The sequence below is a fragment of the Spea bombifrons genome, chromosome 5, assembly GCF_027358695.1.
Source record: "Spea bombifrons isolate aSpeBom1 chromosome 5, aSpeBom1.2.pri, whole genome shotgun sequence".
Taxonomy (NCBI): domain Eukaryota; kingdom Metazoa; phylum Chordata; class Amphibia; order Anura; family Pelobatidae; genus Spea; species Spea bombifrons.
The window spans coordinates 79,178,382-79,322,560 of record NC_071091.1 but is presented as its reverse complement, the minus strand read 5'-3'; the positions used below and the strand labels follow the sequence as shown (position 1 = coordinate 79,322,560).

General features: G+C 40.2%; 6 protein-coding genes across 9 annotated transcripts in view; 4 read left to right on the top strand and 2 right to left on the bottom strand.

Annotated features, from left to right (window-relative positions):
- The window catches only part of THOC1 (THO complex subunit 1), a 10,841-nt gene extending 1,971 nt beyond the window's left edge, over positions 1-8,870 (bottom strand). The window contains exons 1-18 of one of the 4 annotated variants that reach the window (XM_053467064.1): positions 8,768-8,870; positions 8,124-8,197; positions 7,968-8,028; positions 7,351-7,420; positions 6,654-6,772; positions 6,324-6,372; positions 5,743-5,838; positions 5,569-5,651; positions 5,416-5,489; positions 5,136-5,244; positions 4,542-4,673; positions 4,272-4,372; positions 3,994-4,060; positions 3,283-3,333; positions 3,125-3,195; positions 2,799-2,894; positions 2,399-2,464; positions 363-446 (exon numbers count right to left, since the gene is read on the bottom strand). In XM_053467064.1, the coding sequence (XP_053323039.1) occupies positions 363-446; positions 2,399-2,464; positions 2,799-2,894; positions 3,125-3,195; positions 3,283-3,333; positions 3,994-4,060; positions 4,272-4,372; positions 4,542-4,673; positions 5,136-5,244; positions 5,416-5,489; positions 5,569-5,651; positions 5,743-5,838; positions 6,324-6,372; positions 6,654-6,772; positions 7,351-7,420; positions 7,968-8,028; positions 8,124-8,197; positions 8,768-8,815 (1,451 nt within the window). In that variant the 5' untranslated portion in view covers positions 8,816-8,870. The remainder of the gene's footprint in view (positions 1-362; positions 447-2,398; positions 2,465-2,798; positions 2,895-3,124; positions 3,196-3,282; positions 3,334-3,993; positions 4,061-4,271; positions 4,373-4,541; positions 4,674-5,135; positions 5,245-5,415; positions 5,490-5,568; positions 5,652-5,742; positions 5,839-6,323; positions 6,373-6,653; positions 6,773-7,350; positions 7,421-7,967; positions 8,029-8,123; positions 8,198-8,767) is intronic. The other 3 variants (XM_053467066.1, XM_053467065.1, XM_053467067.1) reach the window with 3 other exon arrangements.
- Positions 8,871-18,910: 10,040 nt separating this feature from the next.
- Positions 18,911-21,035, top strand: LOC128497723 (acrosin-like). The gene is made up of 5 exons (XM_053467885.1): positions 18,911-18,980; positions 19,298-19,496; positions 19,822-20,087; positions 20,340-20,485; positions 20,652-21,035. Exons 1-5 carry the CDS (start codon positions 18,911-18,913, stop codon positions 20,913-20,915), a joined length of 945 nt encoding a protein of 314 aa, XP_053323860.1. The 3' UTR covers positions 20,916-21,035.
- Positions 21,036-37,355: 16,320 nt separating this feature from the next.
- On the top strand, positions 37,356-39,341 carry LOC128497722 (acrosin-like). The gene is made up of 5 exons (XM_053467884.1): positions 37,356-37,425; positions 37,743-37,941; positions 38,249-38,514; positions 38,683-38,828; positions 38,995-39,341. The coding sequence occupies exons 1-5, from the start codon at positions 37,356-37,358 to the stop codon at positions 39,256-39,258; spliced, it is 945 nt and encodes a 314-aa protein (XP_053323859.1). The 3' UTR covers positions 39,259-39,341.
- Positions 39,342-55,679: 16,338 nt separating this feature from the next.
- LOC128497721 (acrosin-like) lies at positions 55,680-57,750 on the top strand. The gene is made up of 5 exons (XM_053467883.1): positions 55,680-55,749; positions 56,067-56,265; positions 56,573-56,838; positions 57,091-57,236; positions 57,404-57,750. Exons 1-5 carry the CDS (start codon positions 55,680-55,682, stop codon positions 57,665-57,667), a joined length of 945 nt encoding a protein of 314 aa, XP_053323858.1. The 3' UTR covers positions 57,668-57,750.
- A 15,050-nt stretch (positions 57,751-72,800) lies between these two features.
- LOC128497720 (acrosin-like) lies at positions 72,801-80,588 on the top strand. The gene is made up of 6 exons (XM_053467882.1): positions 72,801-73,085; positions 73,536-73,692; positions 78,875-79,073; positions 79,381-79,646; positions 79,893-80,038; positions 80,205-80,588. Exons 1-6 carry the CDS (start codon positions 72,801-72,803, stop codon positions 80,466-80,468), a joined length of 1,317 nt encoding a protein of 438 aa, XP_053323857.1. The 3' UTR covers positions 80,469-80,588.
- Positions 80,589-85,409: 4,821 nt separating this feature from the next.
- On the bottom strand, positions 85,410-143,430 carry COLEC12 (collectin subfamily member 12). The gene is made up of 10 exons (XM_053467063.1): positions 142,857-143,430; positions 134,851-134,901; positions 97,364-97,486; positions 96,230-96,328; positions 94,746-95,792; positions 91,638-92,147; positions 90,457-90,593; positions 89,658-89,767; positions 89,260-89,405; positions 85,410-86,443 (listed from the first exon to the last, which is right to left on the bottom strand). Exons 1-10 carry the CDS (start codon positions 142,861-142,863, stop codon positions 86,421-86,423), a joined length of 2,253 nt encoding a protein of 750 aa, XP_053323038.1. The 5' UTR covers positions 142,864-143,430; the 3' UTR covers positions 85,410-86,420.
- Between the last annotated feature and the right edge of the window lie 749 nt (positions 143,431-144,179).

Genomic DNA, 144,179 nt, shown 5'->3' with positions numbered 1-144,179 from the left:
TGTAGATACTCATATGTACATGTTAGCGTCCTTGCATTAGAAAATATATTGGACTGTAATGTCCCGTTACGCAAGCAACTCTTATTTATTGTACTATAATTTTATAAATGTTTGAAGTCATGCCCTGTTCAAGAAAAATGTGTGCATCTATTTCTTCCCAATGATGTCTGTGTTTAGACTGTCCTGTTAAGTAATTTTTAGAGACCATTTGTAGAACACACATTGTGATGGGATGGTTTAGATACCGGACCCTTGCAGCCTTCTGCACCACACGGACTCTGGAACATTTAGCACTTGGTATTTTATTGACATTATGATCAACATTGTGATATTTTGTTGGTGAATGCTAATAAAATACTTACTTATACTCTTTTTCAACCATGTTCTCAGGATCGGCCTGTTCAATAGCCTCTTCAAAGAACTGTTCCAAAGTAGGCATAAATTCTCTGAAATACACAGAACGGCTTAGTACAGAAGACTACACATTGCTGAATTCCTTCTCTTTAAAATATAGTCTAAACTTTCTACAATACAATCAGGGGCAAAAACAGATAAAAGAATAATCTTAAAGTGTTTATTCATTTTTTTTTTTACTTAAAGTTTTGTGAAAACTGAAAGTAAGGATTAGGCCAGGGGCGTCCAACATGCGGCCCGCGGGCCAAATGCGGCCCGCGAGACCTCGAGGTGCGGCCCGCGTAAGATCAGCAGCCAGGGCAGCCGATCTTACGCGAGCCGCACCTCAAGCCCTGCTACTTACTTGTGGGAGGGTCTTCTGGACTGCACACAGAGGAAGCGGAGTTCACGTGACATCCTACTTCCTCTGTGCTTTAGCAGAGAAGGCAGAGGGAGGCCGTGCCCCCTGCTGAAGTCTGTAAGCGGCATCGAGGAGCTGCCTTGCAGGTAAGGAGGTGGGGAGGGTGTTTGAATGAGTGTGTGTGATTGAGGGAATGAATCTGTGAATGAATGATTATATGAATAAATGAGTGTGTGTGTGTGTGTGTGTGTGTGTGTGTGAGTGATAGCATGGATGTGTAAGTGCTGGAGCCTAGGCATGATGGGACTGTGATTGCTGTTAGCAATCACACTCCTATCATGCCAAGTCAGCCAGTACATGCTGAAACCTGGCCAGCTGCCCCCCTTGTGTATTGATGCTGCCAGCAGTATGGGGTCTGCACTTACAGCCACCCTGTACCAGCATGTACTGGCTGACTTGGCATGATAGGAGTGTGATTGCTAACAGCAATCACAGTCCCATAATGCCTAGGTTCCAGTATTTACTGGATGGATGTGTAAGTGCTGGAACCTAGGCATGATGGGACTGTGACTACTGTTAGCAATCACACTCCTATCATGCCAAGTCAGCCAGTACATGCTGAAACCTAGCTAGCTGCCCCCCTTGTGTAGTGATGCTGCCAGCAGTATGGGGTCTGCACATCACTTACAGCCACCCTGTACCAGCATGTATTGGCTGACTTGGCATGATAGGAGTGTGATTGCTAACAGCAATCACAGCGAGCACAGTCCCATCATGCCTAGGTACCAGCATTTACTGGTTGCCTGGGTTGCCAGCATTTACTGGTTGCCTGGGTTGCCAGCATTTACTGGTTGCCAAGTCATATTGCTATTGAGGTCGAAACGTTGTTGTCTGTTTCCTACAATAAATCTGTCTGATGGAACCCCTGTGTGCCTGGAGCCTTCTTCTATATTTTATATTGCTAATTTTGTCCAATTGTGTGTTACCTACTTTTATTAAAAATGTGAGTTTTTATTATTATTTTTAAAGGTGGGGGTCATTTTCGGTTTTGGCTAAGTGAACCCTGAATGTTTTGGTCCAGAATTTTCATTTTAGTTCATCCCTAGAATAAATCTAGGGAATCCTGAATTTGTAGTCGCAAAACTTTCTAGGCCCAGAAATCAGTGAGAGGAAGAGTAAAGGTTTTGTGTTATTTACTTTATTTTAATCTGCATATTTTATTAAAGGCCATATTTTTTGTCACAGTGAAAAATGAGTGCGGCCCGCGCACGTATACAATTCTGATGAAGTGGCCCACTGCAGAAAAAACTTGGACACCCCTGGATTAGGCTATAGCTGAAGTAATCAAAGGTATTTCATTTATGGAGAGACACGTGGACTGCTGTTAGGGACATGTTCTCATTGTGGACGGCCTGCCTTTCAGTATAGAGCATTATTAAACCGCAGTTAATGTAAGCAACACACAGACTGGAACTAGAAAGTGTGACTGGCATTTAATTGATATCAATATATAAATGTTACAATATATATATAAATAAATGTGATGTCATGGTCAGCTCAGCTGGGTTAAAGGTAACTGCTTGGGATTCTGTTAATGAGTGATACGCTAAAGTCAGACAACCAGAACACAAACGCACAGCTTACCTGCTCTCGAGCTTGCAAGCTTCCATGTTGTCAGGGCAAAGATTCCAAAGTCTGGTTAACTCTTCACTGAAATATACATTTTTTTATTTTAATGGTGTAAGTTAACCCATACCCTCTAAAATAGTGTTCAGCACACTGAAGCTGCAATATGTGACATATTCAGAAGACTTCATCATTAAAATATAGTATAACTGGATGTTTTAGGTACTAAAGAAGTTCCATTGTTGTAAGATTACAACTATTTGGTAGTTACAACAATGCTCTTGAGATCTTTACACCAGTGTTTCCCAAAGTCAAAAGTGCAGGGTTGTGTATTAACCAGAAAGAAAAATAGTTGATCAATGCTGGCTCAGGTAAAACTGCACCAAAACAGCAACCAATTAAAAGCAAAAAAACTCACTTTCCCATTAAAACCTTTTTATTTGGGCCTTTTCCAAGGAAATCCTCAGGAGCAGGTCGTTTTCGTGTCATTTTGATTGGCTTAGCGTCTACTGGTCTATTAAAAAAATAAAAATCAAGGTTTCAAAATGAAAATATTTTTGTAAAATGGAAAAACTTTGAGAATCTAAATCCACAATGCGGGAATATTGAGATATTGGGTATCTCTGAACCTGTGGGATTCTTAAAGCTGTAAATTCAGGTTTTACCATCAGATCTCTCGTTCTCCATCTAATGCTGGCTTTAGGTTTATAGAATTACTTAAGCAAGCTTTTATGCAAATTTTACCTTTCCTTTACGAAACTTGGACACCCTTCATTTTTCCATGAGTTCCAGTTTTCTTCTGTGTTAAGTATGTGCTGAAAATTAGATTTTAACATCATTAGTGTAATTCTAAATAAAATGTATTGGGTAACGCACCAACACCATGCCATAAGGACACTTACCTCCACCATTTTTGAAAACTTATCTCCATCAGGAGGGATTTCAGAAAGCAGCTATATTAATGGAAAAAATGTCACAATTATGACAGAAACATTCAGAGGGTTAGACAAAGCAGATTGATTATTATATAATTCAATATCAAGGAGACTACATGGAGTCCAGCATGAAAATCTAAATACAGCAAGATAGAAAATCCCCAGAATTACATCTTCTTCAGCAAACAGATGGGAATTGCGGATAAAAAAAAACATGGAGAAAGATTTAGAGAACAGCGAGGAAGAGAGAATACAGTTGGACACAAGGAGGACAGTTTCAAATCGGTGAATTAACAATGCATTACAATTGGCCATCCATTCAGCAGGAAGGACTGAGATCCCCCTATATAATGCATAGTTCAATCATTTAAGAAACCTCTCTTATGTAAATATGCTTTATACCCCTTCCTAATATAAAGTGAATTTGAAATTGAACTGTCCAGCCAACAGCCCTTTGAAATAAATAAACCCCATGCTGTTGAACCAGTGATGGTACAGAGGATCAGAATACCCTCACACCAACATCATAGTGCTACTGAAGTATAAACTCAGCCTAGTCTTTTTTTAAGGCCATTGTGACAGGATTTATCCAGTCTTCACATAAATAACATTTACACCGTAACATACACGCACAGCAAGCAGCTAAATTACATAGCTTTCACATGGACGCATACAAACCTGATAGACAATTTTGGTGGTATCCTCAATCCAGATTGACTGTTCATCCAATAGCACATAATTGGAGCTAAAATATAAGAGACAAATCACAATATGAACGCTATATTTACAAACAGGACAGACAAAACATGTATGAATTTTTGCATTATTCAGTTCATTGCAGGGGCTGGAAGAGAATTGAATATCCTGGGTATCATCACTGTTCCCATTTAATCAAAAGATGTGGATGTGCGCAGAGTCTGTCAGTCTAGGCAGATACACGTTACATGGGCTCTCACCTTTTAAACTTTACTTGGCCCTTCAGGTACTGGAACAGGATAAGGTATTGTAATAAGATGTGGCGCCGGAAATTACTGTCACTCAACTGCAGATCCATTAGCTAAAATAAACACATGGAAGTAACATATTTTACACAATTATCATCCAGCAACTTGTACCAGTTGAAAGATATTCAATGACTTTAGAACAGGCTTTCCAAGAACGGCACAGAAATCTCCCAACACACTACAACCCCTTAATGCAACAGAGCAGGCTCACAGACGGATTACCTTTTCACTTGTCAGGAACTTTGCAAAGTACACATGTTCTCCTTCTACTTTCAGCTCCTCAGTTTTTTTCCGTGATGCTTGTGTATCATCTAACTTGTAGCTTTTAAATATGGTAAGAACTTCCTCTGAAAACTAGAAAGGGAAACATAAAACTTAAAATTGTTCCAGACAGTTTTAACTAGAGGTCTGCGTATTCAGAACATCCCTAAAAATGACCAGAGCAGAAATAAACACCCCGTCCCTACTCTGCAGTTTGTACCAGTTCCCAGCAGTTGAAGTCAATGGGAGCACCTAATGCACACGCATGCATCTTGTTAAACCCCCTAAAAATCTTGCACAGTCCTGAGGAGATGTGTTCGGCCAAATGCATCTCTTGTAAGGCACTGGGAGCTGGGGCAAGATATGCCAAACGTATAGAGAGGATTCTGAAGAATCTCTCAATGGATTTGCATGTGGATATAAGGGCCGGAGCGTACCTTTGAAAAACATTAACACACTATGTTACATGTGCCTTCGCTGCTAAACATTACCGACAGCCTAATCAAAGGATCCACTGTTCATGCAGTAATATGTGATCGTATGATGCTTGGTTACCTTAAGGAAGGTTTTCCAAAAACTCTTGTCATAGCACTGCACAGGATTCCTAAAGAAGTCCTGAAGAGACCAAAATTTCCTGTACAGGTTGTAATCAATAGGTATTGACCTGTAGCAGAAAAAAAAACACATAAACAGCGTAACGATGCATCAGAAAAAAAAGCCATCACAGAACATGCAGGGACTTCAATAAAAAGTTTTACAATGGAGGGAGTCATTAAATGACCCCAATGTCAAATGTTTTGGTTTTCAGTAAAACAAATGATCCTGTCATACTCACGAGCTGGTAGAAGCATCATCATCTCCCATTTCCCCTTCTTCAATCTCCATTCCATCATCTTTGTCTTCCACCTGCTGGATACAACAAATAATGTCAGAGCTTCTAATACAAACCTTGTTACTGGAGTACAAACCAAAGTGGACGAGCACTTACCTTCTGTCCCAATGTACTCTCTTGCTCATTGACATTATAGACTGTGACATTCTCCAAATTAAACTGGCTCTGCAAATTCAAACCTTTCAATATAAAGCAAAAGAAAGATATTAAAAGAAACGAAAAATACAGCCTGTTGATAACTAAATTATGTTGGTTCTGTAGCCATCTTACCAGACTTTTCAGAAATAGGAAATAAACGTGCCAGAAACAGTTGGATCCTTCCGCAGAACACAGTGTTTTGGGATTTTGAAAGTCTTCGCAAAAGATCTAAAATACACGTTTAAAAAGAAAAACACTAAATATAAAAATCAGCATAGAAATCTTAACAATAAGCACTTTCACTATATGGGTAAACAAAATGACAACATTTTCCAGCTAAAAACAGTTTTGAACAATAGTTGGTAAGATGAGAGGGGATCACCCCTTTTCCCCCATTCTCAAAATATCTTTCTGACTAACATGGCGTGGCGCAAAATATTTTTTTAAACAAACAGAAACTAAATGGTTTTTTTTGAAAGGCCTTTAATGTATCACATGTAAGTAGTTGTACATACATGCAAATTGCACAATGTGCCCATGTAGGTGGGCTAAAGACCCCACTAAAATGTTAGGATATAGTTCACTGGCTCCTGGAAGTTACCCAGTTCTGAAAAATATGTCCTTGTAAAATGTCAACAATGTAATACATATAATAATAATTTAATATTAAAAAAAATATATACAATTTGGGTATGTAAATAGAACACACTTACCATTACACATCCTTAGCAAGTAGTTTTTCCCAGCTGAATAAAATGTATTCTAAAAAGAACAATACAATGAAAATTGAGATTCCAGCATTAACATGTCATCTTAAGGATAAACAAACAGTATGGAACAACAGGTTTATATTAATAGTAAATATTTGATATCCAATAAGTGTTAAATCCTATTTAATGAGACCAAAAGCTGTGCAGGTCACAAATCCACCAAGTCCATTTGAAATGTAGCGGGATTAGTAAGAACGAGAGGCTGATCTCTAGATAATACAGACTTTAAAAGAAGAAGAAGCAGAAAAGGAGAACACATTACACTTTACTTACAGATTTCCATGTGCTGACATTTTTTTCAACAAACGTAAAAATTCGATCACAGTGATCCAATGGAAGACAGTCCAGAACATCTCCCAGCAGCACGAACGGCGTGGTAGCTGTGCAGATTCCTAATATGAAATGAATGTTCCATTACTAGTGGATACAATGGGCCATGTATATCACTAATATAGCGTCTATTTTAATGATATATATATATATATATATATATATATATATATATATATATATATATATATATATATAGATATATAAAAGCCACAACAAATAATAGATAAATACTTGGAATGCCACAGTCGTTAAAGTATCCGAGTAACATTGCATGATATGTATGTAATCTCCAAACAAATTTCTGATGTGTAACCAGATTTTAAGAATTCAAAGTAATTAAGCATTGCTAATTCCTAAGTAAAGTAAACCTGAGGGAAAAAAATCTCACTATGTGAAAGCAAGAATAATCTGGAGCGCATCACAATACTTTAATGGAAGCTTTGTGGAAAAATCAACCTGTGTGTTGTATTAGCAAAATTACTATGAAATCAATGTATCCTGAGACAGAATCAAAATATGTAAGGATAATAAAGAGAACACAGTATAAGAGAGGTTAACCAAACATTAACGGAATTGTGGGTTTTACATACACTATATATTATTTTATAGACAATATTTTTAGCATTGAAATTCTTACCACCTTCAGTAACTCCACATATGGCAAGTGAGATTATGGCAAGGCAGTTGTCACACGATGCTTGGTTTATCTGCAAAAAGTTACAAGATGCAGTTTTACTAAAATGATGACTTTTATGGAGTGCGTGCATCGGTACGACCAATAAACTGCTTAACTATTATATATCATATAACATAAAGGGATCACATGCCTCCAGTTCCAGTATATTACAGAATACCTTCAGTAACAAGAAACACTCCCACAATAACACATTGTCAGTATTTACTGATGTCATTAATCTGGCACAAGATTGCAAAATACTAGAAGCGTACCTCAGGGATCCAAATGGTTTCATATACATATATACCTAAGCAACTACACGTTATTACACATACATTTTATTTCTTACAGGTGCTTATTGTGGTTTAGATGAGTTGAATGGAAAAGGTGTCCTGGCTTTCAGCTGTGTCAGTGATCAGAAATTCTTTTGTTTTGCTATTATATTTACATCATTCCTTGTATACACTGGGTATGTCCACATCCCAAAAATCATCTCTATATGATTTTTGTCACATTAATCCACAATATCTACAACAACAGAACATTTAGAGACAGATGTGATTATTTAATTCACTTACTATTTCCTCCTCCAGAACGGCTCGGAAAACTTGGTCTAGCGTGAGTTTCTTCTCATTTTCACTGAAAAACAAATACAATGCTACATTGTATAAATGATCAAAAATGGGAACCCTTTTAAATGAAGCCCAGTCAGCAGATTTCATCATATACCATACCTTCCCGGTAGCTGGCTAAATACATTCACTAGATGTTTGATGTTCTTGCCGATCACAGCTTCTCTGGTGGCATTCTAGGGGGAAAAACACAATAAAACATTAATAACTCCAGCTCTCTCCATGCCTTTGGGTCACCAATCCTTCTCATCACACGTCTCCAGCACTGATTTCATCTGGGATGGTTTCCCTAACACGGTTCAGACAGGAAGTGAGACCTACTGTATTTGTTCGGCTGTACCTACCAAATAGTATTTTAGACACGTCAGACACGGCGGACTACATGGACATATATTTTTCCAGTAAGATCCAAGACCGGCAAACTACAATCAGTTAACAGGTATGATGATAACAGACAGTATCTCTAACGTTCATTTACTCTGGTGGACTCCAATTTACATCTTTAGCAAAGTCTGTAACTCATTTCTGTGCAATAAAAAGTCACCCATAGGTATGGAATAAGCATTTATGTATATCTTGCGTTAGTAGCATAATACATTACATTGCGTTATATAAACTACTGACATATTCACATGCTTGGATATAGTCATTTAAATGAACAAGCACAGACGGTCACAGGTTTCCTTCGTATGTTTATATTTCATCCTTTATGACTACGTAATACCCACAAACACCACAAATCGCACCGTTAATTTACTCCTAGCCTCGGTGAGGCTAAACAACGGCGGCGACATCTTTTTCCAGTTCCAGTCGCGCTGGATGACGACAAAAAACAGCGCTTCACAGGGAAACGAAAGGAACAAGAACCACTTCCGGTAACGTGCGGGACGCTCTATCCCCACAGCGCCAATGAGTCTATGATGCTAAGTAGGTTGTCACGTTCGGGCGGTACAAGCAAAGCAACGAGTATTAATATTATTCGGTTATGGCAGCTCCACGGTTATTATGTTATGCTGTACTTGGATATGTTTACGGAACTACATAAAAGCGCGGCTGTTAAACCAAAGCGAATGCTGTTTCATATTAGCCATGACTGAGTTGTGGCGGCGGGTTGCGAGCTGTGTGTAGCTCACGGGACGCCCGTCGGAACCTCCTCATTTACAACAATGTTAATCAGAAGGGAGCTGGCAACGACACAACAGCCCCAGCACTGCTGTGCTTCATAGATCAGTGCCTGAATTCTACTTGCACTTCCACTTACGGTCACCAGGGGGCTTTATGAACAATTTAGTCACCGAACATGGCACTTTTTATGTTGTTATTATTGTTTTATATAGCACCGTGATAGTGCTCAATGGGTAGACAGGATGTAACAGTATATAACATAATAATTTGACTTACAGAAACAGGTGAGGATGACACAGATCAAACAAGTTTACAATCTAGGAGGAGTTATATGTTTTTATAAGGTGTCTTTCTTTTAATGGATGAAACTAAATAGCACATATTTTGCATCTTGTCTTCCAGATGCTCTTGGAGTTACTTTATTACTGGACCAGGTGGCCAGGATTAACTTCCACACTAAATGTTGCCAGTTCACCCCTTTTGCTACGTAATCATCCTGCGCTGGAGAGCCCTGTAATCCTGAGATCAGATAAAACTCGGCATAAACAGATCTGGAATAATACAAACAAAATATTTCCTCTTTACATTGTAAAATTCTGTCAAAATACATATTGTTTCATAACTGATATTTAGCAAAACATATCTGGTCTGTTTAAGAAACTCGAATGTGCATCGGACAGGTAACGTGCAAAAATCAGTGACAGTCCAGGCCTAGTACTTCCAAAAGAACATAAAACTACATTGTGCTAATATATAAATGTGTTCACTGGTGATGGTTCACTTGAATGATTTTAGAATTAATTGAAAACCATTATTTTAGCTTCTTGACGCCTACATAGAAGTTAACTGACTTGATATAAAACATGGGGTGGAAAATTACTCCATGCTGATGAGTGGGTCTAGGTCAGCAGCTTAATAGTTTTGTATTTCACCCCAAGTCCGTTCTTACACCTCCTGATTATCCCATTTTAGGACGGTACACAAAATTTGAGAAAATGTTGTGGATATGAATGTTTTATAGTATCCTTCAGCTCTGAATTTGTGTGCGTACACATCAGAAGATATGTTAATGAAAAGGGCTATGTTTCCTATTTTCTGTTACTTAAATAGCCAGTAATAGGTTACAACATCACGTAAAATCTTGGTAAAGCGTTATATGAGCTTGTTGGACATCCCATTTGAAAGCCACGGCCATTACTATGGAGTTGTCCCCTTTTTGTGGCTATAACATTATCCATTCTTCTGGAAATGCTCTCCACAAGATTTTGGAGTCTTTGTGGGAATTTGCGCCCATTCATCCAACAGAGAGTTTTTCCACTGCTGCGGAGCCCAGTGTCGGTGTACTTTACACTGCTTCAGCCAACACTTAGCATTGAACATAGTGATCTTCAGCTTGTGTGCTACTGCTTGGCCATGGAAACCCCTCTCATGAATATCTCAGAGACCGTTTTGAATTCTGTAGCGAGTGATGCTCCTAGATGCTTCCACTTCAATATAATAGATCGGCCCAGGTCAACTGTAAGTGCTAACAGGGAAGATATTTCACGAACTGGCGAAAGGTCCTATGACAATCACACATTTAAGGTCACCTCTCCAGTGCGGTCCTTTCTACTGCCAATGTATGGCGATGGCTGCTTATGTGCTTGATTTTATGAACCTGATGGATGTGGCTGAAACACCTAACTCAATGATTAGGAGGGGTGCTGTTTGGTTATATATATATATATATATATATATATATATATATATATACATACATACATACATATACATACATATACATACATATACACACTATAAACCAGCCTTGTATATAGACAAAAGGACAATGATTATCCCGTTTCTGTGCTTTACAAGCACTAGTTCTAAAATACAGAGAATGTTAATGCTCTATACACCACATTCAAAAAATTTAGCCTTTTGTCTATATGGTGTATTTTAAACCCCCTATCATTATTGTCTAGGGGTTTCAAACTACACGTCACAAGAGTAGACAATGTGTTGGTGGGTACGACTGGCATTAAGTGCGAGCAGGGCTCTCTTCACCTAATGTATAAGAATAACTTAAATGCACTAAGATTGAAGGCAGCAGAATGGGCAAAGGCATAACATTTCATTAAAACGGCTAACACCAGGTGTCAGCATTGATTTTCTGTAAAGCTTAGGATACATTGAGCAGAAACACATGTGCTTTGCTGGACGTACGTTTTTTTTTGTATTTATTTGCATGGTGGGTTTGCTTTTTTAGCTGTGATTTTTGCTAATAACCAGATGTGATAAATTTTAACTGCACTGAAAAAAAACCTACTTATTTTAAGCCACTATTTAAAGACTGTCTTTATACATATATTTATTTTACTCTGAAAGGCCGTTCACTTTTATTCATAACTTTGAAACTACTCAATGTTTTATTGATTGTTATGCTTTTACCACCTTAATTACCGTAAATTACATTATTATAAAAGAGAATGTAGCAGTTTTAACACCACACAATAATACTAAACCCTGAAATAAAATAAGAACGGTTTACAAGAATTTTGTCCTGGAGGCTGGACCAAGAATTAGGTTGCACGCATGTAATCTAAGTAACCATGTGGAGCCGGGTTGCATGATTTCTAACCCCGCGCTACCTTTTGAAGTGCATTCTTCCTGTTGAAAGAACTGCGGTATCAATAGTTGGCAGGAAGCCTTTGGCTTGGCCATTCCTGCAGGAACCACACTTGGTGGTCTACTGAAATAATCCACACCAAGATAAGTCGGGATATCAGACCCTCGACTATTACTCAAGCCCCGTGTAGAAAGATAAATATGGCAAAGGAAAGCAAGGATCTTTACTTCCCAAAATGTTTTTAAAAAACAGGCCATTTGCTAGACTGCAGCATAAAGTGGATGTATTTAACAAAAATAGATAAAGCCTTGGTAATCCAAGAGACATCATCATATTATATTTGCTGAGACGTATGCTCAATTGGTAGCACAAAATCTCAATACAAGAAGCTTCTTGTTTGCAGGCAAGGATACACTGGTCTGTTTGCGGCCCTCAAGGACGAGTTGTGCAGCATAAAGGCCATAAAAAAAATTCAGGATTTTGTTGCTGAATGGATCGTCCCATACTTCATTATTTCCAAGTACTTAATAATTGGGATTTAATCTGCTACATTAAGGAACCATGTTTGCGATCTGATTAAAAAGCAAAGTAAAAAGAATTAATCAATGGAAAATTACTTTGCAGGAGCATCAATAACAAGGTATTGCAATCGTCCAGAATCCTCGTTAGCGACATGATCTATGTCTATCCACAGGCGTGTTTTAAAAAAGTGACATATCTTTATTGACATTAAAAAAACTCTATACTTGGCAAGTAAGTATTGAAACTCAGTGAATTGCCCACGGCATTCAAAGTTGTTTGGAATCAGTTAATTAAGAGGTTTACAACCTTTTTAATTATTTGTTTTCATTGATAAACCATATGGGTTTACTTAGTTGAAATTCAGGAAGATTAAGAAAACCAATGAGGAGCTTTGCTTTTTAGTGCAATATTTTCACCTGTTTAAATAAAATTATTTATTATGAAGGTTACAACTTTTCTATCATCATCATCATCATCATCATCAAATACCTGTAAATAATAAATAAGCAGTGGAAATGCAGGCAGGGTGCTTGGTTGTATGACTAGTGGCATTAGTAGCAGAAGAGAGAGGTGTTTATGACACTTTACAGATCTCTAGAACTCACATACACTATTCTGTACAGATCTGGAGACCCCGTCTTCGGAAGATTATAGACTTTCTGAAGAGAGTTCAAAGAAGTGCTACCAAAATGGTGAAAGGGTTGCAGGATGAAAATTATTAGAAAAGATTAAATTATCTAAACTTGTGTAGGCTGGGTAGAAAAGAAAGAAGGCATATGATAGAAACCTTTCACATACACAAAGACATTCAAGTATGCAAGGGATGTGTATTTCAAAGGGAAAATGTCAGAACATGAGGTCAGATAATAATGTAGGGACACTCTATAAATACACAGCAATAAAGTGCACACACCACCATCAAAATAAATATAAACCCCAAATGATTTAAGAAAAATAAACGAAGAGGATTCTCCAGATGTAATAAGTAAAGCAATTAAGCTTCTAGCCTCTGGGCTGTAGTGATATCACACTGAAAGAAATCATATATACAAAAAAAGCACTAAAATGACAATGCCACAATATATTTATATAAAACATTTATTCAATACATATATAATAAATCAATCAAGATAAATAAACACATAGGAGGTAAAAAAAAACAATATATCAACATAAAAAGTACCAGGACCAATAGGCTCTTCCATTTGTCTCCTTTCCAGATCCGAACAAGATTGTAGGCCCCTCTTTGATCAATTTTGGTATAGATTTTTGCGGCACACATGCGATCCAGACCAGGAATCAGAGGCAACCGATTTTTATTGTAATTTGGTTCAACCACCATCTTTTTCACAACAAAGAATGTACCTGCTCCTGCAGGAGAGGTTGAGGTCATGGCCACCATCTTGTGCGTGGCAGGGATCGCGTCCGCCAATTTTAATTGGCGGGCAGGACCGAACGTGCTGTGGATTGTTTGTTAGGGGGTTGCACAATGGGCAGAGATAGGGACCCGAGGTATGACAGAACCCGTAAGATTTAAAACTACCGTATTTCCCCATAAGACGTACCTTTTTTAGAAACATTTGGGGTCTAAAAACTGCGTCTTATACAGTGGTGTTTGTACACTGAGCAAGAAAAGAGTTCTACAAAAGCCCTTATATAAAATATATTATTTTATTATTGTACAAAAACTTATTAATAAAAAACATATATAAAGTTCACAACAGAGGTTCAAAGAAGAAAATCAGAGCACATGGAGGAAATATGGCGACCCCTTGAAAAAGGAGAACCGAAACGGCGTAGGGGAAGTGGTGGACAATATGGGTAAGGAGCATATTGCTCTTAGGACAGTATTCATATCATTGTAATGAACTGTACACTTTGCATTAATGCCGTTAGTGCTTTATATATTTATCAAGTGAAGAGGTGCACTCCATAGTGAGTATTATTAATTATGCACTTTTTGATGGTCATATATTTGATAGATGCACTCTATACAGAGTAATATTTAATTACATCTAAATGACTTAGCACTTTATGATTCTTATGATGATTTATATGCACTTGAGACACTTTATATATATATAGCTATATTTCCTCCATGTGCTCTGATTTTCTTCTTTGAACCTCTGTTGTCTATATAATGAAATACTTTATATATGTTTTTTATTAATAAGTTTTTGTACAATAATAAAATAATATATTTTATATAAGGGCTTTTGTAGAACTCTTTTCTTGCTCAGTGTACAAAGTTTATAGGAGTTGCCCCCCTTTTGAGGATGAGATCCTTATACATGCCACAATATTTATAACATTATGTTATTTGTGAAGAGTGTGGTTGGATTCTTTTGTGTTATGTCTTATACAGTGGTGGTAGATTTTTTTATTTATTTTTTGACAGGAAAGAGGACCTGCTGCTTACCTCTGTGTTGTTGATCCGTCACGGCGACACAGGAACTGAGCGGAGTCATGTGACGCAGAGGTAAACATCGCCCCCCACGGAAGTCTGCGAGCTGCACCAGAAGATCTGCAGTTCAGGTAACGGTCGGGGAGTAAATTAATGAATATATATATGTGTGTGTGTTAGCATGGATGCGTGTGTCGGGGGTACATGAAGGCTGAAAGTGATGTGCATGTACTGGCTGCCTGAGCATGATAGGCGTGTGATTGCCAACAATTGCTAGCAGCTAACATCAGTCACACTCATATCATGCCCAGGCAGCCAGTACATTAACTTTCTGTAATATATATTTTTTTAAATTTTGGCCCCAAAACTAAGGAGTGTCTTATACTTGGGAAAATACAGTATTTAGGTCTTGAAGGCTTAGCTTTTTCTTGCAATGCAGTGGAATTAGCTGCTATATCTTTGTATAAATAAAAGTTGTACTACATGCTAGCAATGTAATGAGTAACTTGGGTCGTAAAGACAGAAACAACTTACCTGATAATTTACCGAAATTATTAGACTCCAATATTTTTTTCAGCATTACCCAGCTGAGATGATGATTTACCTCTTGTATGACACGACAATCCTTACTGATTTCAGGTTGTGCTTCAGATACTTACAGCCAGATTATGATTACATAAAGCAGCAAACATTCTCTGCGGGACAGAACAGACAAGTGGTATTTATGGTAATCCAAATTCACATGCTGGAAATCACAAAACTTGTAGTTACAAAAAAAAAATTGTTTTTGGAATACTGACAAAAGCACCTGGCAGTACTTGCTGGGCTGTGCAAGAAGCAAGCGTTAAGGTCTCTTTTTTTCTTCTCAATTAATTTTACAGTTGTGCAATTTTTTTTAACACAGTTCTACATACATATGTGTGACCTGGGATTTTCAGGTCAATGTGCACTTGGTGGATAGCTATATACTAAAAATCCATCTGAGTTCCCCACCATTTCTCTACTGTTATTGGAGCATCTGAGTTGATGCTGGCGCCTATGCACGTTTGCATTAACTTACTCTTTGCAAGCTGTATATAACTTCTTCAATCAAAGTACGAGGCAGCAGGCCACCAGCATGTTGTGACCTTGGCTGAAAATATGCACTGCGTCAAAAACCTTGCTAAATCATTATATCGACAAAGTAAGAGCAGCTCTGGATTCTTCTGTATTACTGAAGTTGACTTTACCCTTCTTCACCTGGCTCACCTTTTTTGACACACATAATATGTATCTCCCTTCCTTTATTAAAACAGTTAAAGAGTTGAAGATCCTTTATCTGTAATTGCACTTTGCTTCTAAAAACTGCAGTACCATTTTCCTTGAAAAAAAAATGTGGTTTAGACTTTTTAAAACACAGATGGGCTCCATATGCGGATTCAAGGAACCCTTGGGAAAATTAGCAACGTGGATTTCTTCAATGTGTCTACTCGTATTATGGTATTTAGAGAATTGATATGCCTTCCCGTAAGTGTTATTACTTTAAAAACTTTCTGACCTGCTATCCTATTTAGATTACCTCAATCTGCAAATATTTAGCATGTTTTGTCATTTTTTACTGCAAACAAAAAAAAAATCATATAGTGCAGCCGCATGTTTGTTGGGGGGCATGACTAGAGCACCATGAAGAGGTCCAATGCGTCTTCTCACTTTACAGCTTTTTCCTACTTTGTGAACAAAAGGAGATATGTGAGTTTGGTTGAAAAACTAACCTGTTGTTCAGAATTCCAAACCGAAGCATTTAATTGAGCCTAACAAATGTACAAATGGCCAGTTAACCATATGAAACCGGTATTCGTTTTGCGATACTTGTCTAGTTTGAACGATTTTCTTTTTTAATGTGTAAACATGTTGGAGTTGGACTAGCTGGAGTCCCCCCATGGGGATTATTAAGTGTAAGAGTGTATCACATTGTTTTACAGTCCCCACAGTTACAATTTTGTGTTAATTAGTGATTATAAAGTTAACCATGCAATTAAAATGCATGATTCTTCATGTTTGGAGGTATACATCATTCAGTAAGACCATATCTCAGTACTCCACACAGTGACAGTATTACCAACTGTACAGTTAGGACATTTAGAGAGAGATAATACACACACAAGCCAAGTGATGGATCAATGAGGTCTTCTAAATATTCTGTATTTTCTGACCCAGTCTACCCAGATCTCACCAACAGGTTAGCTGTGCAGTCTCCAGGCCTCAACTCTGGCTTCTATTTACAAGATTACTTACCTACCGCCAAAAAAAAGCAAGCACCAAAATGGGAAAAGTGGATAGAGATTATCGTTCCCCTGTTCTTTTTTATAGCCTGCATTAGTGATAATGCCTTTTACACTATCACTTGCTTCCAAGGTTAGGCACCAACCCGTGGTGGACCTTTGCAGGGGTTTGTGGTGAACAATTTCATGATGTTCTATAGGCTTCACAACCCTTGCCACTAAGATTGGTGTCCTTGTATGGACACTTTGCCTATCCCCGCGTTACTTCCAACTTGGAGCCAGTCCTCCCAATCTTGTCACCTCATATCTAGTTTCCGGTATGGTTCTCATTCATTTGCATTCCTTTTTCCCTATGAAAGGGGAGACATAAGTATTCACACCTGGGAACAGCCTGCTACGCAGGATATGCCGGCATCATGTAAACAGTTCAGTTATGAAGGTCAGCAGTGTATCGGGGAGCCTAAGCACCTAATAAGACAGTTTGGTGGTGGAGGGGCTGACAACCCCCCCAGACATAGACAGCTAGGCAAGAGTACACTCTGACAGCGGGTGTGTAAAATCCTGCTTAGCAGTGACAGGGTGGTCCTTTATCACTCATCCCCCACAGTATCCCACCACACAAATTGTAGCTATTGCACAAACTCTATGAGGACTGTAAAACCATCTGTCTACCGATTTATTTATTAAGAAAACTGAAAGCAATCCATGGTCCAGGTGCTTGTAGCAGGACCGTAATCCAATAGCCAGGTCCAGGGTTAATTCGGGCAGAGTTCAGGAATAGTCAGCAAGCAAGCAAGCAAGCAAATGGTCCGATAACTGGCAATAAGATAAGCAATACAGGCATCACAAAGTAGGTTTGTACCACACAAGGGCTCTGGGCAAAGTAAGCGAGGGGTTTAAATACCTGACAGTCAGCCACTAAGCCACTAAGGATCCTGTAGATTGGGGGTGGAGCGACTCCACCCCCTAGATGATGTCAGCAAGCGCACCTCCGTCTGTCCTCCCGCGCCTGGAGCAAACGACGAGGAGAGAGCTGAGCCCTCCCATGCCGGGCGAGCGACACTGCCGGCAGAGGTAAGCGTCACAGAAAGTGCTGCTGAAATGACCAACATGTTTTAACACTATTTAAAAGCAGATATGTGAAGTATATAAATTGGGAATTCATCAAATGATATGGCTTAACCTGCCGCTTCATCAGTACCCCAATGTATAGATCTGTTTACTCATCAGATGGAGTAGTAACTGTTATTTTTTAAATGTTAACATTTTTTTTTGGTTGGTAAACCTTAACAAACATACCCTGTATTGTTTTGAATGAATACATGAAACAGACGCCCCCATGATTAGCAGTCCTCTGTAACGACTCCCCTTCTCACTCCTATCCTGACCCCCTATCTCCTCGTAACAGATTCCTGCACGTTCTTGGTGTTAAAGAAATGATCGTTGAGCCAATTAACAGTTTGATTACTGGTCATATTTACACCATTTCATAGGGGACAAGAATAATAGACTTCTGTGTTGGATATTCACAAGGCTAAGCTTTACTGAGTATGCCCTCGGTTTGAAATAAGGTCAAAGGTTAAATAAGCAAAGATGGGTGTCCTCCAAAACAAAAAACCAGGTTTCCTATATTAAATAGTTTTTATTAAAATAATATAAGACAATAGACAAGTCTTACATGATCTTGTTTCAATTAATTACATTTTAGAGCATTCACACTTTGTAATAAAATATGCTAGAGAAGCACTAAATCCATATCTGTGTTAATGTACTTTATGTAATAGGTTTTTATATATTTATTTATTGGGTTTTTCCAACCTGCCTCATCATTTTGCTGTGTTTCACACTCTCATATTTTGTGAACCAATAATTGATTCTGTTTAATGATGTCATAACAACGCTCTTAGCTGTATGTAGGCTGCACATTCTATTGCACACACAGATAGCTTTTCAATGTGGATGCATTAACATGAAGCTGTTCCTGATAGGTTTTATTATTTGGGTTCTTTTGGTGTCATCTGAGAGCTCAGAACATGGAGGTGAGTTTATCGGTTATTACAGATAATTTGCCATCAAGCGCCTTAGGGATGATATACCGCAAAGATTATTATCATTAACTTTACAATTTATGGATGCTTTATAGTTTTACAGCTCATTCTATTATTATTAACTATTTAACTCTCCTTTTGTACTTTTAAAACAGGTTAATGCCTATAATTGTCAATTTTAAAAACTAAGACCTTTAATAATATGTGTTATTCATAGTAGATTATTCATGTTCTGTGGATACCAATCAAATGAAATTTCACAGATTAAGGTTACATGTTTATTAAATAACATTTTGTTTTTATTTCAGTCTGTGGAAACAGACCCCTAGCGGAGGATTTCCGTGGCTCCCGCGTGGTGGGGGGAAAGGATGCCCAGCCTGGTAATTGGCCCTGGGCAGTGAGTGTCCAGGAGGACATTGACAACGAGTATTTTCATTTATGCGGCGGTGTTGTCCTGAATAATTTGTGGGTTCTCACAGCTGCCCATTGCTTCAAAGATCGCGGCAAGTAAGTAACTTAAATAGTTTTATGGGAGAATATGCAGAGCTCCATTGATTTAGAAGGTGGTGGGCCTGTGTGCTTTGTGTTACAACTAATTGGGATCTTTTAGTAGAAACATTTAACAGAAATCCAGAACCATAGGCATCCATTCTTTAGGAGAACCCATGAGCATGCTTATTTGCTGTACACAATTTTGGGGACTATATGTCTTACAATAATTAAGCTAACGGAGGCTTGTGACAACGAAAATGGCATACATTTCGGTCAATATGGGATTTATTAATGCCTGGAAAAGTAAATTCACTGATAAAATGTACTTTGGTTTGTTCAGTGACTATTATACCTGGAGACTTGTGTTTGGCGCCAACCAACTTTCCGACATGGGGACAAAGGCTCAGATCCGAACTATAAAAGTAAAGATTCAACATGAGAAATACAACCCGGAAACGGAGAGTAATGACATCACCTTGCTCAGGCTGAATAAGCCTATAATATTTGACGACTACACTCAGCCAGCGTGTCTCCCTGCCAAACAAGCCATTCTGGATAAAATGGACGAATGCTACATCGCAGGCTGGGGGGTCCTTAAAGAAGCCTGTAAGTATCCATAGATTTATCCATAGATTTTATATATACAAATAGGCTCTCTCCTTATCCCTGTGTGCTGATCTTCCTCTATCCATGGATTGGGCCTTTGTGGCACCTTTCTGGACCTTGGGGTCTGGCCCCATTGTAAGCGTTAGGGCCAGGTCGCTGCATTCTAAGGGTGATGGAAGGAGCATGGGGTGGGAGGGGGCCCCCAAGACTTCTGAGGCCAGCCCTGTATCTGATAACTCTTTTATTCATCAGCCACTGAAACATCGGACATCCTCCAGGAAGCTCCTGTGAATTTAATTCCAGTGGAGCGCTGCAACCGTCCAACCTGGTACAATGGAGCTTTGGGTGATTACAACTTGTGTGCTGGATATGAACAGGGTGGTATTGACAGTTGCCAGGTAAGCCCATTGTTGTCCTCATTCCCTTCTAACTCAGTGATGATACATTGTTAATGTTTTTAACATCCTGGACAGTGTTTTTTTCATAAAAGCTGTGCAGATAACAGCTGAGGTTGTAGTAATTATGAATAGTTTTCTTAAGAAATGCTTTCTTTTCTTGACACAGGGTGACAGTGGAGGACCTTTGATGTGCAAAAAAAGCAAAGCCAAGTTCTTCACCGTGGTTGGCATAACCAGCTGGGGCTCCGGCTGTGGCCAGAAGCAAAACCCTGGAGTGTACACCTCTACCCAGTATTACCTCGAGTGGATCTCTAAACACATGTCCGAGGGCAAGAAGCCTGCATCCAAATCTATGAAGATGAAGGCTGCGAAAAAAATCTGGCCAAAATTAGCTGAGGAACTCAGCAAAGCTGGCATGAAAGGCCATTAATTGTTTGGTGCTCTGAAAGTAGAAGAATCAAATCTGAACCATCTTTTCACCAGAGAATCATCACCATTACATGTCAGCAATGTGTAGATTAGAATTAGTAGATAAATAAATAGAAATGCATGAATAAGCCGTGTACTTGTGATGAACATGGAATGTTGTGGATGTGTATTGTTAGGGCAGACTATGTAACTATGTAAATATGTAACTATGTAATTAATAATCTACCAAGTCAAGCAGGTGTTTGAGGCATTTTGATGTTGTACAGATTTGTGAATTCTGTATGTGTGAGATAGTAAAAGAGAATATTTTTAAATCGGAGACTTCTGATGTTCAGGTTCAATGAAATTACACTATGTAGACAACCTCTGTCCGCAGCAAACACCCAAATGACAGAGAGTTCTGGGTAGCCTACACCGGGAAGTTCACAGTTAGACTCCTTGCCAATTACCACTTAATTGGTTACCCTACACATTTTTAACCAAAATAATTATATTATTAAGACCCTGTGATATACTCACTGAAATCCCCAAGCTGTAAGGTCAGGATGACATATAATATAATTTCAATAGAAATTAAAAATACTCTTTTAAACTCAGATGCTTTTATTGAATACAGATATTCTACTACACTGTTTTATAAAAGGTTTGGTCTACAAAACAATCATAACCCCCACAATAGTTTTTTTTTTTTATCTATAATTTTGTGTCAAAGTTGTGCTTCAAAGTATATTGTGTAGTAATACAAAAACATGATTCAATAAATAAAAATAATTGAAACATGAAACCAATTATCTTCTTAAAAGTCCACCTTAATTACAGCACCAATGTTGACCCGATTCACATTAATAAAGTTTCCGTGTGAGTTTATGGACATTTGATGAGAGTAATCTGCCCCGGCAGCTTTCTAAGAAGTGTAAAAAGTCTGCAAAGTACACGGTGGAGGTTAACAAATGTAAACTCTGATCAACATAAACTAAAGGCACTTTCAGAACCTAAATCTACTGAAAATAATACGAAAGAACCTGCTCAAACCATTGGCTCATAACACATTTGTTTCTAAAGGTCTGAAGGAGACCATATTGTCACTCACATTCATAGCACATTCTTCTGAAGATCTAAGGAACTCATCGGAGATATGTTGAGACCCAAAGCACCTGGGATAAAATAAGAATTTATGTTAATGTATATATTTTTTTTTTTTTGTAAATCAAAATTTTTATTGGTTTTCAAACATTTTATAACACAAAGTGAGAAGGGGAAACAGAAACCGAATGGGGAAGGGGAGGAAGACAAAAACAAAACCAAAATGGACAGCGCATGACTCAGGAGTACAGCACGAGACCCTGACGCAGCAGGGCGAAGTACAGTGACACAACCCAAACAGTAGAATCACGACAGGAATACGAGACCCCAACACCAGAAGCCCAAGGCCCCAGCTCAATTAAGGCAACATAGATCGGGTGGAGGGATCCAAAAAGTACTGGGACCAGTAGAACCAGGTCCGCCTATGGCGCTCACCCTGTCTATCAGAGCGGGCCACCAGCTCCTCCAAAGCGCGCACTCTCTCCACCCTTAGGATCCATTCCCTAAACGAGGGCGGGGTGACAGAAGCCCAATGCAAGGGAATCAAGGCTTTAGCCTCATCCAGCAAATGGCGGAGCACAGACCTCTTATACACCGTAACAGGCGTGGTGGTATGATGGAGCAGATAACTGGCAGGCTGAAAAGGAGGTGGAGAGTCAGTGAAACGCGGGAGGACTGCCTGGATAGCTTCCCAGTAAGGAACAATAAGGGGGCATTCCCACCATATATGAAGAATCGACCCCACCGACAGTCCACACCTCCAACACAACTCCGAATGGTCAGGGAACATGCTATGCAGGCGAGAGGGGGTACGGTACCAGCGCGTAAGCAACTTGTAAGAAAGCTCCTGAGACCTGGTGCTAAGAGAGCAACCATGTGTTAAAGAGAAAATCTTCCCCCACTGTGCCGCTGTGAAGGACACCCCAAGATCCGATTCCCACCTCCCCACATAGGCCGGCAAAACCTCATCCCCCACCCTCAAGAGCAACTGATACAGCAGGGAAATCCCATGAGGAGGAAGAGCATCTTTCAAATGTAACGATTCGAAAGGCGTGGGGTCTCTGACAAGGTTGTGTTTCTGAGGAATAGACCCAACATAAGCCCTGAGTTGCAAATATTGCAGAGTCTGCAGCGCAGTCGGGTCAACACCCCCAAGAATGGTCGACAGGGAACGGAGTCGCGTCCCTTGCATATAGGACCCCAACGTCGGCGCATCTCCCGGAGCCGATAGCAGAAAGGAACCCCCCGACATACCCGGGGGAAAGTCAGGGTTAAACCGCAGCGGCGTCTGCGGCGAGGGATAGGTGAGTAGCCCGGAACTACGGGACACAGAATGCAGAACCGCCAACGTAGCCAAAAGAAAGGGGTGACCCCCCGCCTGCCTCCGAGCCACAGCCGGCTCAAGCCACAAAAGCATCTGCAGCGGCACAGAGGCGGCGTCTGCCTCCAGAGCCACCCACAGCTTATGGGCAGGGCGGTAGGTCCACTCCAGGGTACGCAACAGGTGGCAAGCAAGATAGTAGCTGCGAATGCAGGGAAGGCCCAAGCCCCCCGCATCTTTAGGTTTCTGCAACAAGGCCAGAGCCAGCCTCGGAGCCCGTCCCGCCCAGATAAAGGAGAGGAACAGCGCCCTCAAGGAGGAAAAGAAGGCACGCGGCAAAGCTATCGGTAAGGCTTGGAGCAAATACAGCACCCTGGGGAGGATGTTCATTTTAACCCTGCCCACCCAGGAGACAAACAGGGAACCCCAGGACCGGAGATCTTTCCGGATCGCCTCAAGAAGAGGGGGAAAATTAAATTCATATAAGAGGGATACATCATCCGCCAACCAGACCCCCAAATGCCGCAGTTTACGCACACACCACCGGAATGGGAAGGAAGAAGCCAGAGCCTCCACTTCAGCCACAGGAAGGGAAATGTTCAAAATTTCAGATTTGGACAAGTTGATTTTCAAGTCAGAAAGACAGCCGTATCTCTTGAACTCATCCATCAGCACAGGTAAGGACACACGCGGGTTCACAAGGGAGAACAACATATCATCCGCAAAAGCCACCGTTTTATGGTGCACGCCCCCACCCACCACACCGGTAACGTCCGGATTAACCCGAACAGCCTCCAGAAGGGGCTCCAGAGAAAGGACAAAAAGCATAGGGGACAACGGGCAACCCTGCCTAGTACCGTTAGAGATAGAGAACCGGTCCGAGAGGGCCCCATTAATACGCAACCTAGCTGACGGGCAAGTATAGAGAGCGGACACCCAGCGCAGCATATGCGGGCCAAGGCCCACCGCCCCTAGCACCTCAAGCATGAAGGTCCAATCAAGCCGATCAAAGGCCTTCTCGGCATCCGTAGATAGCAAGACAGCCTTGGCGCCCGACCGCTTAATTAAATGGATCAAGTTGACCGCCCTCAGGGTCCCGTCCCTACACTCCCTACCAGGCACAAACCCCGACTGGTCCGGATGTATCAAACCAGGGAGAAAGCGCCCAACACGCATAGCGAGAACCTTGGAGAACAGCTTTAGGTCCACATTGAGAAGGGAAATAGGCCTATAATTCCCACAAAGCTCCGGATCCCGACCTTCCTTCGGAATCACAGAGATCGTAGCGGCCAAAGTGTGGGGGTGGAAGCCCGCACCATCCAGAATGGAGTTAAACACAGCTACCAACTGGGGGCCAAGGACAGAAAAGAAAACCTTGTAGTAACTTAAAGACAATCCATCCGGGCCCGGGCATTTCCCCGGCTTAGAGGACTTGAGCGCATAAGCCAATTCCTCACTGGAGATCGGAGCCTCCAGCAGCGCAGAGTCGGCCGGGGACAAGCGGCGCGGCAAAAAACGCGACAAATACTGGCGAATAGCCAGTCTGTGGCCCTCAAGCGCCTCAGGGGCATCATGCGTGGGGGAATGATTATACAGGGCGGAATAGAAAGTAACAAATTCCTCGGCTATAGCCGACGGGAGATAACGCATGCGACCACCCGGGGAACGAATTCTGGGGATGTAGGACAGCTGCCTCTTCCGACGTAAAGCGCGAGCCAAATACTTCCCAGGCTTATCCCCATGCTCATAAAAGATGGCCTTAAGCCTATCATAATGCCTCTGAGATTGACTATGAAGTATATCGGCGAGTTCCGCCCGAAGCACAAGCAAACGGTTAAAGTCACTGTCACGCAAAGTATCCTTATGAATTGCCTCCAAAGCTGCTATCTGCACAGAAAGATCACTAAGCTTCTGAGCAGAGGCCCTCTTCCTCGCAGCCCCCATCTGGATAAACCGGCCACGAGCCACGCACTTATGAGCCTCCCAAACCGTAGGAAGGGGCACATCAGGGGTAACGTTGGTCAGAAAATAGTCGCGAAGGGCCGCGGTCGTCGAGTCCCGCACCTCCACATCAGACAGCAAGGACTCATTCAACCGCCACGAAGTCTGAGTGGGACGAGTCAACGGGGATGCAAGCGTCAACTTCAGAGGGGCATGGTCCGACCATGTAATGGAACCATAGCTGGCCTCCTTCAAAAGGGACAAATGGTAGTGCGTGAGGAAAAGACAGTCAATGCGGGAGTATCGTTTATGCGGGACAGAGTAAAAGCTAAAGTCTTTGTCAGTCGGGTGGAGGGCCCTCCAACAGTCAACCAACTGGTCAGCAGTAAGTAAAGCATGAATCCTCCGCAAAACCCCAGGCGGGGTCTGGGACGTCCCCGTAGAAGAGTCCAGTTTGGGGTGGAGAGCCACATTGAGGTCGCCCCCAAAAAGCAATAAACCGTCCTGAAAGGAACGGAGTATCCGCAACGTCTTAGAGAGCCACGCATGTTGTTTCACATTAGGGACGTAAACATTAGCGAAGGTATAGGCCTTCCCGGCCACCCGGCCTTTCACAAAAATAAATCTACCGTCCGGATCAACAAGGTGCACAACATCAGTAAGCGGAAAGTGTCTTGAAAACAAGATCGCCACCCCCTTCGACTTAGACTGGGCGTTATTGCTAAGGAAAGCCACAGGATAATCCCGGGACATCAAACTAGGGTGGGACGTGCCCCGAAAATGAGTCTCCTGCACAAAGGCCACCGAGACACGGTGACGCTTCAGATCACGAAATAGAGCCGACCGTTTCTCCGGCACATTAAGGCCCTTAACATTGATTGACAGGATAGTGAGATCAGCAGGCCGATAAGCCATGACGGTGTCCACAAAAGACAAGGGGGGAGGAGAGAAACACTAGGAGAGGGAGACGAGGAAAAGGGAAGGAAGCAGGTACAAACCAACCCACAAACGTACAGACAAACAAACAAGAAAAAGGGAAAAGAGAGGAGAACAAACCCCCCCCTTCCAAAAAAGTACCAAGGGCGTCAGCTGGGAAAGAAAACACAGTAGGACCAAAAATAACAGGACCACAGTGTACTACCAGCACGGCACGACGCCTACGGTCAGAGGCGGAGTAACGGCCGAAAAAGAAGCCGGACAAAACCAAACAAAACAAAAAAACCGCAAAAGAAACAACAAACATGAGACCACCCATCGGTCCCCGGCCTAAAAGGTAGCGTGTCATAGCAACAGCCCCCCAAGGGGAAACGAGCGAGAGCAAGTGGAACCCCCAGGCAGAGAGAGGTAGATAGCGCGGCACGCCACCCCCCACAGAGACACCAAAGCAGAGGGCAAATGGCCTCGCCGACAGCACAGCGCAAAGAAAATAAAAACGAAAACTATAAACCCCCCGACCCCCCCCAAAAGTGCCGAACCCCCCACCAACAGAGGACCACCCCCCCGTCGAAAAAGAAGTGTTGCTCGTAAGGAGAAAAAAGCGAGCAATCACCGCTCGCAGCACTCCCCCATAGACAGCAGATCAGAGGGCAAGCGGCAGCATCGATACAGTAGCGCAACAAAAAAGAAAAAAGAAAACATAAACCCCTCCCCGACCCCACCCCCACCCAAAAGAGCCGAACCCCCCAACCAGGACGAGAGCACGCCGAGATGCACACAGAAGTGTCGCCCAAAGATAAAAAAGGAAGTGAGCAAGCGCAGAGCGCTGCACTCCCACAGAGATGGCATAACAGAGGTCAGAGGCAGAACCAAACTATCAGCGCAAAGAAAAAAAAACAAAAAAAAAACATAACCCCCCCAACCCAAACCCCCACCCAAAAGAGCCGAGTCCCTCCCCCTACCCCTACTAACCACATCTAGAGCCAGCATATGGACACTCGAGGCAGAAGCCCCGGGCCCAGATCAGCAACAGATATAGGAGCCTGCCGGCAGCGAATGTAACGTACACAATAAAAATACACACTCACAACCCCCCCCCAACGCACACCACAAGTAAAAGAAAACAAACATAGTCCCCAAAAAGTAAATAAACGTGCGCGGCGATACGGCAATAGGCTCCACACAAGGACAGAAGTGCCCAGGATCGGGATCAGGAGAGCGTCCACAAGTGCGGCATGAGGGCCCAAGAAGACCCAGCCAGAGTCACCAAACAGGTCCCGAGAAGGTAAGTCAGGAGCCCAAGACCAACATGGACGCCCGACCGCGGGCAAAACAGCAGGGACGCAGCTCCTGAAGTTATTCCTCCGGGTCCGTCGCCTCCGGAAGCTGCATAGACAGCCTGCCGCGACGGGTTACACGGCCCGGTGACCGCTCCCGCCGACGTGAAGTCCCTCCAAAATTAGCTGCACGATCTGCCGGAATGGCGGGCAAGTCCCAATCCGGAATCCGAAGAGCAGGCAGGCGGAGATCCCGGAGGAAAGCAGGCAACTCCCGGTGAAAGCGGAGCGAGAAAGTAGAACCTCCCGAGCGCACGTTAAGGCTAAAGGGGTAGCCCCAATAATACTGAACGCCACGGCTCCGGAGTTCGGCTGTAAGGGGCCGCAGCACTCTGCGATTCTGCAGGGTGATGTCGGACAGGTCCTGGAAGAGGGTGACCCCGGCTCCTTCGAAAGCCCAGGATCCCACCTCTCTCGCACGCCTCATAAGCTGCTCCTTCAACCGGTAGTCAGTCACGCAGCAGATAACATCCCTCGGGGGCGCCGACGGGGGACCCCTAGGCCTCAAAGCCCTGTGAGCCCGATCCAGAGAGAGCACAGTCTCAGGAGGCCTCCCCAAGAGGCTGTTGAACAAGCGGACCACAATACCCCTAACATCTTCAGGGGTGTCAGAAGTGACCTCCGGAAGGCCTCGGATCCTTATGTTGTGCCGTCGGCCCCTGTTATCGAGGTCCTCCAAACGCCTCCTGTAATCGGCCAGACAATAAGTATGATGAGCTGAGGATAGCTCCAGGGCAGATGTCCTCTGGGCCTGCTGAGCCGCTTCAGTCTCCCGGAGCGTGAGGCGACGGTCCACACCATCCAGATCTGCCCGAAGGCCCGCCACCGCGTCGGTCACGGTCTGCTTAAGCTCCGAGAGCAGCGTGCTAAAGTCCTCCCTCCACGGAGCAGAGGAGAAAAGCTGGCGAACATCCGCGGAACAGGTAGGTACACCGGCCTCTCCGGACACTGCATCTTCGCGCCTGTCCCCGGAATCGCGGGAACTCGAGGGCGACGCTGCCTCGTGGTCTTCAGGCGCCTGCGAGGCCAGCGCCGCTGGGGTACGAAAGTACTCCCTAAGGGTTGCCACCGACGACCCGGCACCCTCCCCAGGCACCGACGGGGCGGAGGACTGCCGTCTATTACGCACCATGATTGCGATTGATAGCTAATAAAAGCTAATATTACCGGGGGACCGACGGAGCTCAGGTCTCAAGCAGCCATCTTCTCCAACGGTCGGCCACGCCCCCCGTTAATGTATATTTTTATTTGATTTTGCAAAGTGTGTAAAAAAAGAGCAAAGGAAAACACAAAATAGGGGGGAAACATGGTACATTGAGAGAATCATTGTGTCAATGTTTTCATTCATTGTATCATTGTACAGTGCTATGGAATATGATGGCGCTATATAAAAAGAAAATGAATGCTCAAACTTCTAAACAATACAGCAAATCAATGTCCCTATATGAACAACATCTTAAGGGACATTACATTTATTTATAAAGTGTCAGCAGATTAGAGCTGGTACAATCAGTGGGATAATTTAAAACCAATAATAATAAACTGGTAGAAAATGAGAAGAGAAACATAGAAACATAGAAAGTGACGGCAGATAAGAACCAGTAGGCCCATCCAGTCTGCCCAACCTCTGAGTACTTTCCTTTCAAATATCTAGCTTGGCCTTATGCCTATCCCATGCTTGCTTAAATGACTTCACTGTATTAACATCTACCACCTCTGCTGGGAAGCTATTCCATGTGTCCACTACCCTTTCCGTAAAGTAATATTTTCTGATGTTACCATTAAACCTTTGCCCCTCTAGTTTATGCTTGTGTCCTCTTGTTGTGGTAGTATTTCTCCTTTTAAATAAACTCTCTTCCTTTACCTTGTTGATTCCCTTTAAGTATTTAAATGTTTCTATCATTTTTGTTTAATGATAACACATACCTTGCACAATCCATCCAACACAACTCTCCCACTCCGAGATAGATTCTCACCAGTCTATGGGGAACCTTGTACCTCTTCATAATAACTTTATTTGGGGTTTCCAAAATAGTTGGATGTAGGGCTAGTGCAGAGAATTTTGTTACACAAGGCAAAAATTCATTTTGCTGCCCCTTGGCTCCACCCCTTGTATACCGCCCTCAGGGATGGAGTCATATGAGTGGATGATACACATGACCCCCCCTGTGTTGACAGGCATAGATTACAGATCACACACCCCAAAGACCAGCCCTTGCACCCATATTGCACAAATAGGACTTCCCCAGCACCCAGTGTGCACACATAGGACTTACTCCAGCACCCAGATCACCTCCCATCTCTCCCTTTTCTCCATCTGTTCTCTTTATCTCCCCTTCTCTTTCTATTTGTCTTCCTACATCCCCTTTCTCTCTCACCTCTCCCCCTTTCTTTGATCCTCTCTTTCTCATTAGCTCTCCTCTTTCTCTATATCTCATCTGTCCCATTTCTCTTTATCTCTTCTCCCATCTCTCCATCTTCTCATTTACCCCTTCTAGCCATCTCTCATTGTCTGCTATCTCCTCAATCCACTTTCATTTTTTCTTTCCCCTTTGTCCAAATCTATCCTCCTTCTAATTATCTCTTCCCTTTGTTCATTATATCTCTGCAAATTTCCCCATCTCTAATTCTCATTCTCTCCCTTTCTTCCCGTTTCTCTACTTTCTAATTATCTCCACCTTCTCTCCACTCATAATCTCTCCCCTACATCTTTCTCTTACCTTTTCTCCACATCATTTTCCTTGCTGAGGTTCTGTGGTGGGAGCAGAAACCTCTGGCTTACTGCTCCATCGTGTTGTGCGCAACTTCACTGCTGAACCGGGGCGGATCCAGAGTCTGACCTCAGGAGGGTCATTCACACAATCAGACACTCGCACACACACAGACACACACCAACATACACAACTGGATACCCACACAAACATACCCAGATACTCATACGCACACAACCAGACACACATATATTGACATCCTCAAACAAAGACACATGTTCACACCCTAAGATTCCCATACGCACACACAAACGTACCCAGGAAGACGCTAACATACATAACCAGACAGATGCCAACGTAGAGACACACACACACATACTAAAATACCCTGGCAGAGACACACAAATACATACCCAGGCAGACACTTCTAAGTATATTGTTAGGCTCCCCTTAGGGAATGCTGAAAAAGGGAGTCCACTACGCAGTAAGAAAAAAATGTACACTTTAATAGGTTTAGGATAGGCAATATACGATTAAAAAAGTCCATATCAGAATTCCAATGGTCAGCGCCAGAGCCGTAGCTAGCTCTTCTTGCAGGAACAGAAAATTGGTTATTTTGAGTAAAGTAGATAAAAATAAAGACATTAATAATATTAAAACAGATTTATAAAGATATGTAACTTAGCATGAGCAACTTATATGACAAATTACAATCCTCATAACTTGCAAACAAAATAACGTAAGATACTGAAAACATTCAAATTCACACAAAACAAAGTGCTCGCAGTATATAATCTGTGTTTATTAAGATTTTATGCAATCTTTAATTTGAAGAATTAAAGTTTTTTTTCATGGTAATTCATCCCCCAGAGATGTAACCATGTTTGAGAAAAAAGAAAAACAAATGATGTGCAATAATGTTGGGTAAAAAAAGATTTATAACTTTCACTCACATTTTTAGAACACTATATGGACGCCTGGCCATTACACCAACAGGGACCTTTATGGCATTGCATTCTAAATACATAGACATTAATGCGTAGCTGATCCTCCCCTTTCCAGCTATAACAGCTTCCACCCTTCGGGGAAGCCTTTCCACACAATTTTAGAGTGTTTCTGTGGTGATTTTTATGGTCCTTGTTTTGTGCGCTGGGGTACAGTAATGCTAGAGTAGAAAAGGGCCTTCCTCAAACTCTTCCCACAAAGTTGGAAGCATAGCATTGTCCAAAACGTCTAGATATGACCCCTTCAGCTGGAAAATGCTCTACTGATTAAATGGGCATGGTGTTGCTAGTCTCCCACAACGCCTGTGTTTTCAACCACCTCATCAGTGCCCCAAACAGCTTTTCTGTGACATCTTTGCTCTCAAACACTCTGTCTGTGACCCCAAACAGCTTGAAAGTTATAAATCATCTGTGCCCATACAAAAAGCTTGTCTCTCTACCATGTTTGTCTCCAGACAGCTTTGCTGTGCCATCGGAGAAAGTGCCATCACTATCTTTATTAATGTCCTTTTTTTTGTTCTTCTGAAGGAGCGTAGAAAGCAGGTCCTCAAAAGGCCAGAGGCTCTGAGCAACCGTCTCCCCTGATTGGGGGAACAGGAGAAAGGCTGTTCACAAGGTGTGTGTAACATAGTTATGCAGCATCAGCTTAAAAACACAGATGGACCCCATTGGACGTGGCCACAGAAACTACTATGATTATTGAAGGAATCATCTAAGACTCCTGACACAACATTTGGTCACACACACCCATGCACACAGGAACATATCCACACACTTAAACGCTCAAATAACATACATACATATACATACATACATACATATACAGACTATACAGACACATATTTCCACATCAAATAGCCCCTTCCATATCAGACACCACCTTCTTTCTCCCATGAGATACCTATACCACATTTTCTTCCCATCTCTTACCTTTCTGCTTTCTCCTCCATCTTTCCTCTTGTCTTGACGTGCGAGTGTGACTCTTCTCTTGTTGTACGACTTGAACGCAAGGTCTAGTTTGCCGCTCTCTGTCACTTTATACCCAGGACTGTATCTATAACAAGGGGACATCCTCTACGGCTGGAGGAAAGAAGGTTTCTACACCAGCACAGACGGGGGTTCTTTACAGTAAGAGCGGTGAGACTATGGAACTCTCTGCCAGAGGAAGTGGTAATGGTAAACTCAATAAAAGAGTTCAAAAGGAGCCTGGACGTGTTTCTTGAAAGCAATAATATTACAAGTTATGGATATTAGATTAATAGGGACAGAACGTTGATCCAGGGATTTATTCTGATTGCCATATTTGGAGTCGGGAAGGAATTTCCCCCCTGGTATGGGGCAATTGGCATCTGCTTCATAAGGGTTTTTTGCCTTCCTCTGGATCAACACAGTAGGGACACAATATGTATATAGGTTGAACTTGATGGACTTTGGTCTTTTTTCAACCTTATGAACTATGTTACTATGTTACTATGTAGTGCGCCAGGGCTGGGATATAAACGTCATATCCCGCTGCCCAACGTCTATTGCTGGCGCACAGTGAAAGAGAGCATGCTCACGCGTGCTACCTTAATGTTGAACTGGTTAGTGGCAAGCAACAGACAAATAGAAAAGTCTGTATCAGAATTCCAATGGTCAGTGGCAAGCAGCAAATAAAAATAGGGACGACAGGAGACAAGCAGGGGTCAGAAGGCCAGTGGGTCAGGATAGAGAATAATGCAAACAAGACACAGGTAAACAAAGGACCACACTCTTAGGAACTGGCCACCTTAGTACCAGCGTAAAATACTTAGCTCTGCAAGGACTCCTCCAGTCTCAAAGATACACAGCATATGTAACGACCCAAAACTCCACCGGAATCAGGAATGGATATATAGAGGGTAGCAAAGAAGAGCACATCACAGTAATATTATTAAGCTTATAGTATATGAATGTACACCATTAAGCTTATAGCATATATATATGTACACCATTGCTCAAAAAAAAATCATCAATACAACAGTCAAAGGTTGTTTGAACCGAATACCGAATAAACCAATATGGTGGCAAGCAAACGAAAACTAAGAAGTACTAAATGAAGAATCTTTGTTTCGTCGTGTTCATCTTCGTGTTCTTAAACATCTCGTAGCTAATCTCCCTGCCCCCCCCATACAAGTCACTGCCTCTAGCCTACCTTAAGTCTCCGTTGTATAGCAGGGGTTAACAGGAAGCCGTAGGATCTCGTCAGGCGTTAATGGTCCTTAAGAGCGACTCTGTTGGTCTCCGCAGGTGGCTCCTCTTAAGGGTAGCTGCTCTTCATTGGTTGATACCAGAGGAGCTCCGTGTCGATGACCAGTCTGACATAACAGCTCTGAGCAACTTGGTGTGGGAGTAACGGGGATTGTAGTTTCTCTAACAAAGTGGTACAACTTGGCCTGCAAAGACCAAGTCCAACTCCGTTGGTTGCCGGCAGAGGGTCATCTGGCATGAACCAATGACTGTGACCTGATGACCTGTACCTAAACTGGTTACACTCACCAAATTGTGCTTCTTAAAATCTGAGACTTTGTGGTTGATTCTTTCAGATGAGGAGATGAAATAGGACCGTAATCCAAAGGAGCCGTGCTGACACTATGGCTAGCCTGAGCTTAGCTACACAGTGTTACTAATGTTCTAAAAAGGACAATAAAATATCATAGCAGCCCACCCCAAGCATCAGACAGCACTAATGTTGAGGTGACAACAGGAATATTTTATTCAGAAAACACACAGCCTTATACACAAAACTATCAGATAAGGGTCATAATCACACCAATCAAACAATATCCTGCCCAGACAGACCAGTGCCACAATCCACTCGCCAAGCCCAAGTCTCTTTTTTCGGAGTGATCCCAGTGAAGCAGCTAGACATTGATGGATAGCTCAGGACAGCTGTTTGAAAGCTCCCTGCCACCCAGTAGCGTACCTAGTGGGGGGCTGGGGGGACAGTCCGCCCCGCGTGCCGCTCGTCAGGGGGGTGCCACGGGCTAGGGTGACCACATGTCCGGATCCCCGGCAGCATCGGCCCTTTTTTTTTTTTTTTACACGGAGGAGAGAGAGGTGTCATGCTGAGCGCCGAAATATGACGTCATATTTCGGCGCTCAGCAGTGAAGCAGCGGCACAGAGGAAGACAGAGGCGTTATGCTCCCACCGCAGGACTTCTGAATGGTAAGTCCAAAACCTTTAACTACAAAGGGGGAGAGGGTAGATAGTGGAGGTAGAGGGGGGTAGATAGTGGGGAGGGAGAGGGGGGTAGATAGTGGGGATGGAGGGAGGGAGGGGGGTAGATAGTGAGGAAGGAGGGAGGGGGGACCAAAAAGACACAGGCAGGGTGTTTATGGGACAAAGATGGCACAGGCCAGGCTGTTTGGGGACAAAGTTGACTCATGCTGGGCTGTTTGGGGACAAAGATGGTCAATCTTATGTGTGTAATCTGGGTGCTGGTCAGGTTCTATGCAGGCAGTGTGGACGCCAGAGCTGGCTTTGGGTTGTGCAACCTATCATCTATGCCTGTAGCTTTATCTCTTACTATGTTTCCATACATTATTATTGTATACCTGCAAATACGGGATTTGTATGTCTGATTCTATGCCTCTAGTGCTGAGTGCAATAATCACAATATATATATATATATATATATATATATATACATATATATATATATATATATATATAATTGCTAACAGCAATCACACTCCTATCATGCCAAGTCAGCTAGTACATGCTGGAATCTGGGTATGCCTGGGATCTGGGCATGATAGGAGTGTGATTGCTGTTAACAATCATATATAATATATTAATATTGTTATTGAATTTTTTTGTCCTATTTTGCTGTGTTACTTACTTTAAATAAAAGTGTGAGATTTTTTTATGGTGGGGGGTCATATTTGGTTTCGGACAGGTAAATGCTGGATTTTTGGTTTCAGTCCAGAATTTTCATTTCGTGCATCCCTAAGCCACACAATGAAGTGGTGGGCCTATACCACATCAATGTTTGGGTTAGTATACAGTGATACGAGTTATTCTGCACTATTATCAGTGTCTGGCTCAATGTATAGTGATAGGGATTACGCTGTACCACCGTCAATGTCTGCCTCAGTATATAGTGTTAGGTGTTATGCTGTACCCCCGTCAATGTCGGCCTCAGTATATAGTGATAGATGTTATGCTGTACCCCCATCAATGACTGCCTCAGTATATAATGATAGGTGTAATGCTGTACCACCGTCAATGTCTGCCTCAGTATATAATGATAACAGTAATGCTGTACCACCTTCAATGTCTGCGCCAGTATATAATGATAGAAGCTATGCAGTTTTAAAGTGTTTGTGTGTGGGGGGTGCCACATACAGGATCCGCCCCAGATGCCAAATGCTCTAGGTACGCCCCTGCTGGGACCATCTGCAATGCAGCCGGTCAGAGGCTCTGTAGCTGCCGAAAATGGGGTTTGCCATAGAGCTCCTGCTCCTCACCAAGCCTCGTTCATACCCCACCATACAGTTGATAAACACACAAAAGAGGGCTCTGGTGGGGCTATGGGTGTCCGGCTTACTTAAGGTCAAAGTCAGTGGCACTCCTATGGTTCCTAGATATACAGTCCCAACGCATTGTTCTTTGATGTCAACTGCTACGGTTAGATAGAGTGGAAGGATAAAACAAGATAAAACAAGATAAAAGAAGAGTCAATGTTTACATAGAAAAAAACCACACGCTTAAGCATGCTTATTTGCTGAATGTCTTTGACAAAGTCAATATGCAAGTAAGAATGTAGAAGCAGGCAATGGGGCAAAGCAGAGAATAGCCAGGTCCAGGGTTAATTCAGGCAGAGTTCAGGAATAGTCAGCAAACAAGCAAATGGTCCGATAACTGGCAGTAAGCTAAGCAATACAGGAATCACAAAGTGGGTTTGTACCACACAAGGGCTCTGAGCAAAGTAAGCGAGGGGTTTAAATACCTGACAGTCAGCCACTAAGCCACTAAGGATCCTGTAGATTGGGGGTGGAGCGACTCCACCCCCTAGATGATGTCAGCAAGCGGTGTCAGGAGGAAGGCATGGCTCTTCTGTCGCATGCACGCCATCCATACCAGTGCCTGCGCACCTCCGTCTGCCCTCCCGCGCCTGGAGCAAACGACGAGGAGAGAGCTGAGCCCTCCCATGCCGGGCGAGCGACACTGCCGGCAGAGGTAAGCGTCACAGAAAGTGCTGCTGAAATGACCAACATGTTTTAACACTATTTAAAAGCAGATATGTGAAGTATATAAATTGGGAATTCATCAAATGATATGGCTTAACCTGCCGCTTCATCAGTACCCCAATGTATAGATCTGTTTACTCATCAGATGGAGTAGTAACTGTTATTTTTTAAATGTTAACATTTTTTTTTGGTTGGTAAACCTTAACAAACATACCCTGTATTGTTTTAAATGAATACATGAAACAGACGCCCCCATGATTAGCAGTCCTCTGTAACGACTCCCCTTCTCACTCCTATCCTGACCCCCTATCTCCTCGTAACAGATTCCTGCACGTTCTTGGTGTAAAAGAAATGATCGTTGAGCCAATTAACAGTTTGATTACTGGTCATATTTACACCATTTCATAGGGGACGAGAATAATAGACTTCTGTGTTGGATATTCACAAGGCTAAGCTTTACTGGGTATGCCCTCGGGTTGAAATAAGGTCAAAGGTTAAATAAGCAAAGATGGGTGTCCTCCAAAACAGAAAACCAGGTTTCCTATATTAAATAGTTTTTATTAAAATAATATAAGACAATAGACAAGTCTTACATGATCTTGTTTCAATTAATTACATTTCATTTAACATTAGAGCATTCACACTTTGTAATAAAATATGCTAGAGAAGCACTAAATCCATATCTGTGTTAATGTACTTTATGTAACAGGTTTTTATATATTTATTTATTGGGTTTTTCCAACCTGCCTCATCATTTTGCTGTGTTTCACACTCTCATATTTTGTGAACTAATAATTGATTCTGTTTAATGATGTCATAACAACGCTCTTAGCTGTATGTAGGCTGCACATTCTATTGCACACACAGATAGCTTTTCAATGTGGATGCATTAACATGAAGCTGTTCCTGATAGGTTTTATTATTTGGGTTCTTTTGGTGTCATCTGAGAGCTCAGAACATGGAGGTGAGTTTATCGGTTATTACAGATAATTTGCCATCAAGCGCCTTAGGGATGATATACCGCAAAGATTATTATCATTAACTTTACAATTTATGGATGCTTTATAGTTTTACAGCTCATTCTATTATTATTAACTATTTAACTCTCCTTTTGTGCTTTTAAAACAGGTTAATGCCTATAATTGTCAGTTTTAAAAACTAAGACCTTTAATAATATGTGTTATTCATAGTAGATTATTCATGTTCTGTGGATACCAATCAAATGAAATTTCACAGATTAAGGTGACATGTTTATTAAATAACATTTTGTTTTTATTTCAGTCTGTGGAAACAGACCCCTAGCGGAGGATTTCCGTGGCTCCCGCGTGGTGGGGGGAAAGGATGCCCAGCCTGGTAACTGGCCCTGGGCAGTGAGTGTCCAGGAGGACATTGACAACGAGTATTTTCATTTATGCGGCGGTGTTGTCCTGAATAATTTGTGGGTTCTCACAGCTGCCCATTGCTTCAAAGATCGCGGCAAGTAAGTAACTTAAATAGTTTTATGGGAGAATATGCAGAGCTCCATTGATTTAGAAGGTGGTGGGCCTGTGTGCTTTGTGTTCCAACTAATTGGGATCTTTTAGTAGAAACATTTAACAGAAATCCAGAACCATAGTCATCCATTCTTTAGGAGAACCCATGAGCATGCTTATTTTTAAGCTAACTAATTATTAATTAAGCTAACGGAGGCTTGTGACAACGAAAATGGCATACATTTCGGTCAATATGGGATTTATTAATGCCTGGAAAAGTAAATTCACTGATAAAATGTACTTTGGTTTGTTCAGTGACTATTATACCTGGAGACTTGTGTTTGGCGCCAACCAACTTTCCGACATGGGGACAAAGGCTCAGATCCGAAATATAAAGGAAAAGATTCAACATGAGAAATACAACCCGGAAACGGAGAGTAATGACATCACCTTGCTCAGGCTGAATAAGCCTATAATATTTGACGACTACACTCAGCCAGCGTGTCTCCCTGCCAAACAAGCCATTCTGGATAAAATGGACGAATGCTACATCGCAGGCTGGGGGGTCCTTAAAGAAGCCTGTAAGTATCCATAGATTTATCCATAGATTTTATATATACAAAGCGTATATTGTAAGCGTTAGGGCCAGGTCGCTGCATTCTAAGGGTGATGGAAGGAGCATGGGGTGGGAGAGGGCCCCCAAGACTTCTGAGGCCAGCCCTGTATCTGATAACTCTTTTATTCATCAGCCACTGAAACATCGGACATCCTCCAGGAAGCTCCTGTGAATTTAATTCCAGTGGAGCGCTGCAACCGTCCAACCTGGTACAATGGAGCTTTGGGTGATTACAACTTGTGTGCTGGATATGAACAGGGTGGTATTGACAGTTGCCAGGTAAGCCCATTGTTGTCCTCATTCCCTTCTAACTCAGTGATGATACATTGTTAATGTTTTTAACATCCTGGACAGTGTTTTTTTCATAAAAGCTGTGCAGATAACAGCTGAGGTTGTAGTAATTATGAATAGTTTTCTTAAGAAATGCTTTCTTTTCTTGACACAGGGTGACAGTGGAGGACCTTTGATGTGCAAAAAAAGCAAAGCCAAGTTCTTCACCGTGGTTGGCATAACCAGCTGGGGCTCCGGCTGTGGCCAGAAGCAAAACCCTGGAGTGTACACCTCTACCCAGTATTACCTCGAGTGGATCTCTAAACACATGTCCGAGGGCAAGAAGCCTGCATCCAAATCTATGAAGATGAAGGCTGCGAAAAAAATCTGGCCAAAATTAGCTGAGGAACTCAGCAAAGCTGGCATGAAAGGCCATTAATTGTTTGGTGCTCTGAAAGTAGAAGAATCAAATCTGAACCATCTTTTCACCAGAGAATCATCACCATTACATGTCAGCAATGTGTAGATTAGAATAAGTAGATAAATAAATAGAAATGCATGAATAAGCCGTGTACTTGTGATGAACATGGAATGTTTGGATGTGTATTGTTAGGGCAGACTATGTAACTATGTAAATATGTAACTATGTAATTAATAATCTACCAAGTCAAGCAGGTGTTTGAGGCATTTTGATGTTGTACAGATTTGTGAATTCTGTATGTGTGAGATAGAAAAAGAGAATATTTTTAAATCGGAGACTTCTGATGTTCAGGTTCAATGAAATTACACTATGTAGACAACCTCTGTCCGCAGCAAACACCCAAATGACAGAGAGTTCTGGGTAGCCTACACCGGGAAGTTCACAGTTAGACTCCTTGCCAATTACCACTTAATTGGTTACCCTACACATTTTTAACCAAAATAATTATATTATTAAGACCCTGTGATATACTCACTGAAATCCCCAAGCTGTAAGGTCAGGATGACATATAATATAATTTCAATAGAAATTAAAAATACTCTTTTAAACTCAGATGCTTTTATTGAATACAGATATTCTACTACACTGTTTTATAAAAGGTTTGGTCTACAAAACAATCATAACCCCCACAATAGTTTTTTTTTTTTTATCTATAATTTTGTGTCAAAGTTGTGCTTCAAAGTATATTGTGTAGTAATACAAAAACATGATTCAATAAATAAAAATAATTGAAACATGAAACCAATTTTATGGCAAGACACGGAGGCTCCTATTGCTTAACTCTTTCTTTACTGGAACAAATAGCAGCAATAAAAATATGAACAGAGAGAAGAAAAAAACAACATATGGCCCCAACAGCCAATCATCATACAGCACACAATATAACACAAGACTCCTCCCGGAAATCATCCTTTTTCTTTGCTGCTCACTGGAACAGATAAGTACCTTCCAGTGTATTCCATTACTCGCGTGTGATATTTATGTTATATTCATTTATTGAACTTTATTGTCCTTTTTTATTAGTGTGAGTGTTTTTCTGTTTGAATTCCTGTTTTTCTTTCAGGATTCATTTTGCTTTGTTCCTATTATCTGGCCTTTATTTTTTTCTCCTTATCGTTTTCCCGTTCGTTTTTGGTTACTTATTAGGTTTTCCTTCCCGTTTTGGGTTCCGTTTGCGCCCCTATTACTTACCTTTCTCTCCCGATATGTCTTGCCTAGTTGTGTTCTTTTCTTCGCCTCCCGGCTAGCCTGCCGCGGCTTTTTTCTTTTACTCGCGTCTCTGATACGCTTTATTGTTCTTCCGCGCATGCGCGCGCCTCCTTCTTCTCCTCAACACCTTCGCGGTCTTTTCACTCACGCGGCTCAGCGGTTCACTGTTGGTTCTCCGTCGTCCTTACTCGTCCGGACAGCATATTTTGTGCGCCCAGGCAGGGGTAAGCTCCCAACCTGGTGCTTCCTTTTTTGAGATATTTGTTTCACCTCCGTTTTTTCTGTTTTTCTGGCAATCGTTCAGGCTGCTCTACACCTTGCCTGATTATTGATACCGGCTCATTATTTAATTATAATTGCTGCCGGTTCACTGTGTACCTCTATACACGTTATTATGCCCAAGCCTGTCAAAGAGATGCCTTCTCAGGCTGACAATGTTCTTCCTATGGGGGATTTAGAGTCAGAGCCAGTTTTGCCTGTGCCTAGTGGGAGTAGTAATCTCCCCTCTACTTCTGGGCCTCATGTAGACTTTCAAAAGTCTGTGTCTGATGCTATACTGGCTGCTATGGGATCTATGACATCTACTTTGTCACAATCTATTGCCCAAGCTCTCACTACTTGTTCTCTCCAAGGTGCTTCGGCACCTCTTAAAGTGACGGCACATAAAAAGGCGGTGGCCAAACTAAAACACATTGATCCTCCAACCTCCAGAATTATGGAACATGGCGATGCCCATACCGCCCTAGATAGCGTTGTATCATCACGCAAAAGAGCCTATCCGCGCCAGGCAGAACGGGCGCGGCGGTGGAAGTGTGCTAAGACGCTCCCCGAGGACTCAGATTCGGAGCCTGACTCCGCTGAGGAGGTTGTGCCACTGGAGGATTCCTCTGACTCTGATGAGGATTTGGATGAGGAACCTTTTGATTCCTTGGAACCAGGTTCCCCCAAGCAAGAGGACCCTGGGGTCTCTCACCCTTCATCCTCACCAGGGATTCTTGACCCCCAGGGAGATTGTTTGTTTGACCCAGAAAGCCTTCACCACCCGCGTTCATCCGAATGGGTGCCTTCGGCCCACATTGCCCAATATCTTGAAAAATGGGTTAGACGCCCTCTATCTAAATCCGCTAGAAATAAATTACGAGCGGAATGCCCACGCCCTATTGTCCCCAATAAAGTGTGTGAAACCCCTTCAGTGGATCCGAAGATGGTCCAATATTTAGCCAAATCTGGCTGGAACCCTAGGAAGGGTTTGGAGTCTGCCCTTAAGTCCTGCCAGGATAAACACCTGGATGTTTTTGGCCCATTGACGAAATTATTTGAATTGGCATCCCATGCCAAAGAGAAAGGGGAATCGGTTGACCCAGACACCCTCTTGGGGTGGATCCAAAGGGCTATCTGCATTGCTGGGCATGTAAACACTTCCTTTTGCATTGAGCGGCGTAAGGCCATTCTTTTAAAGGTGGAGCCGAAATTGGCCAATCTCGCCTTGTCGGAGGCGGGTAAGGATGCTCAGGGTCTCCTATTTGGGGACTCCTTTATTAAAGAACTTGGGCAATTCGTTGGGGCTTTCACGGCGTTAGACAAAGCCCAATCGTCCATGAAACGAGTGTTTGAACCCCGGGTTTCCACCAGGGCCGGCAGATTCAGGGGCCGTCTGGCCGGCCGTAATGCCTTCAGTTCCTCTAGAACTTCCAGAGGCTCCTTTACGCAACTCCCTCCACGACGGGAGTTCAAGCAACCTTCGCCATTCTTCCCTTCTCGAGCCAGACCATGGCGGTCCAGGGGTTCCGGAAGAGGTCATCGACGTCCCTATGGTGAGTACACCACTAACCATTCCTTTTTTCCCGCTTCAGGTGGGCGGACGTCTCCGTCATTTTTTCCAATCCTGGAAAAATCTTACAGCGGACTCGTGGGTTCTGGAGTGTGTCCGGGGCTACTCAATAGAATTGATATCTTACCCGTATCAGCCGATCCTCCCCTCTCCCATTATGTTTTCTCAACAGGATCAGTTGCTCATAGACGCCGAATTGACCACTCTGTGGTCAAAAGGCGCTATAGAACCGGTCGCAGACGACACCCCAGGTTATGTCAGCAACATGTTTCTGGTCCAAAAGAAGGGCGGCGGTTTCCGCCCGGTGATCAATTTACGGTCTCTCAACCTTTTGGTACGTTACAGGCATTTCAAGATGGAGGGAATTCATCTGCTCCGCGACCTACTGTTACGGAACGATTGGATGGTGAAGTTGGATCTGCAGGATGCCTACCTCACGGTTCCCATGGCGGAACAGTCTCGGGATCTCCTGCAGTTCTATTGGAAAGCGCAGAAATGGCGCTTTACGTGTCTTCCGTTTGGGCTCTCGTCGGCTCCATGGTGCTTCACCAAGTTGCTTCGTCCTGTGGTATCGTGGCTTCGCACGCAAGGGGTGAGACTTATCATTTACTTGGACGATATTCTGATCATGGCTCAAGATCGTCTCACTCTGCTGTCCCATCTTCACTTGTCGATCTCGTTCCTTTCGGATTTGGGTTTCCTCATCAACGAGGGAAAATCCTGTATGACGCCTTCCCACAGTATGGAGTTTCTGGGTTTCCTGGTGGATGCGGATCAAGAGATGCTCAGTCTTCCGATGTCCAAGATTCGCTCTATTCGCAAGGAACTGACTCGTGCCCTGCGGCGCCCGTCCATCTCTATTCGTTTCCTGGCCAGGATTGTGGGTCTGCTCACCTCTTCGATCCAAGCGGTTTTTCCGGCTCCGCTCCACTATCGGGCGCTCCAACGTCTGAAAATCGCCCATCTTCGCGAGGGGGCGTCCTATGCGGATCTCATTTCTCTGGACACGGATTCGAGGACCGAGTTGCTTTGGTGGATCCGGAATCTGGAAGCATGGAATGGCAAGGCCATCGTGGGTCCTCGTCCGGATTTCACCATCGATTCGGATGCCAGCCTGCATGGCTGGGGTGCTCATTGCGAAGGGCTCACTACAGGGGGCAGATGGTCCCCAGAAGAGGCCGATCTGCACATCAACTCCCTGGAGTTACTAGCCGGGTCCTTTGCTGTCCGCAGTTTTTCCAAGGATCATGCCAACGTTTGCATCAGACTCCGGATGGACAATGTCTCGGCGGTGCGCTACGTCAATCATTTCGGCGGTACCCACTCCAAGACCCTGACGGATTTGGCTCATCAGTTCTGGGACTTCTGTCTCAACAGGAACATTATAGTCCAGGCGGAATATCTTCCCGGGTTACACAACTCCGTGGCCGACTGGTATTCTCGATATCTTCGGGATTCCAGCGATTGGAGGTTGGATCCAGCGGTGTTCCAATCTATCGTGTCGCTTTGGGGTCCTTTTTGTACGGACCTCTTCGCCTCCAGACTCAACGCACAACTTCCGCGATATTTCAGCTGGAGGCCGGATCCGGGCGCGATGGCGGTGGATGCGTTCACACAGGATTGGACCGACGGCACCCAATATGCCTTTCCTCCGTTTTCCATGATTCCGCGTACCTTGCTACAAGTTCGTCGCCAGGGTGTTCAACTGGTTCTCATCACCCCACTTTGGAGATCTCAACCGTGGTTTCCTCCGTTGTTGGAGCTGTCGATAGCTCCACCCAGATTGCTGCCCCATTCTCCTCTCCTTCTGCTGAGTCCGGAGGGCCACTCCCATCCTCTGATCCTGGACGGGTCGCTTCGTCTGGTGGCGTGGCTGCTTTCCGGGGACCTTGGACAATCCACGGGGTTTCGGATACGACTTCGCGCCTCCTGGCAGCGTCGTGGGCCCCGGGAACCAGGAAGGCTTATGGATCAGCTTGGAGAATTTGGGCTGGTTGGTGCTTAGCTCGGGACTTGGATCCCTCTTCTGCACCTTTGAATGCGGTTCTCCAATTTCTCTCGTCGCTCTTTGATGAGGGCAGAGCTTACCGTACCATCAATGTTTACCGATCGGCGATTTCGGCATCTCATGTTGGTCTCGATGGCTGTCCGCTTGGGCAACATCCTTTAGTTTGTCGCTTAATGAAAGGCGCCAGGCTTACCAGACCTCCCCGTCCTAGATATTCGTCCACTTGGGACGTCTCTTGTGTTCTCTCCTTTTTGGCTTCTTGGCCTCCTAATGACTCTCTTTCTCTCAGGGATTTGTCGGCTAAATTACTTACCTTACTGTGTTTAGTGTCCTGCAAGAGAGTGGCAGACGTTCGCGCCTTGGATGTGGATAATCGTTCTTTTGATCCTTCGGGGGTTACCTTTAATATTTCCAGGCGTACTAAGACTTCTATTAAATCTGTGTCTTATCCGGCTTTTCCTTCTTCTCCTGCGTTGTGTCCTGTGGTTTGTCTTAAGGAATATGAACTGCGCACGGCGCGGCTGCGCTCCCCGTCTCACCCCCATCTCTTTATCTCCTTCAAGGCTCCTTTCGGTCCAGTTTCCTCTACGACCTTGGCTCGTTGGTTGAAGAGGGTTCTGGGTCTTGCGGGGGTCGACACTTCGATGTTTGGAGCCCACTCCGCTAGGAGTGCGGTTGCCACGAAAGTCATCAGTCTTGGTGGCCGTTTGGAGGATTTAATGAAGGCTGCGGACTGGTCCAGACCATCTACCTTTAAGGAGTTTTATTTCCGACCTTCATCTCATATTTTCTCTCCTATTGTTGCTCAGCTTTGAACTTGCAATAGGAGCCTCCGTGTCTTGCCATAAAATTGCATGATTTTACTATTACCATGACGTAAAGTCATGATTTTATTAAAGACACGGAGGCGAGTATTGCTTCCCTCCCTTCAGTCCACTACGTGGGACTTGTTCCCGCCCTGTTCCTTATGGTTTGTATGGAGGGGATGTTCTTTATTTATTCTATTATCGTTATGTTTGTCACTTGTTTATTATTTATTTCGGTGTCTCTTGTTTTATATGGGACTATTTGATCATGCGTCTCATGTCTCTCTTCGTATGGATTATGCTATTTATCTATGATTGATGTCCTGCTACCTCTCTGATTCCATGCACTGGATTTAATCTGCGGATTCTTGTTTTTCTTGCTTCCTTACAGTCTGACCTGTTGGTGCACGGTTTTCTGCGACTTCTTCGTTCCCGACCTGGTTCTTCGGGAGTTCAAGTTCTTCTGGGTGTATCTCACAGCGGACGTTTCGTTTGTGGTGCTGACCCAGTTCGCCTGTCAAAGAAAGAGGATGATTTCCGGGAGGAGTCTTGTGTTATATTGTGTGCTGTATGATGATTGGCTGTTGGGGCCATATGTTGTTTTTTTCTTCTCTCTGTTCATATTTTTATTGCTGCTATTTGTTCCAGTAAAGAAAGAGTTAAGCAATACTCGCCTCCGTGTCTTTAATAAAATCATGACTTTACGTCATGGTAATAGTAAAATCATGCAATTATCTTCTTAAAAGTCCACCTTAATTACAGCACCAATGTTGACCCGATTCACATTAATAAAGTTTCCGTGTGAGTTTATGGACATTTGATGAGAGTAATCTGCCCCGGCAGCTTTCTAAGAAGTGTAAAAAGTCTGCAAAGTACACGGTGGAGGTTAACAAATGTAAACTCTGATCAACATAAACTAAAGGCACTTTCAGAACCTAAATCTACTGAAAATAATACGAAAGAAGCTGCTCAAACCATTGGCTCATAACACATTTGTTTCTAAAGGTCTGAAGGAGACCATATTGTCACTCACATTCATAGCACATTCTTCTGAAGATCTAAGGAACTCATCGGAGATATGTTGAGACCCAAAGCACCTGGGATAAAATAAGAATTTATGTTAATGTATATTTTTATTTGATTTTGCAAAGTGTGTAAAAAAAGAGCAAAGGAAAACACAAAATAGGGGGGAAACATGGTACATTGAGAGAATCATTGTGTCAATGTTTTCATTCATTGTATCATTGTACAGTGCTATGGAATATGATGGCGCTATATAAAAAGAAAATGAATGCTCAAACTTCTAAACAATACAGCAAATCAATGTCCCTATATGAACAACATCTTAAGGGACATTACATTTATTTATAAAGTGTCAGCAGATTAGAGCTGGTACAATCAGTGGGATAATTTAAAACCGATAATAATAAACTGGTAGAAAATGAGAAGAGAAACATAGAAACATAGAAAGTGACGGCAGATAAGAACCAGTAGGCCCATCCAGTCTGCCCAACCTCTGAGTACTTTCCTTTCAAATATCTAGCTTGGCCTTATGCCTATCCCATGCTTGCTTAAATGACTTCACTGTATTAACATCTACCACCTCTGCTGGGAAGCTATTCCATGTGTCCACTACCCTTTCCGTAAAGTAATATTTTCTGATGTTACCATTAAACCTTTGCCCCTCTAGTTTATGCTTGTGTCCTCTTGTTGTGGTAGTATTTCTCCTTTTAAATAAACTCTCTTCCTTTACCTTGTTGATTCCCTTTAAGTATTTAAATGTTTCTATCATTTTTGTTTAATGATAACACATACCTTGCACAATCCATCCAACACAACTCTCCCACTCCGAGATAGATTCTCACCAGTCTATGGGGAACCTTGTACCTCTTCATAATAACTTTATTTGGGGTTTCCAAAATAGTTGGATGTAGGGCTAGTGCAGAGAATTTTGTTACACAAGGCAAAAATTCATTTTGCTGCCCCTTGGCTCCACCCCTTGTATACCGCCCTCAGGGATGGAGTCATATGAGTGGATGATACACATGACTCCCCCTGTGTTGACAGGCATAGATTACAGATCACACACCCCAAAGACCAGCCCTTGCACCCATATTGCACAAATAGGACTTCCCCAGCACCCAGTGTGCACACATAGGACTTACTCCAGCACCCAGATCACCTCCCATCTCTCCCTTTTCTCCATCTGTTCTCTTTATCTCCCCTTCTCTTTCTATTTGTCTTCCTACATCCCCTTTCTCTCTCACCTCTCCCCCTTTCTTTGATCCTCTCTTTCTCATTAGCTCTCCTCTTTCTCTATATCTCATCTGTCCCATTTCTCTTTATCTCTTCTCCCATCTCTCCATCTTCTCATTTACCCCTTCTAGCCATCTCTCATTATCTGCTATCTCCTCAATCCACTTTCATTTTTTCTTTCCCCTTTGTCCAAATCTATCCTCCTTCTAATTATCTCTTCCCTTTGTTCATTATATCTCTGCAAATTTCCCCATCTCTAATTCTCATTCTCTCCCTTTCTTCCCGTTTCTCTACTTTCTAATTATCTCCACCTTCTCTCCACTCATAATCTCTCCCCTACATCTTTCTCTTACCTTTTCTCCACATCATTTTCCTTGCTGAGGTTCTGTGGTGGGAGCAGAAACCTCTGGCTTACTGCTCCATCGTGTTGTGCGCAACTTCACTGCTGAACCGGGGCGGATCCAGAGTCTGACCTCAGGAGGGTCATTCACACAATCAGACACTCGCACACACACAGACACACACCAACATACACAACTGGATACCCACACAAACATACCCAGATACTCATACGCAAACAACCAGACACACATATATTGACATCCTCAAACAAAGACACATGTTCACACCCTAAGATTCCCATACGCACACACAAACGTACCCAGGAAGACGCTAACATACATAACCAGACAGATGCCAACGTAGAGACACACACACACATACTAAAATACCCTGGCAGAGACACACAAATACATACCCAGGCAGACACTTCTAAGTATATTGTTAGGCTCCCCTTAGGGAATGCTGAAAAAGGGAGTCCACTACGCAGTAAGAAAAAAATGTACACTTTAATAGGTTTAGGATAGGCAATATACGATGAAAAAAGTCCATATCAGAATTCCAATGGTCAGCGCCAGAGCCGTAGCTAGCTCTTCTTGCAGGAACAGAAAATTGGTTATTTTGAGTAAAGTAGATAAAAATAAAGACATTAATAATATTAAAACAGATTTATAAAGATATGTAACTTAGCATGAGCAACTTATATGACAAATTACAATCCTCATAACTTGCAAACAAAATAACGTAAGATACTGAAAACATTCAAATTCACACAAAACAAAGTGCTCGCAGTATATAATCTGTGTTTATTAAGATTTTATGCAATCTTTAATTTGAAGAATTAAAGTTTTTTTTCATGGTAATTCATCCCCCAGAGATGTAACCATGTTTGAGAAAAAAGAAAAACAAATGATGTGCAATAATGTTGGGTAAAAAAAGATTTATAACTTTCACTCACATTTTTAGAACACTATATGGACGCCTGGCCATTACACCAACAGGGACCTTTATGGCATTGCATTCTAAATACATAGACATTAATGCGTAGCTGATCCTCCCCTTTCCAGCTATAACAGCTTCCACCCTTCGGGGAAGCCTTTCCACACAATTTTAGAGTGTTTCTGTGGTGATTTTTATGGTCCTTGTTTTGTGCGCTGGGGTACAGTAATGCTAGAGTAGAAAAGGGCCTTCCTCAAACTCTTCCCACAAAGTTGGAAGCATAGCATTGTCCAAAACGTCTAGATATGACCCCTTCAGCTGGAAAATGCTCTACTGATTAAATGGGCATGTGTTGCTAGTCTCCCACAACGCCTGTGTTTTCAACCACCTCATCAGTGCCCCAAACAGCTTTTCTGTGACATCTTTGCTCTCAAACACTCTGTCTGTGACCCCAAACAGCTTGAAAGTTATAAATCATCTGTGCCCATACAAAAAGCTTGTCTCTCTACCATGTTTGTCTCCAGACAGCTTTGCTGTGCCATCGGAGAAAGTGCCATCACTATCTTTATTAATGTCCTTTTTTTTGTTCTTCTGAAGGAGCGTAGAAAGCAGGTCCTCAAAAGGCCAGAGGCTCTGAGCAACCGTCTCCCCTGATTGGGGGAACAGGAGAAAGGCTGTTCACAAGGTGTGTGTAACATAGTTATGCAGCATCAGCTTAAAAACACAGATGGACCCCATTGGACGTGGCCACAGAAACTACTATGATTATTGAAGGAATCATCTAAGAGTCCTGACACAACATTTGGTCACACACACCCATGCACACAGGAACATATCCACACACTTAAACGCTCAAATAACATACATACATATACATACATACATACATATACAGACTATACAGACACATATTTCCACATCAAATAGCCCCTTCCATATCAGACACCACCTTCTTTCTCCCATGAGATACCTATACCACATTTTCTTCCCATCTCTTACCTTTCTGCTTTCTCCTCCATCTTTCCTCTTGTCTTGACGTGCGAGTGTGACTCTTCTCTTGTTGTACGACTTGAACGCAAGGTCTAGTTTGCCGCTCTCTGTCACTTTATACCCAGGACTGTATCTATAACAAGGGGACATCCTCTACGGCTGGAGGAAAGAAGGTTTCTACACCAGCACAGACGGGGGTTCTTTACAGTAAGAGCGGTGAGACTATGGAACTCTCTGCCAGAGGAAGTGGTAATGGTAAACTCAATAAAAGAGTTCAAAAGGAGCCTGGACGTGTTTCTTGAAAGCAATAATATTACAAGTTATGGATATTAGATTAATAGGGACAGAACGTTGATCCAGGGATTTATTCTGATTGCCATATTTGGAGTCGGGAAGGAATTTCCCCCCTGGTATGGGGCAATTGGCATCTGCTTCATAAGGGTTTTTTGCCTTCCTCTGGATCAACACAGTAGGGACACAATATGTATATAGGTTGAACTTGATGGACTTTGGTCTTTTTTCAACCTTATGAACTATGTTACTATGTTACTATGTAGTGCGCCAGGGCTGGGATATAAACGTCATATCCCGCTGCCCAACGTCTATTGCTGGCGCACAGTGAAAGAGAGCATGCTCACGCGTGCTACCTTAATGTTGAACTGGTTAGTGGCAAGCAACAGACAAATAGAAAAGTCTGTATCAGAATTCCAATGGTCAGTGGCAAGCAGCAAATAAAAATAGGGACGACAGGAGACAAGCAGGGGTCAGAAGGCCAGTGGGTCAGGATAGAGAATAATGCAAACAAGACACAGGTAAACAAAGGACCACACTCTTAGGAACTGGCCACCTTAGTACCAGCGTAAAATACTTAGCTCTGCAAGGACTCCTCCAGTCTCAAAGATACACAGCATATGTAACGACCCAAAACTCCACCGGAATCAGGAATGGATATATAGAGGGTAGCAAAGAAGAGCACATCACAGTAATATTATTAAGCTTATAGTATATGAATGTACACCATTAAGCTTATAGCATATATATATGTACACCATTGCTCAAAAAAAAATCATCAATACAACAGTCAAAGGTTGTTTGAACCGAATACCGAATAAACCAATATGGTGGCGAGCAAACGAAAACTAAGAAGTACTAAATGAAGAATCTTTGTTTCGTCGTGTTCATCTTCGTGTTCTTAAACATCTCGTAGCTAATCTCCCTGCCCCCCCCATACAAGTCACTGCCTCTAGCCTACCTTAAGTCTCCGTTGTATAGCAGGGGTTAACAGGAAGCCGTAGGATCTCGTCAGGCGTTAATGGTCCTTAAGAGCGACTCTGTTGGTCTCCGCAGGTGGCTCCTCTTAAGGGTAGCTGCTCTTCATTGGTTGATACCAGAGGAGCTCCGTGTCGATGACCAGTCTGACATAACAGCTCTGAGCAACTTGGTGTGGGAGTAACGGGGATTGTAGTTTCTCTAACAAAGTGGTACAACTTGGCCTGCAAAGACCAAGTCCAACTCCGTTGGTTGCCGGCAGAGGGTCATCTGGCATGAACCAATGACTGTGACCTGATGACCTGTACCTCAACTGGGTACACTCACCAAATTGTGCTTCTTAAAATCTGAGACTTTGTGGTTGATTCTTTCAGATGAGGAGATGAAATAGGACCGTAATCCAAAGGAGCCGTGCTGACACTATGGCTAGCCTGAGCTTAGCTACACAGTGTTACTAATGTTCTAAAAAGGACAATAAAATATCATAGCAGCCCACCCCAAGCATCAGACAGCACTAATGTTGAGGTGACAACAGGAATATTTTATTCAGAAAACACACAGCCTTATACACAAAACTATCAGATAAGGGTCATAATCACACCAATCAAACAATATCCTGCCCAGACAGACCAGTGCCACAATCCACTCGCCAAGCCCAAGTCTCTTTTTTCGGAGTGATCCCAGTGAAGCAGCTAGACATTGATGGATAGCTCAGGACAGCTGTTTGAAAGCTCCCTGCCACCTAGTGGGGGGCTGGGGGGACAGTCCGCCCCGCGTGCCGCTCGTCAGGGGGGTGCCACGGGCTAGGGTGACCACATGTCCGGATCCCCGGCAGCATCGGCCCTTTTTTTTTTTTTTTACACGGAGGAGAGAGAGGTGTCATGCTGAGCGCCGAAATATGACGTCATATTTCGGCGCTCAGCAGTGAAGCAGCGGCACAGAGGAAGACAGAGGCGTTATGCTCCCACCGCAGGACTTCTGAATGGTAAGTCCAAAACCTTTAACTACAAAGGGGGAGAGGGTAGATAGTGGAGGTAGAGGGGGGTAGATAGTGGGGAGGGAGAGGGGGGTAGATAGTGGGGAGGGAGAGGGGGGTAGATAGTGGGGAGGGAGAGGGGGGTAGATAGTGGGGATGGAGGGAGGGAGGGGGGTAGATAGTGAGGAAGGAGGGAGGGGGGACCAAAAAGACACAGGCAGGGTGTTTATGGGACAAAGATGGCACAGGCCAGGCAGTTTGGGGACAAAGTTGACTCATGCTGGGCTGTTTGGGGACAAAGATGGTCAATCTTATGTGTGTAATCTGGGTGCTGGTCAGGTTCTATGCAGGCAGTGTGGACGCCAGAGCTGGCTTTGGGTTGTGCAACCTATCATCTATGCCTGTAGCTTTATCTCTTACTATGTTTCCATACATTATTATTGTATACCTGCAAATACGGGATTTGTATGTCTGATTCTATGCCTCTAGTGCTGAGTGCAATAATCACAATATATATATATATATATATATATATATATATATATATATATATATATATATATATATATATATACATATATATATATATATATATATATAATTGCTAACAGCAATCACACTCCTATCATGCCAAGTCAGCTAGTACATGCTGGAATCTGGGTATGCCTGGGATCTGGGCATGATAGGAGTGTGATTGCTGTTAACAATCATATATAATATATTAATATTGTTATTGAATTTTTTTGTCCTATTTTGCTGTGTTACTTACTTTAAATAAAAGTGTGAGATGTTTTTATGGTGGGGGGTCATATTTGGTTTCGGACAGGTAAATGCTGGATTTTTGGTTTCAGTCCAGAATTTTCATTTCGTGCATCCCTAAGCCACACAATGAAGTGGTAGGCCTATACCACATCAATGTTTGGGTTAGTATACAGTGATACGAGTTATTCTGCACTATTATCGGTGTCTGGCTCAATGTATAGTGATAGGGATTACGCTGTACCACCGTCAATGTCTGCCTCAGTATATAGTGTTAGGTGTTATGCTGTACCCCCGTCAATGTCGGCCTCAGTATATAGTGATAGATGTTATGCTGTACCCCCATCAATGACTGCCTCAGTATATAATGATAGGTGTAATGCTGTACCACCGTCAATGTCTGCCTCAGTATATAATGATAACAGTAATGCTCTACCACCTTCAATGTCTGCGCCAGTATATAATGATAGAAGCTATGCAGTTTTAAAGTGTTTGTGTGTGGGGGGTGCCACATACAGGATCCGCCCCAGGTGCCAAATGCTCTAGGTACGCCCCTGCTGGGACCATCTGCAATGCAGCCGGTCAGAGGCTCTGTAGCTGCCGAAAATGGGGTTTGCCATAGAGCTCCTGCTCCTCACCAAGCCTCGTTCATACCCCACCATACAGTTGATAAACACACAAAAGAGGGCTCTGGTGGGGCTATGGGTGTCCGGCTTACTTAAGGTCAAAGTCAGTGGCACTCCTATGGTTCCTAGATATACAGTCCCAACGCATTGTTCTTTGATATCAACTGCTACGGTTAGATAGAGTGGAAGGATAAAACAAGATAAAACAAGATAAAAGAAGAGTCAATGTTTACATAGAAAAAAACTACACGCTTAAGCATGCTTATTTGCTGAATGTCTTTGACAAAGTCAATATGCAAGTAAGAATGTAGAAGCAGGCAATGGGGCAAAGCAGAGAATAGCCAGGTCCAGGGTTAATTCAGGCAGAGTTCAGGAATTTGACTTCATATCTATTTTTAATCGTTTTTATTGATTTTTTACTCGACTTTTTAAAGATTCACTTTTTCAGCACATTTATTTATTTTTTGTACTGAGGAGTTGCAATTATACTTTTAGCATCTAAGGGAATAGTCCCAAAATAAATTATTTACTTACTTATATATCCTTTTCAATCATGCTTTATACATTATCTTTCCAGTAATCATGAATTGCACATAACACATACTGAATACCTATAATCCATCGAGCACTACCAGATTTGAATTATTATTTGCACCTGCACTTTAAAAAGTTTTTCAACACTGCCATTGGAACCCAGAGGATTCATCTCACTAAGATCCAAAGACCTTGAAGTTCATCAGGATCCAGATCCAGAGCTGCAGCCAACATCAGCACAACTCCAGGATATACAACAGATAAGCCCGAGACATCTGCTTAAATGTGAGTGCATCCCACCATTGCGTGTACATCTATATAGAAAGATATCACCCTATGGTAGATTTCTGTTTTATATGTTTCATGATATGGATGGATTGACACACACACCAAGGAGTTGACTCTGGAGGCTTTAAAGGTCATACACATTGTGAGTGTAACCATTGAAGTATAGCCCTGGGCTTCCATAATAGCGTTACTGTACTACACTATATTTTATTTTTTATCTGTTTCTATCGAGCTACAAGAGATCGTGAATTTCAAGCGCCCCTTGACAGAAGTCTTGCTTGTTCCAGAGTTCAGGAATAGTCAGCAAACAAGCAAATGGTCCGATAACTGGCAGTAAGCTAAGCAATACAGGAATCACAAAGTGGGTTTGTACCACACAAGGGCTCTGAGCAAAGTAAGCGAGGGGTTTAAATACCTGACAGTCAGCCACTAAGCCACTAAGGATCCTGTAGATTGGGGGTGGAGCGACTCCACCCCCTAGATGATGTCAGCAAGCGGTGTCAGGAGGAAGGCATGGCTCTTCTGTCGCATGCACGCCATCCATACCAGTGCCTGCGCACCTCCGTCTGCCCTCCCGCGCCTGGAGCAAACGACGAGGAGAGAGCTGAGCCCTCCCATGCCGGGCGAGCGACACTGCCGGCAGAGGTAAGCGTCACAGAAAGTGCTGCTGAAATGACCAACATGTTTTAACACTATTTAAAAGCAGATATGTGAAGTATATAAATTGGGAATTCATCAAATGATATGGCTTAACCTGCCGCTTCATCAGTACCCCAATGTATAGATCTGTTTACTCATCAGATGGAGTAGTAACTGTTATTTTTTAAATGTTAACATTTTTTTTGGTTGGTAAACCTTAACAAACATACCCTGTATTGTTTTAAATGAATACATGAAACAGACGCCCCCATGATTAGCAGTCCTCTGTAACGACTCCCCTTCTCACTCCTATCCTGACCCCCTATCTCCTCGTAACAGATTCCTGCACGTTCTTGGTGTAAAAGAAATGATCGTTGAGCCAATTAACAGTTTGATTACTGGTCATATTTACACCATTTCATAGGGGACGAGAATAATAGACTTCTGTGTTGGATATTCACAAGGCTAAGCTTTACTGGGTATGCCCTCGGGTTGAAATAAGGTCAAAGGTTAAATAAGCAAAGATGGGTGTCCTCCAAAACAGAAAACCAGGTTTCCTATATTAAATAGTTTTTATTAAAATAATATAAGACAATAGACAAGTCTTACATGATCTTGTTTCAATTAATTACATTTCATTTAACATTAGAGCATTCACACTTTGTAATAAAATATGCTAGAGAAGCACTAGATCCATATCTGTGTTAATGTACTTTATGTAACAGGTTTTTATATATTTATTTATTGGGTTTTTCCAACCTGCCTCATCATTTTGCTGTGTTTCACACTCTCATATTTTGTGAACTAATAATTGATTCTGTTTAATGATGTCATAACAACGCTCTTAGCTGTATGTAGGCTGCACATTCTATTGCACACACAGATAGCTTTTCAATGTGGATGCATTAACATGAAGCTGTTCCTGATAGGTTTTATTATTTGGGTTCTTTTGGTGTCATCTGAGAGCTCAGAACATGGAGGTGAGTTTATCGGTTATTACAGATAATTTGCCATCAAGCGCCTTAGGGATGATATACCGCAAAGATTATTATCATTAACTTTACAATTTATGGATGCTTTATAGTTTTACAGCTCATTCTATTATTATTAACTATTTAACTCTCCTTTTGTGCTTTTAAAACAGGTTAATGCCTATAATTGTCAGTTTTAAAAACTAAGACCTTTAATAATATGTGTTATTCATAGTAGATTATTCATGTTCTGTGGATACCAATCAAATGAAATTTCACAGATTAAGGTGACATGTTTATTAAATAACATTTTGTTTTTATTTCAGTCTGTGGAAACAGACCCCTAGCGGAGGATTTCCGTGGCTCCCGCGTGGTGGGGGGAAAGGATGCCCAGCCTGGTAACTGGCCCTGGGCAGTGAGTGTCCAGGAGGACATTGACAACGAGTATTTTCATTTATGCGGCGGTGTTGTCCTGAATAATTTGTGGGTTCTCACAGCTGCCCATTGCTTCAAAGATCGCGGCAAGTAAGTAACTTAAATAGTTTTATGGGAGAATATGCAGAGCTCCATTGATTTAGAAGGTGGTGGGCCTGTGTGCTTTGTGTTCCAACTAATTGGGATCTTTTAGTAGAAACATTTAACAGAAATCCAGAACCATAGTCATCCATTCTTTAGGAGAACCCATGAGCATGCTTATTTTTAAGCTAACTAATTATTAATTAAGCTAACGGAGGCTTGTGACAACGAAAATGGCATACATTTCGGTCAATATGGGATTTATTAATGCCTGGAAAAGTAAATTCACTGATAAAATGTACTTTGGTTTGTTCAGTGACTATTATACCTGGAGACTTGTGTTTGGCGCCAACCAACTTTCCGACATGGGGACAAAGGCTCAGATCCGAAATATAAAGGAAAAGATTCAACATGAGAAATACAACCCGGAAACGGAGAGTAATGACATCACCTTGCTCAGGCTGAATAAGCCTATAATATTTGACGACTACACTCAGCCAGCGTGTCTCCCTGCCAAACAAGCCATTCTGGATAAAATGGACGAATGCTACATCGCAGGCTGGGGGGTCCTTAAAGAAGCCTGTAAGTATCCATAGATTTATCCATAGATTTTATATATACAAATAGGCTCTCTCCTTATCCCTGTGTGCTGATCTTCCTCTATCCATGGATTGGGCCTTTGTGGCACCTTTCTGGACCTTGGGGTCTGGCCCCATTGTAAGCGTTAGGGCCAGGTCGCTGCATTCTAAGGGTGATGGAAGGAGCATGGGGTGGGAGAGGGCCCCCAAGACTTCTGAGGCCAGCCCTGTATCTGATAACTCTTTTATTCATCAGCCACTGAAACATCGGACATCCTCCAGGAAGCTCCTGTGAATTTAATTCCAGTGGAGCGCTGCAACCGTCCAACCTGGTACAATGGAGCTTTGGGTGATTACAACTTGTGTGCTGGATATGAACAGGGTGGTATTGACAGTTGCCAGGTAAGCCCATTGTTGTCCTCATTCCCTTCTAACTCAGTGATGATACATTGTTAATGTTTTTAACATCCTGGACAGTGTTTTTTTTCATAAAAGCTGTGCAGATAACAGCTGAGGTTGTAGTAATTATGAATAGTTTTCTTAAGAAATGCTTTCTTTTCTTGACACAGGGTGACAGTGGAGGACCTTTGATGTGCAAAAAAAGCAAAGCCAAGTTCTTCACCGTGGTTGGCATAACCAGCTGGGGCTCCGGCTGTGGCCAGAAGCAAAACCCTGGAGTGTACACCTCTACCCAGTATTACCTCGAGTGGATCTCTAAACACATGTCCGAGGGCAAGAAGCCTGCATCCAAATCTATGAAGATGAAGGCTGCGAAAAAAATCTGGCCAAAATTAGCTGAGGAACTCAGCAAAGCTGGCATGAAAGGCCATTAATTGTTTGGTGCTCTGAAAGTAGAAGAATCAAATCTGAACCATCTTTTCACCAGAGAATCATCACCATTACATGTCAGCAATGTGTAGATTAGAATAAGTAGATAAATAAATAGAAATGCATGAATAAGCCGTGTACTTGTGATGAACATGGAATGTTGTGGATGTGTATTGTTAGGGCAGACTATGTAACTATGTAAATATGTAACTATGTAATTAATAATCTACCAAGTCAAGCAGGTGTTTGAGGCATTTTGATGTTGTACAGATTTGTGAATTCTGTATGTGTGAGATAGAAAAAGAGAATATTTTTAAATCGGAGACTTCTGATGTTCAGGTTCAATGAAATTACACTATGTAGACAACCTCTGTCCGCAGCAAACACCCAAATGACAGAGAGTTCTGGGTAGCCTACACCGGGAAGTTCACAGTTAGACTCCTTGCCAATTACCACTTAATTGGTTACCCTACACATTTTTAACCAAAATAATTATATTATTAAGACCCTGTGATATACTCACTGAAATCCCCAAGCTGTAAGGTCAGGATGACATATAATATAATTTCAATAGAAATTAAAAATACTCTTTTAAACTCAGATGCTTTTATTGAATACAGATATTCTACTACACTGTTTTATAAAAGGTTTGGTCTACAAAACAATCATAACCCCCACAATAGTTTTTTTTTTTATCTATAATTTTGTGTCAAAGTTGTGCTTCAAAGTATATTGTGTAGTAATACAAAAACATGATTCAATAAATAAAAATAATTGAAACATGAAACCAATTATCTTCTTAAAAGTCCACCTTAATTACAGCACCAATGTTGACCCGATTCACATTAATAAAGTTTCCGTGTGAGTTTATGGACATTTGATGAGAGTAATCTGCCCCGGCAGCTTTCTAAGAAGTGTAAAAAGTCTGCAAAGTACACGGTGGAGGTTAACAAATGTAAACTCTGATCAACATAAACTAAAGGCACTTTCAGAACCTACATCTACTGAAAATAATACGAAAGAAGCTGCTCAAACCATTGGCTCATAACACATTTGTTTCTAAAGGTCTGAAGGAGACCATATTGTCACTCACATTCATAGCACATTCTTCTGAAGATCTAAGGAACTCATCGGAGATATGTTGAGACCCAAAGCACCTGGGATAAAATAAGAATTTATGTTAATGTATATTTTTATTTGATTTTGCAAAGTGTGTAAAAAAAGAGCAAAGGAAAACACAAAATAGGGGGGAAACATGGTACATTGAGAGAATCATTGTGTCAATGTTTTCATTCATTGTATCATTGTACAGTGCTATGGAATATGATGGCGCTATATAAAAAGAAAATGAATGCTCAAACTTCTAAACAATACAGCAAATCAATGTCCCTATATGAACAACATCTTAAGGGACATTACATTTATTTATAAAGTGTCAGCAGATTAGAGCTGGTACAATCAGTGGGATAATTTAAAACCAATAATAATAAACTGGTAGAAAATGAGAAGAGAAACATAGAAACATAGAAAGTGACGGCAGATAAGAACCAGTAGGCCCATCCAGTCTGCCCAACCTCTGAGTACTTTCCTTTCAAATATCTAGCTTGGCCTTATGCCTATCCCATGCTTGCTTAAATGACTTCACTGTATTAACATCTACCACCTCTGCTGGGAAGCTATTCCATGTGTCCACTACCCTTTCCGTAAAGTAATATTTTCTGATGTTACCATTAAACCTTTGCCCCTCTAGTTTATGCTTGTGTCCTCTTGTTGTGGTAGTATTTCTCCTTTTAAATAAACTCTCTTCCTTTACCTTGTTGATTCCCTTTAAGTATTTAAATGTTTCTATCATTTTTGTTTAATGATAACACATACCTTGCACAATCCATCCAACACAACTCTCCCACTCCGAGATAGATTCTCACCAGTCTATGGGGAACCTTGTACCTCTTCATAATAACTTTATTTGGGGTTTCCAAAATAGTTGGATGTAGGGCTAGTGCAGAGAATTTTGTTACACAAGGCAAAAATTCATTTTGCTGCCCCTTGGCTCCACCCCTTGTATACCGCCCTCAGGGATGGAGTCATATGAGTGGATGATACACATGACTCCCCCTGTGTTGACAGGCATAGATTACAGATCACACACCCCAAAGACCAGCCCTTGCACCCATATTGCACAAATAGGACTTCCCCAGCACCCAGTGTGCACACATAGGACTTACTCCAGCACCCAGATCACCTCCCATCTCTCCCTTTTCTCCATCTGTTCTCTTTATCTCCCCTTCTCTTTCTATTTGTCTTCCTACATCCCCTTTCTCTCTCACCTCTCCCCCTTTCTTTGATCCTCTCTTTCTCATTAGCTCTCCTCTTTCTCTATATCTCATCTGTCCCATTTCTCTTTATCTCTTCTCCCATCTCTCCATCTTCTCATTTACCCCTTCTAGCCATCTCTCATTATCTGCTATCTCCTCAATCCACTTTCATTTTTTCTTTCCCCTTTGTCCAAATCTATCCTCCTTCTAATTATCTCTTCCCTTTGTTCATTATATCTCTGCAAATTTCCCCATCTCTAATTCTCATTCTCTCCCTTTCTTCCCGTTTCTCTACTTTCTAATTATCTCCACCTTCTCTCCACTCATAATCTCTCCCCTACATCTTTCTCTTACCTTTTCTCCACATCATTTTCCTTGCTGAGGTTCTGTGGTGGGAGCAGAAACCTCTGGCTTACTGCTCCATCGTGTTGTGCGCAACTTCACTGCTGAACCGGGGCGGATCCAGAGTCTGACCTCAGGAGGGTCATTCACACAATCAGACACTCGCACACACACAGACACACACCAACATACACAACTGGATACCCACACAAACATACCCAGATACTCATACGCACACAACCAGACACACATATATTGACATCCTCAAACAAAGACACATGTTCACACCCTAAGATTCCCATACGCACACACAAACGTACCCAGGAAGACGCTAACATACATAACCAGACAGATGCCAACGTAGAGACACACACACACATACTAAAATACCCTGGCAGAGACACACAAATACATACCCAGGCAGACACTTCTAAGTATATTGTTAGGCTCCCCTTAGGGAATGCTGAAAAAGGGAGTCCACTACGCAGTAAGAAAAAAATGTACACTTTAATAGGTTTAGGATAGGCAATATACGATTAAAAAAGTCCATATCAGAATTCCAATGGTCAGCGCCAGAGCCGTAGCTAGCTCTTCTTGCAGGAACAGAAAATTGGTTATTTTGAGTAAAGTAGATAAAAATAAAGACATTAATAATATTAAAACAGATTTATAAAGATATGTAACTTAGCATGAGCAACTTATATGACAAATTACAATCCTCATAACTTGCAAACAAAATAACGTAAGATACTGAAAACATTCAAATTCACACAAAACAAAGTGCTCGCAGTATATAATCTGTGTTTATTAAGATTTTATGCAATCTTTAATTTGAAGAATTAAAGTTTTTTTTCATGGTAATTCATCCCCCAGAGATGTAACCATGTTTGAGAAAAAAGAAAAACAAATGATGTGCAATAATGTTGGGTAAAAAAAGATTTATAACTTTCACTCACATTTTTAGAACACTATATGGACGCCTGGCCATTACACCAACAGGGACCTTTATGGCATTGCATTCTAAATACATAGACATTAATGCGTAGCTGATCCTCCCCTTTCCAGCTATAACAGCTTCCACTCTTCGGGGAAGCCTTTCCACACAATTTTAGAGTGTTTCTGTGGTGATTTTTATGGTCCTTGTTTTGTGCGCTGGGGTACAGTAATGCTAGAGTAGAAAAGGGCCTTCCTCAAACTCTTCCCACAAAGTTGGAAGCATAGCATTGTCCAAAACGTCTAGATATGACCCCTTCAGCTGGAAAATGCTCTACTGATTAAATGGGCATGGTGTTGCTAGTCTCCCACAACGCCTGTGTTTTCAACCACCTCATCAGTGCCCCAAACAGCTTTTCTGTGACATCTTTGCTCTCAAACACTCTGTCTGTGACCCCAAACAGCTTGAAAGTTATAAATCATCTGTGCCCATACAAAAAGCTTGTCTCTCTACCATGTTTGTCTCCAGACAGCTTTGCTGTGCCATCGGAGAAAGTGCCATCACTATCTTTATTAATGTCCTTTCTTTTGTTCTTCTGAAGGAGCGTAGAAAGCAGGTCCTCAAAAGGCCAGAGGCTCTGAGCAACCGTCTCCCCTGATTGGGGGAACAGGAGAAAGGCTGTTCACAAGGTGTGTGTAACATAGTTATGCAGCATCAGCTTAAAAACACAGATGGACCCCATTGGACGTGGCCACAGAAACTACTATGATTATTGAAGGAATCATCTAAGACTCCTGACACAACATTTGGTCACACACACCCATGCACACAGGAACATATCCACACACTTAAACGCTCAAATAACATACATACATATACATACATACATACATATACAGACTATACAGACACATATTTCCACATCAAATAGCCCCTTCCATATCAGACACCACCTTCTTTCTCCCATGAGATACCTATACCACATTTTCTTCCCATCTCTTACCTTTCTGCTTTCTCCTCCATCTTTCCTCTTGTCTTGACGTGCGAGTGTGACTCTTCTCTTGTTGTACGACTTGAACGCAAGGTCTAGTTTGCCGCTCTCTGTCACTTTATACCCAGGACTGTATCTATAACAAGGGGGCATCCTCTACGGCTGGAGGAAAGAAGGTTTCTACACCAGCACAGACGGGGGTTCTTTACAGTAAGAGCGGTGAGACTATGGAACTCTCTGCCAGAGGAAGTGGTAATGGTAAACTCAATAAAAGAGTTCAAAAGGAGCCTGGACGTGTTTCTTGAAAGCAATAATATTACAAGTTATGGATATTAGATTAATAGGGACAGAACGTTGATCCAGGGATTTATTCTGATTGCCATATTTGGAGTCGGGAAGGAATTTCCCCCCTGGTATGGGGCAATTGGCATCTGCTTCATAAGGGTTTTTTGCCTTCCTCTGGATCAACACAGTAGGGACACAATATGTATATAGGTTGAACTTGATGGACTTTGGTCTTTTTTCAACCTTATGAACTATGTTACTATGTTACTATGTAGTGCGCCAGGGCTGGGATATAAACGTCATATCCCGCTGCCCAACGTCTATTGCTGGCGCACAGTGAAAGAGAGCATGCTCACGCGTGCTACCTTAATGTTGAACTGGTTAGTGGCAAGCAACAGACAAATAGAAAAGTCTGTATCAGAATTCCAATGGTCAGTGGCAAGCAGCAAATAAAAATAGGGACGACAGGAGACAAGCAGGGGTCAGAAGGCCAGTGGGTCAGGATAGAGAATAATGCAAACAAGACACAGGTAAACAAAGGACCACACTCTTAGGAACTGGCCACCTTAGTACCAGCGTAAAATACTTAGCTCTGCAAGGACTCCTCCAGTCTCAAAGATACACAGCATATGTAACGACCCAAAACTCCACCGGAATGAGGAATGGATATATAGAGGGTAGCAAAGAAGAGCACATCACAGTAATATTATTAAGCTTATAGTATATGAATGTACACCATTAAGCTTATAGCATATATATATGTACACCATTGCTCAAAAAAAAATCATCAATACAACAGTCAAAGGTTGTTTGAACCGAATACCGAATAAACCAATATGGTGGCAAGCAAACGAAAACTAAGAAGTACTAAATGAAGAATCTTTGTTTCGTCGTGTTCATCTTCGTGTTCTTAAACATCTCGTAGCTAATCTCCCTGCCCCCCCCCATACAAGTCACTGCCTCTAGCCTACCTTAAGTCTCCGTTGTATAGCAGGGGTTAACAGGAAGCCGTAGGATCTCGTCAGGCGTTAATGGTCCTTAAGAGCGACTCTGTTGGTCTCCGCAGGTGGCTCCTCTTAAGGGTAGCTGCTCTTCATTGGTTGATACCAGAGGAGCTCCGTGTCGATGACCAGTCTGACATAACAGCTCTGAGCAACTTGGTGTGGGAGTAACGGGGATTGTAGTTTCTCTAACAAAGTGGTACAACTTGGCCTGCAAAGACCAAGTCCAACTCCGTTGGTTGCCGGCAGAGGGTCATCTGGCATGAACCAATGACTGTGACCTGATGACCTGTACCTCAACTGGGTACACTCACCAAATTGTGCTTCTTAAAATCTGAGACTTTGTGGTTGATTCTTTCAGATGAGGAGATGAAATAGGACCGTAATCCAAAGGAGCCGTGCTGACACTATGGCTAGCCTGAGCTTAGCTACACAGTGTTACTAATGTTCTAAAAAGGACAATAAAATATCATAGCAGCCCACCCCAAGCATCAGACAGCACTAATGTTGAGGTGACAACAGGAATATTTTATTCAGAAAACACACAGCCTTATACACAAAACTATCAGATAAGGGTCATAATCACACCAATCAAACAATATCCTGCCCAGACAGACCAGTGCCACAATCCACTCGCCAAGCCCAAGTCTCTTTTTTCGGAGTGATCCCAGTGAAGCAGCTAGACATTGATGGATAGCTCAGGACAGCTGTTTGAAAGCTCCCTGCCACCCAGTAGCGTACCTAGTGGGGGGCTGGGGGGACAGTCCGCCCCGCGTGCCGCTCGTCAGGGGGGTGCCACGGGCTAGGGTGACCACATGTCCGGATCCCCGGCAGCATCGGTCCTTTTTTTTTTTTTTTACACGGAGGAGAGAGAGGTGTCATGCTGAGCGCCGAAATATGACGTCATATTTCGGCGCTCAGCAGTGAAGCAGCGGCACAGAGGAAGACAGAGGCGTTATGCTCCCACCGCAGGACTTCTGAATGGTAAGTCCAAAACCTTTAACTACAAAGGGGGAGAGGGTAGATAGTGGAGGTAGAGGGGGGTAGATAGTGGGGAGGGAGAGGGGGGTAGATAGTGGGGATGGAGGGAGGGAGGGGGTAGATAGTGAGGAAGGAGGGAGGGGGGACCAAAAAGACACAGGCAGGGTGTTTATGGGACAAAGATGGCACAGACCAGGCTGTTTGGGGACAAAGTTGACTCATGCTGGGCTGTTTGGGGACAAAGATGGTCAATCTTATGTGTGTAATCTGGGTGCTGGTCAGGTTCTATGCAGGCAGTGTGGACGCCAGAGCTGGCTTTGGGTTGTGCAACCTATCATCTATGCCTGTAGCTTTATCTCTTACTATGTTTCCATACATTATTATTGTATACCTGCAAATACGGGATTTGTATGTCTGATTCTATGCCTCTAGTGCTGAGTGCAATAATCACAATATATATATATATATATATATATATATATATATATACATATATATATATATATATATATATATATATAATTGCTAACAGCAATCACACTCCTATCATGCCAAGTCAGCTAGTACATGCTGGAATCTGGGTATAGGAAAAACAATGTAATGCCAAAAGGAAAAGAAATAAACACCAGATAGTGAACGTGAAAATAAAGTATTAAAAAGGTACTTCCTCACTGTACTGCCGCAGCCTGCAATAACACTCCTCTTAGTGTTCAACAACGAGCAATCCAGAAATAGGCGCGCATGTACATATGTGGGACAAAAAATAAAGAATAATAGTGCAATAATGTGGGATTTAAAGTACAATATATGTGTGTAATATATGCACTCACAAAATTACAGAAGGTCAAAGGCTCTTCAGAATAAAATTCTTTCTTTATTTCTTCTTGTAACTAAAAAATCATAAAAGAGAACGGCCAATAGTGCAATATATTCTTGTAGTTCTTATAGGAGAATAAAAATGCACTTACAAGATGGTCGGTATTTTCAAGCACTTCATCTATAAGTCCGAAGATCAAAGTAATGAAGTCCAAAAGCAATAGATAGTCCTCGTGGGTAGTCCTCAACGCGTTTCGCCTATTGGCTTCCTCAGGAGAACAATTTCTTTCCGCAAAATTTTATTTCCGCAAAATTTTATAGTGTTCGTGGGTGTGGAGCGTCTATTTATATGCTTTGTATCCTTGTTCCGTGTTCCGTCCTTACTTCCGGGTTTGACGTCAGCGCGCTGTTTCCGTCGTTGCTTAGCAATCGTGACGCTTTAGTGATTCCTCCTTCCTATGTCTACGGCGTCTTCATGCGTCTCCTAGCAATCGGGACGCTGCCTCCTTTCGTTTTAAGAATAGAAGTCCTCCCCCTTCTGTTCGCCAGCTCTTCAGATCACAGTGGTATTACTCGAGCGAAAATGTCTAAAGAATCCTTAATATCGCTCGTATTCAGAAATGTTGAATGAAGGAGAGAGGGGATATATTAGGAGATTTATAGTGTATATAAATAGCAAAAAATAAGGATGGAGGACGGAACCATGGAAGTTGGAGAGTAGAAAAAGAGAGATAATATATGGTGTGTATATATAGAAATGTGATGTAACAGTTTGTCCACAGGGGGACTCATAAATAAATAGGGGTAATCATTAGCTTATGTAAATGTAGAGAGACATTATTTTATATGATAGATAGCTTAATTGTTAATTTATTAATTTATAGGAGATACATCAAAATGAAATCAGGATGGATAAGAATGGATGGAATGAGACAAGATTAATAAAATATGACTTGGATTTTAGTGACACTAAAAATACATAAGAAATTCATAAAAAATTAATTAAAATAAATTTTAAATTTTAAATAAATATATTAATTCATTTAAATATATTATTCAAAATAAATTATTTAAAATAAATAAATTAATTAGGCCCTATGTCTATCTGTCTAGTTCCCTTACAGATTTAAAGACCAGTATGTTAATATATATATGTTAAAAAATATATATTAAAAAATAAATATATATATTAAAAGATAAATAAATATATTAAAAGTTTATACTCAGTCAATAAAAGCAAGTATATCTAGATCAGTATTTAGGCCACCCTTTTTATATGTTTGAAATTTAAAAATCCATTCTGTCTCTTTTTTAGACAGTACTGTATTTATGTCACCTCCCCTCCAGTGAGTTTTTACAAGGTCAATCCCTAGAATTTTAAAGTCTGATAGTAAAAACATTGTGCATGTGTTACAGTGTCTAGGTACACTGTGTTTTATATTTGCATTCCGTATTCCCCCCAGATGTTCCAATATTCTAACTTTAAGTTCTCTTGTAGTACGTCCAATGTACTGTTGGCCGCACTTACATTCCAGTAGATATATCACATTTTTAGTATTGCAGTGAATGAAATGTTTTATTGGGTATTCTTTCCCTGTATTATTGCATTTAAAAACTGTGATTTTCTTTTGTTGGGTATTGCACGTTCTGCACACTTTACACCTCCCACATTTATGAAAACCCGGGGATTTATCCACTAGAAATTTCTGATGTTCTTTCGTATCATCTTCATTAGGTAGTAAGCTAGGTGCCAGAATAGTCTTTAAATTAGCTAGTTTTTTGTATATAATTTTCGGTTTGTCTGGGAGATGGCCCTGTAATATCTCATCTTCCTTTAGAATAGGCCAGCATCTATTTAATGCTTTCTTGATTTGGGGTGCTCTATCATTATATTGAGTTAGGAAGGAAAACTCATACCCGTCTTTATTTTTTTGTTTTTTGTTGTGGTTTATAAATTCTTCCCTTCTTTTTTTCTGTATACTATCGAAACTGTCTGTTAAAAGATCTTTTGGATAGTTTCTTTCTTCGAATTTGTCTAATAAAAGGTGGCTTTGTGTCATAAAATCTTCATCGTTGGTACAATTTCTGCGTACTCTGGTAATTTGTCCCTTGGGTATGTTTCTAAGCCAGCTAGGGTGGTGGCGACTAGAAAAATCAATAAAACCATTACCATCTGTGGGCTTAAAAAAAGTTTTGGTGTTTATTTTATTGTCTCTAATGAAAAGGGTAAGGTCTAAAAAATCTGTTGTTTGTCAATGCTTGATGTAAAGTGTAGATTATATTCATTTCTGTTAGTATATGCTATAAAATTATGTAAATTTTGAACATCACCTTGCCATATTATAAGAACGTCGTCAATGTACCTCTTCCAGAGAACCAGATTCGCGCCGAACGGGTTGTTTTTCCAAATATAATTGGCTTCCCAATCGGCCACATAGAGATTTGCATAGCTCGGCGCGAATCTGGTTCCCATTGCGGTACCACATGTCTGTAAGTAAAAAGTCTCATTAAAAGAAAAATAATTATGTGTGAGAATAAAATGTATACAGTCTGTAATAAAATTACTCTGTAGTTCATCCATATTAGTGTCTAAAAAAAGGGCTTTCTTAATGGTCTCTATGCCTAACTCATGAGGGATGACCGTATAAAGTGAAGTGACGTCCATTGTTGCCCATATGTAATCTGTGGACCATGTTATGTCGGCCAAAGTCTTTAGTATGTCTGTTGTATCTTTTATATATGAGGGGCTTTTAATGACGTATTTCTGGAGAAAGAAATCTACATATTGTGATACATTGTTGGTTAATGAGTCAATTCCACTTATGATTGGACGTCCGGGAGGGTTTGTCATACTTTTATGTATTTTCGGTAGAAAATAAAAGATAGGTATTTTTGGATATTTTGTGTCAAGAAAATTAAACTCATTTTTATTAAGTACCTTGTTATCATATCCCCCCTGTAATAGTACTCTCAGGTCCTCTTGAAAGGTTCTTGTAGGGTTGACTAGAAGTTTTCTATAAGTATTTTCGTCATTAAGAATACGTAGAGCCTCTTTGAGGTAATACGTTCTGTCCATAATCACCGTAGCCCCTCCTTTGTCAGCAGCTTTAATGACTATTTGTTTATTATTTTTCAAGGACCTAAGGCTTTCCTGTTCGACTTTAGTTAGATTGTGTTGTCTCCTGTTTTTTTGTTCTATGTCATTGAACTCTTTAAGCAACATATCAGTAAAGACTTCAATGTGGACACTTTTATCCTGCTGTGGGAAAAATTTAGACCTAGGTTTTAAAGATGTGTGTATAAATGCATCTCCCTCATGAGATTTTGTAGTATTAGTATTTTCATTTTTTAAGAAAAATCTTTTTACTGTGAGTTTTCTCAGAAATTTTTGAGCATCTATGAACAAGTGGAAACTATTGGGTCCTTTGTTAGGTGCAAATTTAAGACCCTTATTTAAAAGGGATAATTCGTTCTGACTTAACTCATGTTTTGATAAATTAACTATTTCATTCTTTTTATGTTCTTTTTTGGATGTTAGTTTGTTACCCTTTCCTCTTGTTCCTCTGAGTATCTTGTAGCTTTTCTTTTCTTGACTGGGGAGCCCGTGTAAGCTGGAAAATTCCTCTCTCTGTCCTGGAATGTTGGATAGTGGGAATGGTCTATCTGTATGTGTCTTGTGTTTCGGGATTGCTCCCTGTCTAAAAAAGACTTCTTAAAGTCATTAGAAGTGTGTGGTTTATTGCTATCTTTATTTTGCCATACTGACGTTGTAGGTCTAGGTGAATATTGTCTAAAATTATCTCTTGTTGTAGAGTTGTCTTCTCTTTTTCTATATCTATCATTAGAGGAGTCCCTGATGTTCTCCCTATGTCTCTCTAAAGGTCGTCTAGTCCCTGTAACTAAAAAGTTACTGTGTTTATCTGCCGGTTTTCGTTTGTAACTATTGTACCTATTAATATTCTGTCTATTGTCATATTGGTTAAATCCCGATTTATATTGTGCATTATACTCTCTGGGTCTATATCTTTTATGGATATCTCCCTGATGATCTCTTTTATCTCTCTGCAATTTTTTACTTTTTACCTCTATTATGGAGGATTCCTGTTTTTGTATTTTCTCATTTATATTATCTTTTCTTCGTTTAATCTCCACTCCCTCAAACTTTTGATCAATCAATTTTTCTGTTTGTTGGATATTAACTTCTATATCGTTAAGACTATCTCGTTGAAAGTCTATTAATAATTGCATTAGTTCAAATGAACAATGATCTAAGATGTTATTCCATTTAGTCATAAATGGTCCATTCTCTTCCCCAAATGCTGGGTATTTCTGTATTCTGAGGCCTCTGGGTATCAATTTATGTGAGATATAATGTTCAAGAAATGTGACTTCCCACCATTTTTTTAATTCTTTTTCTGCTAATCTTTCTAATTTTTCAAACAATTCAAGTGAAACATGATTTTCATCATTAGTTTGTGAGAAGATGTTATTTAATTTTTGTGTCCTCATATCTCTTATGTTGGAATGAAGGCTACTGGAAAAAGCCATGTGTGTTCTGGAACTGGTGTTTATAGGTAGAGGAAAAACAATGTAATGCCAAAAGGAAAAGAAATAAACACCAGATAGTGAACGTGAAAATAAAGTATTAAAAAGGTACTTCCTCACTGTACTGCCGCAGCCTGCAATAACACTCCTCTTAGTGTTCAACAACGAGCAATCCAGAAATAGGCGCGCATGTACATATGTGGGACAAAAAATAAAGAATAATAGTGCAATAATGTGGGATTTAAAGTACAATATATGTGTGTAATATATGCACTCACAAAATTACAGAAGGTCAAAGGCTCTTCAGAATAAAATTCTTTCTTTATTTCTTCTTGTAACTAAAAAATCATAAAAGAGAACGGCCAATAGTGCAATATATTCTTGTAGTTCTTATAGGAGAATAAAAATGCACTTACAAGATGGTCGGTATTTTCAAGCACTTCATCTATAAGTCCGAAGATCAAAGTAATGAAGTCCAAAAGCAATAGATAGTCCTCGTGGGTAGTCCTCAACGCGTTTCGCCTATTGGCTTCCTCAGGAGAACAATTTCTTTCCGCAAAATTTTATTTCCGCAAAATTTTATAGTGTTCGTGGGTGTGGAGCGTCTATTTATATGCTTTGTATCCTTGTTCCGTGTTCCGTCCTTACTTCCGGGTTTGACGTCAGCGCGCTGTTTCCGTCGTTGCTTAGCAATCGTGACGCTTTAGTGATTCCTCCTTCCTATGTCTACGGCGTCTTCATGCGTCTCCTAGCAATCGGGACGCTGCCTCCTTTCGTTTTAAGAATAGAAGTCCTCCCCCTTCTGTTCGCCAGCTCTTCAGATCACAGTGGTATTACTCGAGCGAAAATGTCTAAAGAATCCTTAATATCGCTCGTATTCAGAAATGTTGAATGAAGGAGAGAGGGGATATATTAGGAGATTTATAGTGTATATAAATAGCAAAAAATAAGGATGGAGGACGGAACCATGGAAGTTGGAGAGTAGAAAAAGAGAGATAATATATGGTGTGTATATATAGAAATGTGATGTAACAGTTTGTCCACAGGGGGACTCATAAATAAATAGGGGTAATCATTAGCTTATGTAAATGTAGAGAGACATTATTTTATATGATAGATAGCTTAATTGTTAATTTATTAATTTATAGGAGATACATCAAAATGAAATCAAGATGGATAAGAATGGATGGAATGAGACAAGATTAATAAAATATGACTTGGATTTTAGTGACACTAAAAATACATAAGAAATTCATAAAAAATTAATTAAAATAAATTTTAAATTTTAAATAAATATATTAATTCATTTAAATATATTATTCAAAATAAATTATTTAAAATAAATAAATTAATTAGGCCCTATGTCTATCTGTCTAGTTCCCTTACAGATTTAAAGACCAGTATGTTAATATATATATGTTAAAAAATATATATTAAAAAATAAATATATATATTAAAAGATAAATAAATATATTAAAAGTTTATACTCAGTCAATAAAAGCAAGTATATCTAGATCAGTATTTAGGCCACCCTTTTTATATGTCTGAAATTTAAAAATCCATTCTGTCTCTTTTTTAGACAGTACTGTATTTATGTCACCTCCCCTCCAGTGAGTTTTTACAAGGTCAATCCCTAGAATTTTAAAGTCTGATAGTAAAAACATTGTGCATGTGTTACAGTGTCTAGGTACACTGTGTTTTATATTTGCATTCCGTATTCCCCCCAGATGTTCCAATATTCTAACTTTAAGTTCTCTTGTAGTACGTCCAATGTACTGTTGGCCGCACTTACATTCCAGTAGATATATCACATTTTTAGTATTGCAGTGAATGAAATGTTTTATTGGGTATTCTTTCCCTGTATTATTGCATTTAAAAACTGTGATTTTCTTTTGTTGGGTATTGCACGTTCTGCACACTTTACACCTCCCACATTTATGAAAACCCGGGGATTTATCCACTAGAAATTTCTGATGTTCTTTCGTATCATCTTCATTAGGTAGTAAGCTAGGTGCCAGAATAGTCTTTAAATTAGCTAGTTTTTTGTATATAATTTTCGGTTTGTCTGGGAGATGGCCCTGTAATATCTCATCTTCCTTTAGAATAGGCCAGCATCTATTTAATGCTTTCTTGATTTGGGGTGCTCTATCATTATATTGAGTTAGGAAGGAAAACTCATACCCGTCTTTATTTTTTTGTTTTTTGTTGTGGTTTATAAATTCTTCCCTTCTTTTTTTCTGTATACTATCGAAACTGTCTGTTAAAAGATCTTTTGGATAGTTTCTTTCTTCGAATTTGTCTAATAAAAGGTGGCTTTGTGTCATAAAATCTTCATCGTTGGTACAATTTCTGCGTACTCTGGTAATTTGTCCCTTGGGTATGTTTCTAAGCCAGCTAGGGTGGTGGCGACTAGAAAAATCAATAAAACCATTACCATCTGTGGGCTTAAAAAAAGTTTTGGTGTTTATTTTATTGTCTCTAATGAAAAGGGTAAGGTCAGACCCTTACCCTTTTCCAGGACAGAGAGAGGAATTTTCCAGCTTACACGGGCTCCCCAGTCAAGAAAAGAAAAGCTACAAGATACTCAGAGGAACAAGAGGAAAGGGCAACAAACTAACATCCAAAAAAGAACATAAAAAGAATGAAATAGTTAATTTATCAAAACATGAGTTAAGTCAGAACGAATTATCCCTTTTAAATAAGGGTCTTAAATTTGCACCTAACAAAGGACCCAATAGTTTCCACTTGTTCATAGATGCTCAAAAATTTCTGAGAAAACTCACAGTAAAAAGATTTTTCTTAAAAAATGAAAATACTAATACTACAAAATCTCATGAGGGAGATGCATTTATACACACATCTTTAAAACCTAGGTCTAAATTTTTCCCACAGCAGGATAAAAGTGTCCACATTGAAGTCTTTACTGATATGTTGCTTAAAGAGTTCAATGACATAGAACAAAAAAACAGGAGACAACACAATCTAACTAAAGTCGAACAGGAAAGCCTTAGGTCCTTGAAAAATAATAAACAAATAGTCATTAAAGCTGCTGACAAAGGAGGGGCTACGGTGATTATGGACAGAACGTATTACCTCAAAGAGGCTCTACGTATTCTTAATGACGAAAATACTTATAGAAAACTTCTAGTCAACCCTACAAGAACCTTTCAAGAGGACCTGAGAGTACTATTACAGGGGGGATATGATAACAAGGTACTTAATAAAAATGAGTTTAATTTTCTTGACACAAAATATCCAAAAATACCTATCTTTTATTTTCTACCGAAAATACATAAAAGTATGACAAACCCTCCCGGACGTCCAATCATAAGTGGAATTGACTCATTAACCAACAATGTATCACAATATGTAGATTTCTTTCTCCAGAAATACGTCATTAAAAGCCCCTCATATATAAAAGATACAACAGACATACTAAAGACTTTGGCCGACATAACATGGTCCACAGATTACATATGGGCAACAATGGACGTCACTTCACTTTATACGGTCATCCCTCATGAGTTAGGCATAGAGACCATTAAGAAAGCCCTTTTTTTAGACACTAATATGGATGAACTACAGAGTAATTTTATTACAGACTGTATACATTTTATTCTCACACATAATTATTTTTCTTTTAATGAGACTTTTTACTTACAGACATGTGGTACCGCAATGGGAACCAGATTCGCGCCGAGCTATGCAAATCTCTATGTGGCCGATTGGGAAGCCAATTATATTTGGAAAAACAACCCGTTCGGCGCGAATCTGGTTCTCTGGAAGAGGTACATTGACGACGTTCTTATAATATGGCAAGGTGATGTTCAAAATTTACATAATTTTATAGCATATACTAACAGAAATGAATATAATCTACACTTTACATCAAGCATTGACAAACAACAGATAGATTTTTTAGACCTTACCCTTTTCATTAGAGACAATAAAATAAACACCAAAACTTTTTTTAAGCCCACAGATGGTAATGGTTTTATTGATTTTTCTAGTCGCCACCACCCTAGCTGGCTTAGAAACATACCCAAGGGACAAATTACCAGAGTACGCAGAAATTGTACCAACGATGAAGATTTTATGACACAAAGCCACCTTTTATTAGACAAATTCGAAGAAAGAAACTATCCAAAAGATCTTTTAACAGACAGTTTCGATAGTATACAGAAAAAAAGAAGGGAAGAATTTATAAACCACAACAAAAAACAAAAAAATAAAGACGGGTATGAGTTTTCCTTCCTAACTCAATATAATGATAGAGCACCCCAAATCAAGAAAGCATTAAATAGATGCTGGCCTATTCTAAAGGAAGATGAGATATTACAGGGCCATCTCCCAGACAAACCGAAAATTATATACAAAAAACTAGCTAATTTAAAGACTATTCTGGCACCTAGCTTACTACCTAATGAAGATGATACGAAAGAACATCAGAAATTTCTAGTGGATAAATCCCCGGGTTTTCATAAATGTGGGAGGTGTAAAGTGTGCAGAACGTGCAATACCCAACAAAAGAAAATCACAGTTTTTAAATGCAATAATACAGGGAAAGAATACCCAATAAAACATTTCATTCACTGCAATACTAAAAATGTGATATATCTACTGGAATGTAAGTGCGGCCAACAGTACATTGGACGTACTACAAGAGAACTTAAAGTTAGAATATTGGAACATCTGGGGGGAATACGGAATGCAAATATAAAACACAGTGTACCTAGACACTGTAACACATGCACAATGTTTTTACTATCAGACTTTAAAATTCTAGGGATTGACCTTGTAAAAACTCACTGGAGGGGAGGTGACATAAATACAGTACTGTCTAAAAAAGAGACAGAATGGATTTTTAAATTTCAGACATATAAAAAGGGTGGCCTAAATACTGATCTAGATATACTTGCTTTTATTGACTGAGTATAAACTTTTAATATATTTATTTATCTTTTAATATATATATTTATTTTTTAATATATATTTTTTAACATATATATATTAACATACTGGTCTTTAAATCTGTAAGGGAACTAGACAGATAGACATAGGGCCTAATTAATTTATTTATTTTAAATAATTTATTTTGAATAATATATTTAAATGAATTAATATATTTATTTAAAATTTAAAATTTATTTTAATTAATTTTTAATGAATTTCTTATGTATTTTTAGTGTCACTAAAATCCAAGTCATATTTTATTAATCTTGTCTCATTCCATCCATTCTTATCCATCTTGATTTCATTTTGATGTATCTCCTATAAATTAATAAATTAACAATTAAGCTATCTATCATATAAAATAATGTCTCTCTACATTTACATAAGCTAATGATTACCCCTATTTATTTATGAGTCCCCCTGTGGACAAACTGTTACATCACATTTCTATATATACACACCATATATTATCTCTCTTTTTCTACTCTCCAACTTCCATGGTTCCGTCCTCCATCCTTATTTTTTGCTATTTATATACACTATAAATCTCCTAATATATCCCCTCTCTCCTTCATTCAACATTTCTGAATACGAGCGATATTAAGGATTCTTTAGACATTTTCGCTCGAGTAATACCACTGTGATCTGAAGAGCTGGCGAACAGAAGGGGGAGGACTTCTATTCTTAAAACGAAAGGAGGCAGCGTCCCGATTGCTAGGAGACGCATGAAGACGCCGTAGACATAGGAAGGAGGAATCACTAAAGCGTCACGATTGCTAAGCAACGACGGAAACAGCGCGCTGACGTCAAACCCGGAAGTAAGGACGGAACACGGAACAAGGATACAAAGCATATAAATAGACGCTCCACACCCACGAACACTATAAAATTTTGCGGAAATAAAATTTTGCGGAAAGAAATTGTTCTCCTGAGGAAGCCAATAGGCGAAACGCGTTGAGGACTACCCACGAGGACTATCTATTGCTTTTGGACTTCATTACTTTGATCTTCGGACTTATAGATGAAGTGCTTGAAAATACCGACCATCTTGTAAGTGCATTTTTATTCTCCTATAAGAACTACAAGAATATATTGCACTATTGGCCGTTCTCTTTTATGATTTTTTAGTTACAAGAAGAAATAAAGAAAGAATTTTATTCTGAAGAGCCTTTGACCTTCTGTAATTTTGTGAGTGCATATATTACACACATATATTGTACTTTAAATCCCACATTATTGCACTATTATTCTTTATTTTTTGTCCCACATATGTACATGCGCGCCTATTTCTGGATTGCTGGAATCTGGGTATGCCTGGGATCTGGGCATGATAGGAGTGTGATTGCTGTTAACAATCATATATAATATATTAATATTGTTATTGAATTTTTTTGTCCTATTTTGCTGTGTTACTTACTTTAAATAAAAGTGTGAGATTTTTTTATGGTGGGGGGTCATATTTGGTTTCGGACAGGTAAATGCTGGATTTTTGGTTTCAGTCCAGAATTTTCATTTCGTGCATCCCTAAGCCACACAATGAAGTGGTAGGCCTATACCACATCAATGTTTGGGTTAGTATACAGTGATACGAGTTATTCTGCACTATTATCAGTGTCTGGCTCAATGTATAGTGATAGGGATTACGCTGTACCACCGTCAATGTCTGCCTCAGTATATAGTGTTAGGTGTTATGCTGTACCCCCGTCAATGTCGGCCTCAGTATATAGTGATAGATGTTATGCTGTACCCCCATCAATGACTGCCTCAGTATATAATGATAGGTGTAATGCTGTACCACCGTCAATGTCTGCCTCAGTATATAATGATAACAGTAATGCTGTACCACCTTCACTGTCTGCGCCAGTATATAATGATAGAAGCTATGCAGTTTTAAAGTGTTTGTGTGTGGGGGGTGCCACATACAGGATCCGCCCCAGGTGCCAAATGCTCTAGGTACGCCCCTGCTGGGACCATCTGCAATGCAGCCGGTCAGAGGCTCTGTAGCTGCCGAAAATGGGGTTTGCCATAGAGCTCCTGCTCCTCACCAAGCCTCGTTCATACCCCACCATACAGTTGATAAACACACAAAAGAGGGCTCTGGTGGGGCTATGGGTGTCCGGCTTACTTAAGGTCAAAGTCAGTGGCACTCCTATGGTTCCTAGATATACAGTCCCAACGCATTGTTCTTTGATATCAACTGCTACGGTTAGATAGAGTGGAAGGATAAAACAAGATAAAACAAGATAAAAGAAGAGTCAATGTTTACATAGAAAAAAACTACACGCTTAAGCATGCTTATTTGCTGAATGTCTTTGACAAAGTCAATATGCAAGTAAGAATGTAGAAGCAGGCAATGGGGCAAAGCAGAGAATAGCCAGGTCCAGGGTTAATTCAGGCAGAGTTCAGGAATAGTCAGCAAACAAGCAAACGGTCCGATAACTGGCAGTAAGCTAAGCAATACAGGAATCACAAAGTGGGTTTGTACCACACAAGGGCTCTGAGCAAAGTAAGCGAGGGGTTTAAATACCTGACAGTCAGCCACTAAGCCACTAAGGATCCTGTAGATTGGGGGTGGAGCGACTCCACCCCCTAGATGATGTCAGCAAGCGGTGTCAGGAGGAAGGCATGGCTCTTCTGTCGCATGCACGCCATCCATACCAGTGCCTGCGCACCTCCGTCTGCCCTCCCGCGCCTGGAGCAAACGACGAGGAGAGAGCTGAGCCCTCCCATGCCGGGCGAGCGACACTGCCGGCAGAGGTAAGCGTCACAGAAAGTGCTGCTGAAATGACCAACATGTTTTAACACTATTTAAAAGCAGATATGTGAAGTATATAAATTGGGAATTCATCAAATGATATGGCTTAACCTGCCGCTTCATCAGTACCCCAATGTATAGATCTGTTTACTCATCAGATGGAGTAGTAACTGTTATTTTTTAAATGTTAACATTTTTTTTTGGTTGGTAAACCTTAACAAACATACCCTGTATTGTTTTGAATGAATACATGAAACAGACGCCCCCATGATTAGCAGTCCTCTGTAACGACTCCCCTTCTCACTCCTATCCTGACCCCCTATCTCCTCGTAACAGATTCCTGCACGTTCTTGGTGTAAAAGAAATGATCGTTGAGCCAATTAACAGTTTGATTACTGGTCATATTTACACCATTTCATAGGGGACGAGAATAATAGACTTCTGTGTTGGATATTCACAAGGCTAAGCTTTACTGGGTATGCCCTCGGGTTGAAATAAGGTCAAAGGTTAAATAAGCAAAGATGGGTGTCCTCCAAAACAGAAAACCAGGTTTCCTATATTAAATAGTTTTTATTAAAATAATATAAGACAATAGACAAGTCTTACATGATCTTGTTTCAATTAATTACATTTCATTTAACATTAGAGCATTCACACTTTGTAATAAAATATGCTAGAGAAGCACTAAATCCATATCTGTGTTAATGTACTTTATGTAACAGGTTTTTATATATTTATTTATTGGGTTTTTCCAACCTGCCTCATCATTTTGCTGTGTTTCACACTCTCATATTTTGTGAACTAATAATTGATTCTGTTTAATGATGTCATAACAACGCTCTTAGCTGTATGTAGGCTGCACATTCTATTGCACACACAGATAGCTTTTCAATGTGGATGCATTAACATGAAGCTGTTCCTGATAGGTTTTATTATTTGGGTTCTTTTGGTGTCATCTGAGAGCTCAGAACATGGAGGTGAGTTTATCGGTTATTACAGATAATTTGCCATCAAGCGCCTTAGGGATGATATACCGCAAAGATTATTATCATTAACTTTACAATTTATGGATGCTTTATAGTTTTACAGCTCATTCTATTATTATTAACTATTTAACTCTCCTTTTGTGCTTTTAAAACAGGTTAATGCCTATAATTGTCAGTTTTAAAAACTAAGACCTTTAATAATATGTGTTATTCATAGTAGATTATTCATGTTCTGTGGATACCAATCAAATGAAATTTCACAGATTAAGGTGACATGTTTATTAAATAACATTTTGTTTTTATTTCAGTCTGTGGAAACAGACCCCTAGCGGAGGATTTCCGCGGCTCCCGCGTGGTGGGGGGAAAGGATGCCCAGCCTGGTAACTGGCCCTGGGCAGTGAGTGTCCAGGAGGACATTGACAACGAGTATTTTCATTTATGCGGCGGTGTTGTCCTGAATAATTTGTGGGTTCTCACAGCTGCCCATTGCTTCAAAGATCGCGGCAAGTAAGTAACTTAAATAGTTTTATGGGAGAATATGCAGAGCTCCATTGATTTAGAAGGTGGTGGGCCTGTGTGCTTTGTGTTCCAACTAATTGGGATCTTTTAGTAGAAACAGTTAACAGAAATCCAGAACCATAGTCATCCATTCTTTAGGAGAACCCATGAGCATGCTTATTTTTAAGCTAACTAATTATTAATTAAGCTAACGGAGGCTTGTGACAACGAAAATGGCATACATTTCGGTCAATATGGGATTTATTAATGCCTGGAAAAGTAAATTCACTGATAAAATGTACTTTGGTTTGTTCAGTGACTATTATACCTGGAGACTTGTGTTTGGCGCCAACCAACTTTCCGACATGGGGACAAAGGCTCAGATCCGAAATATAAAAGAAAAGATTCAACATGAGAAATACGACCCGGAAACGGAGAGTAATGACATCACCTTGCTCAGGCTGAATAAGCCTATAATATTTGACGACTACACTCAGCCAGCGTGTCTCCCTGCCAAACAAGCCATTCTGGATAAAATGGACGAATGCTACATCGCAGGCTGGGGGGTCCTTAAAGAAGCCTGTAAGTATCCATAGATTTATCCATAGATTTTATCCATAGATTTTATATATACAAATAGGCTCACTGTGCTGATCTTCCTCTATCCATGGATTGGGCCTTTGTGGCACCTTTCTGGACCTTGGGGTCTGGCCCCATTGTAAGCTTTAGGGCCAGGTCGCCAAGGGTGATGGAAGGAGCATGGGGTGGGAGGGGGCCCCCAAGACTTCTGAGGCCAGCCCTGTATCTGATAACTCTTTTATTCATCAGCCACTGAAACATCGGACATCCTCCAGGAAGCTCCTGTGAATTTAATTCCAGTGGAGCGCTGCAACCGTCCAACCTGGTACAATGGAGCTTTGGGTGACTACAACTTGTGTGCTGGATATGAACAGGGTGGTATTGACAGTTGCCAGGTAAGCCCTTTGTTGTCCTCATTCCCTTCTAACTCAGTGATGATACATTGTTAATGTTTTTAACATCCTGGACAGTGTTTGTTTCATAAAAGCTGTGCAGATAACAGCTGAGGTTGTAGTAATTATGAATAGTTTTCTTAAGAAATGCTTTCTTTTTTTGACACAGGGTGACAGTGGCGGACCTTTGATGTGCAAAAAAAGCAAAGCCAAGTTCTTCACCGTGGTTGGCATAACCAGCTGGGGCTCCGGCTGTGGCCAGAAGCAAAACCCTGGAGTGTACACCTCTACCCAGTATTACCTCGAGTGGATCTCTAAACACATGTCCGAGGGCAAGAAGCCTGCATCCAAATCTATGAAGATGAAGGCTGCGAAAAAAATCTGGCCAAAATTAGCTGAGGAACTCAGCAAAGCTGGCATGAAAGGCCATTAATTGTTTGGTGCTCTGAAAGTAGAAGAATCAAATCTGAACCATCTTTTCACCAGAGAATCATCACCATTACATGTCAGCAATGTGTAGATTAGAATTAGTAGATAAATAAATAGAAATGCATGAATAAGCCGTGTACTTGTGATGAACATGGAATGTTGTGGATGTGTATTGTTAGGGCAGACTATGTAACTATGTAAATATGTAACTATGTAATTAATAATCTACCAAGTCAAGCAGGTGTTTGAGGCATATTTGATGTTGTACAGATTTGTGAATTCTGTATGTGTGAGATAGAAAAAGAGAATATTTTTAAATCGGAGACTTCTGATGTTCAGGTTCAATGAAATTACACTATGTAGACAACCTCTGTCCGCAGCAAACACCCAAATGACAGAGAGTTCTGGGTAGCCTACACCGGGAAGTTCACAGTTAGACTCCTTGCCAATTACCACTTAATTGGTTACCCTACACATTTTTAACCAAAATAATTATATTATTAAGACTCTGTGATATACTCACTGAAATCCCCAAGCTGTAAGGTCAGGATGACATATAATATAATTTCAATAGAAATTAAAAATACTCTTTTAAACTCAGATGCTTTTATTGAATACAGATATTCTACTACACTGTTTTATAAAAGGTTTGGTCTACAAAACAATCATAACCCCCACAATAGTTTTTTTTATCTGTAATTTTGTGTCAAAGTTGTGCTTCAAAGTATATTGTGTAGTAATAAAAAAACATGATTCAATAAATAAAAATAATTGAAACATGAAACCAATTATCTTCTTAAAAGTCCACCTTAATTAAAGCACCAATGTTGACCCGATCCCGATTTCCGTGTGAGTTTGTGGACTTTTGATGAGACTAATCTGCCCCAGCAGCTTTCTAAGAAGTGTAAAAAGTCTGCAAAGTACACGGTGGAGGTTAACAAATGTAAACTCTGATCAAGATAAACTACAGGCCCTTTCTGAACCTGAACCTGCTCAAACCACTGGCTCATAACACATTTGTTTCTAAAGGTCTCAAGGAGACCATATTCTCACTCACATTCATAGCACATTCTTCTGAAGATCTAAGGAACTCATCGGAGATATGTTGAGACCCAAAGCACCTGGGATTGGGTTAGTAATATTTCTGTCTGTTGTTGTCTGTCTCCCACAATAACATCTTGCTGTTCAGCCAGTCTGTAGCTAGACTCTAGTCATATGATTTATTTAATATGTGCTCATTGAGATATATTTGTGTTCCTGCTCCCTCTTAACCATTTATACTTTCATGTCTAGAGTAGCATACCCCAATCCTCTAGATTAGTGGGCTTGTTTGAGAGGGACCTTTTGTTTTCTAATTGTTATGTGATGCACTACATGTTTATTTTATTGTCTAATAAAGCATTGCAGAATATGATGGTACTATACTGAGCAATACAAAATAAAATCATAATAATAGTAGTAATAATAATAAAATAATAAGAATTTATGTTAATGTATATTTTTATTTGTTTTTGCAATGTGTGTTAAAAAGAGCAAAGAAGAACTCAAAATAGGGAGGAAACATGGTACATTGAGAGAATCATTGTGTCAATGTTTTCATTCATTGTATCATTGTACAGTGCTATGGAATATGATGGCGCTATGTAAAAAGAAAATTAATGTTCAAACTTCTATACAATACAGCAAATCAATGTCCCTATATGAACAAAAACTTTTATTTATAAAGTGTCAGCAGATTAGAGCTGTTACAATCCGTGGGATAAATTAAAATCATACACAATAATAAACTGGTAGAAAACGAGAAGAGGACAGATGATCTGTTGCAGTTGTTGATCGAGAGAAAGAAATAAAAAACATTTTTGATTAATGATAACACATACCTTGCACAATCCATCCAACACAACTCTCCCACTTTGGGATAGATTCTCACCAGTCTATGGGGAACCTTGTACCTCCTCATAATAACGTTATTTGGGATTTCCAACATAGTTGGATTTGGGGCTAGTGCAGGGATTTTTGTTACCCAAGGCAAAAACTAATTTAGCTAACCCCTTGGCTCCACCCCTTGTATACCACCCTCGGGGATAGAGTCATATGAGTGGATGATACACATGACTCCCCCTGCGTTGACAGGCATAGATTACAGATCACACACCCCAAAGACCATCCCTTGCACCAAAATGAACATTTTGGACCGAAACTGAAAATTCAGCATTCACTTGGCCAAAACTGGGGGGAAAAAAACAAACTTTAAAATACTTTATTAAAAGTAACACAACAAAATTAGGCAAGAAAAATCAATAACAATATATATATATATATATACATATATATAATTAACAGCAATCACAATCCTATCATGCCCAGGTTCTAGCATGTGCTGGCTGACTTAGCATGATAGGAGTGTGATTGCTGTTTGCTATATATATATATATATATATATATATATATATTAATACTCTTATTGAATTTTTCTTTCCAATTTTGGTGTGTAATTTACTTTTAATAAAAGTGTTGTTAACACACCAAAGTTGGACAAAAAAAAAATTATTGATAACAGCAATCACACTCCTATCATGCCTAGGCAGTCAGTACATGCTAGAATCTGGGCATGATAGGAATGTGATTTCAGCCTCCCTATGCCATGCTTACACACTTACACATCCATGCTATCTGAAACCCTCATTCACAAACATTCAGCATAAACTACAGCATAACACCCATCACTCTCATACACTTACTAATCCACTCTCCCTGAATATTTTCCTACCTTTCCTCTGTCACTGTCGCTTTTCCTCCTCTTCTTCATTCTTCCTCCTCTTTTTCTTCTGTGTCCTGTACTTCCAGTGCAGACAGAGAGCGCGGAAGACGGTGGGCATGGCTTCAGTGTTGTGCGTCGGGATTTGATTTCAAGTCCTGACGCACAGCCACAGTTGCCGCGCACTTCGTTTTTGGAGGCGTGCCAGCACCCTTCAGTGAGCGGCACCATGGGCGGACCGTCCTCGCCAGATACGTTACCAGCACGACAGCCAGTCCCGCTTGCAGCTGCTTAGTTTTAAACTTTGCGGCTGCAATGAATGTTCGTCTGCCGGCCGTCTGGCCGGCCCGGATTCAGAGTGACCTGCCCAGCCTGCCCCTCCAAATTACAATCCTCACAATTTGCAAACAAAATAACGTAAGGTACTTATGCAATCTTTAAATCTTTAAAGCGTCTATTGCCGGCACCCAGCCCACAGTGCTCACGCGTGCTACCTTAATGTTGGGCTGGTTAGGGAGATCCTGCAGGCTGCAGCTGCTGATCGGGCGGGCGTGCGCCCCCTCGGAGCTGCGGCCGAGTCGAGTGTCACACTCTACCTACGGCCCTGGCTTGTAGACAGGGTTGGACACATACAGAACCCATGTTAATCTTCATAAGACTTGTTTCTCTTGATTTTTGACAACCACAGCACAAAGCACCATGCATGTCTCTCTGTTAATTAGACCAACCCATGTGGCTTGTTTTCTCTTCTGAGTTCAGGGGAACAGAGTTTGCAGATTTATAAAACATTCTGCCTGCACTTTGTAGGCCGCTTTTGCTTGTGGGACACACAGTATCTTGAATACTTAAATCTTATCTTTTGAAAAGATTAAAAACATTAATATTACCTTCTTTGCATTACCTTTGCATTTGTTATATTATTTGAAAATCCAATTTAGACATATCCCATTTAAAAGGTGCTGTGCCTTCTAATAATTTGGTATGTTGTTTACCCTTCAAGCCGTAGACATTTTAGTATTTTAGACAAGGGTTTGCTCACGTCCTCAGTACCACAATGCATGTGGTTTCTAAAACAAACTTGGGACGATTCATCCTTGTTTATTTTTAATGCTCAGCAATAACATTCCCTGCCAAGGAGGTCAAATGAAAAGTTCCAAGTTTCATTTACGGAGGCCACCTAACGAGTGCCTTCATCTTTTTTGTTTGTGAGTAGCCTGGGTTTCCAGCAAGCTATGGTGTGCATCTGAACAGATGTACACAGGGCCTGCTGCTTGCTTCCTGTGGCTAGCTCATTGATTAGCACATTTTTGAAATTATTGGGTAAGTTTCCATTCCGGAGATACAGCCATCACAAATGATTCGATAGCAATCCTCACATTACCTTTCTTTACTACTTAACAATTTTAATAATAATAATACAGATAATACCATATTTGCCTGAATATAAGACGACCCTATAGGAAAAAAGTTTTACTAGTAAATATTAATTCATGTAAACTATTTTTTCACATTTAATAAAAGCTATGATTGAGAAAAATATTGTTTTTTGTTTTTATTTCCTTTTATTTGCCAATCTGCCCCCCTAGTTATGCACATCTGCCCCCAGGCTTGCCACTTTGCCTCCCTCCTTTTTATACCCTCCTATTTGCCACTCTGCCTCCCTGATATGCCTTATACCCTCCTATATGCCACTCTGCCCCATGATATGCCCTTTAACCCCCTTTATGCCACTCTGCCTCCAGAAATGCCTTTTAACCCCCTATGTGCCACACTACTGACATTCCGCTCCAACATTTGTATTATATACAAGCTACTTTTGAAAGTAATTAATGAATATATAATGGTGAGAACACTTCGGAGCTAAAACCCCTGTCTCAATGTCTCTACCCTCAAGTGATATGTCCCAATCCTACCCCTTAAATTCTCCCAAGTTTTACTCACTCCAAATCTGTAAATTACTGTTCCTACTCCAAGACCCTGTATAGCGATGTCTGCCGGAAGTTATCATGGTACTATTATATATTTATGGATGTGTAGTGTAGCAGTGCTGCATGGTATACACTCAACCCAGAATTAAGTCACTTCAAAAAATGGTAAATCCATTTTTGTTATTGTATAAAATAATGAATTGTTGACCCTAAGTGTATGGGGAATATGTAACCACAACAACAAACCGAAACTGAACTATTGTTTAATTTCAATGTAATATTTACTGTAAAAAAGACGGTCTGCACAATACTTGCCAAAAATCTAAGAATCCAAACTGAGATTTAAAGAATAACAAAAAAGTGAAATAAAAACATATTTTGATTGGCTTCATCCCTCTGAAGTATATGAGACCACTGCCACCAATAAATGAATTTTACTGCAGCCTGTGCTGGAGACTCGCATTTACTGAGAACTGATGGATTTATTGGCAACCAATTTGGCTAAATAATATATAACATTTTAAAACAGCAATCCAGGGAAATACAATTTCTATTCCAATAACAAAAAAGGTAAAAAAAAGTTCACTGGTGTTCAATTTTTGGCCCAGACACTTGGCCGCCATGAAAAAGACAATGTTTGCCTTATAAAACACAGTTCACAAAAAACACATGACTATAAAAACGGGAGACTGGGAAAAAATATATATTTTTACTCGATAAAAAAAAATCTCTGTAAATGACTTTATTCTAATGACTGAAAAAGTATCATTATTGTGTTCTTTGGCATTGGAGTTTTACAGTACAAAAATTATAACACACAAGAATCTTGTACAAAAATACATTGTTTTAAAAAGCTTTTAAAAAGTATATTCCAACAACTATGACACTACATATCTGTATTATTATTTTTCTAAAATGCAGTTTGGGACTTAGTAATATAAAACTGTCGTGATAAAAGATTCTTCAACCCTTTATGGTAATACGCCATTGTTTTCAAGGCATGTTTGAAATGCATAGATATTGAATAAGAAACGTTGCAATCAATATTGTCCATATTCATCTGTATACTGTCCCAAAAACACTGAGAGACACCTGTTAGCAGTCTAAATCCAGATAATCGCGGCGTAACAGGAAGATTAAGGATCTTCGTGCTGAATTTTATGTGGTCTGAGTTTCAGTGCTTGCTCCTTTCACCATTCTTGCGAAGCATAGTCTTTATTTTAAAGCGTTCTCTTCTTTGAATGGTTAAACTCTTTGAAGAACTCCAAAGTTATGATGCTTGTGACGACTGACCTGATGTTTATAATAAAAAAAAAAATGTAGATTGTTATTAATTTGGCAGCATTTATCTTAAAGAAACATTATTTTTTTAAACAATGAAAACATTACTCAAGTAATTAAGTTTATTCACTGAACCCATGGCATTAGTAGGATTTTTCAAGATTTGCTTCACTTTTGTGTAAAAAAAGGGATACATCTTTTTATGTGCAATTATTCATTTACTTGTAGATGTCAGTTACATTCACTCGCAGCTAAAAAGACCTGTCAAACATTAGCAAGCAATCAGATGCCCTTAGCTGCTGCATAGTTTGCATGTTTAAGAATACTTGTTTAAATTTAACTTCAGTATTTGGTCCATTTTATATATCAAGATATAGATCCCACTTTCTGAACAGGTTTATTTCCATCCAGACCCTAGAAGGCAATCGCTACAATTAATGTAACGTTGTAGCTTGAGACTGTTGTTACACATTCTTCATAACATTGGAGGGGGTGTACAAAGTTAATCTCATTGTTATTAAAGTAGCTGAAAAGTGTAAATGAGTGGTGTTCTTCAAATGGACATAAAAAGTTAATGTATTTTTTTTTCCAGAAAGGTTTTAATTCACGTTAACTTCAATTAATTGTTAAAACTTAAAAAAACAGCTTTCCGCTGTGACCTTGTGCTGAGCCGGAAGTTCTTTAACCAGCATGGAGCTACTAGGTGCATACTTCAATTTAGCAACATGTAGTAATTGTGGTAATATTATGTATGGGGTAACAGGGCAGCTCTCGTTGTAAGGTATTTACGAACTTAATACACAGTGGAAATAAAAAGTAAATTAACCCTTTGGAATTACCTGGTTTGCTGCATTAATTGTTCATGTGATCTGATCTACATCTAAGTCACAAGTATAGACAAACACAATGTGTTTAAGCTAGTAACACACAAACAGGGCCGGCCCAAGGCAAAATGACGCCTGGGGCGAATTTTAAAATGCCGCCCCCCCCATTATCTACCCCCCCCCCTTGTACTTACCTTTCAGCAGTCCTGCGGCGAGTCTCCCTGTTCAGTCTCGGTTCCGGCTTGTAATGCTGAGCGCCGGAAATCTTCTGGTACTCAGCATTACAAGCCGGCACCGAGACCAAACAGGGAGATTCGCCGCAGAGGTGAGAGAGAGGGGCGCCGAGCGGGTACTGACCACTCGGCGCCCCTTTCTCTCTCTTTCTCTTTAAAATTAAAAAAAAAAATAAAAAAAGGGCTTGGGGCGGCGAAGTGCCTCCCCTTCAAAAGTGCCGCCTGGAGCGGTTGCCCCACTCGGCTCCATTGTCTGGCCGGCCCTGCACACAAACAATTATAATCTTTCCTTTGGCAGCAGTAGCCTCAAACAAGCGCTTCCAGTATCTGCGGATCAGACCTGCACAAGGCTCAGGAGCAATTTTAGACCATTTATTCTTACAGAACTGTAAGTTCAGCCATATTCCTACGACTTCTGGTGTTAAATGCTCTCCTGAGGCTAGGCCTGGCCCAAGACACTCTGCTTCCTGGGTCCAAGAACAAAATATTACCCCCCTACAACCACATCCATTATGTGACACCCACATTAACGCAGACATAAACTCATACTAATACACACCTAACATACCCACACACACTAAGATACTGAGACACACACTAACACATACCTACCCAAAAACTTACACAATCACAACCAGGAACATTAACACACACTGACACTAATGTAACTGGACACACAGACACTCACACTAACAAACACACGCTAACATATCCAGACATATACGCATAAGCAGACACACACACTAACATACAGAGATAAACACGGACACACACAAACAAACATGCAAAAAAAAAAATACCAAGACACACACTAACATACCCAGATAAAATCACTTGGCTTTGACAATAACCATCTAGATAAAATTGCCATTCTTTTAATATTTTTTTTTAAATGTATTTCATTTTTGTTAAGACCCATTTGTTGTTTGTGCCAACCCATGTCTATGCAAAGAATAGTATCTCTGGGAGAAACACTATGATATGTCCAAGTCATTCCCCTTCCCAGTCACTGATACCACAGTCTAACTTATAGGCTAGCAAGACTGTGGCCTGTTCCATCCCAAATATACTCACATCATTAAAAATCTACCTGTAAGTGCAAAAGTTAGAAAAAAGAACTACACACATACGTTAAATGGTTTATATGCAACGAGAGATAAAACTGGGTAAAAAAAAACAACAGCTGCCGATATTGTTCTTTACTTCTAAACGATGTTGTTTTTCTGTAGAGTCAGGTGGCAGCTTTCATTAGGAAGTCTCTTACACCGTGTGCTAACATTAAAGATGAAGCACTGGAAAATGACTTACTATAATTTTCATACAGACAAAAGTTTCATTCAACTCCGCTGATTCATTTTCCATCAGCGTGTAAGCTAGGTGATGTATTAGGTAATGAAAGAGGATTTTTCCAAAGAAACTTTCAAACCTATTAACTCCTAACGTGGACCTTTCATACAAAAAAGTATAGACATAATCCATTGCAGGTAAGTATGGTACATTTATATACACACATATACAACATTATATATTACACTGTATATTACACTATAAAGTCTCTCTCGGTTCTTGTGGCTGCCACAATGTATAGGTGCAATGTTACCCTCTACAAAGTGACACCTTGTAGTTTTTTAATGGCAGGTGCATTTTAAATACCTATTAAATTAAATTCAAATACCTATTAAATATATATATAAATATATATGTAATATAAGATAGATAGAGTATATCCTGTCAGGATCCCAAAAGCTATATGTGACTTAGTACTGCATACCTTTTTCCATAGCTTTCTCACAGATAAAATAATTATAGTCTTGACAATGGAAGTCATTCCACAAGCCTGAGTATATTAACCCCGCACAGTCTTCCCCAGGTCCCAGCTCATGGTCCCAATCATCAGGCTGTCCAGATTTCCAGTTTCTGTAGATTACAATATGAGTGAAATGTTAGTTCAGCTGCAACAGCTAAATGGTTTCACTGTAGTGTCACAAAACATTACGGCATACACATGCATGTACACAGGAATACATTATACAGTATGTAAGGAGTACCTGGACCCATACATTGAAAGATTGTTTCAAAAGTGTCCTCTGACTGTTTCTGTTAAGTCCAAATTGTTACGTGATAGACTACTTATGTCCTGTTTACTCATTAGATCATACTTAAACTTACGTATAGGTTGGTATTGTACCATCCAACCACTTCCATACGTTCTCTTCATCAGTGTCAGTCAGGCCAATCCAAAAGTTTCCTTTCTCTTTTGTTTCTTTTTTAATAAATTGCTGTGTAAATGAAAAAACAGTTAAGTATTTGTAAATGTTATGATATCTTTCTTATGTTTGACTTAATGAGTGTGACACAAAGAAACACCAGGTATATTTTGTATTCCCTTTCAATGCTTTAAAATCTAAATATAGACATTAGTTTCAATTTACCATGGCACCCAAAAAAATTAACCCTAAATCAGAATTATAGTTTCACAAAGTGTATCAGGGCTACTAAACAATCTGCCATAGTATATCAGCAGACTAAATTATGATTGTCTGGTTACAATGTCCCCTTTGAGTTATTTTTCATATGAAAAAGTTCACCTTACGTTCTAAAGAGATCTTTACGCATATCTTTGTTGAACAAGTCCATGCAAGCCTCTAGAGAGATTTTAGCTGTATCGCCCGCTCATACTCACACTATAGCCTTACAGAGTAACTCCACCAAGTAAAAAGTTTAAGTATGTTATTGAACCCCAGATGCAGATTCAAAATGTATCTGAATGTTATAACAGATTTGCTTGGAAATCCCAAGAAATGCACTTTAAGCTGAACTGTGTGTAATTTATTTATGGTGATATTTTAGAAAAATACATAATTATCAGATCAACATATTTACACGTCACTTCTGTTGACCTCCCATATCAAGGCCACTTTTATGATTAATGGGCATGCTTAGAAGTAACATTATTGGTATGACATACCTGTTCATCATTGTTTTCTATGATAAGTAACATTGATGCTTTTTCTTCACACCAAAGCTTGGCATCGTCAAATATATGCTTTCCAGTTGAGAAATAATAACACTTCTCAGTATAGTTTGTCCAGTAAGGCGGACAGCCTGGAAGAAGAACAACAAAATGTTTGGAACAAAGCACATTCTTTATACCGTACAAACTACGTCATTGAACAAGTATGTCAGTTACATACAGAAACCAGAATACTATCGGGCCTTTCTTAAATATATAATACACAGGCTAACATTCCCCATCACCTGTTCTATCCCATTTTGCTTGCTGTACCAAAGCATTTCATCTGATAGAAAAACAAGGGGGGCCATGCACTATAAACAATGTACAACAGGGCAATTTTAATGTACCCTTTTAACATTGCAGATATACCATAATTGCAATTGTACATTTTTCATATATAAGCCTGTTATGGTCCTTTATCAAAGAAAATGACTCACAAGAGTGATGGCCAACTTTACTTGTAGTAAGGATCACTAGCACAGCCAATATATTCTGTACATTTATTACAGGTATGCACTCAACATATGTTTAGATTTCATTGGCTCAGGGCATACCAATCAACAGGGTTTTTAATAGATATTTTAACTCCCACAATCCTTGTTACAAACACTGGTGCACACGCAAGAATAATCTGATTATCATCTGAATCAGTACCATGGTGGGTGTTTATGTGTCTGTATTCTCCCCACACTACCTAAATGCTGCACATATTCCATAATTGACCACTGTGTACCAAATTATTTGTATACTATCCATATTGTATATTTCAAAGAAGGAGGGATTTTAGTCCAATAGGTCATAGTCTAAAACTAAAGGGCCAGAGGCTTAGATATAATGTAGCCTCCTAACAACAGAACAGATGTGAAGCCTTCTGAATATTTAAGATAAAGGACCAAATTAAGGTTTTGAGATTTTCCCAACAGAATAAATGGAAAGACTAGCTGAACTGAATGTTTCTTATCACCTAATTGTGATCACTGGTATAAATCAGTTATATGAAAATAACCTTGTATTCTTTAGTCCTGTTATGAGGCCGTGTTTGACACATGAACATAAAAAAGATGACACTAGATTAGGCTACATGATACACAAAGACACAAAAAGGTAAAACAGTCTTGTTATATTTCACTTACCAGTAACTGCAGGATCAAGGATTAATTCTGACTTTTGAATACCTTGAAGAGATAACGAAACTTCAGATGCAATTTCTGGGGAAAGTCCTGGGAGACCCCTTGGACCTTGCAACCCTGGCAATCCAGGAGTACCAGGTGGGCCAGGTGGGCCTCTAGGCCCAGGAACTCCAGGTTCACCTATAAGTCCTTTCATTCCTTGTAGTCCTGGTGGTCCACTAGGCCCAGGAGGTCCAGGGTTTCCAGGTGGTCCTGGAGGTCCTGCAAATCCTTTTGGTCCTGGTTCACCAGTTCTTCCTGGGGATCCTCTCTGTCCTTTATTGCCTTGTGAACCTCTTGATCCTTTAGAGCCCTTTTCGCCTGGAGGACCAATGGGTCCAGGTGGTCCTTTTTCACCTGGTGGGCCAGGTGGACCTGGCTCTCCTTTATCTCCCGTCTGTCCCTTTGGTCCAATTGGTCCAACTGGACCTTGTGATCCTCTTTCTCCTTTTGGTCCTCTAGGACCTGGTGGCCCTGAAATAATTACAAATTAGAAAGAAACCGACCAAAAGAGAAATTAACTTTCACATTTAATTGTTGACATAAACTGACATTAGAGATGAAGCTTGTGTTGGAGCCAAAGTGGAATTTTTTTTTAAATGTACTATTTTGAAAACATCTGCTTACCAGTGTAATAATGACAGTGTGACCAAAGCAGTCCAAGTTACTTGTGGAAATTCAGCACCTTACTATACATGTAAAAAGTGAGGTGACTGTTCATTCTTGTTCTTAACGATATAAAAATTACCGGCATACACAGAGTTGTGAAACGCAAAAGCAAGTAGATATTTTGCTTTAACAACTGTCTACAAAACCAAAAACGGAAAGCTTAGCCTTAAACCTTTACTGAATAAAGGCATGCTCTCATTTGGTGAGAGCTGGATTCTTTGAATCACAAGTATCAAAAGGTGTAAGCATGTTGTGACTGCAACAATTTCCAAAACATTGTCACTTGTTTGTCCTGCTTGAAGCATGTGTGGCACAAATTATGATCGTAACTAAAAAGATGAAAACTCAGACTGTAAAACGTGGCCTAAAATGAGCAGAAATATTTGTTTATTGGTTCACCAACCACCTAGGCTAGTATATATTTATTTTTTATTTTTTATGCCGCAAGAATGATTTTAGGCATTACAACTATTGTTTGCCACATGTTTATATATAACCCCTAGGTGTAATTTATAACGAACAATGTTCAAATGTTTTAAATGTTGTCTTACTACTATAACTACTAATAGTGTGTTCCTGGTGATTTCACCACTCCATTCATTGTTATGGTGTTAAGACCACTTGAAGGTTGAAACAAATGGCTATTATTATTATATTTTAATTATACTGCGCCAACAATTTACACAGCGCTTCTTACAATACCTGTATTCAAGGGGTATGACAAGACTAGAATTGAAAGACTAAGACAAACTGATACATTAGGTGGAGAGAGCCCTACTCGCAAGCTTACAATCTTGAGGCCGTTACATTTTATTTTATAAGATTACTTTGAATGTTTTGTCTTTAAAGAATATTAGAAAATTCTGATCAGGATTTACATTGTGGATTCTAATTGAAGGTCTGGTTGTCAAAGATAAATATAGAAAATAAAAGTAAAATATACCAAATGCATCTAAAATACAAATTTGGGTCTATTCATGCTAACACTCGCAAAACAACGCCCAACCTGTCCCAACATGTGATGATCTGATCAGGTCCCACGACGTACAACAATCGTCCTCTGTCAATGACACTGCGTGCCTGGAAATGACATCACTTCTTGTCGCGCAGTGGCAGTGAGGGAGTATGATTGCTGATCATCGTGGGAACTAATCGGATAGCTGCTCAGTGAGGGCACTGCAGGCCACAAGGAACATACAGGAGGGAAGTGAATATGTGTGTGTATATGTGTGTGTGTATATGTATGTTTATGTGTGCATGTGTGCGTATATGAGTGTGGAGTAGGAGGTGGCAGAAAAGTTAGAGGATAAAAAATGAAAAAGGCAGACAAGCAAGATATAAGAAAAAAGATAAGGAAAATAGAAAAAGGTGAGGAAAAGATGAGCAAGTGAGGTGCAAAAAAAACGCAAGAGGCAAAAAGCAAAAAAAAAAGCTTGCTAAAGACAGGAAATCCAGAGATGAGGCCCTTCTAGTATATTGCTTCAGGCTCCAAAGGTTCTTTAACCTGGCCTTGAGTTTACTTCCGCCTGGCGCAGTGTATCCTTAATGGGAGAGTGCTGGATATGACCATACCTGGGAACTTTTGGGCTAACCGGAGCATTCCCTTGCGGGACCCCGCTCTCGCGACCCAGAGGATTCGAGTCTTGACCCAGAGACCCGATGCTTCACCTGGAAATCTCCAGGTCAAACTCGGAGAGTTCCCAGGTATGGATATGACTTCATATCCTGGCTTTCAGAAGGATGAGTAAGGCACAGAGAAGGCGACTGGTGGTGCAGCTCAAGCTTAGGCCTAGGGCAGTGCTAAAGATTAATATGCCACTGATTATAACTGCACAGCAATACTTTTACATGTGAATGGTAAGCCAGATCGTGGGCAAGATACTTGATTTCTGCCTGCCATTCTGGGTTATTTGCAGACTTGAGTTATTCGCATTCCCGTCTGCTCTGGAATCGTTTAATGCAACTCCTCAGGCTGGTTCCTAACAGTGAGTGACTATGAATTTTGTTTCCAAATCGGAAGGGCAGGAAACTACATTTGTTGTCCGAAATTGAATGGACCAAAAACGAATACAGAAATTTTCCCGAATCGTTTTTGGTCCATTTGCACCAGTCTACTAGACAAAGAACGAGCAACATTTCATTTTGTCTGAGGAGACCTTGTGCAGACCCTGCTTTCAATAATATTATGCTACTCTTTTTTACTCATTAATAAATGTCAACCAATGTGAAAAGCAATCAATATTTCAATCTCATCACATATCACTAAACAATTCTACATCCCCGGAGAACACTGGTAATACATGGTACAAGCCTTCAGTATGAGTTGTGGCCCAGGGAAATACCAGCACTTTATATGGAAGTCTGACCTATAGTTCCATTTTAAGTTAAGAAATGATTGCTTACCTTGTAATATTGTGAAATTTTTGATAAGTTGTCCATGTTTCGAATCCACAATCTTCATTTCTTCCATAACAATCGATAAGTTGGCTACTTCATTATCTAATCTTAGCCTCAGTGCATCTTGCTGTACTCTTAGAGAAGCAGTGTCTAAATTCACATTGCTTAGAGAATTATTCAGATTAATTAAGTCATCCGTGTGCTTAGTCAGTGTTTCAGTGCAAGTGGTCCGAACATCATTGAGGTTGCTAGTCAGCGTCCTGAGATTGTGAGCCGTGTAGCTTATGTTGTTAATAATACCCACTATATCCTGTTCAAATTTCTGGAAACGCTCCTCCAAACTGTTAAACTTCATATTTGTTTTCATCTCATACTCTTTATGGTAATCCTGAAGATCCTTAAGGTTTTGCTCGTTACTTTGCGCGGTGATTGTGATATTGTCAATCTGATTACCGAGAGAGTTTAGTTGACTACTCATATCTTCCAAAGCTTCATTGTTGGCCTTGGCTAGAGCGGAGTTATTTAAGGCAGTGCTTTGTAAACTTTGGACCCTGTCCCTTACATAATCCGAGTCCTTTCTTGTTTGGAGGACAGCTTGCTGCAAACTCTGGAAGTCATTCTTGATTTTCTGGATAGCTTGGCTTGTGTCATCAACTGACCTCTGTAACGAGCTTATTAATGTCCTCTGCTGGATCTGTGTTAGATTTAGGTTACTTATATTCATTAACATCATATTACTGGACTGCATTTGACTCTGCAGGTTTGTCTGTAAACTGCTGGTATCCTGTTGCAAACTGGAAACGTAACTGTTGTAGGCCTGTAATGTTTGGTTGACTCCATTAATTATTAAGGAATTGTTGTCCAAGGCGGTTTTTATTTGACTTTGTTTAGCATCCAGCAGTTCTCCAGCTTCCTGTAACTTCTCCAAAGTCTCTTTGTTTCTGCTACTTTTTTCGGTAATTTCACGGAGTTGCTGACGAATGGCAAATATATCTGACCTTACACTTGAAAGTTCTGTGTTGGTGGTTTCTGTTTTCTCCCCTGCTTGATCATCTGTATAGAAAGAATGGTTAAGAATAACTTTGTATATGGCTCACAGTTATATACCGTCTGCCCTGCAAAGAATGATTTCTGCATATAGTATCGGGCATGCAAAATATCAATTATCACAAAACTGACAGCTTGTGTGTATAATATATATATTATATTTATACCTTGTTTCAAGGTGTAGCATTTGCTATTACTAAAACTACAGACTCCCTCCTCAGCATTCCATTGTTTAGCCTATTGATTAATCCTAGTGAACTCAAGACTTGGAGAATGATAACTAGTGTCTACTTAACTAGTAACAAAAATAATACAAACTTCATTTTTATTTCTCAATAACACATGAAAACACAGAGTCATATGATAAAACAATGCCCAGCATTTGTGTGATGTAGTTGATGTCAAAATATATTAACACCTTGTGTTTTTTTCTCAAAACCTACCTAACTTTTTCAAGTTCAGCTCCACTTCAGAGAGTTTTTTAGAGTAACTGCTGTGTGATACTTGCATGTCGTCTGAAACACCATCCATTTTTTCAACAACTGAAAAGGAAGCAATGAAGAACAAGCGTTCATTTTCTTTTATTAAAATGTTATTACATCAGTACATTTTATAATGATATGCATGTACACATTTACCATATTGCTATTTCAGTAAACATCACCCGGGCATTGTCATATAAAACTATACAGGACAAAATAACCATGGCATAATCTGGTTTACAGAATTTACAGCAAATGCTGTGAAGCCTTGGAATAAAACTCTTTTTTTTTGAGTTTTAAAACTGTGCAATAGGTTCTGCTCTATCTTCCTCAAACCAATCTTATGCACACATCAACTGCATCAGGCTGGGGCGATGGTAGGCCCTGCGTCCCTCGGCTCCTACCCTCACCCTGGTATGACGCAGTAGGGGAAATAGGGTTCATGACTGAGCTGTTTCTTGTGGCTTCTCACTCTTTCTATTATGCTTTGGGTAGAGGCAACATCGTAAATAAACAAACATCCTGGGTGTCCTTTTCCGGTCACCCCAAGGATAATATAATAGGGGCTCTTGCAAAATGTTCTACCAAGGTCCATGCCCACTCTGAGTGAGTTAAGAGGCTATAGTCTGCTGTCTACACACACTGGACATAGTGACCATCACGTCATTGTTTTTTTATTCTTATTTTTAATATATATATATATTATGCATATGAGGATATTTTTGAACATATAGATACAAAACCATATTGAACTCAGGTTAGTATTTAGTGCAAAGGTGTAATTTGAGAGAAACCTAGGTTGTCCGTGAGCATTAGACTTTGCCAAGAACTTAACAGTTGACCAGACTGAGAAGACCATATTTTTACCGATTTCATGCAACATGTCTGTATGTGCGGGCAAGAGTAAATCTGGTGTCAACTTAAGCCAACTTGGATGCCTTAACCACACAAAGTTTATAATGAAGCTACGGTGATGCACACCCTCTTAATGGCTATAGGCGTAAAGTGGTGTAGTGTGTTTTCAATTTACACCTGTTCTCCAATCTATCTTGTTAAATAGTAGTTCAAATAATTTGAGAATATTTAAGTACATACCCTTGTATCCCAGTATTGAAACCGTGATAGTTAACAAGGCACACAAAATGTAAAGAAGGATGATAGAAAACTTCAGAGCCCAATTGTTCTTGCACTTTGTACATTGTGTACCTTCTTGTATACCTGCAAAAGAAAAAAAAGGGTTATACACATAACTGTAATAAAAAATAGTATTGTACAGGCTGTTTGGTCAATCCAATGTTCTTAGCATATTACCGTATTTGCTCGATTATAAGACGACCCTGATTATAAGACGACCCCCCAAAATCTGAATATTAACTTAGGAAAAAAAGAAAAAGCCTGAATATAAGACGACCCTAAAGGAAAAAAGTTTTACCAGTAAATGTTAATTCATGTAAACTATTTTTTTTAATAAAAGCTATGATTGAGAAAAATATTTTTTTTTGTTTTTATTTCTTGTATTTTCCAACCTGTCCCCCAGTTACGCACATCTGCCCCCAGGCTTGCCACACCAATATGGCACTGTGGCCCATGATATGCATTTTAACCCTCTATATGCCACTGTGCCCCATGGTATGCCTTTTGACCCCCTATGTGCCACTCTGCCTCCAGAAATGCCTTATACCCCTATATCCCATTCTGGCATTTAGGGGGTTAAAATGCATATTATGGGGCAGAGTGGCATATAGGGAGGTATAAGGCATTCCAGGAGGCAGAGTGGCATTAAGGGAGTTAAAAGGCATTGTATAGAGCACTCTGCCTCCAGAAATGCCTTATACCCCTATATGCCACTCTGGCATTTAGGGGGTTAAAAGGCATATTATGGGGCAGAGTGGCATATAGGGAGGTATAAGGCATTTCAGGAGGCAGAGTGCACTATTAAATGCCCCTTAACGCCACTCTGCCTCCTGAAATGCCTTATACCTCCCTATATGCCACTCTGCCCCATAATATGCCTTTTAACCCCCTAAGTGCCAGAGTGGCATATAGGGGTATAAGGCATTCCAGAAATGCCCTACACACACACACACACACTTACTTACTTACCGGTGCTTCCAATTTCCTGCTGTATTGCCGGGGCAGCGGGTTGACGTCTCATTCTGCGGCAGCCGGAAGTAGGTGGAGTTGGCAGCGGGGGTTTGTATGCGTCCGTCGCAAATACCTTCCCCGGCTGTCAGAGATCAGAGTTCCCCGCACCGGGGAACTCTGATCTCTGACAGTCGGGGAAGGTCTACGCGACGGACGCAGACACCCCCGCTGCCAACTTCACCTCCGGAAGCACCGGTAAGTGTGTGTGTGGGGGGGCGTTAAATTGGGGGGGGCGACGACAGGAGGATCCAGGTCCCCTGCAGCGGTGCGGGGGATCTGGATCTTAGTCTCATAATCAGACCTCTATTTGAGGTCTGATTAGAAGACGACCCCGATTAGAAGACGAGGGGTATTTTTCAGAGCATTTGCTCTGAAAAAAACCTCGTCTTATAATCGAGCAAATACGGTACTAGTAAATGCATTGATTAAAACTACTACTTACATCTAAAAATAGTCTTTAGCTCACATCAACAACATAGAGGTTTAGTACACACTACAGATTGCATGAACATACACACAATATGATGGGTGCTTACACCATCACTAATGCATTCTAATAAAAACTTTGCATGGTGCAATTACCGGTAGTTGAAAAGCAGCTTTACAGTATGGATTTTCTGTAAGTATGTTACCCTAGTTAAACAACATTTTTAATCCAGGCATGTAAAGGAGATCTGTCCTTTCTCACAATATCCATCTTGCAAATTCTTAAGTAAAATCAGTGTTTAGAAATTAATATAAGCAATATGTACTGTATGCATTAAATATTGCTCTTATGTTCACACCTCGGAAGCCAGTCTACATATCCTCCTGAGTTACCTTTGTAACCTCTTAGGTTGCTGATTGTTCTGCATTGGCCTAGGTAGCCTTTTTACGGATACTCCCTTACTTTTAAACTAAATGTCTATGTAATATCAGGGGTTAAAAAGAAAAAAACCCAGATATGTGGTATGTAGGTTTAATAAATGAATATAGATATGGTATAACTGTGTAAATGCCTCTATCTTGCTCTTTCAGATCACACTACACATTACTTCTCAAATATGTAATTGCAAAATTCTGGGTGACACCAGCTTGGTGGAAGCCATACGATTTTTGAAATCAATAAGCCCCAAGTATGATGGGTATATTTTCATCTTACACGTGTTTTAGCATTAGTAAAATTCTTACTGCTGTACCAAAAAAGAGAAAAAAAAATACATACACAGGCGCCACGCACTATAATCACAAAGATATCTGAAGTCTAAGAGTTTGCATGAGACTTCTATTTATGGAATAACTACTCTAGAGAAAAGTAAACTTAAAGACTGTTTAGTAAACATGTCTGAAGTAAACGGTCAACACAGCATCTACATCCACATCCATATCAGAACAGCGAGAAAAAAAATCTCAATTGACAACTAGAAAAAAAAATGTTATTTTTTTAGTAAAGTTAAATTACTTTTTTTTTTCTTTTCTTAAAAAGGATTTTCATATGATTATTATAAGTCTACTGTAGTTGCATAAACAACACGTCAAATGAGTATAAAATAACCTTTTCTGTTTTGTGTCTTTCTTTTCCTGGTTAATCACAATATTTGGACAGTACATTACAAAACAAGCCACTGATACCAGGAAATTATAACGGAGGCAATTTTGAGTTCATACACATTTATCGACTGAAATGTACCACAAAATGTACATCTAGCGATGCCAAGGAAAACACATCATTTGGGAAAAGATCATACTAGATCATACTAGAAGTATGTTGCTTAACGTACAATCACTACCCAGAACTCGCAGGGTGGGATTTCACAGCTCATGACATCATGGGGTAATCACTATATTTTTTGTTTTAATATAATGGTCTTTAGAAAAGTAACACTGATTTATATTGTCTTTGCTTCAATGAAATTGTGTTAAACTCACCATATTAAATATTAACAATTATAATTTTTCCAGTATGGGCATTAGTAAAGATGATTTTCATTTTTTCAAAGGGGATCAATACAGATGTTGATGTGTCTTTTTAATACATGACCCATATAGTTTAATTGTATTTATTTTGACCCTATAAACAGATTTTACATATGTTGTACTGGGAAAAAACCAAGATAACAATACGGGTTAAAAATATCAAAAAAGTTGCGGTATTTTGTGAAAGTGTCAATTTATGAAGCATGTTTGCATCACGTGCACCAAAAAGGAGATCTGTAAATGAGAAGATGCAAACAGGCTAGTAGTCCCGTTTATCTATACCGTTGCACAATTTTAGACATTGCACCTATGCTATACTTACAACCTCTTTATACAAGGGGCATATGATTAACGTGTGGGTGATCAAAATAGGTGGTGATTTGTTAGGAGCGCCTCCATAGACAGTGATTTAGGCAGTGAAACTAATTAGCCAATAGTAATTCTGAGATGATATAGAACACCTTTGAACCTTAGGGTTACATCATTGTTTATTGTTTTAAGAACAATAAGCAATGGCTGCGGGTGAACACATCTGTAACAACAAACTAGGCTTCAACACAAAAGCACCCCACTGTCCCGTGAATCAGGAGGGAGTCTGGTACCTGCCGTAAGGACACAAACACATGCAAACAAACTTGTGGAGGCATTCTCCTGCTATCAGTCTCTGTGGCTTATGTTATTTTAGGGTAGCTTCCTTACAGAGCTGGGACATGAAACTTTGCTAGATACATTTCTCTATGCAGCTTAGGTCATGCAGTATTTACCATCTGACATCTATCTCATATCTAAAATATACCATCTACCAGCTAGGAGCTACATTCATCTATTTAGTGTTCAGCCAGTCAGAGAGGGTCGGCTTACTAAAGCGAGAGCGGGCAGGAGAGTTGTGCTGTTAAGGACCAACACTGGCAGGTTTCTCCAACAAGAACAGCCAAGCGGGCCCTGTATAATGCGTGAGTTAAATCTCACTGATTAAACTATATACACCATATGACAAAGGTATGTGGACACCTGACCACCGCACCTATATGAGCTTGTTGGACATCCCAATTTTAAAACCTTGAGCATTAATATGGAGTTGTTATATATGGGAAGGCTTTCCACAAGATTTTGGAGTGTTTCTGTGGGAATTTTTTCCCATTCATCCAGTAGAGCATTTGTGAGGTCAGACACTAATGTTGGACGAGAAGGCCTGGGTCGCAATCCACGTTCCAGTTCATCCCAAAGGTGTTTGATGGGGTTGAGGTTAGGGCTCTGTGCAGCCGGTCAAGTTCTTCCACACCAAACTCATCCAACCATGTCTTTATGGACCTTGCTTTGTGTACTGGGGCTCAGTCATGTAACACAACAAAGCAACTCTCTGAGAATAAATAATGGGGTAATTGCGTTGTAGGCTAGCCAAAACACTGAAAAACTGCCCCAGTACATTATCCCTCCTCCACCAAACCTTCCAGTTGGCCCTATTTAATTCTGCAAACCCTGATTTGTCCATCAGACTCTCCATGATCCCCACAGCCTGCAAAAGCGGGTCGGTGAGACAGCGCTAGGACTTTCCTGTGAAAACTGGGGATGTTGGAATATTTTTGTATCAGGGCACTCTAGGCTGAACCCAGGTGCAAGGGGGAACTCGCTGGGAGCGAGTGAATGGATTCGACCGGCCATATGGCCTGAATAAGTTAATTCACTAATTATGTGACATCTGTAACATTACAAAGTGTTTCTCAATGAAACTCTGCCTATTGTTCACTAAAACTGGGACAACAAATAATTTATGTTAAAATAACAACAGCAAAGAAAAAATATTTTTTTAAAAAACAAATAAATATAACAATTTCTTGTTTATGGTTATAGATGTTATAGTATTTTATAACAATTTCACTAGTGCTACATAAATATCACCAAACAAGCATGCTATAAAACTGTTCCAAAGTTTAATTAAGATGATTAGTCACGACTCAATAACGTTCCACAAGGAGAATCCGGTGAGAAAAATCTGAATCGGCCGTTGTGTCACAAATGAGAAATAATGTTTTGAAGAGAGATCTTCATGTCCGGTCCCACTGCGGTTGGAATCATTACAGCTATAGAGCTTCGTAGTGATTATTAAGGAATGACAATGCAGGTTAGGGCCAGGAGCTATCCACAGTGATTAGTGCTGATGCCCTTTGTCTCTGGTATAATGCTGGCTGACAGTGTGAGAATCAGGAATAAAACATTACATTCCAGTTATTTTTGCGCCAGGGCTTTAGAGCCAGGGAAGAACTCTCTTTTTCAATGTGAAGAATTGGTATATAAACAAATCCATTGGAAGATGCTTTTAGCTTCTATGCACACAATGGGCAATCTGTATTGAGAAATACCAGGATTCAATTATTTCCACACATGTATTTAGCAGTTGTTGCATTTTATTCAAACGGGTAAACATTGTAGATTTGGAACAACTTTTGAACATTGGATTTTCTTTTGGGAAGAAAACACAACTATCAGTTGATATCAGCTCATTTAATTGTGTGAGCTGGATTATGGTAGAGACAGAAAATCATTTTGTCTACAACTCTAGTTTATAATTCCAATGTTCTTTTCCCCACTTTCCTCAATGTACAACAATAATCATTGAACTTTCCCGACCACATCTACAAAGAGCTACTTCTTGGTTTTCTATATTCTACATATGGAAGACTCAACACACGAAGAATGTATATTGTACAACTAGTACAAGGATCCTTGAGAGATGCGATAGTATAAAACATACCATAGTTGGTGATGTTTGTATATTTGTAAGCTTTCCTTTGCATGTCTTACTCATGTTATTGTATGAATGTATGTTATATATGTATGTTATTGTTTGAATTCTACACATTTTCTGTCCATCTTTCTTACCTTGTATAAGTATACATGCACCAATTTAAAGAGTTGAATTACCGTATTTGCTCGATTATAAGACGACCCTGATTATAAGACGACCCCCCAAAATCTAAATATTAATTTAGGAAAAAAACAAAAAGCCTGAATATAAGACTACCCTATAGGAAAAAAGTTTTACTAATAAATATTAATTCATGTAAAAAAAATTTCATATTTAATAAAAGCTATGATTGAGAAAAATATATATTTTTTTAATTTCCTTTTATTTGCCAACCTGCCCCCCCAGTTATGCACATCTGCCCCCAAGGTTGCCACTCTGCCCCCAGAAATGCCTTAATCCCCCTTTATTTGCCACTCTGCAACCATGATGTGCCTTTTAACCCTCTATATGCCACTCTGCCTCCAGAAATGTCTTATGCCCTCCTATATGCCACTCTGCCCCATGATACCATGATATGCCTTTTAACCCCCTATATGCCAGAGTGGCATATAGGGGGTTAAAAGGCATTTCTGGAGGTATATATATATATATATATATATATATATATATATATAACTGCTAACAGCAATCAAACTCCTATCAAGCCAAGGCAGCCAGTACATGCTGGAACCTGGGGATGACAGGAGTTTGAGTACAGCCTCCCTATGCCATGCTACCACCCTCCCTTACACATCCATGCTATCACACATACACACTCATTCACAAACATTTAAATACTCATTCATTCCATTAATCACACATACACACACGCTCAAACCTCCCACCCCCTTACCCGAACTGCAGATCTCCCACTCTAAGACTTCTGCAGGGGCCCGGCTGTGCGAGCAACTTCTCTGGCCCTGCCCCCAGAGGAAGGAGGGGGGAGGCAGAATTATGTGACACTCTGGTAGCTTCCTGCTGCTAATAGAAGAGACGCTGCTCGGGACCAAAGCACCGGTAAGCAGCCTGGCCCCAGCAGACATTTTTTTGAGGTCTAATTAGAAGACGACCTCGATTATAAGACGAGGGGTATTTTTCAGAGCATTTGCTCTGAAAAAAACCTCGTCTTATAATCGAGCAAATACGGTACTAGAAACCATTAAGTTGGATTGAGCTGCAAATGCAAAATCAGCACATGCTAAAAATAATCAACATTAACAAGTGTTTCAGTGAAAAATACCTTCCAAAATGTATTTTTATCTTATTATCCAATCTTAATTGTAATATCTGAATTCCATCACAATGAGTGATCACATATTCTTTTCTAGGAGTGCACTGCCTTAGATCAAGCCGAGGGCAGCCCTCTGTCCATACTGCAGTAAAAATTGAGTACCGCTATTTGTGAAAATACCTTTTTTTTATTGGGCCAATGTTTCAATATCAGGTTGAGCTTTCCAGACCATCAAGCTCCCTTTATCAAGTTCAAAAATCTTAAACCAAATAAATCTGACGGGTATAGGTCATAATAATCTGAGGCAGCTCTAATTCATTAGAGTAAGAAGTATGCAGGGGGTAAGAGGTAACTGGCATTGCTAAAGAATCACATTTAACACAGACTAACATGGCTATCCTCAGCAATGTAATCTACAAAGTTGTTAACTGTATCCGGCTGGATACACGTGACCGCATGCTGCAACAGTTTAAGGGAGTAGCATGTGCTCACATATATCCAGCTTGCAGCCACACTTACTGGTTGGCAACTGTTCTTTAAAGGTCAGGAGCAATTTTAAACCCCATACCAGCCTTGATCATGACTACACTAGCCATCTAACATGAAGTTAGCTGTGACTAAGCTACTGAATGGTGACATAGGGAAGAGATGTTAAATGTAAATGACATATACATGAAGTTGGTATATTATTATTATTATTATTATTATTATTATTATTATCATTGTTGTTGTTTTAGCCGAAGCAAATTCCAGGGGCTTATAATACAATGAGCCAAACAGAGTATACTGGCGCCAACTGTAAAACATGTTATGCGCATTCAGTGCTAGAGGGAAAAATATTATTAAAAACCAAAGGAAGGAAATTAATCTTAAACCAAAAATATGTTACATAGTCTACAAGCACGTAGGAAAAACAAAAATGAATGCTAGATCTACATTTTGTAAAGGGGATGTTTTAAACAAGAAAAGCGGACAAAAAGTATTACTTCGTAAAATTAATCTGTTTGCATTTTTCCATATTTTACTGTTTTCAAAATGGGTCATCCAAGAGACCATGTTTTAGAGCATGAAGCCAGAACAGTTGTTTTTTTTTTCTTGTTGAAAGTGGTTAAATAACTGGACAAATGTTTTTGTGCGGTCGAAAGTCTGTTAGCAATCACACTCCTATCATGCCAAGTCAGCCAGTACATGCTGAAACCTAGCTAGCTGCCCCCCTTGTGTATTGATGCTGCCAGCAGTATGGGGTCTGCACATCACTTACAGCCACCCTGTACCAGCATGTACTGGCTGACTTGGCATGATAGGAGTGTGATTGCTAACAGCAATCACAGTCCCATCATGCCTAGGTTCCAGCATTTACTGGTTGGATGTGTAAGTGCTGGAACCTAGGCATAATGGGACTTTGATTGCTGTTAGCAATCACACTCCTATCATGCCAAGTCAGCCAGTACATGCTGAAACCTAGCTAGCTGCCCCCTTGTGTATTGATGCTGCCAGCAGTATGGGGTCTACACATCACTTACAGCCACCCTGTACCATCATGTACTGGCTGACCTGGCATGATAGGAGTGTGATTGCTAACAGCAATCACAGCAAGCACAGTCCCATCTTGCCTAGGTACCAGCATTTACTGGTTGCCTGGGTATGATAGGAGTGTGATTGCTGTGTGGGCAGTGTGGACGCAACCTGTGATCTATGCCTGTAATTTAGGGGGTTTTAAATATACCTTTTAATGACGTGTTTTTATGTGAATTCCAGTTGATCTATACCTGCAAAGCTGGGTTTTTGCGTTATTCTGTAGAGCCATATCTATATATTTCCATACATTATTTATGTATACCTGCAAACACAGTGTTTGTATGTCTTATTCATTTGATTAATACCTGCAATGCTGTTTCCATGTATTTATTTGATCTATACATGCAATGCTACGTTTCATATACTATTGTATACCTGCAAATAGAGGATTTGTATGTCTGATTCTGTTTATTTGATATATACCTTCAGTGCTGAGATCACAAGTGAATATCAGTTGATCTATACATGTAAAGCTTGGTTTTTGTGTTAATGTGTTGATCTATACCTGCTATCGGCAACTGGGGCTAATATTAATATATATATGGGCAGCAGGGGCATCAATACACAAGGGGCAAAAACACTAAGGGGGGTATAAACGACAATGCAGTGTGAAAAATCCATCCTGATGTAGACGTCTGTGACGTAGATTGTGTCCTGCTGTTTGTGTGTTTTTGGTTATCAGTGTAGCAGAGCCTGTCCTCGGGTGTGTGTGTATAGGTTTTGGTGTGGCAGAGCCTGTCCTGGTGTGTGTTTGGGTGTTGGTGTGGCAGAGCCTGTCCTGGGGTGTGTGTTTGGGTGTCAGTGTGTCAGACCCTGTCCTGGTGTGTGTGTTTGGATGTGGGTGTGGCAGAGCCTGTCCTGATGTGTGTGGGTGTCTGTGTGGCAGAGCCTGTCCTGGTTTGTGTGTGTGTGTGTGTGTTTGGTTGTCGGTGTGGCAGAGCCTGTCCTGATGTGTGTGTCTGGGTGTTGGTGTGACAGAGTCTGTGTTGGTGTGTGTGTTTGGTCATCTGTTTCCTGGCACTTAACTTACAGTAGGAATTATTTAATTTATATTTATCCAGAGATAAAATGCCCTCCTGAAGTTGTAGTGACTTCAGGGGACAAAACGTTCAAGGCCCTGAAATCATTTAGTGGAAGAGTTATTTATTGTGTTATAATATTTATTTCAAGGATTAGTCGCACTCAATTGTGGCTTCAGGCTTCCCATGTTGAATGATCAAGTATTATTTTAGCCCAATAACAAAAGTATAATTCCATAGCACATTACTTTTGGAAATTATGAATGCCCCCCCAGTTTGACTGTGGTATCTTGTGTGCCCCCCCTATATATTGTTTCTAGAGTCACCACTGCCCAGAGGACACCCTGCTATGTAGGCACTTCTCATCTGTGTGTCATTGAGACCATGTGGACTATCCAGCGCTCTGCCTCTTCTGGGGAGTGGCTTTATGTAGGGGTGTGGCTAACTGCATGTGTGGGGTGGGGCTATCCTCAGACAGCCTTCAGTGGGAGGGAACGGGAAAGGGAGTAGGGAAAAATGGGTGGGGTATAGAAAGAATGTGGGTGGGAAGTTGAGATGGCCACACACCACACACACTTCTCTGCCTAGAGAAAGAAGAAACTGATCTGGAGACCCAGGGAAGAAGGTCTTCACCCTGAGAATCCATGTAAAACCTGGACAGTTCCCTTGTATGACTATGCGATATAAAAAATAAACTCTGATGTTTCCTCTCATAAACAGAAGCATTATGTTACTTTGACCACATGGTCGTTGCCATGGAAATAAAATTGGGAACGTTACTTAATGTTGTGAAGATACTTAAATTTGAAAATTAGAAAGCTGTAAAAATTAGTCATTTGCTTTTAATCCCATAATACAATAGAGAGAAAAAAACACCTGATTTTTTGAAAATGTAAATATCATTCAATATATAAATATGTTCAACATATTCCTTTGTACTGTCTATCACCCATTTTTTATTATTTTTTCTACTTACCATTTTCTTGACTTAGAACAATTACACATTTTATTAGATATGTACTTTCCCTTTTGTATTATTATGTACTATAAAATTATCTAAATCTAAAATGGAAAACTTATGCTAAAAAAACATTGACATGCCCTGAATGTGTATATTTGCATAAGAAATACTTTTGTCTAAAAAAAAAAAAAAATCCATGATTTTCTTCCAAAATGTGTGGGCAGCTAAGTACGTAGAAAACATTTGTTTTTACCGCAAACCTTAAACTTGATCCAGAACATATTTTAAAAGACAAGTAAAATAAGCAGTACTCCCTTTGTGCCACTGAAACACATGTATGATTAAGGTCTCCCACGTAGACATTAGAGGTTTCACTTTCTGTGGGTGATACGTTTTCAGCAGACATGAACCAAAGAAGGAGCTAACAGCTTTACCTGGCAGTTTATAGAACAAAAGTCAAATAGTGGTGAAGTTAGCTCACTTTTCATTTTTTACATGGACATTAATAATCCAACATTTTTGGTGCTTAAGGGGAGCTAATTGTGGCTTCCAATGTAATTGTTTTCAGGAACAAAAACAAATGAGCAAATTGTTAGGAACCTTCATTTTCTCTTTAACTAGATGATTGTTTAGCAAAGAAGATTATACAGGGATATAATTGGTTATAAGGACAGGATTAGTTATAGCGTGTCGATCCAGTGAGAAAACAGAATGTCATTTTGGAGTCAAGAAGAAACTTTTTTTGCGGCACAATTGAAAATCACTTTAATGTGCATAGTTGAATTTGATGGACTTCCAAACATGAACTGCCTTTTTAAGGTCATGCCATAGCATCTCAATCGGCTTCAAGTCAGGACTTTTGATTACGCTTCAAAACCTTCATTTTGTTTCTTTTGAGCCATTCAGAGCTGGATTTGCCTGTGTGCTTCGCATCATTGTCCTGCTGCATAACCCAACTTCACTTGGTCTTTAGCACACAAACTGATGGCCGGACATTCTCCTTTAGGATTTTCTGGTAGAGAGCAGGTTTAAATATGGCAAATCACCCTGGTCCTGAAGCAGCAAAGCAGTCCCAGACCATCACACTACCACCACCGTGCTTGACTGTTAGTATGATCTTATTGTGGAATGTTGTGTTAGGCTTACACCAGATGTAATGGGATCCATGTCCGAAATGTCCCACTTTTGACCCATCAGTCCACAGAATATTATTCCAAAAGTCTTGGGGTTATTAAGATATTTTTTGGCAAATATGAGAGGAGCCTTTGTGACCTTTTTGGTCAGCAGTGGTTTTCACCTTGTAACTTTCCTGTTGATGCCGTTTTTGCACAGTGTCTTTCTTATTGTGGATCTTAACTAGGGCAATTGAGGCCTGTGGTTCTTTATATGTTAGTCTGTGTTCTTTTGTGACCTCCTGTGTGAGGTTGATACACTCTTAGAGGAATTTTGGTAGGCCGGTCACTGCTGGAAAGGTTCACCACTGTTCCAAGTTTTCTCCATTTGTAGATAATGGCTCTAACAGTAGTTTGCTAGAGTCCCATAGCCTTAGAAATGGCGTTGTAACCCTTTCCAGACTGTAAGATGTCAATGACTTGATGTTTCTTGTCTGTTCTTTCATTTCTTTAGATCGAAGCATTCTTTAGATCGCAGCACACCTTGGAACTCTACGGGTTTGACCTGGAGTCTCCAGGTGAGGCCCTGCTACTCCAAGTCAGTTTTTCTATTCTGCAGACAGGAGAGCATGCACTCTTTCCTCTCTCCCCCATTAAATGCTATTTGCCCCTCCACAGAGCCACTCCTCCAAAACAGGGAGAGCTCCAGGAAACCGTCCTGCGATGCTCCCAAGTATAGTTATTGGCACTGAGCTAAAGACACATCTGTCAGCAGTTAGGCCTCATCTTAATCACAAAACTGAATGTCTTTTTTTGCAAAGGTTCTGGCAGCAAGGATTAAAGCATATGGTATTTTGGCCACGAGAAGGTGCTAAGGATCACCTACAGTAAGCTACCTATTAGGGGACTGTTAAGATGCATTTAGTCCTGGAGTATGAAGTAAAAAAAAAAAATCACAATTTCATACAGCTATAAAAATGAATATACCAATTTGGTTACAGCAGTCGTTCTGGCACAATTACATTCAGAAACTAATGTTTATTATAAATAAATGCCATATAAAACCAGCCTGCTAAAACAATATGCTTCGCAGAGACCTAGAAGACATGCAAACAGACAAAACAAAAAGGAAATAAGAACATGTTGCCAAAACTCTTTCTACATTCTTTGTTTGCTATACATCTGTTAGTCTTTGAAGTCATCCAGATCCAGAAAAGTCCTCTGTGAGGTTGGTTTAGGTCACCAGAGGTCTGTTAAATATAATTATTTATTCACCAGACCAGCATTATAATCTCCCATCTATATATGTGATATAGATGTATGATTCCCTCTGTAGTGTGGGGTGAATCCAAACCGCTGCCTGTTACATCTCTAAATACAAACTACACGTGCCCAAATTATTAAAAGAGCAATTATTGGTCACAGTTAAATATGTGCTGGAAATTCATATTACTGAACATACCCTACCAATACCCCATCAAATTTTCCAAGTATGGTCCTTAGATGGACCTGGGAGTTATAGTCCACATAAAATCTCTCAGATATTCATTGTGTATCTGAATTCCTCATTCACTTGGGATTTCTAGGACTTGTCTACCAAGATGGAAGACAAGAAGATCAAATAGTGTTTGTCTTTCCTGGCTAATGCTAGAAAAAAGGAAAGGAAGATATATTTAAGTTGTGCCAAAATAAACAGGTTTATGCACTTATTCTTCAGTACTCTGTAACATTTTATTGGACAGCAAAATCTGGAGAGAGTATCTTTGGAAATAAAGAGCATCTGTGAAGCTGAATTAAACTAATTTATTTTTGGGGATAGGGTTGCTTTTCTACAAAAAAAGGTACTATACGCACATTGTGAGCACATGTAGCATCCAAAACCAAAAAGACACGCAACACGGTAGAGAGAAAGGTTCAGCTTCTAATTTCATGAATCTGACTTGTTTTTAAGATTTTGGAGCTCTTATAGAAATACACTAAAAAAAGTCACGCTAAAGGTATTAATTATATATCTTAAACACAATGCTTTTGAAAATTATTTTTGTAATTTCTTTCTAATGGTCAGTTGTGCTAGGATAGATAGATAGATAGATAGACAGACATCACCGACCTCCACTAGATGTGGAGATTGCCAGCTGAAAGCCACTGAGTACCTGTTAGAGACCATAACGCATAACATAATCATGAAATATCAATGTAAAGAGATCCTGTCGCGCAAAGAGGATTCAGATATAGAGGTACACTAAACTTTAACAATTAGTAGCACAGCCCGCCGCTACGCCCAGCCTGATGGAAAGGCTGTCCTCGTGACTTTGCTCTTTTGCGGAAATACCCTAAGAAGCCCCAATGTTGCAGATAGCTTCGCAAAGAAAGAGACACATTTCTGTACCTCTCTTTCTCTGCAAATCTGTCTGTAATATTCAGGCTTCTTAGGGTACTTCCGCACCTTTTGTGGATAAGGTAGGAAAACATTAAAAGAGTGTGAGAGAACATGAGTGAGAACACACTGATTTAGCTATTTAGTAATTTTCTTTTTAATAACACCAAACTTTAGGGGTGCGGCCTATAATCGGGTGCAGCCAATATTCAGAACAATATGAGATTATATATATATATATATATATATATATATATATATATATATATATATATATATATATATATGCCTTCTCACCCCTATGGGTAGTAGGTCTCTTCCTCAACCTCAGGTCCTCTACCAGACAAGTCTAGGTCCTCTGGACAGAGTGTTCTGATGTTGTTTCTGGAATCTGTTGGAGCCACTCTCCCAGCTTAGGAGTCACAGCCCCGAGTGCTCCTATGACCACTGCTGACACTTGGAACCGCTACATCTATCACGACTGCTGTCTTTTGGTCCTTGTCTACCCCCACAATGTCGGGTTGATTGGTCATACCTGCTTGTCCGTCTGGATCTGGAAGTCCTCACAGTAGAGCTGTGCTATTCTCCATCACCTTCTGTGGAATCTTCCATTGGGACTTGGGAGGGTTTAGCCCATACTTTGTGCAGATGTTCCTGTGCACAATGCCAGTTCATGGTACGCTGTTCCTGGGAGCATCTTACACCCCACCACTATGTGTTGGATTGTCTACATAGCCTGCACCTTGGGCCCTTCCTGGTGCGGTAGATGCCTGCCTCTGTGAATCTGGAGCTTAGTGCCTGCTCTTGTGCTGTCATTATCAGTGCCTCAGTGCTGTCTCTGAGTACTGCCCTGTCCAGGCACTGGTACGATTTCCCAATGTCAGCCACCTCCACTATTTGTTGATGGTACATCCCATGCAGTGTCTTGGGTTGCCATGGTACTTCCTCCACTTGATCTTACTGGTCCTGGTTCAGGCATTCTCTCAGCAGCTCATTTTTGAGTGCCACCTTACTGATATACTCCCAGATGCTCTTGGTTTTATCCAGGACAGTGGCTTTGACACTTACCAGACCCGGTCCTCCTTTTTTCTGGCTTGTGTACAGGGTGTTGGACTTGGGGTGGAAACCTCCGTACATTGTGTGTAGCTTCCATCGGCAGCCTTCGTGTCCTCCATTGGCCAGCTCACTATGTCGACAGGGAATGTGTTGATGGCGCGGATCTTGTTCCTCTCATTGAGCTGGCTCTTCAGGATCTACCTTATCCTTTGGTGGCTGCCGTCCTTGCCTCCTCATCGTGGATACCATTTGTAGCTGTATGTTTGCTATGTGGCCTGCTGGTAGTTCCACCATCCGTCGTGAGTGAGTACCTTTCCTCCCCTCTCTCTTTACTACATTAAGTACCTTCCCTATATATATATATATATATATATATATATATATATATATATATATACACATATACATAGAGTGTTGAGCGAAAGTTTTAAGCACGTGTGAAAAATGCTGTAAAGTCAGAATACTATAAAAAAGACACGTTGATGGTTTATTTTGTATCATTTAACAAAATGCAAAGTGAATAAACAGAAGAAAAATCTGAATCAAGTCAATATTTGGTGTGACCACCATAAACCTAAGTATTACAATAAAACAAGGCCAAAGACTACTCTACAACTCACAGTCCTTATCAGACCAAGAGAGTTAAAGTTTACAAACAACACTACAACTGGAGGTTGCCTACACCCAATTTAAACTGAGCCTGTTATCATAACTGAAAAAGTTGGAGGAAGTTGGAGAGCCATTATTATGCACACTGCTATGAAATTCCTGGCTTTTGCGCTCAGGAAGCATTATGTTGACATTGGCTTCCCTGTAGGTTTAAAATCTTGTTTAAATGTAGCAGACTATGAATACACTTTGAGGTTGCTCTGTGTTATTCTCCGAAATGTCTTCTCTCTGATTATTTGCAGATGCTGTCTCTGCAAGACGAATGAAAATAATATGCTGCTAATTCTAAAAGACACATCTGTCTATGTATAGCTTTATGTTGGGCCCACAATAGGTTAATTATTGCTTTTATATATTGTATGATAACTATTGAGGCAATCACGCCCTTGCTGATTTAAACCATCAAATTCTTTTAGGGCATCTGAATTTTTGAGCACAGTCATAAATGCCAAATACTGTTTAAACTTAGGGCTAGCACAGTTTAACCACGACCTTTAAAACTGTTCTAATGCATAAAACCTTTATGTTAAGTATAAAAAGTCATTCTGACACAAAGGTATAGTGATCCTATAATAACTACTGTGTATATCACTATTTTTTGTTATGGTGACAAGACCAATCCTAATATTGTGCATCAGAGCTCACTTTTCTACAGCCCCATGGTAATGCCAATATCTCTAAGGGATCTTGAGCATAGAGACCCCAGATGTTGGGTGATCATGACATATGGTATCATGATGAGCAGATTCTGCCAAAAGGGTATGAGAAGAGAGATGTGCCTCTGTAGCCCAGCACTTACACAGAATACAAAGCACCCATCCCTCCTTGACGATTGTCCCTCAGCCTCTAACAGCATCTGTCTGCCTGCTGTAACTCTAAGAGATATATACAACAGTTTATTTTTAGGTCTCCCTAATTAAACTGTTATGTGAAAGCAGGAAGAGTACATGCCGTTAATCATGGACTTAAAATTGGTCTATGTCATCATAACTTTTTAATTAACATATTTTTTTACAACACATTCCACCTTTATCCTGGTCATGCTACTCACTTTGGGGTTATTTAGAAAACGTGATTCTGGTACATTACAAAGTATTGTGATCATCAAAGAAAATAGATGTAAAGTTACATAAGCTTTAACCAACTTTAACTAAAAAGACTATCATGAGCAAGCTTTCTCACCTATCGTATGATAGATTCATTGCTTTAGTGTGTGTTCCTGCTAGATAAAGACAGCTGCATGCTGGAAAAGTGTAAGAATGTAGTGCTTGCCCATGTTCATTCAGCAGGAGGATGCGCACGTGCCAGGGCGATTTTTAATTCCCAGTCCGTCCTTGATGTTCTATGTTGATTCTTTGTTAATGAACTAATACTAATCTTGCAAAGCTGTGTAATTTATTTTAGCATAAGGCAGAAATGTTTAGATTAGTGAAAGCATAGGGTGTTTTCCAGGCAAGTAATATTAGACAAAATAGTCTAGACACTCAGAGATTATATAATGAACTTTATGCTAAGCCTGCAGAATTAAACATCTCCAGGAAAGAATGCGTAGTATTGTAATTTAACATGTATGTATATATAGCTATATCTATATATCTATATATAAATATACATCCCTGGGAACTCTCCGGGTTTGACCCGTAGATTGCCAGGTGTGCGCTGCTCCTCCGGTTCTCCGGGTCAAGACCCGAATCCTCTGGGTCGTGGGAGCGGGGTCTTGACACGCCCCGTTCTCCACCCATTTCCCCTTTAAATGGGGGTGTTTCCTGCTGGGACCGCCCACCAACGTCAGTGTGCAGTCATGGCCGCGTCCCACAAGGGAAGGCTCCGGGTAGCCGGAGCCAAGAAGTTCCCAGGTATGTATATATATATATATATATATATATATAGTTCAAAGTCGCCATGCACAGGCTGTCAGGAGAGTAGATTTATACCTGGGTTCTTCTTCAAACCAAGGTCCATTTACAGAAAAGTAAAGGAGCACAACAAGGATTTTTTGCTGAGGTTCAGGGCAGTTTATTTATTTTAAGTGGGTAGCATAACAGAGGCTATTTCAGCCCATGTCTTACTACCCTTTCTTACCCCCTGTGCGACCTCACTTTTTAATAACTATTCAAAAGCCTCAATATCCAACTTGAATTCTAGGAATACCTTCTAAATCAGAGGTACAGTCACTTTTACATGTGCTAATAATGAGCAGCACCATGATTATGCACAATAAGGTTCTGGAGAACATCCCCAAACTGTACTTAAGTTCTAGAAGCTACGGTTTTGGTGTGTGATACGACACCAAAAAACTGAACAGCCCTACTGAAATATGGAATTTGATGGTTGATATGCGCCATTTGGTCCATCTAGTCTGCCTATTTTTAACTGCTGCAAAAAGTGAAATCGTATTTAGTCCTCAGTCTTTATAGCCTTATTGTATTGAATCTTTTCTCAAAACATAAACCAACTGATAATGTGAATACACATCATATAAACTTGCTTACACCCTCAGAGGAGAACAAAACGCTCATGAATTCTTCTGGGGTGTGAGGTTGATGTCATCACAGGCCTCTGAGCTGAAAGCTCCTATTTCGTCAATAGTAGCATTCTCTACACCTCTCTATTCCTATAACTGACACAATATAACTCTAGAATGGGCACAATCATGGATATTAAGCAAGATTCAAAATAAAAGGAACGTACACAATATATAAAACTAGTCTCTATTGTTAATCTTATATATATAGCAATTGGCCAATAACCTAGTGAAAAAAGGTCCCAAAAACAGAAAAAGCACATGAAAAAGAATCAAACCATTACATTAATGTTTGGGGCGCGGGGGACCTGCTCCCGAAAGTTAGGATCAAACATATTCAACAAAATCGTGCTCTTCGGTCAATTTGCATAGATCAAACGCGGTTAATTCTGCATTTCTATAAAAATGACACTGATTAATTACAGCTGTTCAGCCATGATTTTGCTTAGAGCTTCATTTAAACATGATGAATGATTAGACTTGTGAAATTAAACACATAACTATATCTCATTTTTCGTTCTTAGATTTCTTAAACATAAATTTCTGTGCAAAATCAATCAGTATGCCTTACTTGAGGCAGAGACCATACTGCTATAACAAGAGGCTGTTTATTTTATTTTACTGCCGTAGGATAGGAGTGATTCAAATAAGCAAATTTATTACAATTACAACATCATATGAAGTGCACAGAATTACTACGACACTTTATCACACACTTTGAGAGTTATTAATGTTAACAATGCCCCTATAAATTAGTATTTTATCAGTATTTTTTTCTTTTATTTTATTAGTCTATTCACTGGAATAATCTAATTGGAAATTTGTGCATTGTTTTATTCCCATCTATAACATGTTAAGTAGTAACAAAGAGCTACTAAATCATATCAGATATGTTAGAAAGTTCTGTATAGTTTCAAGAATTATTAATTCTATTTTACTAACAAATATTTATCTATATCTATCTATCTATCTATCTATCTATCTATCTATCTATATATATATATATATTCAAGCTAACTAGATTAAAATGAGAAATTTATATTAAATACTGCAAGTAAATTTATTGAACCCATTAATAAAGACATGTCTACTAAGTCCTAACAAATCCTACCCTATAAGTTTAGAAATACATGGGCAAATTAAAATTTAAAGTTTAGAGTGGAGGAGAAAGAAACGAGAAAAGCTCTCTCTATAACTCACCCAGTTACTCAATATCTCCCTACCTTCTCTGACAACCACTTCTCCTACTCCACTTCTGCGTCTCCTTTTCACAGCTCCCCTTCTCATTTTGTGCTGCCCTGCGGCTCCATCGGCATTATTCTCTCCCCTCTTCCAAGGACTTCCGCAACAGGCCTGAGCCCCAGGGACACACCACAGGGACAACCTCTCCCACGATTGAAGGAATGGGGGAGAGGTTGTCTCCGTGGTGTGTATGGAACCTCCGGTTTTTTTTTTGCGGAAGTACTCCAAAGAAGAGAGAAAATAGTGCAGATGGAGCAGCATAGCAAGAGAAGTGGAGCAGCAGTAAAGAAGCAGAGCTGCAGAAAAAAGATATAGAAGCAGAGCAGGAGAAGCGGTTGTCACAGAAGTTAGGGAAACATTGAGAGTGAGAGAGTGTGTGAGTGAGTGACAACCGATTTAATTTACGAATAAAAAAAGCCCTCTAAATTTCGTCTAGACCGTAAGGGCAGGATATTAAAATTGTCCGAAAACACACTGGCCAAAAATGTATTGCTGCCCAAACACAAAGTCTGGAGTCTAATACAAAACGTGTAGAAAGGACACAGTGCTATTCAGGTGGTAGGATAGACACGGTAATTAAGTGAGTGCGGTGTAACAAGACACAGAAAAGAGAACTGGTTTGACAAATATTTATCAACTGGTCACGCTGTAGACAAAGTGAAGTTCTATTGCTACAGAAAATTTAAATAAGGAAATTAAACCCAAAATAATAATCCATTTATTGGGAATGTGCTGGATGCATAGAAGTATAAAGAATTTATTGTTTAATGTTTTTCTTTCACTTTATCTCTAGATGATACTTGTGTGTTTTAAGTGTCAATGCTTGATAGCTGTTAAACACGTTAATGTTACTGAGAAGTCTACTTCCAGCTCTTATTAAAATCCCAGCTAACACATAGCTGCACAAATCCAGGACAAGGTAAAACTACCCTCAATTTCCCAGGCTTTCCCAAAGTGAATGTAAAGCTTTTTTCATCACTATAGTCTAAGGGGAACACATTACTGGCCAAGATTTCATATTTGACCTCAAGTAGCCCTACTAAGGAAGAATTAAAAAGATTGCTGCTTAAATATAGGTGTTAAAATCATCAGCTTAGTTATGGAACTCCATATGCAAGCGTATGGTACTCCAAAGACAGGTTTAAGAATCATTAGTTGACAAATGATGTATATCAGATGGACTATTCAGACAGTTGGACTAATTGACTAAATTGTGTCTTATTTGTCTAAAGAAGCATATTATTGTTAGACATTCCATGTCATAAAGAAACAGGCACGCCAGATACTTTCCGTTTCATCGACAGTAACTATATATCTAAGGCCATCGAGATACCGCCTGCACTTTGTATTTTCTCCATGCGGGAAATACTCTGTAAAACTCAAGTGTCTGGGTCATGTCTGTAGGGTTTCCAAGTTATGGATCCAGGTCATATTCCTAAAAATTTTTTCCAGAACTACTCAAGTACAAATTTTACGAATAATCTGGGGTTCAAGTAAATTCCATTTTATTTGCAGAATTCCTTTGTGGTTTTTGGTCTTACAGTGGAAGGATATACCGTATGTATCCCACAGAGAAGAATTAAACAGTGAGCCATATTATGTTACAATACAGCTCATTGGTTTTTATTTTCTTATAATTCCATTATATAAAAATGTAAAGAAAATCTAAATCAGATTTTCCTTTGAACATATGACGAACATGTTTTAATTAAAATGGTTTTGATGAAAAATGTTGAGCTGCTCTCAAAGACATTCTTATGTGTTCTTTAAGTAGATACATATACAAAGCATTTATCTTTCCATAAAAGTCTAGTTTCATATATAAATTAAAATATATTTATATTCAGTTTAAGAGCTGCTTTCAACATCTGTTATAGCATGGTACACATATGCACATAAACCAATAATAGTGAGTCAATCCACCATCCAAGGAAGAACTGATAGGCCCGAACATAATTAAAGAACTATCACACATGATAACCTTTCACACTTCCCAAATCTTTCAGCAGGTTACTTGCCTTACTCCACAACATATGGTCCTACTAGGGACCCTGCAGCATACCCATCTTCTAAATTGGGATGCCCTGCTTCTCTCATGTACCTGATCTAGAATGAATTAAGAAACATGGACATAACCCATGCTTGGGGCACATGATCAACTGCCCATATATATTATGGATTTTGTGGGTAAATAACATTGTTGTATATGTTTCTTTAGGGTATGTGCTTACATTATAGATGTCAGGAACTACAGGGTTTGATCATGAAACCTTGGGAGGTTGGGCACCAGCCCACCAGGACGATCTGTGTCTCCACTAGAGTTCACTTCTGTTTCACTGATTCCTGACACAACCATGGAAGATCATACTTAATGACCTTTAAATACCAGCTTGCTTCCTTCCTCCCTGACCGTAGCATTATATCCTGGGCCTTGGTTTATGAGATCCTAATTTGCTTTGCCTTGACCTTGGTACCTGTTAATCAGCCTGCTGTTTACCGCTTTTTAATCTCTGAATCGGATACTATTTCTTGTTTTAGCCTTTTAGTACCCGCTCTTGGTTTACTGTTTACCTGGTTAGAGCCTGGACTTCACTTTTGTATTTGGCTTTTCTATGGTACTATGTTCTGGCTGCTGCTATTTCCATGTCAGACAGATCTTCACATCCTATATTACAACCCTCTGCCCCTCATATTTTATTTGTTAGCATTTAAGCAAGGGTTGCATAGTTCCACCTTTTTCCACTGGGTGTTATAGACAATGTCCCCTGATGGTTATGTGCTAATATTAAAATGTCTTAATGGCTATACACTTTGCATCCTTATGTTGTTTAATATTTTTTCTTACGTTTTGTACTTTTGAAGGATCTTCAATTTTATGACTGTAACTAAAAACATACTTTGAAGGTGATTTACATTTATAAAACTGCATTCCTCATACATTAAATAAATTCAGCTTTGCTACATGCCTTGGTTTGCCTTCAGTTTCTATCCCATTATTTTGGAACAATGATGCATTTTCATACTGAAACCGATCAGTCAGCACTATTTCCATTCTGTTACACCAAGTACATTCCTTTCCCCTTCCTGGCCTCCATTCAGACAAAATGCAGATAGTATTGTACTACAGGAATTGTTATTCTGCTTCCTGGAATATTTTCCTTGAGAGTTACATCCTTTTAATTTATAGCACACTTAATAGTTATTCTATGCAAACAGCAATTTTGGCACATCCTCCCCATGGGTCCTTGGTGTCACAAGTTATCAGCATGGAAGCCTACAGGAGTCATCAAAGAGACTCCTCCCTGCAATGGCTGGTCTAACTGTCGTTCTCATGGAGCGACAAGGCAGCTTCAGGGACAGGGGGAGAGGGTTATTTGGTCTCCACATGAGTGTGGAGACCAACCCCAACACCCCCCTGCCCTGCTGCCTGATCGCTCCATGAGAGCGACAGTGCAGCGTTAATGCCTTCAATGCCACAACTGTGTATGACACATTTGTGGCATTGCAGGGGTTAACATTTGTCCCCACAAGCTTGTGGGGACTAAATATCAGTCAATGCTATGCTCCAATGGAACATTAGCATTGAAAGCATTAAAAAAATTTTTTTAGCAAAAAAAAATTATTTAAAAAAAAACACAACAAAAAACAGCATTGACCTGAAAGTCCAGGGTGCTTCCAGGTCAAATGCTGTGAGTTTAGTATGTGGGCTGATGATGATCAGATCACTCCTGATCAACTGTTAGTTTAAAAAAAATCCTGGCTCCTAACTTTTTTAGCTGGCGCCTAGATTCACAACAAATTTGTCAAGCCCTGCCTTATGGACAAACCAAAGATGTCATTATTATTATTTATTGTCTTTATAGGGCCATTAGATCCTGTAGCGCTGTACAAAAGGTAGACAGGACATAACAATTAGCTTTTAATCTTCATGTAAACAGCAGATATATCAAAAGATTTAATATTAAATCATGAATACAAGAAGAATATTTGAAATTCAGTTGTATTTGGGACACATATCTGCACTGAAATCACAGTGTGAGGTCACAACATATGATGTCAGGCTGAACCTGCATTGTGAGGGATTATGTACCCTGTAGCTGTACAACAGCAAACAAACTAGAACCAAAATTAGGGGAGGGTTTTTCATTTTATTTTTGACTTTCTTGGAGACAACAAAATGTGGAAAGACAATCGCTCTGACAAAATCTTCAAAACATCCAGTCTGGAGTCACAAAAGAGAAGCCGAACAGGCTCTGGTCACTAGATGAAGAGGACGCACCGGCCGGGCTCTGATCACTAAATAAAGAGGAGGTTTCAGAAAGGCTCTGTTTACTAGATGGAGTGTCAATGTCCTCTGTGATCTCCAAAACTGGTGGTATGGGTTGGATGTTCTTGAAGCGGCGATTGGGTCTTTCAGCCTTCTGGTATGGTGGCGGCATTCTCCGGCTCTCTATGTCTTCCCAATTTATGCTGTCAAAGAACGGATGCTCCCTGATGTATTCAGTCATCCAGAGGCGAAGCTCAGGATCTTTCTTTAACAGACAAGTCAGTATATCCACAGCTTCTTGGCTTAATGCCTTGGTGTATTTGGGCCTGCCATTGATAATAGAATGGACAGTTGCCTTCTTGCAGTAGCCAGTGAAGAAGGGAAAAGTTCCGTTAAGCATGCGGAAGAGAATAACCCCGAAGGACCACCAGTCGACGGCAACACCATATTGCTTCTTTAAGTATATTTCTGGGGCCATGTAGAGACGTGTTCCACAATGTCCTCTCACTGTACTTCCAAAAACACCTTCTACAGCAAGACCAAAATCACTGATCTTGACATGGCCCTCACGGTCAAGTAGGACATTCTGCGGCTTCAGATCTCTATGAATGATGCCCTGGGAATGGAGGAATTGGATGCCACAGACCAGCTCTGCAGAGTAGAATGCGGCTGTGTTCTGTGTCATGTAGCCAACACTGTCCATATACGACTCCAAGGTTCCTCCAGCCATAAACTCCATGGCGAGGAACACACAGGTCTCTGTCTGGAAAGCTGCATACCCGTGGCATAGAAACGGGCTGTTCCTGGCTACCTCCAGAATCCTCCTCTCTCTCATGATGTGCAGAGACTTCATAGATCTCTTGCGTATCATTTTTACCGCTATTAAAGAATCCTTGGAAGGAACAGAGGCCAACATGACCTTTCCAAAGCTCCCTTGTCCCAATTGAAAATGAAACCTTAAGCAGGACACCGACATGGGGAGAAGGTTCCTGAATCGTTTTGCGGTCAGGCTGCAGTCCTCCTCACTTCTGCGCCTTTTCCTGGGAACCTTCATCCTCCTGCTCCTGTACTCCTCCAGGTGTGCATCTGCTGTTGGTTTCACCTGCTGCCCCAGATCATGGCTCTCGTTATTTCTATGCCTCTTCCGCTCATGTTCATAGCTGCCTGTGCTGGTTCTTCTGCGCTTTGTTGTCTCCTTTTTCCTGATATACAGGCGTTTTTGCTCTCTCTGATTAGCAGTACATCTCCTCCTTTTCCTCAGTCTCATTCTGTTTTCTGTACTGCTACCTTCTTTCTTTCGCTTCAGCAGAAAGGTTCTGTCTGTCAAGAGCTCGCTGTTTTCATCTCTTGTGCTATGTGTTGGAACGATATCGGAAGTCTTTTTGAGCCTGTTGAAATATTTGCATAGTTTTCTGGGGCAGCACTTCTTTAAAATCCACCTTAGTCCTGAGAAGAGACACTCTGCCATAATGATTGGTGAGTTTTTCTTCTCTGGTAGCTGTTGACGTAGTTGGTAACCACACTTCAAGTTCACTAAAGAAATAGCAGCCTGAAAGTGTCGAGCGCCCAACTGCACTGAAGACAGAATGCTGTGCAGGCAGCTTTACTGGCAGGATGATGTCATAATTCACTATGGGATCTATGACCTCACAATAACAGTGCTTGCTGATGGTTTCTCAGATTCCGAACATGGGTAGCTTTTTCTCCCTGCTGATTTGCTTTAGATTGTTATAAGGTGGTTCAATTTATTTCAGGATTGTTATTTTATATGCTACGTGCGTTTTATAAATGAAGCTGTTTGCATAATGTTTTTAGGTAGCTATATATTAAAACTATTCAATAGCAAACATATTCACCACCTTTCGTTCAGTTTATTCTCATAGTGTTCCAAATCAGTTAAAGGCAACATATACATTTGGTTTAAAACTGCCACTGAGCTGCCACTGAGCTACAGCAAAGCTTCCGTAAAGGAAAAGACGCTGTAATGCAGTACCCAGTGTTTTAGGATTGAAAGTAAGGGTTATTTATACAAGCAGATATATTGGATATCTAGGTAAAAAGAAAGTGAGATGAGAAGCCTTGCTGTGGCTGATTTTCAAAATGAACTTCCTATATAATCTAATTATTTAAAATGCATTGGCTATAGACTCAAACATGCTGCTGACTTCTGGATAGATCTTGTTTGGTCAATGAGCTTCATGGCTACCTGATCAGAAAGTTTAGTTGATGTTAAAGTTAAAAAGGGAGTCTTGGGAGACGAAGGATAACATTAGGAGGGCAGATACTAAATAGAGATGCAAAAACAAGGTTAACTGACAAAGAAACCATTAGTACGGGGCTTGACAAAAAAGTTAGGAGCCAGGATTTTTTTTTTTAAACTAACAGTTTTATTTTCAACAACAAAAATACCAGATCTTAAATTTGCACGTAAAAAAGACTAGAACCAAATGTCATGGGCATTTAAGTTATGCAGATAATTTAATATATTCTTATGTGACACACCAAATTTCTATATAATGTATTAGTGTTTTTCACTTGTATTTTTCAAACTAAAGTACCAATTGTCCACAGCCTTAGCAGACCTTGCCATGGTGTCCATCCCTCTTGGGGACAGCATTTAAGTACCTGGGCAGAAACTATTTTGTGTAAACATTTTTAGAGTCTAAGTTTGTTTAGCGCTATCCAAAAAAACCCACTTTACTGTATTTTTAAATGCTGAAAGAAAGAAAAAATGCAACAGTGTACTGATTATTAGTTTTCAATAAAGTAATAGATGAACTATGGACAATACAGGCCATTTGGTGTGTACATCACTTTATTCAGTATACTTTTGCACATTGATAATGCCTACAGCAATATAATAAAATGTGGATTTTTTGTAATTGCTAAACTATTTTGGGGAGTTGGTTATGGAGCTGAAATATTCATGCCCAAGATTGTAAATAAGCAGATTTGTCAAACGGGCCAACACAACAGTGAACCTGATAAATAGCGACAGATGAATGCTTGCAAAACTGTAAGTTTTCACTTCATACTCCGTGCAAAATACAGTGGCAAGTAGTACAAAATAGCATTGTTGTCCATTGTTGTGCACCTCCTGCTTTAAAATTATTATTTACCAGTCTGCAGGCTTGGAGTGTTGAGCCAGATTTCAGCTATAGTTATTCATATTCACTTAAAGTGTGCCACCACTTATTACATGTGTTACAATGTGTAATAACACTGCTTTTCTATTAGTTTTGAATTAAAGTGATCCATGATCTTTGGATATGTGTAGAGTTTGGTGTGAATGCATCACTTTATTTAAAAATCCACCATCACAAATTAAATAAACACAAGCACAAATATATGAAAATAAAATCTTTTTTTCTATAAAAATCTATTTTTAACATATTTAAAATAACCCTGCAATAACAGTGCACCAGTGCACAGTGCTGTCTGAAGAGAGTTCCACTCCTCCTCGCTCTTTCCAGGGAGACTAGATCCCGCACGTTAGGTCATGTGACGATTTTCGTTATCGATTATGGATTTTATCGATTTGTTGTTGCAGCCCTAGATGCAGCGTTCGTTGTTGCACCATGGTGCAAACTTTGTTTGACAGGCTGACAAACAGTCGCCGTGGCGACCTGGCGCATGGGATTTGCCGAGCCCTGCCTTAATGCATTTCAGTGTTACCACTGAAGGGTGCATATCACAGGTCTTGACAAATCCCAGGCGCCAGGTTGCCATGGCGACTGATAATTTTGTCGTGGAGCCTAGGTGTTTGTGAGCCAAACCTATAATTGGGTCCAGATCCCCCGCGGTGCTGTAGGGGACTTGGATCCTCCTTTCCGGTAGCAGTGGACGTCTGTGCGATGCAGACAACCCCGCTGCTGCCGGCGGCTCCACCCACCCTCCTCACTGAACGGGGCTATCACCGCCCACGAAGGTCACCGAGTCGCGCTGGCCAGCTGACTCAATTCTATTTCGGATCAACGGGGACAGCTTCTTAAAATGCCACCCCTATCGATTCGAAATAGAAGTGAGTCACCCGGCGCCGCTGAATAACGTTCGGGGGCGGCACCAGCGCTGCTCAATTACCTTTGTGGGCGGTGCCAGCCCCGTTCAGTGAGGAGGATGGGTGGAGCTGCCGGCAGCAGCAACGGGGTTGTCTGCATCGCACAGATATGTGCATCGTGGTCTTCGGTCAGGTAATCTGAAGTAACTGGGGGCATCCTTGACAGTGGGAGGATGGGACAAAGATGGCTATGGGAGACTGGGGGCAAAGGCAAACTCTGTCCCCAATTTCCCATAGGCATCTTTGTCACTAAATAGCTTCCCATAGTCTCATGTTTAGTGACAAAGATGCCTATGGGAAACTGGGGACAGAGTTAATTAATGGGATTAATTAATGGTAATTAAAAGTATGCACTGGTGCGTTTTAGTGTGGGTGCAGGGCAAAGTGTAAGTGCAGGGCAAAGTGCTGGGGCAAAGTGTAAGTGCAGGGCAAAGTGAGGGCTAGGGGCAAAGTGTGAGTGTAGGGCAAAACAAAATCCTGGCTCCTAACTTTTTTAGCTGGCTCCTAGATTTAAAACAAATTTGTCCAGCCCTGACTTACACTAACATATTTGGAATGCTAGGCTTGACATCTCTGATGGCCACTGCTGTTTATTTGATCAGGTGTTCTAACTTTAAAGTTGTCATTGACACAGGAGGTCTTTATAAATTAGATACAGAGGAGAACCAGTGATTTGTTTTTCTTCCACACATCAAGTTCTAGATGTGATATTGTCCACTTAACACTCATCACGAAAAAAAACCTCAAGGTAATCTTGCAAAGTATAATAATATAGCAATACACAATATATGACCAAAGTTACACCATCACACTAGCCCAGACCCTTAAAAACAGCCCAAGACCATTACCCTTCTTCCATCAAACTTTACAGTATGCACTATGCATCAGGCTTCTAGAGAACACACCAGAGAACACTTTTCCAATGCTCCAGAGTCCAGTGGCGGTGTGCTTTACCCCACTCCAGACAACGCTTGGCATTGTGCATAGTGATCTGTGGCTTGTGGTCAGCTGCTTGGCCATGGAAACGTGTTTCATGAAGTCTTTTACATTGTTTTATAACTGGTAGAAGTATTTAAAAAAGACTTATAATAAACATGTATACAAAAAGTGATTATTTCTATCATTAGTGTAAAACTGTTTTAAAATAGTGGTTTCACCATTCTTTGTAGGGCTGCTTGCTTTTTTGGGAAACTAGCAACATGCAGTTATGTTTTCCATTCACAAGCCGGAAGACACTATGCCGAATATATAATAATAAGCTGGAATGTAAAGTGAAGCAAACACGTCATGATTCAAGCTGCATGTGGGTGTAAACAACATTTTGCTCCCAGATGAGAACAACTGTGGGAGAAGTAAAGCAGTAACACTTTCTGGATCGCTAATGTATTCACCATGTTACACCAAACTATGCGAATGGCGCACAGACTCAGTCATTCAAAGGGTATGTTAGGTTACATTTATTTTCAATTTACTGGAAATCTTTTGGCAGCACCAGTTTGAGTTGGATAGGAGACCATTTCTAGCTTAAAAACACATTATTGGGTATTAACCCTTTAGCTGTGCTTCCATCCTGCTAATAAGGCATGTTCAACGTGGATTAGAAGTTATCTTTATATAAACAAGTGGTTTGGTGTCTGGGCTAATTGAGCTGTTGGTTAAATACAGAGGAAGGATAACACATTGAGTCCGGGGGGGGGGGGGTAAGTCCAACTGCCCTAGTAATAAAGCAACTCAAGGCACGTGTGGCAGACAACACAGTCAGCATACATTATCCATTATCGCAGAATGGGTATGAAAAGACAGCCCAGAAATGGAGCCCAGAATGGATCCAGCATGTATGTGGAGCGGCTAGTGAAATGTATAAGCGTACGTTGCAGGTAGTTGGCAAAAATCTTTCAATCTGACCAATCCGTCCCCCCCAACTCCCACTATTGGAGAAATTATTCAAATGAAGACTCAAAGGACAGATAATAATTCAATGGCAGCCTGGTGTTTAATGTTAGGAGTCAACAATAATGTATCAAAACTAGAACCTGCTTAGTTCATTACATTAGGTCAATGTAAACTGCTTTATAGAAACTGAAAAGCTCACATTTTATGGTTTAAAATATGGATATAGAATAAGTGATATACAATCCATTTAATGCAATTAGTTTTTGGTCCAAGTACGTTTTGTGTAGACTTTGCCTGCTTTGTACAGCTTCTACGGCGTACGGATGGACATTGTTTGCACCATAAAACATTCTTCCATATTAATGCTGATTCAACAATCAGCATTGTACAACATTGTATATAATATTATAAATCTATAATACGGACCCATGGAAGGAAGCAGAATAACAAAGGGAAATAAAAGCATTTCTATACTCATTATTACTCAATGACTGGATAAAGGTGTAAGGCCAGCAAAGCCCAGGTCATTCATGTCCAGGGTTCAATACTTTTTATTTAATTAAATTGATATTAATGCTTACAGTAAAAATATTTCAATACAATGTTAATACAGCAAACATTTGCTACCAATAAATGGCATTTTTGTGCAGTTTAGAATCAATTAGGGGATATAAATGACTTTTAGGAAGAACTTTTAGATAATCCATAAAAAAAATGTAAATTCAAATTAACATGTTTTTTGATTGGGGCAGAAATGTAAGGACGGGGACAGAACAAACGTGAGAAAAATGTGCTGGTTCTGTGTTTTTTCCCCATAATATTTCCATCCTGCTGGGACTCATTAAGGTAATGTGATATACTTGTAATTCTGGAGTATTTTCAGGTTGCCATGCTTGCGGCCGTATCTGAGCCCACTCCAAAATAATTGCCTCTAACAGGGTTTCAAACCAATAAATGAAGTGTTTTTGAAAGAGGAACACGTACAAGTTTCGAGTGAGCCCCGAGCCAACTCAGAAGAGATCAAACCTGGCAAGTTAACAGAACCCCCGGTGGGGTTCTCTTATGCCTCGCTGTGGAACGGCAAGAAAAGTTATGGAAGCCAAGAGTCACTGGCCCTGCTGACACAGCTGTAGTCAAGATAACTCCCATCCACTGGTGCTCATGAGGGATATTCAGTTACAGAGGAGAAATCATAACAAAGACAGGAAACAGATCAGCACACTGCAGATTTAATACACTCGTGGGATACCACCGCGTTTTAAAATGCAGATGTCTTAAAATATTTATATGCCTGGATGCACTGCATGTATCCCTCAGATGTGGGCAAGCGTAAGATGCAGACTGAAAACCTCTGAAAGCAAAGCTATACTTCTGTATATGCAGTAGCTGAATGAATACAGATGATTTGCAGCCTAGAATAAGAAACCTCTGGTGTTAGAACTAGGACTACATTTCCCATTCCAATTGTAGTCAACAGCCGATGGAAGAGCCACAGGTTGACAATCCATTTATAATATGGATGGCTCATATTGGACAGGTTAAGCTTCAGTATGCTCTTAAAACTTATTACACTCTCTAATATACCAAACAAACAACTAATAGATAAGTAATGCTTCGGAAGATTCAATCATATAAATAAATAAAACATAACTCTTTAAGAAGCTTTATTCACTTTCCATGGAAGGACCCATTGTCTTTAGCACATTGTTTGTGTCAAATGACAATTACGTTTTCCCAGCAAAAATAATATGAATAAGGCAAAATTGTACATGACGTTCGAAAAGTTTACGCACTTTTATATATATATTTTATATTAAAAAAAGTGCAGAAACTTTTCAAACGTCACCTGGTATATATCTATACATATCAACTGTATCTATGTATAGATATATATATATATATATATATATATATATATTGCACTATTTGTTTCTGATATATATTATAAAAGGACAATGTGCGGATGCATACATTGAAATACATATTTGTGCATCAATTCATGGGCTAGAAATATGTAATGGCAATCCGTGAAAGAACGAGAATTACCTCTATTGACCTTGATGACATATGATATCAGTTTTAAGGTCCCCAGCTGTTTGGGATAGATTATTTAATCAGGAACAAAAAATTGTCATATAGCAATAAAAAGGCAAGGTAGTTCTGCCTTATATCACTACAACCAGAACAGCAATGCCTTCTCTTTATTACCCCAATGAGGTTCATGTAGAACATGGGGTCTAAGTTGCAAATGCAGTGACCTGTATGGAAGCGCATCTGTCTGCATATGGAAAAGAAATGAAATCAGTGCTTGGATATGCTCGTAACACGTCATGCAGCTTTGCACCTCACTAAATCTGTACGGCAGATCTAGTTCATGTACTATTCCAAACCGCTAGCTGCATGATGCTTTAAATCTATCTGTGTAAAGCTTTAGCTAAAACACTCAGTAAAATCACACATGCTAACAATCCCGTAGAAAATGATTATATCCCTAATATAAACAACTTGTACTCTTTTCTCAGCGTGTCATATTTTTCAGATAGTTGAAACAGTACTGAGTTGAACTGTCCAGTTATATTATGTATAGTACTAAATACTATTCCATACATCCATCTCTGGGATGGGCAGACTCTCATTGGGACCAAACCCCCTCCGTCCCCCTCTTTCCTCTGTGAGCTCTAAGTGTGGTCTAATATACCGTATTGGCTCGGATATAGGCCGCCCCCGTATATAGGCCGCACCCTAAAAACATGCTGCCACTCTGCCCCCCCCGAGATATGCTGCCACTGTCCTCCCTCCCCGAGATATGCTGCCACTGTCCTCCCTCCCCGAGATCCGCTGCCACTGTCCTCCCTCCCCGAGATCCGCTGCCACTGTCCTCCCTCCCCGAGATCCGCTGCCACTGTCCTCCCTCCCCGAGATACGCTGCCACTGTCCTCCCTCCCCGAGATACGCTGCCACTGCCCCCCCCCCCTCCCCAACTTACCGGAGCAGACTCCCGGGTGTCTTGCGGGGTCGGCGGGGGACATCTACGCAATACAACTTCCGGTGTCGGCACCGGAAGTTGTATTGCGTAGATGTCCCCCGCCGACCCCGCAAGACACCCGGGAGTCTGCTCCGGTAAGTCCGGGGGGGTGCAGAGGTAAAACGCATCCGCACGATGCGCTTAGACAACCTCCCGTGCCGGCACCCCCCCCCGTGGGAAGTGCTGGCAGGGGAGGCTGTCTCAGCGTATCGGGGAGAAGGATACAGGTCCCCTGCACCGCTGCGGGGGATCTGTATATTAACCCCGCTGCCTGCCCGGCGCCCGGGACTGCATGTCCCGGGCGTCGGGCGCTAGACCCCGAATATAGGCCGCACCCCCACTTTAAAGTCTTAAAGTGGGGGAAAAAAGTGCGGCCTATATTCGAGCCAATACGGTACATCCATCGCATGCTGGAACACAGGATGTCTCATGAGGTCCCATGCAGCTCCACCAAGACCGCTCGCATGGTGGGGGCATCATTCTGTCCATGGAACCCACCCAGCGCTTCCCTTTTTCATGATGCACGGTGCCTGATTAGAGGAATGTTTACCTGAAAAGAACATTAACCCAATGTTGGCACTATTGCTGGCAAATCTAGGACTGTGTGCAGCTATGCTGAGACTCTTTAGTAGGTATGAGGGCATCACTGTGTTCTAAAGCACTATAAGTCACAACAACATGTAAACGATTAATAGAAAATGTATTTATTCATTCCATTTTACATATAAAATAGTCTTATAAATTGTCTCAATTTATCTCATGGGTATGTGTCTAACAAATCCCTTGGCCATTTGAAATGTCTGCCACATAACAGGGAGTCAATCGCCCTTCTATGGAATCAGGCTCCCTGTAGGGCCACTGATCAAAGTCTGTTATATATATATATATATAAAAGAGGGTGATCTTCCTCCTAGTTTGGCAGCAGGAGGACTGCTGCCCCACTGAACCTGCCACCCTAGGCCTTGGCCAGAATATGTCACTGTCTCTGTAACATAAGGTGTTGCTTTCCTGCTTCTGCACCCGCTATGACAGGTGCAGTGCTTGTTTTGGGTTCCACTTAGGGCCCTGGGCCTAAGCAATCCAACTTAAATCAACAAAATAAATCCTTAAATCAGTGAATTACTGGTATTTTCAAGTAAACTAATGAAATGGAAGGTAGCTTTACATAAACATATATGTTTACCTCCAAAGAAAAATGGTTAAACATTCCTGCAAAGAGCTACGTAAACATCGGAAAAAAGTGTCTGTGGACATTTGCGCGCAAGAACACAGATTTTAAAGTTGCTTGTCTGACATCATTTCTTAGAGCTTCCTTCAATGTGAGCTGTAGTCTAAATATGTGTAGATGGTAGTTAGTTAAGTAGACCAGTCACCTACATAATGTTTACAATCTTAACCCCTTAGGGACCAGGGCTATTTTACTCTACAGGACAAGAGCTATTGTTGTGTTTTTGCTATGTCTTTCTTCAACTTATTTCACTCCCTCAGTTGGGCTTTTTTAAAACCATAATTATATATGTAAGGCATTATTTAGTTATTTTAAAAAAGGACATTTATTCAGCGTTTTACAGATATATATATACAATATATACAACTAGTATAAATGGGAAAAATACTAAAAATATAATTGCTTGACAGGGCGTCATGGGAGTGATTTTAACGGATGACATACTAGGTATGACATGGGTCCTGTAGGGCCATCTTTTTATGACGTGGGGTTAAACATGTGGTAAGCAATAATCATGCAAGTTCTGTGGTGATTAGTCAACAAAGCTGTTCCACCTACTCTGCTGAACTAACTGCAGCAAGAGAAACCGTATTCCTAGCCCCTACTTAATGGCCAAACTCTCCCTAGTAATCATTCTACTACTTGTTATGTCTTGTCTACCCATTGTACAGCGCTACGGAATTTGATGGCGCTATATAAAACAATAAATAATAATAATAATTCTTTAATAATGCAATTTTTTTCTGAGAACACCTAATTCTCATGTGACACAAACGCCAGCAATGATAAGTTATTTGAATACAAATTAAAAAAAAACCTTTAAAGTCACTCCTTTCATCGTCATACAAATAATACAGATTTGTAATACATCTATTTTTTATCCTATCATTTTTAAGCACCGTAACATATGTCTGCTGGGTTTACTTAAAATGTAGGGGGCTGGAAATCCGATAGGGTTTCTTTGAGGGTATATTTAGCTCATCGGAAGTTATGTATCTGCTCCAAATGAAAATAATATAATGATGTCTTATTCTATACCATTTCGCTGACATACTTAACATTCCAAGGGGTTCAAGAGGTTATCTGTGCTCAGTCAGCACCTCATACACTCCTAAAGCTTTCCATTGAAGTGAGTGGTCAGTAATGGATTACAGATGTGCCACATGTTTGTGATGGGTGGTCATGCAGTAAGAACACAGGTTACAAACGAGAAACACTGCTGTTCCAGTCATGTGACGTGAACATCTGCTATGACCATTGCAACAAAATCAAACAAACAACACCGTTCTGGATGAATAGTCTCCCTACGCTCTTTAACACTGTCCTAAACATATTAAAGGGAACTCGGTCCTTTTGGAATGCACAGGAACAAGGAACACATGTTTCTTATTTCATTAGAACCTCATTTGTAAGCAGGAACAGAAGACAGGGTCAGTGGGCATTTATTTGCTCTTAAAACGGGATTCTAGCAAAAGTAAAATATTTCTAAAATATATATTCATCCCAGTGTAAGCAGTATTTATTGTTACTCTTATCGTGACTAATGGCATCTCAATTGAAAATATTTTGGACTCAACTGATTGTGTACCGCCATCAAAAAGAAAGGAAAAAGGTTAAGTTGACAACAATCAGAATAAATGAATCATGGCCAAAGCAGGGAACTTTAGTTTGCTTCACAAAACTAGATGAAATTGACAAAAAAATTTGTTTGTGAAATTCATATCTTTATCACAAACATTGTGACATATTCATTGATTTCCAGCCATACACTACGGTCAGCGGCGACCACACACTGTTCAATTAAATATTTCACAGCCGATAATCTTCTTCTGTGACGGATGATTATGCGATTGCCATTCTGTCTGCCAGATTTTGTATCTTGGCCCAGAAATTCACAGATAAATGCATAATCTGATTTGTCTGCAGTCAGACCAGTTTCATTCTGCAAATCTCTGCGAATGCGTGGGTTGTGTCCTTATAAACAACTTTTGGAAGGCTTTTTATAAAGAACGTTTTGAAAAAAGGCTCTTTGATAAAAATTAAAAACTCAAAAAGCTGTGATATTTACTTGATGGTCGAAAATTCAGAATCATTTCACACCTTAACTTTTTAATCTTTAATAGAATAGCAAGTACCTGAGTTGCCAATAAATGACTACCTTTCTATCTGTGGCAGTGGGAATGGTATTAATGGAACCACTTCAATAGGTCGTGAGGTTGCCTTGTAAGAGTTGGGGTTGAGGTATGTCCTTCAGCTCAATTTCATCTGGTGGGTCTGGAGGGATCGTCTTATCTCCTAACACTTGACCACAACTGCCCACACTAAAGAAGTACAGCGGGGCAGCTCAGCACAGCAGTGCCCCAAATTTCTGGCTGTCCCAATTGTCCCAACAGGACAATTGTAATTGTTTAGGTACCACTTACTTCACATATGACTCTCAGTCTGTTTTATGATGTGTCCATCTCAAATAGCTTTTAAAAAAGCTTTAAAAAAGTCCAGCCGACTTACATAACCAGCCCCACCTAAAGTCTTAGGATCATAGCCAAGTGAAATATCGAGACTCCGTCTGACATGTTTTCACTTAAAAAAAGTACCTAAAAATTGCAAAGAACGTGGAAAGGAAACGATCCTTATGTTTTGCTGTGAATTATTTACATTGCTTGATATGATATATATTACTGCTTCTAAAGCTACAACAATACAGACAGACAGTGAAATCAACAATAACGTTTCTGAACTCTAAAGAGGATATTTGGTCAGTGTTGGGTTTTTTGCCAAGAAGTGACCAACAAATGTTTCCAGCTGTGTGTAATTTTTAAAAGAAAGCCAGTTTAAATATGTTCTCGTAATATGTTTTTAGTGAGATCAGCGAGCTTACTCATTTTGGGCTTACTCTTCCATTTTTTGTCAACATAATTTTGGGTTACTTTTAATGTTGTTAGATCTTTAGCTAAATAAAACTATACTCAGGTCTATACTCCGCAAAATGATTTGAAATAAGTATAATGTACTATAGATAAATAAGGCAATAAGTTAAAACTGCATAAAGCAGCACTTAGTAAAGTATAGCCCTCCAGCAGCTGGAAAACATAGAGACCCCATAATGGTCACTCAGCCACACTTCTCACACTCATAACGCGAAATGCATTGGAGGGCTTGCAAAGGCTTGGTCTGATATGAAGATTTGGGGTCACTACCGGGTGCTTTTTTTTTTTTACTTTTGGTATTTTACTTTGTTTTATTCCACTTATAGCCATTGACGTGCTTAAAGTGGTAAGTTGTAGCATTTATACCACCGACTGGATCATCTTGAAGTTAAACATGTTGGATAACACTAGATAGAGAACAGTCAGGATATGCCAATATGTGTCTTTAGCTTTAATTTACTTTTGGTTTCCTGGCTACAAGTTGCCAGTCCCAATGCGCCTTCAGAAAAAAATGAAATTGCTTGACTTACCAAATCTCTTGTATCCAAAGGACTGCACCTCCTCTTCGTCTGCAAAATCGTCTGTAACAACATAGATAGGTTAGTTCATCGCCCATGTTTTAGTTGACATCTAAAGAACACCTGCAACTTTCTTTCATCAGTTTAAAACATGGTCGCAACACATAAATAAGTGGATTTCAAAGAAGATGGGTTTGAGGTTCTGTCTGAAACCTGATTAGATTTTGGTGTGGTTTACAGAATGGTGCTTCTACTAGAAATTAGATATTCCTGGGGCTGCTGCAGTAAATCATTCCGAAACATTTCCCCAAAGTATTGCAGAACAGTACTGTCCATCACTTATAAATACTCTGTAACTTTAACACTCCTTGCCTCTAAAGTTCTAAGGCCATCTGAAGCTCATATGTTAACATAGTATCTCTGGTATCACTTCTGTCCTTGCTATCTGACTTCCTGAGCTGTCCCTCTGCAGATACTCAGTGACAATGCATCACTTTATTGTTCTTTATTTATCTTTAACCATTTCTGTCACAGAGCATTTCCTATATGATAACAGCTTGTATTTTGCTTCTTCATCATCAGTCTTCTCAAGTTTCTTACAATGTATGTAATGGACCTATTGATGTGTTTTTTTTTGGTGACAGAATCACTTTAACTTTGCACATCTGCTTCTTGTATGATAATTCCTAGTACAACAATCCGATTTAATACATATGATCATATTTTATCTATTGCTGGCATAAAAATCCAAAGAGGGATTCATTTGGATCTGTTTCCCTGCCTCCCACCTATTTATTTGCCTTGCAGGAGATGCATTCCATGAAACACATCTCCTGCTCAGCAATTTCAATAGGAGTGTTTTCCTACCAATGACTGACTACTTATGGCCAAAACTGTCACAAAATGTGGAGAGCAGAGGGGTGATGAGCTATAGCTCTGGGGATTTAGCAGCATCGGTTGGTGTTTTAGGTAAAGAATGCATATTAAAGTACTTACTAGTATTGTAATATCCATTCCTCATTGGTGAGGATGTTTAGGGCAGTAGAGTCTCCCTTTAAATGACACTACATAATATGTTAATCTCTTGCTTTTTATGTGTTTTATAACCAAAATGTACAGTGGAGCCAAGACTGATTTTCTATAAAAGGTACCAAGTCAACTGACTTTAGATCGTTAGTTGAGCTGCAAGGAGTGCCTCTGAACTACAACTCCTCCTTGGTTGCCACCAAAAGGCAACATTTTTATTTTTTAGTTGAATGGAATACAGAGTTGTGGGTTTTAACATTGTGGGTAGAGTTGCATTTCCATTAAGCTGTCACAAACATCTACGAGGAACATCACTTGCTTGGGCGTTACTCCAGGAAGTCATCAAGCATGGGGGGGAAGTCCCATATAGTTTAGACCTTGGTCCTATCTTGGCATCACCTGCCTATTTTCAATGTGCTACCTACTTTATTAGCTTCTGTTTATAGTGGGTCTAACAAAACAATTTGAGAAAAGCTCATCTCTTACTGGAGCAACACAGCATGTACAAAATATTACAGCTCACCCAACATGTATCCACTGCCAGCACTCCATAAAACCCCTTCCTCGTACTCCTAGTCCTTTTCCAAATCAAACCAAAAATCTCTTACTGTTCATGACTTGGCCTGTTTCTAAGCATAGGATATTGTTTCACTCCCACATACATCTACACTATTCTGTATCAGCAATGGCACTGGGGTATTAGTTAAAAAGCCCCACTCCTATTACAGAATTAATCTGAAAACATGTAAACCAAATGTGTTAGGCAAGTTTTTTAATCATCACTACAGCAACGCAACATTGCTCCCTCAACCAACACCCTATACTATAAAACTCTAAGGGGATATAATAAAGTGTGATAAATAGGAACTCTAGTTCTCATGTTTCTAGACATATGTACTACAAGGAGTACAAACGTAGTCCACAAAAAAAAGTATTTGTTTGGAAAAGAGTGCACCTTATTAGAAGAGTCTGTTTTATAAATATTATAATAAAGGTACATTATCTGGTTTAGTGGGACTTTAATGTATGCCATGTCAAGTTTTGGTGACCTCCTAACTTCATAGCTTTAGTTTTGTCCCCTGAAGTTAAGATAAAAGCTGTGTTTAGATATAGTTACAGGATAAAATAGGATACATGTTTCAGTCCTATCAATTAATCCAGAAACACTCAGATTGATTCTTTAGCGACAGAGGTAACCTCACTCTACTGAACCCTATTCATTTCACAGAAGCAGGGGTGGATCTAGGTTTTCAGGGGTCCTAAACAGAAAAGTTCAGGGTAGCCCCATCTTAAATACAATTGCTGAACATTGATAATGTTACATAAATAAACACAATACTTTTGATCACAGGTTTGTTAATAAACCAGATACATTATGGCTATGTAAATTTAGAAGAAATATGTGTGTAATCCATTCCATATCATCTGATGGGACCCTTAGACCAGTGGGGGCCCTACACAGCTGCTTAATCTTATAGGGTAGCACCACCCCTGCATAGAAGCTACACCCACAAAGAGCTCATAATTCTTGTTAAATAAATACTGGAACTGCTAATATTTTGGGATTATTTTTTATTGTATAATCTTATGCGAGCCATCTTTTAAGTATCCCAAAATGGTCAGAACTATTCTACAGGGGAGGGGCAAAGGCGAGGAAACAAGGCAAATTGGCCAGGGCCTCATTAGAAAACAAAACATAACAACTCTGTTACCTATTAATATTTAGCAGTAATTTAATTTAATAAAGTGATATAGACATTCTTCACTTTTCACATCTTGGTTTTAGAACAAACCTCAACTGCACTAGTTGTGAGGTGCCCTCACTTAAACCCGCCATAAGCAGCTAAACCCCATAGCTTATCCCAACTCATTATGGCTGTAGAATCATTTCTAAACTAAAGATGATGAGGCGTCAGCTTGGTAGAACAGTTAGGAACCCCGGAAACATTAGATTCATTAACAGAATAGTAGGATTCAGTTTGATTCTACCCATTAGTTACCTAACTTGTAGAATCTATATTTCTGGCAATCGCTGACTACCAGATGACCTTCTTTTTCATCATAAGTTCCTAAAGTTTTCTTAAAAAAGCAAAGTATATTGGCATTTTTATTTATTGCAGTGACATGCATTTTATGACTTTGCTAACCTATTTTGTATATTTTAGTTATAATAGATTTGTCTCTATAAATTACCCACACTAAAACCAGTTATCCATGATTAAAGAGGAGTGTTTACTCAAGGAATGAATAACAATTACGTTTTCCAAATTGTTCATTACAAAGCAATTCAACTCATGTGATAAATACATTTTGTTATCATGTCAATACCGTCTTGAGCCACAATTTTTATTTTTTTATTTTTTATAAAAAGCAAAATGATGTAACTATTTTGTTCCATTGATACTAGAGGGAAGGAAAGTAACGAGAAAACACATGTGGCCAATTACTCAATACAGAAAACAATTTGTTATGGTTTTCAGGCAGTAAAACCTCAAGGGATGTTGAGGGATATTTCACTATGTGATATGTAAAGCAATATAAAAACTATGAAAAACCGTGCAGTCTGTAAATTTTATCTCTGATACTGTACTTCCATCTAAATAGCTATACTCTTCTTGATCCTCCAGACATTCCAAGAGAAATATCTCAACGTCGCTGCCACAGCTTTCAGAATACCTAATCTTAGTGTAATTGTATTGAAGATGTTTAGTTTACATATTTATGGGACCATTTTACCAAAATGTAGATGGTAAAGTATATCCTTACTGCCCTGTTATCTACTTTCTCCTCCACCACCCTAACAAAATCCGCTTAACAAATCATCTTCCATCAAGAATGATATTAAGGGAAGAAAAGAGGAGAAAGAACTGGAATAATCATTCAAATCACCAGACTGCTCCAAATAGTATATGCTAGCTGTACCACTTACTATGTATAGGTTGTATTTCTGAAATATATATTGCTTATTTATTTTTTTAACATTAGCGAGCAGGGCCTTCTTTACCTAATGGATTTGTTCGCCTTAGGCTGTAAATAGAAAATATAAAAATAATACACATTTTTTATAGTGTACTGATAAGTGCACCACCAATATCAATTGCCTGGTTATCGTCATGAAAAACTGTAGTTGACAATAATCAAGCTTACCGACCAAAACAGTTTGTACAGCAGATGTGGGAGGCAGAAATACAGAATACATAACGGGACTGATCTGTTTGCCTTGATCGTGGGTTAGTAGAATATGAATCCAAACCCTACAGGTAATCCTTTTAGGATACTTTACAATGTATATTCTAGGTTATTCCAGAAGCCAAATGATACACTGTGTCCCTTTTGTAATCTAGTGTTTTCAGATTTGTAAAACTGTTTACTCGGTTTCATTTGTTGAAATGAATTTATGCCTCTTAATCCCAGGTTACCAAACACATCAAAATCTACAAAACTATAATGCGGTTGGGTCATTGATAACAGGTGTGATAAAGCTACAACGTATCTGACATCATAAACTGGCATGTCACTTTCTAGAAACTGTTACCTAAGAACATGAAATTATTTTAAACAAAAATACACCACATTCCAAGTGCTCACACGATGCATGCATTTGCATTTATGTATTCCATGGTGTAAGTGACCCAAAGAGCAATGCCAATGTATGAGTGCAGTCAACAAGAGAAGAATTGAACCTACCTATATACATCTTATGTGCATGTGCTAAAGCTTTTGCTAGCACAATGTATACATAAAATTGCATTTACTATCTCAACCAAGCCACATTCAAATGATGAAGAAGTGTACAAACAGTTCCTTTCCATTATAAGCTGGTTTATTTATTATAGCAGGAATTGACCTGAGAGTTTACAGGAGAGTGTCACCTCTCTGTATTCACTACTCTCTAGGGCCATCTATGGTATATTTCTCTGCAAGAATTATAATGCATAGTTCAATTAGTGACTAACTAGATCTAATTCATACAGGGCCTTCCAAGCTACTTCTGCAGCAGAGGATCACTTGGGTTATAAACTGAAGTAATTGAGTTGAAACTGCATATCTCCTACAGACTCTTCTGCCAAAACCAGCTGTAGTGAACTCCAATTCAGTCTATCTTCTTGCCGGCCTTGTGCCACAGAGGACCCCTCTAAGACACCTCTATGGTTGGGCTCCCTCAATGCATTCCACACAGATCGCAGTGTTGCACCAAACAAACTTAAAACATTAAAAATAAAGTCTTGAATTACACATTTTTCTAGCCATTTGGGCTATGTACAGTATATTTGGATTTTAGATGATACCTTATTGTATTTATTCAAGTTATTTTATTGGTCTACCAGCATATTATGTCAATCATTTTATATACTATATATATCTATATATATATATAGATAGATAGATATATCTATATCTATATCTATATATATATATATATATATATATATATATATATATATAAAGTCCAAAATTAACAATTGCACTCCAAATGCCAAATTTCTGCCCGGTGCCAAATAACTGCAGCAGTAAATAATATAAAGTCCAAAAATAATTACCGGCACTCCAGGGACTTTGCAAATGACCACACGAACAACTTCGGTTTTTAAGTCTATATAGATATAGATATATATAGTATATAAAATGATTGACATAATATGCTGGTAGACCAATATATATATCATGGCCAGCGTTGTGTAGATGTAGTGTGTAGATAACAAGATAAATGTGCCACTCGGTGTGTCACTACTACCCACAATCCATTGCAGAAACATTAAATGACTGCAGATATGAACTCAAGGACTAAAAGAATCATAGTAAACAAGGAGGACAAATCCCCAGCCTCCATTACAAGTATGGAATTAAACCCAAAACTAAAATGTAATTATGCTGTGGTTTATGGAAAACTGTATTTTTCAACTGAGCCTGAAAAAGCTTTGAAAATATTTCCAAAAAGTACATAGCTAATCAAATACTAAATTACAAAAGAAAGCAACAACATATCGGTCAACTTTTCACCTCCAGAATACTTGTATAAAGAAGTTATGGTTTTTACGTATAACGCTTGCCAAAAGCTACTCAGACCTATGATTTTCAAGTTAACTAAATATAAAATCTGTTTAGTCACCTGTATTTCTGTTGTGTTGTGGTCTGGAAAGTTTTCCTAGCCAAGGAGCCTTGCTGGCAATTTCAAAAGAAGTTCTCGGGTTCCAGCGTGATGAGATCCCATTGAAACCTATTAACCAGTTTGCAGAATTGTACCAAGAAGAGAGTGTGTGTCTGCACGGTAGCTTGAACTACGTGTTGTAAAAAGTACACTTTTGTTGTTTTATGTATACATGTGTTTTTACTTTGACAATATTGTATGTCTGCTCCTTTCTATACATCTCATTTTATAGCTTTACTTATTCAAGGGTTTCAGGCAAAAGTTAATGAGTCAGGGATATCTGTAAAGGTATTGCTGACTAGACAGTTTTTCCTGCTGCTTAAAGCTACATTTTCAGATAAGATTTGAATTTTTTTTCCCAAGCAGAATTTGAGAGAAAACTAGATCTGATGTGAAAACAGGATTCGAAAAGTCATGTTGAAATTAAATTAGGGATCTGTGAGTTCAGCTGAAAGAAACCTGAAAACACACTCTGGGTATGATTAATGATGGACAGGTTGCAGAACTTTTTACAATGATACCATGCCTTTAAATTAGTTTTAACAGTTCTGCCAGAAGCGCAGATTCGGTGTATCTCATATATACGTGGCTGGTACACAGAACACGCTGTACAAGTACCTTTATATGTAGAATAACCGTTTATATTATTCACGGCAAACAGAATGTTTAAGAAATTCCATAAAACTATTCAATTATTTCCATAGAAGAATCATTTTACATTAACGTCTAACTAAGCACTACTGTCGTGTAGGCAAAAAATGGATATAGCGTATTCGCTCAAGACGTTGACAGCCTTTATTGGGCCAACATAGAAAACATGTAAAGTAACATAAGCATTCAGGACCTCAGAGGTCTCTTCTTCAGATGGAGAATGCAGAACTCTGAGTAGCATTGTATAACTGTACAACAAACAGTATGACATTTTGCATAAGTAATAACACATAATACTGTACAGCTAATAATATTTTACAGTCTAATCTTTTTTTTTTTCCTAGAATCTACCCAAAGTTAAGCAAAATCTCCTCCGGCTGTATTTTTTTGCGGGAGAGGATGCACTTATGGTTTAATTAAACCAGCATGTTCCAAACATGTAACATCTACTTTTTTGTCTCAGATCTCATAAATGTAAGAAGCAAATATTTTCCAGCGAGAGGATCCTGAATAGATGGATGCCAAATTTATTTCACAAGCCAGTTCTGCCTCCACTGGCACCAAACTATTTCCAGATGTGCTGAAACAAACACAGCACATCACGAAAACTTCAGCCCATGTTCAAAAACAGCTCAGAGAACAAAAACAAGCAATAGTATACCATCGGGATCTGCATATTCTGGCCATCCCCCTACCCAGGGGTAGGAACCAAAATTGTTCATGGTGGACATTAACTGGGGTCCCTGGTGGACAATCTAATGATGTTCTACAGACCTTTTCAAACCCTGCCCCCATCCACACAAAATATATCTCATCCCCAACAAGTCCTCAACCCAAGCAGAGGTTATAGCACTGACAGGAGAGCTCATTTTACAATTCAATATGAAGCCCCAACTGCAAGGTTCCTTTAGAAAGAAAGGTTGAGCTACCCCTGTATAATGTATAGTTCAATGTGTAAGTCTCATAGGTTCCACTATACATTACACAGGGCCAGCCAAGTTCTTCTTGCAGCAGAAGCTCACTGGGCATAGTCCTTCATAATGACTAGTTAAGGCAAGGAGTTAAAACCATAACCCTCTCTATTTGTGAATACAGCCCTGTGGTATTACAGTTAACTGCTGCCAACCCCATGTCTTTCTTGAGTATCCCAGCTGGCACAGTCCCAATGGTGTTAAAAGCCCCCCTACTGTACCTTTCATGTTGTAAGAGGGGGCGATCGCGCAGGAGACAGGGCTGTTTAATGAGGTGCAGGCTGGAATTTAGTCCCTTTTTGGATTACTGCATTTCCATGTTACTTGAAGCCACCTGATGGAGAAGTTGCTTGCTTTGCAAGCTGTCCCTTCTGATGGAGCTCTGGAGACACAGCACAGCTGCTCAATAAGAAGACTTTTTCCTCCTAAGACAGCTCGCAGGAGATGAGTGCAGCTCGCAGGAGATGAGTGCAGCTCGCAGGAGATGAGTGCAGCTCTCAGGCAGGCTTGATGCTGAGCTCTCCTCCTACTCTGATGATCAGGCTGGGAGTTGTAGACTGAAGTTTTGCAGGATCTCTCATCTATGTTCTTACTAAACTTGCTGAGGCTAAGAATGCAGGTCTGCAAAAACACTCTGAAACCATGTGCTTTTTGTACACATATCTTGGATCTGTGACACTCCCCTGCCTCCTGCCCATCTCCTCCCCTCTGAGGTCTCCTCAGGCAGGGTGTCACTGTAGGAGGTCAATTAGATATGTGGCTAGCCATGATATGAAGAAGGGAAACAGGATGGGGGTATCACATGCCCTTCCTCTCAAATTCCTCCTAATCTATAGGAAAAATGAGGAGAAGATGAAGCACCAGGAAAGGAAATGTATAAGGTTACTGTATCTTACAGGCAGAGGGGTTTAGGAAGAGAGCTGCCTGGATTTCATTAGTTTCCCAAATTAAAAGCATGAATGGATTGCATTTAACCACTTCACGAATAGTGCAGAATTTTAACAAAATGCAAACCGGTGCAGCTTTAAGGCAAAATAGATCTTATATAAAAAAAGCCATATTATGCCATATTATTACACATGGGCTAGTTACCAGGACTAACATTAAAATGGCACAACGATGGCCATTTGGAGAACATTCCAAAGTTTCCGTAACTGAGACCAGTCCAATGCCTTACCTTGCAGAATCCCTGCCTCAGTAATTTAAGGTATCCTAAACTGAACCACCTGTATTCAAGCAGGGAGTTCAGCTCCCAATACTAGCAAAATAATGACCTCTTCAAACTCTGGGAATGCCCACATATGCAATTATGCCACAGCATAACATTTCTACCATTTAATGGCTCTGATTGCATAAATGTTATTCTGATTTTGCACATTATTGCTCCATATATTATAGCAATCCTGGACCATTTCAGACATGATGAATTTTCGCTGTTTTCTACATATAACAAAAATATCTAATTACAATCACCTGAGCCTCTCTTCACTGAAAGCAGCAATGCTTAAACGTAGGCCATCCTGATGTGGGGGTCTCATAATGAA

Excerpts from the sequence above, each read along its gene's own strand:
- LOC128497723 (XM_053467885.1), top strand. The coding sequence starts at position 18,911 with ATGAAGCTGTTCCTGATAGGTTTTATTATTTGGGTTCTTTTGGTGTCA. Across the intron at positions 20,088-20,339 it reads GGGGGTCCTTAAAGAAGCCT|CCACTGAAACATCGGACATC; the intron begins GTAAGTATCCAT and ends TTTATTCATCAG. Across the intron at positions 20,486-20,651 it reads GTGGTATTGACAGTTGCCAG|GGTGACAGTGGAGGACCTTT; the intron begins GTAAGCCCATTG and ends TTCTTGACACAG.
- LOC128497721 (XM_053467883.1), top strand. The coding sequence starts at position 55,680 with ATGAAGCTGTTCCTGATAGGTTTTATTATTTGGGTTCTTTTGGTGTCA. Across the intron at positions 55,750-56,066 it reads TGAGAGCTCAGAACATGGAG|TCTGTGGAAACAGACCCCTA; the intron begins GTGAGTTTATCG and ends TTTTTATTTCAG. Across the intron at positions 56,266-56,572 it reads TGCTTCAAAGATCGCGGCAA|TGACTATTATACCTGGAGAC; the intron begins GTAAGTAACTTA and ends TGGTTTGTTCAG.
- COLEC12 (XM_053467063.1), bottom strand. Across the intron at positions 97,487-134,850 it reads CTTTGGATACAAGAGATTTG|GTATACAAGAAGGTACACAA; the intron begins GTAAGTCAAGCA and ends TTTCTTTTGCAG. Across the intron at positions 89,406-89,657 it reads GGTACAATACCAACCTATAC|AAACTGGAAATCTGGACAGC; the intron begins GTAAGTTTAAGT and ends TGTAATCTACAG.
- LOC128497722 (XM_053467884.1), top strand. The coding sequence starts at position 37,356 with ATGAAGCTGTTCCTGATAGGTTTTATTATTTGGGTTCTTTTGGTGTCA. Across the intron at positions 38,515-38,682 it reads GGGGGTCCTTAAAGAAGCCT|CCACTGAAACATCGGACATC; the intron begins GTAAGTATCCAT and ends TTTATTCATCAG. Across the intron at positions 38,829-38,994 it reads GTGGTATTGACAGTTGCCAG|GGTGACAGTGGAGGACCTTT; the intron begins GTAAGCCCATTG and ends TTCTTGACACAG.
- LOC128497720 (XM_053467882.1), top strand. The coding sequence starts at position 72,801 with ATGTTGCTTAAAGAGTTCAATGACATAGAACAAAAAAACAGGAGACAA. Across the intron at positions 79,074-79,380 it reads TGCTTCAAAGATCGCGGCAA|TGACTATTATACCTGGAGAC; the intron begins GTAAGTAACTTA and ends TGGTTTGTTCAG. Across the intron at positions 79,647-79,892 it reads GGGGGTCCTTAAAGAAGCCT|CCACTGAAACATCGGACATC; the intron begins GTAAGTATCCAT and ends TTTATTCATCAG.